Genomic DNA, 141,909 nt, shown 5'->3' with positions numbered 1-141,909 from the left:
CTCTCAGATTTCTTTCTCTCATCCGAATGACTTTAAACGAATTGCTCTAGAGTTACAAAACAAAATTACACAAAATTAAACATAATGCTTAAGAAGCATATTTATACTTAATTATGTAATTACGGATTTTGGGACATGACAAGTGTGTCTATTTGAATGAATGGATTAATCTATAATAATGCCATTTTAGATTTTCTATAGAGCGTTCTCAATTCCTCTAAATGAAAATGAAGATAATGAATGGATTGAAGCCAGCATGGAACACCTCTTTCTGAAACCTATGCCCAAAATTTCAGTTTTTTGTTGTTGTGTGATATTGTAGAAGTTCCTTCTACTGTGAAGATAATGAATGGATTGAAGTCCCTTTATCACCCAAAGCACATTGCTTCCTATGGAAATCCTCCGTGAGATCATGAGGTATATCCACTTTAGATTAAATTCAGTTCTAGACTTCAAAGTTGATTTTTTGGTAGTACACGACTTGTATGTTGTAATTAATGTTACAATGTTTAGTCAAGTTGTCGATGGTCTTGAACACTTGATGATTGTAGGCTATTATCATGGCAACTTTACATTGAAGGGCACTTACTACCTCCATAACAAGATTAAGATATTTGTGATCAGAACTGGCATATGTATTATTGAGAGAAAAGAAAGCCATTCATAACTTATGATTAATTTCGGGTAGAAGGACGTCTATGTGCCAGTGGGAGGATTTGTTAGGCCTTAAAATTGACCTTACGACTGGGTCGAGTGTTCTGGAGAAGCTCAACAAAGAAAAGTAAGACAGGACACGTCTTTAACTCTTCTATGGTGGATGACCTAGCTAAAAAATCAAAGCTTGTTATTAAGTAAGTTGAAACATTTTGTTGTAATATTCCCTACCTTCGCTTATGACTAACACATGTCACCTTTTTGTAGAAAAAATCTAGGCAAAACTCATGTGAAGAAAAAAAAACACATTCTTTTGGGAAACATCTGAGAGGAAAAAAATTCTTTGTCTATAGTGATGCAATGAAAATGAAGACAAAAAAGTTTAAGTCAAAAGTTAACAAATGTCAAGGTATGTTCAACTTACCATAGAACCTTAATGATCATGATGAGTTTCTTCAGAAGATGAACCAATATAAGTCAGATAGTAATAATTTGACTATGATGGGTTCAACAGGTCTGATTTAGTTGACTTTATATGTGGCATGTACACGCATGAGCCTTAACTTCATAACATGGAAAGAAAGTTATGACACCATAACCAGGATCCACCCTCATATATATTTAATTCTGAGTAATTTGTTACAAAGTAGTGATGAAGATTGGTTGTAATCTAGAGATAAAAGAAGAGTGGTAGGCAAGCCTTTGCATATAAGTAACATATTGACCATTTTATGATTTTTATATAATAACAAAAAATACATGATGAATTGAGGTATTGGTGCATGGAAATCCAACAATCTCTACTAAAGGCCTTCTCATGGGCTCATGGCCATCACTGAGATTCACACTTGGGATAGCTCTCTCTTCTTCATGGTACTACCTTACTCCATGGTGTCTACTTATGCTAGAGACTACATATGCCATGTCTTGGCTACTCCTATGGCTCCTTGGCATGGTGGATGAGGGGGTGACACCCCTATTTATACTTGTACATAGCCATATTGACATGCGACAACATTCTACACTCTTCTCTAAGAAATATCTAGCTCTAGAATATTCACTCATCCTTATCTATTTCCTAGATATTTCCCTCCATAACAAATATCTAGCTCTAGAATATTCACTCATCCTTATCTATTTCCTTGAGATTTCCCTCCATAACAAATATCTTGTTCTAGAGTTGTCCTCCTTTGCCATGAAGCATGGAAACTCTAGTCTCTTGCCATCTCTGAATATTTCTAGATGATACCAACAAGTATGCAATTCTTATTTCAACAACTAACACATGTTACATTTTTGTAGAAAAAAATATAGGCAAAACTATGTGGAGATCTAGAAACACACATTCTTTTGGTAAACATGTGAGAGGAAAAAATTCTTTGTCTACCGTGTTGCGATGAAAATGAAAACTAAAAAGTTTAAGTTAAAAGTTAACAAATGACACGGCCTATGCAAATTACCATCGAACTTTAATAATTCTGATGGGTTTCTTCATAAGACGAACCAGTATAGGTCAAACAATAATAGACCTGACTATGATGGGTTCAGCAGGTCTAATTTAGTCAAATTTATATGTGGCATGTACATGCATGAGCATGAGCCTCAACTTCGTAAAAATGGAAAGAAAGTTGATGACACCATAATCAGGATCCATCCTCATATATGTTTAATTCTGAGTAATTTGTTGCAAAGTAGTGGTGGTGAAGACTGGCTGTGATCTAGAGATAAAAGAAGATTGGCAGGCAAGCCTTTGCATGTAACATACTGGCCATTTCTATTTTTTATATAACAACAAAAGATACATGATGAATTAAGGTATTGGTGTATGGAAATCCAATTTCATTCTTGCTTGGCAAGCATTAGAACTGGGTGAGGAAAGAAGGGCCAGAAACAGTATATCACCCAGTACCATCCATGGGTGTAAAATTCAGTACAAGCTTTTTCTTCCAACTATATCTTTTCATATTCAACCTAAGATCATGTGAAATCAATGGCAAAACACATAAAAATCAATGGCAAATTCAACCTAGAAATAAAGAAACAAAATAGACGCAGTCAATCCAGCATTGTTCACATGTGCTAACAGTACCACTTGTGTTTTGTGAATCTTGATATCAAGATGAATAACGAAATGAATTTTGCAGGATTACTTCACTTTTTATGCATACCACGTACATGATTTTTCATGGATTTTTTTGAAACATTGCAACATGTTGGATTATCGGATTTTTGCTAATGGGGACGCCAGAACCCCTAATCACCAACAAATTTCCCTTATTATTTCTACTGTCACAGAGTAATGTAAGGCTATAAAAACTAAGGAAAAAAGATATGCACCGAATTTTTACTACAACAAAGAAAGGCAAAGTTTTGCATTGAATTTTAACTGGAATAAAGAAACATGAAGTCATGCATTGTTTTTTCCCTAGAACAACAAGCAATGGCTTGGAAAAGTTCATATGAAAATGAACTATTTCTAAGTTCAGGGTGATCCTTAACACAATGTCATGCATGTACTGACCTCATTGTTTTGACCAATTCAGACTCAAGTGTCCATTGAACTGAACTTAAATTTAAGATCTGAACAAAATTGAACCAAAGAGTTGAACAAAATGGAAAAAAAAAAGTGATCTGTTGGGGGAAACAATTCATTGCTACCGTAGTCCTCCGTTTAATTAGTTCTCCAAATTTTCTGGCCACCGTACATTGAGGTATTCATGTTGTATAGTTCTTTCATGACCATGATGCATAAGATAGTGTGAACTTATCCGACATAAGATAATGGTTGTATATATTGGTTGTATCTGCAGCATTTGACTACCTAAGATAAGTGAACAATCTATGAGGCGATCATGAGGTGATGCCGTCTTATGCTGGCACCTGCGGCTCGGCCGGGGTTTTCTCCAGAGCGTGGGATGTCTGCGGTGGTGGAGGATCGCCTTCGAGAGATACTGCCTCCTAAGGGTGTGGGAGAGGAGTCTGTCCATTCGCCAATGTCTTTCGCAGGGATGTTCTGGGCGTGTGGCGAGAATTTAGCCGATTCAGATGAAGAGAGCGAGGTGTTTGTAAGCACGCCGGAGCTAGTGAAGGAGGCTAAGGCGATGGGCTTTGACGTTGTCGATTTGCTGGCGGCAGAGGCCGAGCTCTCAACTCCTTCGTCATCCAAGGTCAATAACAATTTTGTGGTTGCAGGTTTGAGAGAAAAGGTTTGTTGGCGGGGAAAGTGGTGGATGCCATTGTGCAGAGATGAGGTTTTAGACGCCCTTGGCGTGGTCCCTTGCCGATACCTAGGGTCTCTCCACCTCGTACCTTCGGTGATGTTTTGGCTAGAGCTAATTGGCAGAGAGGTAGCCGGATGTCAGTTCATACTGACGGCATGATAATTGGAACAAGATCTTCTTCACTCTCAGCTCCGGTGATGGTGCGCAATGTCAGCTCATCGTCCTCAATGAAGGTAATGGCGACAAGTTTCCGAACATCTGGATCCAAAAATCACGGCAATCCTTCAGTAATCGTTTCAAATTTGAATCTAGATTTAACCTCACGGACCCATAAAGTTTTGGTTAATGAAAATCGCAAATTAAGGGATGACATCCTATTAAGGCCCACAAAAGGACTTGCCCTTTTTTCAGGACCGGGACGAGCTGGATATGCTATAGGGCGCCGACGTCGAAGGTGCTTTGGATCAAATCATGCTCATACACAAATGTGGTTAGGGAAGGCGTGGAGAGGGGCGGTGGAAACCAAATACATCGTGGCACAGCGCCGGTCCATGGGATGTCGCGTGGTGTTGCCGACGGACTGAGTAGTTTCGTCAACCGAGGCGGCTTCTAGCACATCAGCCAGGGGTTCCATCTTGGGTATGACGGCAGAGGTTACTACGGCGAACAAGGAGGCTGTTATGCTTATGGCGGCTGGGGTGGTGGTCGGTTCCGTCGCCACCATCGTGGCCGCTTTGGAGGAAGAACCAACCATGGAGGACACCAAGGTGGACACGGGTACTACAACAATCAGCACATGTTCACAGGAGGGGCTTTTGCGGTTCCTCAGCAAATGAGCTCTAATGGAGTCCCAACACAGGGGATCAGAGCTATTCCATTCTAAGGTGTGAGCGTCGGCATGGTGCTCCATTCCAGCACAGGGGCTGCCAATCCATTTGTTTTGGCTCCAGCCAAACAGGGTGGTAATGTTGCACTTGGGGTTATGCTGGCATCCAAGGCTTCTGAAGTGCCAGCGAACACTGGTGTCCCCACCCCTGGGGCTTCGGAGGGAACATCAATAAACACCAAGGCTAATGCCGATTTGGGGACAGGAATGGTAGCTCTTGATGGATCTATGACGATGATGGTTGATATCCTAGAATCCTCTGCGCAAGGGGGGATGAAAGACGGTACCGAAAAATCTAAACCTTATTGTTTCCATTTCTCTACAAAGGGTCATACTCAAGATGAATGTGTTACAATATTATTTTGTGATATCTGTGAAAGTGAGGAGCATGTAACTCATAGATGCCATTTCTTGAAAGCAGTAAAGCCTGTAGCTGTTCCTTGCAGTTCCGCAGTGGAAGGCTTAGGGTTCTTTTACATCCCACACACGTCTAGCCAGAAAACAAAGAATGATTCCAAAACAGCATTGGTAAGAGTGATTGAGGGTTCTTTGACCGTGGCTAATGTCACGTCGGAATTACAGAGATTGATCCCTGGCAGATGGAAGTGGGTGGTAGAAGAAAATGGACCAAATATGTTTAGAACTAATTTTCCATCCAAGGCAGAATTGAAACGCATGGTGGAATGGGGTGCTGTGCAAACTAAGTCACAGAATGCAAGGATGGTGATCAAAGAGTGAGTTGCGACTAAGGAGTTCAAGTATATTACACCTAAGGTTTGGGTGCAGTTCCGCGGTTTGACCAAGGAGCTAAGAGATTTCCTTACCATCTGGGCTGTGGGTTCCCTGTTGGGAGTAATCCAAATGGTGGACATGAAATTTACTAGAAGGTATGATATTGTTCGAATGCAAGTTTCGGTTCTAGATTCAAATTTGATACCGAAATATGTTGATGTGGTCATCGGTGAGTATCTATATGAGCTGCAATTCAGGGTTGAGCCTACAGAAAATGAAGCAAATCTGGTTCCTATTATTATGGACAATGTAGAGGATAATGATGGGAATGGAGAAATGGACGAGGATTACAAGATGGACGAGATGAATGCAACAGGGAATATTTTCGATGAAAATTCTCATAATACCGGTGCTAAAGATCCTTCTTCTGGCCGGTCCTCACAACAGGTGTCGGCAATGAAGCAGGCTGTTGTTGAGGCTCAAACCGCACCTAGATTGGGCACTGATGGCGAACAGATGGCACAAGAAGCGATGTCGGCTTCACTGATTGTTGATCCTATTGGACTGTGCAAGGCAACAGGATGAAAAATGGCCTCTCCGTTGGATGCCTCTGGTGGGCTCAGTGGCATAGCACTAGGGAAGAAGCCAGTTGTGGCTATGGAGGGCCTGGTCGGTCTTGATGCCCTGGCAGCTATCCCTGAGGCTTCAGGCGATGCTATGCGCAGGAGCAAGCGCCAGGAAAACACAGTGGATCAACACACGATGGACCAAGCTTCGAAGTTGAAGTCTGGCCATGTTCTGGAGGAAGCTACAACGAAAGGTAAAATCTCCAATTCAATTTTATCTATGTCATATGATCTTATTGCTTCTAATATTCATAGCGTTGGAATACTTTTCGGTAGCAATGATAGTTCAACTGATCATTCTATTATTAAAATTAAGGATTCTGAGAGTTTACGTTTTAATCAAAAATAGAAAAATAATATGCTTTCAGACCTTTTAGATATGGAAGAGAGAGAAATACAAGAAGATGAGGAATTAGATTACCTAACTTTGAGTCACTTATGTGGTGATACAACAGAGGTGGTAATGGAAACGGGTACCGATCAATTATGTGATCAACAAGTTTTGGTTAAGTCTACGGTTAAAGCCCGTAAGATTAATGGGGTCTGAGTTGGGTGGAAATCCAAGACAACTAAGCACCATTCTTGATGAAATGAGTCTTTTGGAATAGCAATAGGTTTAAAGACCCCAAAAAGCATAGATATATATCAGACGTATCAAAAGAATAAACATTAGATTTCATTGCGATATCAAAAAGGGGAAGGGATTCCTTTTTAGATAGTTTCCTCAAGAATTTGTGTGGGGGAAAGGAATTTATGTGGCATAGCAAAGCTCCTAGAGGTAGATCAGGTGGTATTTTGCTAGGGATCGATCTTGACACTTATGACATAAGGGGTATTGCATAAGGGGGTTTTATGTAAAATTTCAATTACGTAATAAGTTGGATGGTTATAAATGGGCTCTGGTGACGGTCTATAGTCCGGCTCAAGCCTATTACAAAGACATTTTCTTATCAGAATTAGTTCAAATGTGCACCAATGAAACCTATCCTATTCTAATAAGTGGTGATTTCAATATTTTGAGAAGTCCACATGAAAAGAATAGTGATAATTTTGAACAAAGGTGGCCTTTCTTGTTCAATGCAATTATTACGGACTTGATTTACGAGAACTTCAAATGTCAGGAAGACAATACACTTGGGCTAATTCAATGAGTGTTCCAACTTATGAGAAATTGGATAGAATACTAATGAGCACGGAATGGGAGCAGAAATTTTCACTCTCAACTGTTCAAGCTCTAACAAGAGAAATATCTGATCATACTCATCTGCTTTTAAACACAGGAGAGGCATCAGTATGTAGTAATCAACCAGAGTTTAAATTTGAACTTGGTTGGTTAGTAAGAGAGGGTTTCTATGAAATGGTAGATGATGTTTGGACAAATGATACAAATGGAAGTACCCCTATGGAGAGATGGAAGCAAAAATTCAGAGAATAAGACAACATTTAAGAGGTTGGGCAAAGAATGTAAGTGAGCATTACAAGAAAGAGAAACATAATCTCATTAAAAAACTAGATGAGCTGGATAAAAAAGCCGAGAATACACCTTTGTCTCCAAATGAAATAGATTTAAAGCAATATTTTAATGAGAGGTTAGCCCATCTGTTGAGGGAAGAAGAGATTAAATGGTACCAGCGGGCAAAGGTAAAAGGGTTACTTCAAGGTGACTCTAATACTAAATATTTCCAGTTAGTAGCAAATGGAAAACATCAAAAGCAATGAATTTTTCAGTCGTAACATGATGGGGTAACTATACGTGGGGATGCGGAATTTAAGAAACACATTACTACATATTATAAAGGGTAATTCAAAACTCCCGGGAAAAACCATTTCGAGATGGATGAGACCCGATGAGAAGATATCCCACAGGTTTTTGATTTAGAAAACAAAATGTTAACTTCAGATTTCTATGAGAATGAGGTGAGACATGCAATCTTTCAAATGGAACACAATAAAGCCATAGGACCAGATGGTTTTTCAGCTGAGTTCTATCAAACTTTCTAGGACTTGATAAAAGGTGATCTGATGGCTTTATTTGTAGATTTCAAGAAAGAAATACTACGTTGCATTGTCTTAATTTTGGAACCATAATTTTGTTACCTAAAAGCAAAGATGCCTCACAAATTCAGCATTATAGACCTATTTGTCTACTAAATGTGAGTTTTAAATTTTTTTACCAAGGTAGCTACTTGCATAATTTATGTGGTAGCTAAAAAGGTAATTAGTCCAATACAAACGGCTTTCCTATCAGGTAGAAATATCATGGAAGGTGTAGTCATATTACATGAGGCAATAGATGAGATGCACCGAAAGAAATTAAACGGGTTAGACTAAAAATTGATTTTGATAAAGCTTATGATAAAGTAAAGTGGCACTTTTTACAACAAGTTCTACGAATGAAAGGTTTCTCACCAATCTGGTGCGAGTGGATAAAATCTTTTGTTGAAGGCGGATATGTGGGAGTAAAAGTTAATGATTAAGTAGGACATAATTTTCAAACAAAGAAATGTCTTAGACAAGGTGACCCTTTATCTTCGATCATGTTTAACATAGTAGTGGATATGCTTGCTATTTTGATGAGCTAAGAGCAATGGTCAATTTGCTGGGGTCATTCCGCATTTAGTTGATGGTGGTTTATCCATCTTACAATATACGGATGATACGATCATCTTCATGGATCGTAATTTAGAACAAGCAAAAAACATGAAGCTATTGTTTTGTGCCTTTGAACAATTAACTGGTCTAAAGATAAACTTTCATAAGAGGGAGTTGTTCTGCTATGGTATGGCACAGGACTATCAAGAAAAGTATTCTAAGCTATTTGGATGTCATAGGAGTACCTATCCTTTTAAGTATTTAGGCATTCCTATGCATCATAGAAAGTTATGTAATAAGGATTGGAGGATAATAGAAGAGAAATTTGAAAAAAGGTTAAGTACTTGGAAAAGTAAGCACGTGTCAGTTGGATGTAGGCTAGTCCTGATTAATTATGTGCTAACTAGTCTAGCAATATTTATGCTCTCTTTTTTTGAGGTCCCTAGAGGAATACTATAAAAATTGGAGTTTTTTAGATTGAGGTTTTTTTGGCAGAGTGATGACCACGAGAAAAAATATATGCTAGCTAGATGGGACATTGTGTGTCAACCAAAGGATCAAGGAGGATTAGGAATACAAAATATTGACATACAAAATCAATGTCTTCTAAGCAAATGGAAGTTCAAGTTAATAAATGAGGATGGTTTATGAAAGAATCTTCTTAGGAATAAATATCTAAAACACCAAACAGTAGCTCAGGTGGAGAAAAAGCCAGGTGACTCACAATTTTGGATCGATTTGATGAATGTCAAAAGAAAATTCCTAGATTTGGGTACTTTTCCTCTTAATGATGGAAACCAGATTCGTTTTTGGGAAGATAAATGGCTGGGGAACTACACCCTTAGAGAGCAATACCATCGCTCTATAACATTGTTCATGGGAAGAGTACATCCGTGGCAACGGTGTTTAGAAGTGTTCCACTCAATATTTCTTTTCGTAGATCGCTGGTTGGTAATAATTTAATACTTTAGCATTAGTTGGTTACTCAAGTCATGCATATCCATTTGAATGATAATCATGATGTTTTTGGTGGAACTTACATCAGAATAGACAGTTTTCAGTTCATTCAATGTACAGTGCCTTTGTAAACAATGGAAATATAGATGCGAATCGGGTAGTGTGGAATTTGAAGATTCCTCTAAAAATAAAGATTTTCTTGTGGTACCTAAAGAAGGGTGTTATTCTTACCAAAGACAATTTAGCAAGACAAAACTGGAATGTGAGTAAAATCTGTTGCTTTTGTAGTAGCAATGAAACCATTCAACACCTCTTTTTATTATCATTTTGCTAAGTTTCTTTGGTGAGCGGTTCAAATTGCCTTTAAATTGAATCTACCTTCTAGTATACATAATCTATTTGGAGATTGGTTAGCAGGAAGGGGAACAAAAGAAAAAAGGCTATTGTTAACCGGTGCATCTGCTTTATGTTGGGTTTTATGGCTTAGCAGAAATGATATTGTATTTGATAAATCACCTTGTAAAACTTATATGCAGGCAATATACAAGGAACATATTAGCTCCGGTTCTGTGCGCTATTGCAAAAGTGTGATGAAGAGAAGGAAATGATTCATCTTGCATGCCGAACTCTTGAGAATACGATGATACAAGTGTTTGCCAACCATGGATGGAGATTTAGTAATAGGATACTTCTTAATAATTTCTCTTTATCCAGGTTTTGTTAGCATTCTTTGGTTTATGTTTCTATACGATCAGGATGTGTGATGTAGATGCTTGAGTGCAAGACTTTGTAATAAGTTCTGAAGCCGAATGCATTCTTGCTGAAGGCTGGGATATTTATATTCCATTATCTAAAAATGATGCATAAGAGTCTAATGAGCAAATGGCTTTTTAAACTAATAAATGAAGAGGACGTATGACAACAACTTCTTAGAAACAAATACCTAAGGGGTAAGACTATTTCTCAAGTGGAGAAGAAGCCTGGAGACTCACAGTTTTGGTCAGGTCTCTAATGAGTGTCAAATCCCGGTTTTTAAATATAGGAAAGTTTGAACTAAGAGACAACACTCAGATTAGATTTTGGGAAGATTTATGGATGGGTGATACCACTTTAAGCGAGCAATATCCAATTTTATATAACATCACACATAGAAAGTCGGCAACAATAGTTGAAGTGTTTCGGTCAGAGCCCCTTAATATAACTTTTAGGAGAGCTCTAGTGGGTAATAAGTTAGTGACTTGGCATAATTTAGTGGCAAAACTAGTTTCAGTTCGGTTAAATGACCAATCGGATTTGTTCAGGTGGTCGCTTAACCAAAACAGAATTTTTACGGTCAATTCTATGTATCGAGCTCTAATTAATTCCAATATAATAGATAATAATCGCTATCTATGGAAACTGAAACTCTCACTAAAGATTAAAGTCTTCTTATGGTTTTTGCATAGAGGGGTAATCTTGACAAAAGATAATTTAGCTAAAAGGAATTGGCAAGGAAGTAAGACTTCTGTAATGCAAATGAAACAATACAACATCCCTTTTTTATTATCATTTAGCAAAATTTATCTGGTGTACAGTACATATAACGTTTGGTTTACAACCTCCACTTAATGTTTCAAACATGTTCGGAACATGGCTAGATGGAATAGGTTCAGAAATGAAAAAACATATTTTGGTGGGTATAGGTGCATTATGTTGGGTACTTTGGCTCAGCCGAAATGATTTAGTTTTTGATAAAGCAAAGATTCATTCTTATATGCAGGTCATCTTCAAGGGTACTTACTGGATGAGGTTATGTACTTTACTACAAAAGGAGGAGGTGAGGCACAATATGCGAACGGCGTGCCGACTTTTGGAGACCACTACAATAAAAATCTTTGCAAGATATGGGTGAAGGTTTTGTAATAGATTAGAAATTTTTAAATAGTGGTGATCCTTTTGTCTCTCTTACATCATGCGTGTTAGGTGGCAATGTTGTAGACGAGTCTACACCATATACCTTTCTATTGTAATAAGTAAGTGAGAAAGTATTCTTTATGATAGGAGTCTACGTCGCAGGAAAAGGTTGTAATAATGATAAAAAAACCAGATATATCATTAGATGTAAAGACTAGGATGCTTTTAAGTTATTTCATTATCTAAAAATGATGCACCTTGGTGTACTGGTGTGTGCAACAACAGTGATGTTTTCATGACCGGGATGTCTTGCAGTGTATGTTTACCTTACCACACCATGGTTGTTGCTAACGATTGTGGGCTGGCATGAAGTTGGGTATATCTTATCTAGTCAGTCATTGATTGAGAATCTACCTGTTGTTTCTATCATGTTGCAGGCTCTGGCTTCCTATGAGTTTCCAGCATTGGACTTTGCTCTGGGCATGGTAGTCGCTTGCGAGTCTGCTGGTCTGTCTGAATTTGCAAGGCACACGCCGCTCTAGCATGTCTTGTTTTTAATCGTTGGACGATCGGATTCGATTTAAGCAGATGCACACATTGGTGATGATACACAGGGAAAATTTCTAGCTGACATAGATTCAAGGTAGGATAGCACAAAATTTCGCTAACAAGATGCAGCCTCTTCAAACGTGCTAGGGCTTGGCGGTATAGATTCTAGATAACAAGAATTGACAAAGGAAGGAAATGGCGCGGCGATGTAATATTTGTTCATATCATTCAATTCAGGCTTGTACAACTTGATCGGATCATTGAGGCCAATCTTCTTCAGTCATCCCAAGTAGTTTCTCTATTGTTTCTACGATCCTATTCATGTCAACGCATGCATTCTTGCTAGTTGAAGACAACCGCTGCCAAATATCACTGCCAATTATTCATGTCTGATGCAAATGAGCCGGAGATCAACGAAACTGCAATTGACCCAGTAGTATACATACACTGCAATCCCCTCCTCCTTAATTAAACTTACTGTAGTAGAGGTGAGCTTACACCAAGCTTGATCCCTCCCCTACGGAAATATATCCTAAACGCTTTACTAGTTTTAAACAATGTAGTACAATTGAATCTTAGCAGGTAAAAAGAACATTTTGGTTAAAATTTGCCTGCTTCTATAATTAGCTAGAAAATAGCAACAGACGAATAATTTGTCCACATGTGGACAGCAAAGTAGAAAACAGACTGAAGATAGATCCAATCCATGATCTAGCAAAAGATTCATGAAGACTTCTCATCCTTAGGGATCTCTAATACAATAAGATAAGCACATCCTGTCGGTTCAATTTATCCTGCAAGGATGTTGTTAGGCTGCAACTATTTTGGTTATCCATAAATGAAAAGGATGTGGACATGTACTTGATTGACAATAAAATTAAGGTGATGCTGCGGGAATCACTCCCATAGCTCTGGCAATGTCTACCTTCTTTTTGATATACTGCGCATAAAACTTTGGTCTGTCCCCCTGAAAAAGAAAAGGAAATGATTTTCAGTACAGGAAACTATGATAAGCACGCACATGCAATTTCAGAAAGTACCATACCAGCTTTGTAATAGCATCTGCAATCAACTCCTGAGCTTTATCCTCTGTTTTTTAATGAAAAAATGTAACTTTCGATTTCTGCACCAACTAAAGATGCAATTATTAAAATCATAAACATCTAAATATGTGCAACACCAAGATTTAAATTTGGTGAGTAGAGGTATACACCCACGACTCCACCACCGCTTTATCCTCTGTAACCTAAGGCAGGTAAACAAGGTATCAAATATAACATATTCTAACGGATCCCATTTACATGTCAGATAAAGGCATTGCTTACTTCTTCAGTAATGCCTGTTGTGCAATTATCAAACTGAAAAGGAAAAAGGTGAAACAGATAGGCATACCAAACACAACTAACAATGAGAAGTACCTCAAAAAAAAACTAACAATGAGAAGATTGAATTATAACCCAAATTATATAAATTAATTAGCAAATTATCTGCGTAGAAAAACAACCAACCACCTTTTCCATCTTGGATCCGTCACAAAGGCCGGTGACACCGTCGTCGTCATCCACGCTTTTCTGGAGGTCGTCTCCATGCACCTTCTGATGGCACTCGCGGATCATCCCACATCGACTACGATGGCCGGCCTGAACAGGAGCAGGCGCTGCCTCTCCAAGGTGGCGGCCAGCCATCCGTGCAGCCCACGCCCCACGGTCGGCAACGATGTCCTCACGCCCTCACGGCGGCGACGCCTCTTCTTCATGACGGCAGATCCAGCCCGGCGCGGAGGCTTCAAGGCGGCGTTTGACCCCATGCAGCCGAAGTAGCGCGTCTCTTTCGCGCTGCGCTCGGGAGGCACACCAACGGGGCCAGCGGTGCCCGCCCTCCGGTGTTGAAGGCGGCTGGTGACGACCAGCCCTAATGGCCGCGCTCCTCCCGGTGGTGGCCGGCCGGATCCGGCAGAGACCGGATGACCGGATCTCCGGGCGACGACGACCGGCGGCCTCCTCGCCTGGCACTGCCGGATCTCCGGGCGACGACGACCGGCGGCCTCCTCGCCTGGCAAATGACGCGGCCGTCCTCACGACGGCTGCACACACCATCACGACCGGCTCCCTCCCGAGCGGCGGTGGCCATGCGAAGCCTCTACCACTCAACAGGCAGCCCACGTAGCAGTTTTCCTCGACCGCAAACATGAAGACGCCGCGGTGCCGACCATGCATTGTGATGATTAAGAGCTAGCTCCCCCGGGGCGGCGAGGAGGTGGAGGCCGAGAATCCTGGCGTACATCAGTACATGTAGTGGCTGGCTGCGGCCGCCCCGAGGGGGACGAAGTCGAGGGCCCGGCGGCTAATTCGGCCCGGGAGCAACAGCTCCAGCGCCGCGGCGTTCGCCTGGGGCGCGGAGCACCACAGCATCCCGTACGTGCATGAGGGCGCCTGCCTCGACGTCTTGCGCGTCCGTCAGCTCGATGCACGGCGACCACCACGAGGACTGCAACACGAATGCATGCATGCAGGAACTTAACGCATGATCGAAAGATACACTGCATGTCCAACACGAATTACTAGTTAATTACAGGGCTGCAGGGGCGGGGTGTGGTTGATGAGTGCGTAGGCGCCGGCGGTGAGGAGCTCGACAGACGGCAACGGAAGCCGAGGCTTGGTCTTCTTCTTGTCGGCCACGGACACCGGCAACGGAGGAGGATTCTTCAGCTTGTCGTCCATGGATCAAAGCTGCTGCTGCTGCTGCCCCTACCTGCTAGGGGATCGATCAACAACAACGCACGGTGAGTACGACTTCTTTTCTGCTCCAACTCGATCATGCATGTAATTCTGACGATTATCAACGCCGGTGCTAGTTCCAAACTTTGATCGAAGTGGCTGGAGGAGGAACAAAAGTAATTGAACCAGGGCTGGCCAGGAATTGGGAGGGGAGGGGACTTAACGGCCGGGTTGGAGAGGCGCGCGATTCCTATCTAGCTTGGATGGATCTTTGCAACTTGCAAGCTACCTTTTGGTGTGTTTCATAGCCGAGTCCGAGCGATCGCAGCTGCGAGAGAGGGAGAAAGCCACACCGGTGCAGTAAATGATCTCTCTCTCTCTCTCTCTCTCTCTCTCTCTCTCTCTCTCTCTCTCTCTCTCTCTCTAGGCTCCCTCATGGCATTGCTAGCTCTAACATTTTCACAACCGCCGTCATTGAATATAATCACCTGATTTCAATATTAACTATTGCATGCCTGTCTTTCTACCTCTTCTCCTGTCGAGATTAAGCAATTAATTTAGAAAATCTTAATTTGATGTGGATCATATATACTATATGTATATGGTGTCGATCTTTATATTTACTAATTGAGGCTCTTTCATAAACTCCACTATAATCCTAAGACGAGATATGTTAAGAAAAAAGAGAAATCCTAAAAAATGTCAGAAAAACTAAACATCTGAGTATCTGATCATTGATTTGTTGGCCTTAATCATTATAAACAACGTCAACTATAATCCTCACCGTTGAGTGTTACCCTCACAGCTGATGCCAATTTACCCACCTCTACTATTAAAAAAGAACGCTTCAACCGGTCCCTCCAATCGATCGCAAAAGAAAAGGGACTGAGCCTCGTTATGATCCTGCACATCCTCTTGATCGGCTCTCTCTATAACCCTAACATGCATGCATTGATCGGGCGGTAGTGTCATTGCGGTGGGAGATTCTACTATTTACCACTGAATAAGTTGCTACCTGTCATTCTCACAATGGATGGCATATCGTAGAACAGTCACTTATTCAGTGACAAATCGTAGATTGTTCCTATTGCGGGATCAAACGAGCGTACGGATTTGATCCTGCAGCGCACGTATCATCGTCGACTGATAGTTTCTTTGTGTTGCCGGGTGTTGTTATCATCAGTGATGGGTAGTAACCACATTATGTTATTGGAACTTAGTTATTAGTGACGAGTGGTAAATGCATCTGTTACTGTGACTCGCTTATTAGTGATGGGTGGTAAATGCACCCGTCACTAATGATTGAGTCATCAGTGAAGCGTGAGTTTACAACCCGTCACTGATGACCTTTTTAGTGACGCATGACGTTTTTACCTGTCACTAATGTGCTTATGCCTCAAAGGGTTTTACCTATTTTCTTGTTACATCTTGAAGCAATATCGGGATTTGACAGCCATCTTCTCCTGCAAATATTTCACACTAGGAAACATATATATGCACATATAAACCATATCTTCAACATCAGGTAACATATACAAGAACTCAGATAATATATATATGCATATATCGATCACATCTTCAACATCAGGTAACATATACAAGAGCTTAATCAATATAAAAGGGCGTCATAACAAAACATAGCAGTACATCGACCATATCAAGTACATCATAGTAGTACAATGGAACATATCACGTTGCTAAACATAGGCGTGTCTGTAACATGACCCGTTGTCTCAGTGTGCCAGAAGTCACAAATGGTTTTTAATAAAACTGTCTGTAATAGAACACAGACAGACATTAAAAAAACCGTCTATGATGTGTGATAAAATATAGACGAATATTAAAAAAAACGTATGTGATGTGAAAACACAGACAAATTTTGCTATACACACAAGCGCATTTTGTGTATTTTACACGTGAAATCGCGTGACCTGTTAGCGGGCCGTGTGCATGTAGATATGGCGGTCAATCGTGCAATTACCTTTTTCTTTTAATGTGATGATTCTGATTTAATGAGATTAAAATGGATATTTGAAATCAAGGATAAATGTGGTAGTTTCTTCTGATAATTAAATGAAATTGAAATGTCTGATTTAATTGAAATTAATTACCATTTGTGATTGAAACTGTCAATTTGATGTCTATTTGAGAACCGGGAGATGTCCTTGTTGGGATTCTCTTATTTATGTCTCCTCATTTTTCCCAATTCTCTTCTCTTTCGCGCCCGCTGCACTGTTTTGTTTGCTGCTAAGCCTTGTCATCCTTTCCATTCAGTATGCACCGAGGAGAAAGAAGAGTGGGATCTCCAAAACCGGTGCCACGTAGAGACTTGTACAGGGCAGCAATCAGGTTTTTGGGTAGCGCTCAATGCGATCGCTCGGTGACTGCTACGACGACTTCAACATGCCTTGACTTCTTCGTAGACATCCTCGAGTTTGACTACGTCCTCGACTTCGACTACGTCCAAGGAGCTGCTTTCACAACATCAACCAGATCACCCTCACAGAAACTCGTATTCATCGACCCAACGAGTAAGTTATGTGCACAACTTTTACTCATGAAAATATGTTTTTGTTTTGACATACATGATAGATCTGGTAGTTCTAAGTGTTTGCATCTATCTTATTATGTGTAGTTTTCCTTTTAATAAAATCTGAACTTAAAATTTATCATATTTTTTCGAATACAGTGATGGGATCACATATATTGACACGAATTGGCTGAGGTAAAACCGTCGCTATCCTGTGTTCCAGTCTTCATTGTTGGGTCTCCTGGAGCTTGGTTTTTTATTACTTGCATATATATAGGCTTTCTTACTAGAGCCAAACTAACGTACATAGCCGGAGTACCTTTGGTGCAATTGATGTACGCCACCTCCTGCAAAACATATTTTTATTATTTTCCTTTTTATTATTACTTGGAGTTCGCAGCCCGTGCGCGGGCTCGGGTTGACGACTAAATAATAACAGGAAAAAGTTTCTCGCACAAATCCAAAGGGAAAAAGGAAACAATAGACTATAGCCTAGATATATGTGCAGAATTAAAAAATGATCCAATTTATATTAAATTTCTAGGAAGAAAAATTTCTTAAATTGGGAATAAGGATGGACTCCCACATTAAATTTTACAAAAAGTTCAGAATCCTCTCACTAATCACCGAAAAATAGATCGAAGGTATTTGATATGAGAAGCCATGTTGATATGTATCATGACTTAGCATTTGTGATGAGTAATTGACAAGTTGATTTGGCTTGAGTCAAGTATTGCATTGCATTGGTGGTGTAGATGCATGAAAATACCAAAACAGGCTCAATGGGAGAGAAAATGAGAGTCCATTGGGAGGGGAGTATTTTTCATGCATTTGCATCCTTTTCCTCGCAATGACATGGTCAAGTTGAATAGTTGTTCTTTTATATGGATCATGAGCGAATTTGTGTGAATTCCTGAGATTTTGAGTTATTGAAGTTTTCAATAACCAATTGTTCTTTGTTGATAGTGCTCCAACTTATTTCATATGCTAGTTGGCAATTTTTATGGAATTTCATTTTCCTTGGGCTTCTAGATGGTCATCATTGTTTTACCCTTTTTAAACTAAACTCAAATTTGCGTTGTCAAGTGTTGCCAATATACTCATAAGGGGAAGATTATGAGATCATAGGGGATGATCTACCTAATGTAATTAGTAATTGCCAACAAGTATAGTTGGTTGAGATTTGGTTTATGTGTCAGCGGTGTATGCGAGATGAGTGATGTTTGTGCATTGGTGCATGTGTTGGATATGTTGGTAGATGCATGGTTGAGCATATATGTGATGTTGTTATACATGGAGTTGCATGTTATGCTTGTGTGTGCATGGAAAGTGCCTTTTAGGGTATAATGCAATGTTGTGAATGACGATGGTTTAGTTGATAAAAATACATGGAGATGGTTATATGTTGCTAATTGGAGTTGGTGAAAGGTGATGATGTTATATTGTGGAATTGGAGAAATATATTTTCTTGTCTTATGATGTATAGGTCAATAGAGTCAACATGGCAATCAACGACGATGAGAATGGGGACTAAGCAGGTGGCTTAGGGTCAGATGTTGGGGATGCGGGTTAAAATCATGGGTGATCTAGACCATACATATGAAGATGTCAAGAAGTATCGGATGATTGATCAAGGCCACATGGTTGACCAAGTCAAAGACGATTAGGTCGGTGCAAGTGATAAGCCTATCCATAGGAGCGAAAGCAAGAGAGACTTGTTCCATAGATACAAAAGCTAGGCATATTACTAAACAGATGACTTCCTTTTTGGGAGTCACTTCAACCATAATACTATTACTCTTACAAATCCGACATAATCTTGTTATTCATTGCAGCAGGATGGCCAAATATTGTTTGCGTTTGCTCTTTTTTTCATCAGGTTCTGTTCAGCTCCATTGGCCACAGTGATGACCTCAAAATTTGGGCCCATCCGAACGGCCGAAGGATTTGGCATCTGGTACGACCTACTACGTATTGTAAGGCCCAGGAGACAGGTGGGTTATGAGCGACTTAGGCCGGGCCCATTACACTAAGCAAAACAACCTAATTAATTTTTTAGATAATGGAGAGTTCCGGCCTTCACCTCAAAGAGGCTATGACCAAAATATTACATCATTGTGCAGCACCTCCGTCTGCAATAAACATAAATAACCAAACTCCAAACACGTCCGGATGACGAGAATTAATAATGAGAAATCCTATTACTAAATCTCCATCCATGGTGTGAAAAAATCTGCATTACCGCCACCTCCAAGTTTCGGCAAGCGCTCTTTATTAATTCTTGGTCTTCTTCTTTGGGTTGTAGATTTGTCCAAAACCTAAGCCAGTGTGTCCCCCTGTATAGTACCTGCATATATGTTTTCATAGGAGTTTTGTTAAAGACAACGTCATTCCGACTTAACCAGATAGCCCAACATATAGCTGATGCACCTAATAACATATGTCTTTTTAAATTGGTGCTCACCCCATTCAACCATGTCCCAAACATATGAATAAAGCTAATGGGGGGCTGTAACCCAAAAGTAATATGAACCAGTCTCCACAGAAACTTCGCAACATGGCAATCAAAAAAGAGATGTTGAGTAGTCTCATTATCAGAACAAAAACAACACCTCTCACTTCCATGCCAATTTCTCTTAACTAAGTTATCCTTAGTTAAAACAATTCATCTATACAGATACCACATAAATATTTTAATCTTGAGAGGTGACCTCATTCTCCAAATGCTTCTAGATTGCGCTACATTGCCGTTAGTCGTTAAAGCCCTGTACATTGATTGAACACAAAAAAGGCTTGTATTCGTGAGACTCCAACGAAATATATCAGTATCAGTGTTCAAAGTCACATGAGAGATCCGGGCCACTAAATCGTACCACAACACTAAGTTAGGACCAAGAAGACCTCTGCGAAAAGAAATTTTTAAAGGTACAGTACTAAAGACAGAAGCAACTGTAGCACCTTTAGTACGTGAGATGTTATAAAGCGAAGGGTATTGCTCTTTCAAGTTATTCGTCTTTTCTTTTTCTCCCTGAACCTTTTCTTCTGCAACCAGTTTTAATTTCTCTCTGAGCTTTATGGCAGTTTGAGTGTTCTTTATGAGTTCGCTCTTAGTTTCTGTAAGATAAGAATTTCTTTTTACTGCTGAAAAGGAAAACGATGTAGAAAATTAAAGATGTTTTATGGTGCTTGAAAGTGACAAAATCAGTTCGCTATATAAAATTCAACTGTGTCAGAAAAGAAAAATGGGCTGGAAGCGGCGTACATTTTATTGTGGGCACAATTGCAGTTAAAAAGAATCCTCTCAACATACGGATCAAGAAAGGCTTAGAAATAAAATCCACAATATTCTAGGTTCATCAAGCCAAGGCGAGCCGAGCCGAGCACAAAGCTAGGCTCAAGCAGAACGCCCAAGGCTTGGTTGAAATCTCGATCCGCTCAATTCTAGCCTACCTGACCTCGCTCGACGTCGACTTGTTGATAGCCCTAAACAACCAATAGGATTATTGTGAGCTCGATTTTTTTATTGGGTTTCATTTTTCTAGGATTTAATTCCATGACCTTATATTATTTACCCTTCCTAAATTTCAGACGTCTAAAATTAGGAAAAGTACGAGCATGAAATTTAGGAAGAGTGCGAGTGTGAGAGCAGGGTAGTAAGACGATGGGGGAGCCACAGGCTGCGTGCGGTAGAGGATAGCTGGTGGGCCAGGGTGGGGTGGGGGAGCGTGAAAATTGAGAGGTTGATGTGGTAAGGGTGGCGGGCGCGAATCCAGTGACAGGAACATGTGGAAGTGGGCGGGAGGCGGAGGAGCGAGACAGCGTTAAGAGGAAGAAGAAGGCAGCGATTTTGTCGGGAGAAAGAGGCTAGCCGTTGGATGAAAATCGTGCTCGTCTCTGAGAAAATCGCCTTTTGAGACACCTGAGATATTGCATCCGCCTATATTGTTGAGCATTAAGGACAAGTATTCAAGTGTTTCACTCTTCGAGAGCAGAAACTTTAAACAAAACCTCTCAAGAAAAAAAAACGAAAACAAACAGCAACAAAACCTACAAAATGATATCAAATAAAGTTTTCGTGCCAAAACTAAAACACCAATCGAGAAAATAAGAAACCAAATGAACCGAAGTCCATAACAAAAGTATACATTATGTGTATGGTGTGTATACATGCATGTGTCTCCAGCCTAATCAAGAGTGATCAATTATTAATCCTTTGTGTGCTCCAGCACGTCGACCATGAGCTGCATCACCTGCACCCGCGCTTGCAGCTGCGCGATGTACCCGGCGGCGCGGAGGAGGAGCTCGTCGACTTCGTCGCCGTCGCCGCTCGGCACGAGGCGCCTCAGCGCCTCCATCTTCCTCCTCACCTCCATGTCGCGGCGCCTTGTCCTAGCCTTGCCGTCTCCGTCACCATTATTCCTCGACGTCGCCGGCGGCGACGGCCTTCTCGGAGCCAGGGCGTAGGACGCTGGTGCCCTCGTGCTCCTCGTCATCGACGTCGAAGCGTCGCAACGGCTACCGGTGTGAGCACCCATCGTGTGAATCTTGCTTGGAAGCTGCAATGCCTAGCTTCTTCCAACAATGGGATAATGAAGGAGAGAGAGGGAGGTGACTACTTTTAGAGAGAGAGATACAGTGCTAACTAGTGGCTAATAAGTATGTTAGAGAGAGGGGCAATGGTTGTTTATATAGATGGTTGGAGCTAGGTTGGAAGGGGAGATATGTGTGGGAATTAGGTGGCATGCGTGACAAAAGGCAAGAATAAACTTTTCTTTTGTAGTGATCAAGGCGTGCATATATGCACCATAGCTAGCTAGCTAGATCATATGGATATGACATGGTACACATTGAGATAGAGAGAGAAAGAGCATGCAGGCATGTTGGCATGTTGGCAGGCATGGAAGGCATTGCTTGAATGCGAGGGCATGTTCTCCTAACTCAAGGCCACATGCCACCACATGATTCCTTAAACAACCAACATCCTCTCTTTCTCTCTCTCTCTTCTCTCTCTCCAAAGCACTGGCAGACACCTCTCACACACCACCAACCATTCACGCTCCCCTTTTAATTTCCTCGTCAGAACACCCTGTATCCCCCTATCCCATGCATGCATGCATGCATGTTTGATGTGCCATGGGCCCCACATACTCCACCACCTCCTGCTAGGCTGCCACCTCAGCAAAAGTGCACCAAAGAAAAGTCTCCTACATCATATGTGTGCACATAGTTAGTGGTGCATGCATGATATATGCATCCTATGTTAGTTGGGAATTAGTATAAAATAAACAATAGATTAGGCTCTAATGTGCCAGCATGTTCCCCACTGGGGAGTTGATCATGATAAGGCACAATGTGGCTATTAGAGTAATCCAATGCACTGCACATGTAAATCTCCATGATTTGAGGGTTTGATTTGCGGCCATGTTCTCCTCCTCATGGCATATGTTATCGGGTATAGTGATTTGCGTGGAACCTTCTCATCTGACACGTATCCACTAGACATGTGTCCAGATCGCCCACCGTCGATCATCACCGCGATTTGTAGTACATGATTAGCGGCTGTCTTGTGCAAATTGGGCAATTTCCTTGAAGATTCCTAGGGAAATTTATATGTGGTTAATCATGTTGATGCATTGATATGCACATGATGGCGATTGAGCCACCAGGTTTGGTTGGTTAGTTTACTAGGATGTGCATATCAACCGTACATGGATAAGTCCCTTGTAAGATCGTCTCTCATATGCATATGGCATAATTAGGTAGAAGTGAAATTGAGATGCAAAATTTGTGTTAAGTCTTTGATTGTGGTTTCTGCAATACGCGTTGGTTAGTTGGTCGCCCGCACAGGTATGCATGCTTGAGGGAGTTAATTAGGCTTGTTTGGTGTGTGAGTAATCTTTGTAAGTGCTACACAAATTGAACTATTTCATGTAGAATTCACAAAATACAAAAGAATACTGACATCCAAGCGTCAGCGAGAGGGACTTGGGGGCGTTTGGTTGCCTCTACGAGGCCCGACCAGGCTCGTGGGGTGCAGATTCTGAATGTTTGGTTGTTTGAATGTAGATCTGGGTTTATCCCGCTGGATGCAAAAAGAAACCTAGTTTGGCTCCTGAGAAACAAAAATTATTTTTGTTTTTTGCGGCCTGGCTCGCTAGATGCAAACCGGCATCTAACTAATGTTGATATTAGTACGTGGTTAGTGCGTATTAAGTAATATTAATATGTTTTAAACTTAAGTAAGGTTTAATGATATAACTAAGACCTATTAGAATATACTTATGCAAAATAAACATCACAGTAATATTTATTTTTAAATATTTTATCTCATACGACATGTCCTTAAACGATCAACCAAACAATATATCTCCAAAATCAGTCTAGACTAAACAAAATAGATTATATGTATCTAACCTGATTCACTTATACCAGCCAGGATAAGGTCATAGGTAACCAAACGGACCTTCGGTTACTCACACGCTACCAAACCTTGTATGTGAGTACGTACAGTTGGGTCGTACGCGCAGCAATTCCCAAAAAAAAATTCCTCTAGGGCTCCGGGTGAATTGCAGGAAAATATTTCATATTCATACAGTAATTAAACTTTTATTATTTGATTATTATATGAAAATAGTACGAAACTCCTGCGTTCCAGGTAGGCCCTCTGGTTTATAGAGATTTGTTGCTTAATGCAAATTAAGTTGGCAATGCAAATCTCCATGGCTTGAAAGTTATCGATCATGTGCTGCCACAATGCAAATCTCCATGGCTGGAAAATCAGCGGTCTCGAAATAATCCTTTTTTAAAAAATAGATCTCTCGAAATTATCTCGATTTATATCAGCCGTTGATCTCATGATCTACGGACCTGGGAGCACCGCTGGATCGTTTGCTCAGGCCAGGGAGCGGAACGGCCCAGGTGAAGAAGATATTTCTCTGCCCGCGCGAGGAGCCATGGCCGCCGTGCCGGTCCCGCCGCCGCCTCTCCTCGCCTCCCACGCCGCCGTCCGGGCCGCAGCCTCCATCTCCGCCTACGCTGACGCCCGACGGGCCAGCCTCGCCGGCGACCACCCACCGCAGGTCGCGGCCCTCCGGCGCGGCGACTGGGTCAAGCTCATCTGCGGCGCCAGCTTCGAGGTAGCGTTCCCTCGCCACTTTGCAGCTTCGCCTAACTAGGTTGGAATCTAGGGACTAGCGATTTAGCAAAGTAAATTGGAGATGATGTAACAAGGATGCATGCGGAATTGTCATCATAGAAGAAAAGTGAAATGGTTTTAACCTGTGAATTGTCCTGCGTAATTGCATCCGAGGACGAAGATGGTAGGTCAGAGGAGCTAGAACTACCCATTTCAAAAGCAATATGATTTCTGGATTGTTGTATATAATACGACAATATGAGCATGGATACTAATATCCTATAAATAAAATAACAAGAACAGAACATCATAAAAAGAATAAATATGATCTTTGTGATGATAATGCCAAAAAATCTCAAGTTGGCTCATCTGTCTTTCTTTCCCTTATATTGTAGAGGCCTCTTGACTTTTCTCATCCCTATTTTTTATTTACCATAGGAAAAAGCAACATTTATCATGTAAATATAAAGTACCGAACAACAGGTATTTGAAGAAAGAATTGCTCTCAGACAATGAGTAACAATTGGCCTCAGGACTTTGATGGTCCTACACCCTAATTGTCATATAGAATTCATTATTAATTGGGCAATGTTCCTAAGCATCAGCTAGTTAAAGAACCTATACTGAGTTCTCCAGAATCAAAGAAACACCTTGGACAGTATTGCAATGACAAGCCTAAGAGCACACACTCAGAATAGCAGTGGCAGACCACTACTGAATGAAAGATGAAATTGAACTACCAATTGCGAAAGATAGCAACAACAACTTGAACTAGCAATTCGTCCAGTACCAAAAATGTAAAGTATACTCAGAGCTCACTGAAATATTGATCCAGGCAACAACTCAATAGGTAGCACACTAGATAATCAAAACATCAGGTGTATCTCGATGTACATAACAGAGCAGAAGCACACTACACAATTCCCAGGTGCTAACAGTTGCAATCACAAAACTAGAGAATTCACAGGTTTATGCTAGATTACTCAGAGAATATGCTCAAATTTCAGCAATTCTATTCATCATCGAGCCAATACAGTATATACGTTGCACTGTCCAGAATTTAGAAAGAGAGGAAACAAAATACTCACAGTGAGATTTGCTTAAAAGCAAAAACAATAGAGACAAGGCATGACAATGAAGCTGTTGTCCCAGAAATCCTTTTCACCATCGTTACCACCAACGAGGAAGACGGAGATACAAAGCCTCACCGCACCGCGTCGGCTCGTGTGAGCGAACCTCAGCACGCACAGCTCCGACAGGAACCAACACAAGGTCACCACCACCACCAATCCCTTCCGGCTCTGACTCTCCAAGCCAAATCACGAGCTGAACTCGGGTCCAACTTAGGGAGATCCCCAACCGAAAGAAGAAGAACAGTGAGAACCAAATAGATGGAGAGGACTTTCCAGTCCGCACCCAAGGAAGAGGAAGAAGGCCTACAAATAGATGACGCGACGCCATCCAACCCCACCCAATCCCCTAAAGGATCAGGAAGGCGGTTACGCCGCCGCCGCCGCCTCCTCTCTCTTCCCTGGCTTTCCCCTTTTCTCCATGCCTAAACCCTAGCTGATACAAGTCCAGCTCAAGTACCCTCACCGCAATGGGCCAGGGCAGCTCATAGGCCAATGGGCCAGCCGGTCCATTTGAGAAAAGGCTCATGAAAACATTGAAAATTCATATTTTCATCAACAGGAACTTCTGTTAATGAATGAGCACTTCAAAGACTTTATGAAAGTAAAATTAGTGAATAGTTCAGCCGAGTGATTCATAAAACGTTTACATGAAATGTGCTAAGAAAGGCTTATTTGATTGAATGGTTAGATAAAGAACATAATTTTTTTGAGAGACACCAAGTTTTGGTCCGACAGATGGTTACATGGGCGTACGTTGGCTGAGTTGGCCCCAAATCTCATTGCTTTGGTTCCCAAAAGGGTGATTAATCAAAGGAACTGTTGCACAGGATCTAGAAAATTGACGTTGGGTTTCGGATATTAAAGGTGCTCTGACTGTTCAAGCCATTGAGGAATATCTGTTGGTTTGGGACCTGATAGAAGATATAGTTTTGCAACATGATGTGCAGGATCAACATACTTGGAAACTATCTAGCTCAGGGACATACTCCTACAAGTCGGCCTATAAAGCTTTTTATATGGGCACCAAGGTTTGCACCATGGAAAAGGATTTGGAAATCATGGGCACCGTTGCGTTGTAAGTTTTTCATATGATTGGCTTTACTCAATCGCTGTTGGACGGCTGAAAGGCTAGCCAAACGAGGTCTTCTTCATCCTCCCTGTTGCCCTCTCTGTGATCAACAAGATGAGACTATGCAGCACCTTCTCATCTCCAGCGTCGTATCTCAGCAAGTATGGTTCATCATCTTTTGACGAGTTGGGCTTGAAATGATATCTCCGCCTCCTGATGTTGGCAGCTTCTGAGGATGGTGGAGTCGATCACTCAAACAATTCAACAAGCAACATAGGATTGACCTTAATTCTTTGATCATCCTTGTTGCTTGGGAGCTTTGGAAGCACCGCAACGATTGTGTCTTCAACTCTACCTCTCCTGATGTAAATAGGGCTGTGAGGGCTGTAGTAGAAGAAGGTGTTTTGTGGTGTGCTGCTGGGGCAAGGCAGCTCCTAGAGTTAGTCTCTGGGATTGTCTAGGTGCAGTGGTTGTTTAGGTTGGATCGTTTTTTTCTTTTTTTGAGTCAGTGGCGCGCATGTTACCAAACTGTTAAGGGGAGGAGTTGGTGTTGTACTTGGTTCTTTTTCTTCTTTAATGAAATGATATGCAGCTCTCCTGCATATTGGAGAAAAAAAAGAACAGAATTTTGTGATGGTAAATACTTCTACTGGTAAAACAGTTTTATTTTCTTTAATCTCTGGACAGGAAACGTTTCCGTATTTGATAGAAACCCAGCTCTTTCCTTTCCCTTCCTGACCTTGAAACTGGCTAGCGCTACAGTAATTTCACCAATATAACGGATAAAACTTGATGGTCTATATCATGGACAGTTTTGCATGCAGTGGATTGCATTGACTGTGCGGCAGATGTATCTGTGGTGGGTGCAGTGAATGAGGGTATTGATGTTGCAGCCTCAATTGTGCCATATTTCCAGAGGCCATGGGTGATGGTTAGTGTTAATGATGATTGCAGAGATCTTCATTTCCGTAAAGTGGTAATAACATGCTGTTTACAAAATTATCTACCATATTTCCTAGTTAATTATTTAAAAACTTCATTCATGGTACTTCAAAATTACTGCCTTATTTTGATTATCCTCATTTGAGAATTGCTATTACTACTTTCCAGTTTCCGATAGCAGGATTTGCCCTGTGCTTATTTAACAGCATATTTCTCAACTACTGAACTTTTTCTCCTCTGAAGAAAACTTGAACTCTTCTCTATTATTTAGAATTTGATCCTGAGGTTTGCCCACCAAATTGCTCAAAGCCATGTGAGAAAGTTTGTCTTGCTGATGCAATATCACTGGAGATGCAGTCTGATTCCTCGTGTAAACTTGAGGTATCAATTGTGTTGGCTATTTTCTTCTGATTCTGTTTATGCCCTTCATGAATTCCTATCTTTTATGTTTTATGACCTGAGTTCTTCCTTGTTTAGGGCAGTGTAATTACGGAGCAGTGCTATGGCTGCGGCCGATGCTTGCCAGTTTGCCCTTATGACAGAATAAGTGAGTGCTGCCTTTCTTCTCTCTTCCTTGTTCTTTTTGGCATCATCAGAAGTCCACACCATTGTTTTCAAATAGCCTTCATTACATTATACAACTTCACAGTATATTAAATCTGATCCTTCCTGCACCTTTGTGTATCTTATAGAAGCTGCAAGCTTTTCTTGAAACAATTTCAGGAGCTGTCGTATGTTCGAGATCCTACTACAACTGCTGAACTGTTGAAAAGGAATGATGTTGATGCAATAGAGATACATACCACTGGAAAGTATGTTTTCCTTTTCTTGAAGGTCACATAATATTGAGTTATGTTTGCCTTTTCTCCATTACTTAGGACTCTTGATCTGATATATTTCCATCACTGTAGGGGCACTGATATGTTCATTACCCTCTGGAATAACTTGAATGAGTCGATCAATAATGTGAAGCTGGTAGCAGTAAGTTTCGCTCTTGATTTCGTGATGCATATACACTATTTCTAATGCTGAAAATGTCACCATGATCCCTTTTATTAAAGAAGGAATTCCTTCATTCTTCTACCATGATTCATAAGATCATGCCTTTCAGGTTAGCCTGCCTGATATTGGTGAATCAACAGTTGATTTCATGTTTGCGATATACACAATAATGGAATCCCATCTTCAAGGGTATAATCTTTGGCAGGTTAGTTCTCAAGAGAACATATTACCCAGTTGCTACTTCCTAATATGTTTGTATATTGTCAGATATAGCTAGTTCAAGAGAACTTACTTTAACATTTTTATATGTTTCTTGCGATATGTGCTTATTCAAACTAGAGATTATCGTGAATATATAGTTTAATCTCTTCTATATTTGCAGTTAGATTCTGTAAATGCTAGCATCACTTTGTTAATCCTCTTGATGTGGTAGGAACCTGGTCACGCATATGATCTATGCTGCTGCTACTACTACTACTACTTTTCATCTTCTGAACATATTGGGCTTTTATCCTAGGATTTTCTGAATTGCTTTTCTTTGTGTGATCAGTTAGATGGCCGACCCATGAGTGGCGACATTGGTCGAGGTGCAACAAGGGAGACCGTTTCTTTTGCTGTTCATCTGGCTTCAGCGTCAGATAGGCCTCCTGGTAAATGAAGCCAACCATTGGAATATTTTGCCTTCTGTGGCTCTCTTATCCTTCGCATTTTCTAAGCATCTGCTGCTACTATGGTTTTGAAGTCTTCTATCAGTTGGCTGGTTGCACCAATTCATACACTATAGATTGCTTAAAGAAAGCTGGCCTTTTCCAGTCTACGACTTTTCCCGGTAATTTGTTCCTTGCATTCCTTTTCTTATTCAATTCTTAGGTGATAGAATAATGGTTAAACCTATGACCATCCAATGTATGGATTCAGTTGCTTAATGAATTGTGTATGACAAAGGAAGTTTACTTGGATTCTAAGTGATCTCACCCCTGGAAACTAATGCCCTTATGAAAAAAAAAACTCTGAAAAATTCAGGGATAGCAGCCTCTGAAATGATCAGTTCTCAGCAAGATTTCATTGGAGGGATAGCTTATGGCGGCTACGCTCGCAAGGTTTGAACGAGTTGCGTTTGATCTTGGCATCTTCAGCAAATAACTTACTAGCATGGAAACTCTAGAATATTGGTACTTTCCAATGGGTGCACAAACACTTAGCATGAGTAACTTCCACGATTTTCAAACAATGACTTGTTGATAATTTGATCTCTAATTTCCTAATTATGGAATTTGTTTTGTGGTTGATTTGGTTCTAGCTGGAACCAATGGTGAGCAGAATGAAACTGAAATATTTCTCATAGATCTTTCTTCTTTGTCGCAGATCGTTGGAAGAACTCTACGCAAAATACCGGCAGGGTTTGGTCGTGTGTGCATCGAAGATCATCCGGAGTATCTGCTGGAGGCATTACAAGAAGCCATGTCATTAGTAGGGCCGGTGAAGGGTTATCCAACCCTTTCAAGCTTATAAAACGAGTGTACGACTAGGGATGAAAACGGATGGAAACGGTCGAAATTTTTTTTTAACCGTTTTCACTTTCATATTTTCTCTCGAAAACGAAAAAGCTGAAAACGGGTATGAACTTGAGAATGTCGAGATATTGAAAACGAACTAATTCGGATGGAAACACTGCCAGAAACGAACTTGAGGATGTCCGACCATATTCTAGAATCGACAACAACTACTCATGCCTTTGCTCCTCACACGACTGATCACGGCCAGTCCCTGTCTCTGTCTCTGCCCCTCTTCACCGTGTCCTAGCTGCTCATGCCTTTGCTTCTCACACGATTGATCGCGGCCAGCGAGTACATGGCACGGCCGGTGATGTTCTGGCAGTAGTACAGACCCAGGGGCCAGGGAACATAGCAAACATAGATATATGCAGTTATCTAAGAAATATATGCAGTTTTCTGGCAGTAGTACAGGCCCATGGAACATAGCAAACATAGATGTTCTGGCAGTAGTACATGCCCAGATACCAACAAGTTGCTCTCGAGTTTACATAGCAAACTTCAGGAAGCCTATGCAAGTGACAGCTGTCCAGAAAGCCTTGCCGAAGCCCTCCAATAGAACAAAATATTTCCACACAGAGAACAAAATATTATCACAAGTCCACAACCTAAGTAGACATAACCGATCAAGTTTCATACACTACTTGTTTGAATACTGTCACACCAGTACGTCACATTCAACCATTCGTATAATGACATATGAGTTACAAATAGATAAATTCACACACCGACATGATATAGTCACAATAATAACCTAATATGACAGCAAAACATATAGACACATATTCTTTTACTTAACCTACAGCTCATCAACATCATTCATCATATCTGAATCACTTTCTTTTCTTCTTTCTACTTCTCCCCCTTCTCCTTCTCCTATATTTCAAACACGCAGAATATGTAAAATGCTATCATCATTTTTCGCCTTTCATTGTTACTTACTACTGCTAGGATCACTGTCATGAAAATAAGCAGCACTAAAATTGAAGTAACATTGTTAGCCATGGCAGTAGACAAAACCTCAATGTGTGATTGCTTGCGCCTAATTAAAGCTTCTTTGAAGCAACATTGTTAGTGATGGAGAACAGATGAAACTGGAATGGGTCCTCCGATCCGATCAGTCATGATCGCGTGAGAAAAACGCAGGTGCTGCTATTGCACACGGAGAATTTAAAAAAAAAAGAGAGAGAGAGAAAGGCAAGTAGGACCCTCCATGTGTGATCAGGAAGCCAAAACTTAAAAAATGAACACATTAAATGTGTTATGCAACGAATAATTGATCAGTCCCAGCTTTGAAGAACACCTTTGCGTACCTAAGAAATTCCAGTCTAATCATCCAACTCAAATGTTTCAGGTAATTAATCTAGTTTCAGCCAGAAAGGAAATGGTGCAATGCTTACACAAAAAAGGTACAATATTGCATATTTTAGGAAACATACCTCAATCAATAATTTATTAGCCATAGCAGTAGACAGAACCTCAAGATTAGTCACAATTGAAACAACATTGTTAGAATTTGAAAATTCAAAGCGAAAGATAAAGCCAGCAGACAGATATATTAGTAAAAGAAAAAAATCAATCTTTGCACAATTGTAACTAAAAAAAAGTATCACTTTTTCTTGCGGCCTTTACCCAATCTTTAGTGCAAATCAAAGCTTCTACCATCTCTGGATCAAGACGACTACGGTAAAGATCAATGACACAACCACCAGCACTAAAAGTAGACTCAGATGCAACCGTTGACACTTGTATGACCATCACATCACGAATAATTTGAAAGTCTCGTGTCACTGTTAGAAAAGAAATAATGGATATATATTTGAAAGAAAAGAAAAGGTTGTATGCATACTTTAAAACTATCCATTGTCGCTTTAGTGCAACTATGTATATGTGGATATCATGTCAGAATAAATCATACATGTGTCACCATTTGGGACACTACACATGCACCTGGATCTAGTGGAGTGCTGTAATTACAGAGCATACGCAGTTGAGCACAGTGGCAAATTGGCAAATGATCAAACAAAGACAAACATCTGCAAGTCAGCGATATACAGAATGAAAAGTAGCAAAAGAACTCATGAAAGTACTGCAGAATATCCATCTCATATGAGCTTCATGTTCTGAATTTAGTTGTTTCACTACTATATTGCAGTCTAAAACCTAAATTGCGTCTAATGCAAACCAAAAAAAGGTGCATGTGTTGGCGTTGACAGCAACACGTGGCGGCTCCAGGAGAAAGCGATGGGATTTGGATCCAGAAGATGCTTCTCCCGTCGGCGGCATTGTGGCTCGTGGGCGGGCGTCTGCGTCTTCGCGTCTGACAGGATTGCAGGGCAGGGCTGACAGGCCGAGGGCGTCAGCATGTAGGGCAAGGGCCGAGGGCGACGTCCAGGTAGGGGGCTGAGGGCGGCGGCGCGAAGTACGGTGGCCGGTCGGACAATGGCACGCTAGTCGAGGGCAGCGGCCGCTCAGGGCAAGGGCTGGCCAGACGATGGCGTGCTGGCCGAGGGCGGCAGCGAGAAATGTGGGGGCCGGCCGAACAATGGCGCGCTGGCCGGGGGCCGAGAGCGGTGGCCGCTCAGGGCGAGGGCTGGCCGGACAACGACGTGCTAACCGGTGACGGCGCGCGGCTAGGGCTCGAGGGCGAGGCAGGCGTCCAGGCGATGGTAGATCTGAGTGCCGAGTGCGTCTGTGTTGTGCGTGTGCGGCCTGTGGGCGACTGGCTGTGGGCTGGGCTGTTGACTCACGGAGACACGAACACATGTGGTCTCATATTGAAAACGAGATTTCGGCGGGAATACCTTGATTAAAAACGGGATTTTGAAAATACAGTTAAGAAAACAGTGAAATTGTTTTCGATCCCATTTTCGCATCGAGTTCCCTGTTCTCGATCTGTTTTCGCATAATTCCAAAAATCTGAGATCGATCGGGGAAAAAAGTGAAAAACAGGACAGGATGGGACGAGATTTCTCCCGTCCGTTTTCAACCCTGTGTACGACAATAGGAAGTAGCTGGTTTTGATCCCAGCTGTTTCTGTAGCTAATTTTGATGCTTGCACTGTGAAATGTTCCCGGTTCTATACCATCCACAAGAAGGAAAAAGTAGGTCGTGTTCGTGTTTTATCAATTGGATTATCTGTGAGATCAATCTGGGGATGATTGGATGAGGAATCAATACTGTCCCCCTGTCATGGCTGATTGGCTCGCTAGAATAATTCTAGATGGATCGTGGCCTGGTAGTGCCGTGATGTCGCAAACGTCTCTCTTTCTCCTTTTTGTCTTTCTGAATATAGTACGAGCTAAACATCTTATGCGCTGATTTTTCTTAGCTTTCTTTCTAAATACGAGTCGAAACAACTTGCGCGATGATTTGGTTTCCAAATCGGCTGGCCATCGTTTTCCACTCTTTTTATTTTTCATTTTTAATGTCTAATTATTCGATGCAAGTGACCTGTGATTTTTAGTGTCTAAGACCATTCTAACCATTCCCTCTTGTTTTGTTTTCTTTCTAATTCACTTTTCTATTTCTATTTTCTTTATTTTTCTTTATCTCTAATAATATTTTTTTAAGAGATTCGTAAAAGAAAAAGAGAGGATCCTGTTCTGGAGGAAATGATCTTAGTAATTCCTTCGTAAAGAGAATTGTGAAAGAAAATCGTTAGAACGCTAAATAAAACAAAAGTTCCTTTGTGAAAAAATTCGAAGTCACGAAAAGAACCGTTACGCATGATCTATGGCAATACAAACCACAAGAAAATATCTGCATTGACAAACCATTGATAAAGCAAGCAGGAGCCAAACCCAAACTGGACTAGTACAAAGTTAGAAACCAAACAAAGCATAACAAAGCAAAAGATGAAAGCTGCATGCATCATTGTCATTGCCACATGCCCATCTGTGGCCACGTGGACGGACGGACGGACGGATGGATGTCATCACATGACATCCGTGGCAAGTGTCCTCTCCTCCACGGTCCAAACTGTGACCTCCACCACCAGCAGCAGCAGTCCACCTCACCACCACCACTCGACAAGTCAAAGTCTAGAGCTTGCGGGAGAGGAAGGAGGAAGAGAGGAGCGGCGAGGGAAAGAGGATGGCGGCGAGCGGTGAGGGTGAGAGGTGGGTGGGGTTGGCGATGGACTTCTCGGAGGGGAGCCGGGCCGCGCTGCGGTGGGCGGCGGCCAACCTGCTGCGCGCCGGCGACCAGCTGCTGCTGCTGCACGTGCTCAAGGAACCCGACTACGAGCAGAGCGAGGCCATCCTCTGGGAGGCCACCGGCTCCCGTACGTACTCCCCATCCCCTCCTTCTCCTGCTCCTCCCTTGCTCGCTCCCTAGCTAGCTGTTCTTGATCTTTCTTGCTGCGCGAAATTGGGAAAAATTTAGCCCGCATGAGCCGAGGAAAGATTAGATTCTGAGATAATTCTCGATGATCCGTGATGTGCGCTGTGCAATAGGATTAAACGTATCGATCGTCTTGCTAGTTACTCTGCTCTCGGACTTGCGCTTCATGTGCGTGGCCATCCTGCTGTACCAGAGGCCAAAGCAAGAAGCAAGTAGGTGCTTGGTTTTGTTTTGGGAGGGGGAGCAAGAGCAGCTTGGGAGGCAGAAAGAGCGCTCGACCAGAGAGCGCAGCTGCTTCCAGAGCCACTGATCTGGTCGACTACGTTGGCTTTGTGGTGTTCTTCTCTTCATCTCTTGAGTGTTCTTCTCTTGATCGCCTACGTTGATCAGAGAGAGCAGGAAGCTCGTTTTGGATTTGGGGGTTAGGGTTCTTCGGGGAGGGGGGATTGGGGCAAAATAGGGAAAGGTTGAAAGATACAAGTGGAAACTGGTGTGTCTAGGACAGATCATATCCTACAAGTTGCGCAGCGATTTCTTCATCAGTATACTGTCAAGACCGCAGGGCGATCCGAAGAACAATCAAACAGAGACAAGAGAAATCGCAAAGAATTTCAGAGAAGGGAGAAAGTTGGGGAAGAACACTACTATTTCACCATGAACTACTAGTTCTGTTACCAGCTTTCACATAATGGAATGACCTCTAGGATGTTCCCGAGACTGGGTTATAACCACCCCCAGCTCGGCTACAGCTCATACAACGATTAGCAAAAGCAAATTAAACTAATCTGAAGATTAACTGACTTAACTACTGTTTACCAAACAATAAGAGTGATTAGCTCCACGCCGTCCGATAGAGCTGGATGGGGGTATCCATGAATCTTCACCATCAGTTACTCCCGTGCATGCCGGGTCATGACATATACTTGTTCGCCATTTGTTGCAGCCAAATTGATCAACCTGTGCTTGGCTGAACCATTGGGCAGTTCTTTGTTGCCAGCAGATATTGAAACTACTGATGGACCATTCACGTTCTTTAGGGGTTAGGCTGGCGTAGGACAGCACTATTTCATTATTGTAGGATGATGATGCAACAGGGCCTAGTATACTTGCCAACTCTTCAAAATTCTGTATCATCTTTCGCGACTGTTGTACATCTTCTGATTACTGAAATTGAAATTCAGATTCACACCCAGTTGAAGCTTCGGTGATCTATTCTAGCAACCTAGAGGGTTCACTTTTATATGTAGTAGATATGCCGTTGATGTTTTGTAGCACGAATGCAGATAACACTTTCGCTCTTAACATCATTTTACATCATGACTAACTGCCGTAATGCCCTCATTGCTTTTATTTGTAAAATGTAATAGCGCTGATTCCCCTCTCGGACTTCTCTAACCCTACAATCGCAAAGAAATACGGAGCGAAGCCTGACACAGAAACGTTGGACATCCTGAACACTGTAACCAAGCAGGAGGTGATCACTCCAAGCCTTCATTGTATTATCTGTCATATCCTTGTCAATTTTGCTCTACCAAGGTTTTGGTTTTCTTTTAACAGGTTATGGTGGTTGTTAAAGTCCTGTGGGGTGATCCCCGCGAGAAGCTATGCCAAGCTATCAACGACATCCCCATGAGCTGCTTGGTTATTGGAAGCAGGGGCCTTGGCAAGCTCAAGAGGTTGTACCAAGCTACTCCCAAACTGTTCTTGTCAGCATGTTATCTTTACTCGTACCAGTGCTGATCTTTTGATTTCTGCCTGCAGGGTGCTCTTGGGCAGTGTCAGCGACTACGTTGTGAACAACGCAACCTGCCCAGTCACGGTCGTCAAGTAAGCGAGCACCGATGGCTGATATCATCGTCAAAACACCTGCATGTGTTAATTGTAACAGCAAGGGATTTACCTTTGCAGAACACACGCTACTATCAGCTAGCTAAACACATATTGAACCATGCAGTTTTTATTCTAATAATAGATCAATGACCTGTTGAAGGACATGTAGTGCTCTACTTTTCCAGGCTAGCTCCACCAAGCCTTTGTTTGCTGTCTGAGTGATGTTTATACTGCTTTGAGCGTTTGAATAAATGGGTGCTGCTGCTGTTCTTCAAAGCCTCTGTTGCCTGGTCAGCAGTTTCAGCTATTGGGATACCAGTGTTTATGCTTGGAACTGGAACATGTTGTTTTTCACACTAAATATCTTAGCAGTGCATGCTTCAAGCAAAATAGAAGAACATGCTCAGCAAGAGAAGCTTTTCAGAGGTCAACGAGTACCTTGGCTTGAGAAAAATGGCATCGGGTATTTGAAGACGTTCGCCTGAAAGGAAATATAAGCAAGCAGATGCTCTCATGGGTCTTGAATTCCTGATTCTTCATGGAGATATGCAGATGAAACATTTAATGCATCCTCTACTCGGTAAGAAATCTATGATGCAAATTCAACACTGGCCTGATCAAAGAACATGTAACAGTGCAAGCAAGTAGAAAGGTGAACAGTCATTGGCAAACACGGGTTCACCACAGCATAGTGACAAGTTAAACACGGAGCCAAATGACATTGGCATCAGCAGCTAGCATTATCCTCACGAAATACATAACACATTTCAGACCCATCCAATCCATCTACCGAGCAATGTACAGCAGAACAGCGTTTAGCCTATCAAAGCAGTTCACAGTGGCCCAAGGAAGTCACCAGCCAGCGTAGCAAGGAGCTGGAACTGGCGATCAGCTTCCATCCAGCGGAATCCCATGACCTTGAAACGCACGGCGGTGTCTTTCTCCAGCTTCGAGTGGTCATTCATGAACATCACGTTCTCCCCACCAATGTACTTGTAGTCGCTCATCGACTTCTCAGACAGAAAGATGCTTTCGACTGGTCCAGATTTGAGGAACACGCCGTGCTTGAGGATCCTATCCACATAGCCAACCATGATCTCACCCTTCATAGGCTTTTGTGTGATGCAGGTGAATGTGACTGGGAACAGAATGTCTCCAGTAAGCTCACGCACTTTCCCTTCAGATATCGCCTTCAGCTTATTGACAGCAACGTAGTAGCCATGTTCCTTGGAAGCCTTCCTGTTTGTTACGTCCTCCAGAAGACGCACAATGATAGACTTGCGGAGAAGGAGACCCTTGGGACTCAACTCTCTAGGTGAGATCAGCACATTCCATGACATCTCTGCTTCAAGAAAAACCATGGCTGATTACCTGCCAAAAGTCCAATTTATGCAAGACATCAACCTTTGGTGGCTCAATAACACTCAGCTGGAACAAAAGATACATGCTCATTAATGCATTTCATGGTAAAACTGCATTGATTCTTTAAATGAAAGACATATAACTGTACACACAGGGTTGCCATACAGTCGCAGATAAAACGAATAAAGAAGAAACTCTTCAAGAATAAAACAATGTTAACTAACATTTGTATTTCACAACATAGTTATGGAGTACAGTCTATGATAGTGGATTGTGGGAGATAGTCAGAGGTAGGTGGAGCCGTAGAGGATGCACACCCTTGTGTCCAGCCAGTTGGGGGCTTATGCGCTGCAATCATGACAAGGATTTGATGCCAGAGATTGTGAAGAAGATATAAGGAAGGCATTCTATTCCTGCTTAGGTTTATATATTTTAAATATTACAGTTCTCCTTAGGCGTATAGAGGATTTTAACAGCTTACGGAAACTAACTTTTGGAATCCTAACAATTCTGGAACCTATCAATCCTCTAATCACGATTACTGTTGCCTTGCACCCCACTTCTGACTTGACACTTCGCATTTGAATCAGAACTATAATGCTAACATATTGCAGTATTCCAAAAGGGCAGCAGAACGGCAGACAAAGGATAGCGAATGGCTGCCCTGACTCTGCAGACAACCCCATCACCTAGCTCTGCCGACATGCCCTCTGCAATAATATGTTCAAATCATATCTCAGAGATTAGCTAGAGTAGGTGTTGGCAAAGACGTGATGTGAAGAAACCAATGAAAGAAATGGCCCCAGTGCTGAAAGTTCCACCTGAGTGAAAGGATCGTTCCCATTCTATCTATGATATAGTTTATGATTCACTGGAGTATAGAGAATCACATCCTAGGGTCGTAACTGAGTGCTCTCACTGAAACACATACACGACATTCATCCATTGACAGCAATAATGCACAAACCAATCGGGTAAAACGCACAGCACAAGTATGACATCATTTCAAAATTTCAATTATAGTTGTACAAGAACAAGAAAGCTAGACCTAGCAGGATCTAACCGTGCACCCGTGTGAGTATACTGCATACTTGGTCAATTATGTGTTTCTGGTAGTTTTTCCTTCTGAAAGATTTTTCACTGTCTAACCAACCAAAAGTAACCCTTTTCAAACAGCACAGAACACACCAAACCTGATCGAATAAAGACCAGCCTTAGTGCTAGTTCGTGGTTGCGCATTACTCACTCACCGATCACTGACTCAAGGTCAAAGGGCTTGAGCTACAGGACACCGAGCAAACAAGAGATCGTTCATTTCCTTTTTCTTTTTTTTTCTTTTTTGAAATGAAAAGAGATCATTCAGTAGACCATGGGCGTACTAAACTTCGCCAAAAAAAAAAAAATCTAATAAACCGAGTGCTAATAGCACTCTCCCACCAATCAGATGCAGCACACGAATCGGCACTCGAACTGGATGGATTGGTAGGATCGAAAGATTTGGACATGGGAGCTCACGCAAAGAAAAGATTCCGCGGAGAAAACGAACAAACCGTCCAAGAAAGCTAGGTTAGGGCTCCCTTACCAGCAAGAGAGGATATCGATCCAAGAAGTCTGGATGGATCTCCACTCCGCGTGAGGTGGTCGAATCCCCCGGCGGCGGCGGAGTCGCCGGGAGGAGGAATCGAGGAAGAGCAGAGTGGGTTTGGTGAGCGAGTCAGGTGAGCAGGGGAGAGGAGGGGGTTAGTTTTTTTGTTTTTGTTTTTTTAGAGAGCAGAGCTTATGAGTGTAATTCTGCCAAAATAGCAGGTTACAGTTTGCGGTTTTTAAAATAAGTTTATGGTAATATTTTTTAAATGAATTTGATATTAGGGGTAAAAAAACTATTTTATCCTAATTCACTTCCCTATATAATCATATTAAATAGCAGTTTGCAATTTTTAGTTTTAAAATGATTTTGTGTAGTGATTCTCTGAAATGAATTAAATGTTAGAAGTAAAAAAAACAAATTTATTCTGATTCACTTTATCTATAATTTTTTTCTAAAAATTACTCTTAATTACATAATTACTTTTCTCAGAAAATCACCTTTAAAAAATTTTGAATTATAGGAGCTATATCAAACGTGCCGTTAATAATGGGTCCAGCTGTCGAGGAGTCTGAGTTGGACTTGAAGGCTGGCCCAATTTAACCATCCGGCCTATTGTAACTTCACTATTCCTTTTCATTTCCTTTTTATTTCCAAAATTATACAAAAATTAGTTTTTAACAACTTGAACTCAAATGTTTAAGTAGGAAAATTAAGATAAAAACACCCATAAACATTTGTATAATAAATTTATTTATTACTCCTATGAAACTATTTCAAAAAGTAAAACTCTTGCTTCACAATTCAAAAATGAAGTCTGATAGCCACCATAAGGTCCTGTATTTCAGAATCGTTCTTATTTGGATCTTGTCCTTAAAAACTTTTTTTATTGATTTCAACACTTACAGCTGCTAAAATGTTAAACCGATTTTTGATATCGAGAGCTCCTTCAACTACTCCTTCAACTACGCTGATTCATGCAAGTTTGAATCGTTGTTCTTGTTGCTAGTTATTTACATCAATTTGTTTACAATGTACCTACTGCTACTATCACCTATATAATACACCAACTTTTTTAAGCTAAACTGATTACTAGTAATATGATGAATAACTTGCTTATGAAATAAAGACTCACGAATAGTGGTTGTGCGGACTTATGTTTTCCATGTATTTTGTTCAGTCCTACTACTATTATCATAATATGAATCACGACTAAGTTTATAGCCAACTTATTTGAGACATGGAAGCACCCAATTGTAGATCTTGGCTACAAATATACAGTGGGCCAAGCTAAGAGAATCATTCTTGGTTTGATATTTTTGTTAGCATACAAGCTGAGAAATTAAGTGAAGAAAAAGCATGGGACATGGCCCCCTTTGTCACGCTCGAAGCTTTGCCACTACAAGCATCATATCAACCGCATTAACCACAGATCTGGTATAAATCAGGCTGAGCCAAGTGAATTATCTTAAGGTCATATCCTGCACAATATTTGCAAAACCATATTACGGAACTTGATCAGTTAACAAAACTTATATACTCGCTCTGATCATAAATATATATTATTTTGAATAAGATATAGTCTTCAATACATAACTTTGATCACTATTTTCTATTAGAATATATTTATAAAAATTTATTAGATTTGTGATATTATAAAAGTATTTTCAGACAAATTTACACATATGATTTTAAAGTTTTCAAACTAAATATTTTGAAAACTATTATTAGTCAAAGTATTAGAAGTTTGATATAACCTTTTTCAAAACGATATATATTATATATCAGAGGGTTGTGACCCAGGAGTCCTCTTATTGTAGTGCTGAGTCGTCTTTGCGTTGCCAAAAATAGTGATGGCCCCCTGTTGGGTCAGGGATCTTGATTGTTTGGTAAGCATAGTGGGCAATGATCATGAATTGGATCATCATCGGTCGCTCTAGGATTGCACTGTAAGCGGTCTCGAAGTCCGCCACATCAAACAGAACCCTTTTAGTCCTAAAGTTACATGGTGAGCCGAAGGTGACGGGCAGCTCAATCGGCCCCAATGGCTTAGCCGAGGAGCCAGGGGTAATTCCGAAGAAGGGAGGAGATTGTTTCAACGCGCTCTTTGGGATACGCAGGGCGTCCAGCGCGTTGGTGAAGAGGAGGTTGATTGAACTCCTACCATCGATCAGAACGTGACCTAGTCAAATGTTTGTACCGTGGGGTCGACCACGATAGGATAACGACCAGAGCGTCTGACACACATGGGATGATATGTCAGGCTAGAGGTGAGGGGCACCTCCGACCACTTCAAATGCGAGGTCAAACTTGGCATTGTCGCCCATACTTCACGGACCACCAATTTATATTCCCTGTTCGAGAAATATGTTGTAGCGCCCCAAAAGATATGGTGGACCATGTGATCGGCCTACTGGAAACCCAGCGTCGACTGGTCGGGGTCAACCCCATCCTCACCGTTGTCATCGTGTCTGTGTTTACGCTCCTCAAGCTCCTTGTTGATGACTGAATGTACTTAAAGTTGTCTAGAGGGGGTGAATAGACTTTTCTGAAAATTTAAACTAAACAGCGGATTAAACAAATGCCGGATACTCTGGTCTGTCCAGAGTATCCGGTCTAGTCCGGATTATCCGGTCTATACAGGATCTCGAGAACAACTGAAGCTAAGCAAGTATAACTGAGGACTAAAAGATAGCACTAGTTCTATTATCAGCACAATGCTTAAACAACAAGAGTTAATAGCAAGATGATCACAAAACTAATTATATGGGAAAAATCCCAAAACTACACAACTAGTAAAACTTGCACAAGTGATGAGACAAGAAATTATCCCGGAGTTCGTCCACCTCACAAAGAAGTGTCTACGTCTCTGTTGAGGAGCTCACAAAGAGCTGGGTCTTTTACAACCCTATCCTCTTCTAGCGACCACAAAGATCAAGCTAGTTTTCCTTACTCAAGTCGATGTCGATTACAAACTTTCCATGGCACTCCACAATGATTGGGTGCTCTACGGGTCGCCTTGCCTTCTAGGAGCACAAGGCTCCAAGAGAAATGATCACGATGTATGCTCGATAATGAACTCAATGCTCAATAGACTTAACTTCACTCCAAACAATTTCTCAAATTTGGTGCAAAACTAAGCACTAGAGATGTTTGAAAGGCTTTTAAATGCTCTTAGGAAGCTTTGTGAAAGTGGAGCTTAGCAGCAATAGCAAGCAATAAATGCTAGGGGGTGTGGGGTATATATAGCTCACCCTAAAAAACTAGCCGTTACTGTTCTGACATACCTACCCCGGAGTATCCAGTGAACACCGGAGTCTCCGGTCTGAAATCTAAAACGGGGTCAGAACGGTGTTAGAACTAGCCGTTACGGTTCTATTGAACTGCCTGGAGTCTCCGGTGAACACCGGAGTCTCCGGACCAGACTTAGTCACCACGGAGAAAAAGTCTGGAGACTTACCGGACTCTCCGGCCTCTCCAGGTACCGGAGTATCCGGTGAACACCGAAGACTCCGGTCATTTAAAATAAATACTAACCGAGGGACCCTTGGCGGAGTCTCTCTTGGAGACTCCAGCCAAAAACTTTTTCTACACAGAGTATCCGGTGAACACCGGAGACTCTAATCTTTTTCTATTAAAAATAAAAGCTTAATTGAGGCACTCCTGACGGAGTCTCTCTCGGAGACTCCGGCCAAAAATTCATCAACTACCGGAGTATTCGATGAACACCGGAGACTCCGGACAATTAAAAATATTTGGAACCGAGGCTCTTCTGGCGGAGTCTTTCTCGGAGACTCCGGCCTAAACACTGAGTACCAGAGTATCCGGTGAACACCGGAGACTTTGGACTCAGTACACACTGTCATTTTTTCTCGGTGTCCGTGGGTGAATGTGTCTCTTAACTATTAGTTCTAAAAGGTTATTTTGAGCATTGAGATACCATGAAAGCAAACAATTGCAACCCTCTTAATAGTACAGCTAACCTAGACTCAATTTCAAAGATAGAACAATTTAAATCCTATTGAGTACTACACGTTGCTTCTCTTTTATTTTCGAGGGGCTTCAATCATCATGAGTCTTCACAATTGAGACTAAAGCCTGTTCATAGCTTCGATAAACATATTAGTTCCTTAATCGTTTTGTCATCAAAAAGCCAAAACCCACTTAGGGGGCCTAGATGCACTTTCAATGACGCCCGCACGATCTTGCATTCGATCAAGTCGTCGGCATCAGTGCAGTGGATCGGACAGTAGCCTCGGCCCTTCTTTCCATCCTTTTTCTCAAAGCACCAGCGAGATTGGCTGGTCTGCTCGACCGCCATGACTGCGGGAGGTCCTGCCTTGCGTTTGCTCTTTTTCTCCTTCCGATCGGAGGTCAATTGCGGCTTAGGGCCGCTCTAGTGCTCTCGGGCCTCATTGGCCTATGCACACTTATCCACGAGCTCGAAGAGCTCGGTGGTGCTTCATACTTCCTTGGTGGTCAATTTTTTTACCATCTTCTGGTCTCTGACCCCCCCCCCCCCCCTCCAGAATGCTATGACCACGAACTCGCCCCTAATCCTTGGAATGGTGTTCCGGTGTTTAGTGAAACACCGAATGTAGTCTCGCAGCGACTCACCCCTATCGCTGTCTGACCTGGTATTGGTCATCATCAACCCCTGGGCAGGCGTAGGTCCCTTGAAAGGTGGCGACAAATTGGTCGCATAAGTCCTCCTAGGAGTGAACCGACCCACGAGGAATGTTCATAAGCCAAGACCGTGCTGAACCGGCCAAGGTGATCGGGAAATAGTTGGCCATGACTTTTTCGTGGCCTCTTGCAGCCTGCATCATGGTGGTGTAAATCTACAAGAACTCCTTAGGATTGATCGAGCTATCATACTTTTCGGCTAGGACTAGCCGGAACTTGTCCGACCAGCATACCTCTTGCAGCCGGGTGGACAAGGCGTTACACCCCGTCTCGTAACGGGGAGTCGCTTGATGATGGGCCATGGCATGTGCACGAGGAGAGAGACGATGGTCTCATGATCCTGGCGATTGGGTGGAGGAGTACAATGTCTCCCTATGATCGGGACGTGAGTTGTAGGGCTGCTTGCCCTTTTCCTGCTCCCGTTGAGCCCGATCTTCCTGCTCCTGGCCAACTCTCTGGCCCTCGATCATGCTGCGGAGGTCGTGTTTGTGAAGAGAGTCACGCAGGTCGGTGGGTCGGCTGTCCCGGCGCGGCGAGGGTCTCCGAGTACTCTCCGTCATGGAGGGAGGACGAGATCTTTCCTGCTGCATGGCCTGCTGCGATTCTTGGTGATCGCGGCCTTCACCAGTCCCTACGATGGACGTGGTGTTCACCGCCACGATTTGGCGTCGGGTAGTCTCTACCAAGAGCGAAAAGGTCGCATAGCCATGGTTCTATTGTCGAACCCTCTAGCACAGCTACCCGCGGGTATCTGAGAAGCATTCGCACAGTCTGTAGATTTTGCGTAGGTGTTATGGCCTTTTAGTCGAGCTGATGAGAGCGGAGCGGCAATATATCGCGAAGAAGGGAGCCCTCGGCGCTTGCGTCGAGTGATGGTTTAGAGGCGACGCCACCGAGGGCCGCACCCTACTGGGGGTTGTATCAGAGCACCTTCTTGTTCGGTGCCAGGCCGGTTCCCCCTGGGCGCAAGGCCTAGGGCTCACTAACGGTGCCCAGGACACGAGGGCCTCTGCTGCCCCCTGCTGCATGGTCTGCCATGCATACATCATGTTGAGTCTTAGAGCTTCTAGGCTTCGATTCGATGTCCTAGACTTGGAGCACACCAGACTCATATGTGTCGTATCCCATGACAAATACCTCATGGTGACCGGGATCCTTAGAATGGGACCCAATAATTGCCGTGGATCCGACCATGGGTAGCCCAATCGAGTTATCAACACTTACCGAAACGTGAAAACACGCCCCCTACCTGACGCGCCAAATGTCGTGGGTTAGTCCCTGACAATATATCTAGGGTATGTCAGACGATGGGTGCGTGATCAGCATTTCCAGTGGATGTTGGTGAGTATGAGTATGTGTCAAAGGAACCCAAGAACACCAAGATTTATCCAGGTTCAGGTCTCCCTCAGGATAATAGCCCCGCGTCCTATGTATTTTCTTTTGAATTTGATGACGAACTTCTTTAGATTCCTCGTTACAAGTCCGATCCTCTCCCTTTATATAGTAGGAGTTGAAGTGTACATATAAACAGACTGTGCCAAAATATGGTGGCTTCCCTATACCTGACAAAGACAACTAATCCTAGTCATCATTATGGAGAGCGGGCACGCCCCGTCTGGCCTGGTCGTCCTGCACGCCCCGTCCCATCCACAACCACCGTCATGCCCACTACGCGCTCGTCACGTCCGTTTGCCAAGCCGTCACGCGTGTCTGTCAGGCTGTCCCGTGCCATTAAATACTATATGACGTGTCACACTGTCTCTGCGCCGGCCCATGACTTCGCTCACCGAAAGGGTGCTTGGGGAAGGAAAATGTATGAGTGGATGTCATTAAATATGAATAGATTTGTTAGGTGAGTACCTGCCCCACGGGACTTCCATCTGTGACTAGGGGACTAGTCGCGCGAGCCTTGTTCGGTCGCCCGGGGGCATGGTTTTGAAAATATCAACTACCAGCTGACATCTGTTGGCCTGTGCCCTCTGGTTAGGGGACCCTTTATTCTTTACATCGACACGTTCCAAATGCACAATACTCCATTGATCCGTCCGAATCATGAACTCAGCGTGTTATTGTCACGTCCTAAAATCCGTAATTGTGTGTTTTAATCCTAAAAACATGCAATTTCAGCTTCATGTTCCAGTTTGGGTCACTGGAGCACCTCACTTTGAATCAATGAGGTGGGAGAAGGAAAAACTAAGAGAAATAAAAGAGCTAGAAGCAAGTCTGGACTTTCCTCTAGGTAAATGGGGCCCACTTAGGTGGAAAATATCTCTCTATAGGTGGGCAACAACACTCTCTCTCCCCCTAAAAAGCTTGCCTATACGTACTACTCACCCACTCCACCAGATAAGGCTTTTTGAGGAAGCAAGTTGGAGTTGGCTGTCTCTCACTCTCTCTCTTAGGCTCCCTTTTTCCCCTTTTGGATCCCTACCTCTGGGAGCAAGATCAAGGTACGTATGTGGTACTCACGTGACCACCAGCTCAAGGACTACTCGTCCATCCAATTCATTTTCAGTTTCCCCGAAAGAATTCGAGCTGGTTCTGAACTTGTTTGGTGTTCTTTGAGAGAAGCAAGGAAGCAGCAGTTTTTCCTCTCTTCTCCAAGCCATTTTCCGTCGTTTCCTCCTTCAACTGGCGGTCACCAACCTCAGCAAAGGACCTTGGGTGAGTCTGCTAGACTCCCATGGCATGTATGCTCATTTTTGGTTGGATAGATCTTGAATCTGGAATTAGGGTTGCAAAGTTCTTAAGGTTCTGCAGTCTGGGAACAAATGAGGATTTATGTGGATTTGAGTTAGGAATCATGTTGCTAGGCGGTTGAGCAAAGTCTAGACCCTGTACACCCTTCTAGGCATTTTTACTTTTGATTTAGAGAGACTCCCAGGTTAGTTTAGCCTAGCTTTTCCCTTCGTAATGGCTGCTGGTCTGGAGCTGCGCGAGGATGAGTACTGTAGCGCCGAGTACTGTTCACCGAGCACCCTGGTACTGTTCACCGAGCACCCTGGTACTGTTCACCCGAGCACGAGCACAGTTCACCCCAAGCACTCCCAAGCACCCTGATACTGTTCACCGAGCACCCCGGGGTACTGTTCACCGAGCACGAGCACAGTTCACCCCGAGCACTCCCGAGCACCCCGGGTACTGTTCACCCGAGCACCCGAGCACGTCGATCCCGAGGACCCCCGGGTACTGTTCACCCGAGCACCCCTGTACTGTTCACCCCGAGCACCCGAGCACGGTCGATCCCGAGGACCCCCGGGTACTGTTCACCCGAGCACCCGAGCACCCCTGTACTGTTCACCCCGAGCACCCGAGCACGGTCGATCCCAAGGACCCCGGGTACTGTTCACCCGCCCCCGGGTACTGTTCACCCGAGCACCCCCGGGTACCGTTCACCCCGAGCACCCTCTGTTACTGTTCACCCCGAGCACCCCCGGATACTGTTTATCCCGGGTACCCCCGCGAGTACTGTTCATTCCGGGCACCCCGAGCATGGTTTATCAGGCTTTCCTGATAACTGATAGCTTGTAAAATTCGTAGTTAATTCGTAGGAACTCTAAACTTTTTGAGACCACTTGGAAAATTCTGGTTTGGACAGTACGATCTTGGAATAATGTTGTCATGTATTGTGGAGCATATTTTTCTTACATCATCGCATTTCATACATGCTCATTACATTGCACGCGTTGCTCTCTGTAGTGAACGCCGATCCGTCGATCCCGGAGGCCGTGGGCGATCGTGAGGCGTCCCACCTTTCTGATCCAGGGCAGCAAGGCAAGCATCGTTCATATTGCACCGTGTCTACTTGAAAATTTAATATGTTATCTAGCTTATGTATACATTGCATGTGTCGGGTACTGAGTTGGGTAGAACCTATGCCGATGCATTATCCCATTTCGGTCACGTGTCATGTGTTGTTCCTAGGAGCCTAGTGGTGTCATCGAGGTCTAATTTTAGTTCGCTATGCTTAGTGGTACTTAGGCTTTCCGGTAGAAGTCGACGACGGCGTCCACCGTTGTCGCGAGCCTAGGACTTATTACTTGTTCACACTTATCGTTGTGTTGATGATGAGTCGGTTTGGTGAGTGGTGAGTTGAGACGAGGTGTGGGCGGTGTTAGGGGTGTCATCTGCTCACGAGGAGTCCTCAGGCAGTTCGGGGAGGGAACCCGGACACCGTAGACCGCTTGTACCGGTTAAGCACCGATCATCGGTATAGTCGGCTTTAGCACATACCTTACTCACCACATGCTGATATAATGGTAGGCGAGCCGATTACCTTCGCAGACGTGGTCATGTGGGCCTCGTCATAGACGGTGTGAGTCCGGTTTGAGTCCGGGCTTTTAGCGGTATTAGTTTGCTCGGGGAGTAGTTCTAATACCGCCGTGCCGAGCTATGGTTGATCCACATGGTTGGGCCTGGTTGGGAAAGGTTGTCACGGGTACCCCCTTGTGTGCATCTTAGCGGGTGGCACAAGCCGTATGGTCCATGTGTCGTGTGGGTCCAGGAGTTTCCCCCTGCAGGGTGTATAACCATTTCGAACTGCCGCGCTCTCGGTCATGAGCATCGCTATCGCTTATCTCCACCGAGCGACCATGTTTTGGTCGTAGAGTTTCGATGTGGGTTGTGGTATGGTTGGATTGGGGTGGTTTGGTCGGTATGTGGTTGGTGGTTTGGTGGGAATGGTTTGCTTTTATACACTTGTTGTTCATATATCTGTTCTGATCAGTTGGTTGGCAGGGTTTGAGTCGGTGGTTGGTTAAGTCAGTTGCTTACACCTAGAGTCTAGGTTGCTTACTGCTTAATGAACTTAAACATGTCTTAATCCTTGCTACAGCTTTAAATGCATGATCCTTGTAGTCGAGAATATATATACTCATACTGTGTAAGACTTGCTAGTACCTTCGTACTAAGGGTGCTGCCCTTAAGTTGCTTTCAGGTTCGCAGGTCGGCGAAGAAGAGGCAGTGTTCGGCTACTTTGTGCCTGCCGATCAGGGTGGCGGGCAGGAGTAGCACATTCTACTCCGAACTCCGGCGCTTTTGGTATGGAGCCTAAGGGCATACGGCTCCATACTCTTTTTGTTGTATAGGTTTTTCTTCCGCTGCATAGTAGTTGTTGTTGTTCCTCTTTTGTTGTAAATTGTGGAAGCAGTTGCTTGTTTAACAATGGTAATCCAGTTTAATTATTTGCTCTCTATTAAACTGTGTTGTGATATTTGAGTTGGAAGGCATGTGTTCCGATCCTGGGCACAAAACACGTGCCGGGACTACCGGAATGGTATTCTGGTTAATCGTCGAGGTTGTGATTATGAATAATGATCCTCCTGATGATTAATTAGAATACTATTTGGACGGTTCCTCACAGCTATAAATTGGATCTCCACTGTGCCTAATGCCTTGCCGAGAAACACGATGAGGGTGCTTTTCTTGCATCACCACCACGCCAATTCCCTTTTCCGACACGCCCGACTCAATCACAAACTGTTTATTGAAATCTGGCTATGCTAGAACTGCAACGGACACTAAGGCACACTGCAGTGCTCGAAAGGATGCATCTATGTCCGTTGTCTAGACGAAAATGTGGTTCTTCTTCAATAGATCCATCAAGGGCCAACAGATTTCTCCAAATCCTCTCACAAACTTGCGGTAATACCTGGCCAAGCCAAAGAATCCCCTCACTTCCCTCATGCCGGTTGGCACCGGCTAATTTTGGGCCGCCACAATGTTCTTCTCATCGGGGCCACTTGTCCCCTCCAATCACGTGCCCGAGATACATCAGCTTCCTTTTTGCAAAGGAATACATAGTGGGCTTTACCTTCAACTGGCTGAGGGATTTGAAAGGCTTGCTTCAACAAACCTTCATGTTGCTCCAGCGTTCTGCTGTATATGAGGATATTATCAATGAAGACGAGCACCTCCTTCCTTAACAACAGCGCAAGGATCAAGTTCATAGTTCACTGGAAGGTCGTCAGAGCTTCTACCTTGAAGTTGTAATGGCCGTGGTGAGTTTTGAACGCCGTTTTATGTTCATCCTCCGACTTCATAATTTTTGACCGATAATTAATCAAAGTATATACATATTTATTATACAAAATTATTTCAATAAATTTGTATTTTAAAAAATTAATTTGATATTAATTTTATAATAACTGACAACATATTATAAAAGAATTTAATAGTTAAAGTTTATTTTTGATGATTTTTTCAAAAAATACGGTTTATATACTTGAACAGAGGGAGTAACTTGGAGCGGGCAAAGCAATAGATCACGTAAACCACGCCTTCTGCTGACCTGGCGACCAGCCCACCAAGCCGCACGCGCGCACGCATCCTCGCACTCGCACACTGACGTGCGGGCCCCATCCCCGCAGCGTCTTCTCCTTCCCTCCGCCGCCTCCGCTCACTTCGAATTCTCCGCCCCCTCTCGCGTAAACCCCTCCTCGCTTCCTCCGCCCGCGCTTCCCTCCTCCTCAACTTATACGCCTCCCTCGCCGCCCCGTAGCCTCGCGTCGCATCCCGTTACGATGCAGTCCACCGCGGCCGTGTCCGTCTCCGCCTCGGCGATCGCCACCGGCGGCGCTAGATCCGGCGCGGCGCGGCGGCCCGGCGGGGTCCGGGTCTGCGGGCTCCGCGGCGAGGCCCTCGCGTGCTCCTCGCTGCGGATCTCTCAGGCGCCAGCGAGGCGGGCGGCGACGAAGGCCGCGGCGGCGGCGAACGGCGCGGTGGCGGGGAGCGGCGGGTTCGACTACGATCTCGTCATCATCGGCGCTGGCGTCGGGGGGCACGGCGCCGCGCTGCACGCCGTCGAGGAGGTCAGTGCGGCTCATATAATACACTGTCCGGTGTAGCATCCGCACGGTATTCTCGTGAGTCGTGCTCTGTCGGGATGCTGGGTGGCTAGTAAGCTAGTAACGAGTAAGCTCGGGTCTGCGATGAGCTGCGTTAGTGCTGATTAGAAATGGTAAAACGTGAGGCCGTGATTGGTAGTTTGACGCTGGAGCTGGTTTGCATGAATTGAGTGATCGATTTTTTTTGTATTTGCTGAGGGTTTTAGACTGAGAGGTGGTGAAGTGCTTCTATCGTCTGTTAAAATTTTGTCGGAGGGTGGCGAAGTCACATGCGTGTACTTATATTTTGGAGCAGGAAACCCTATCTTGTTAGTAATTACTTGAAGTACTAGTTAATTTTGGTGGCGGCTCACGGAGTAAGTAATTTGCAACCTGTGCATGTTCCCCAAACCATTCCAAATTTGTTTGCTGCACCAGCGACTAGCCATTGATGGGTTATTCTGGTGCTTGTCTTTTATGCATTCGGTGTTTGTGCCCTTGGTGCCACTGTAGGTCCAAGAGCACTACTGAGAATTGGTTGATCTTCTACATATTCAGTGTTAGGTCCAAGAGCAACATTATACTCCTTTTTTAAGCCCATATTTTACTGTCATATAGAAGCAAAGAAGAATGCTGCAGAATGTGAAGCATGCTGACAAATTTCTGAAAGAGCTGCTAATGCTTCCGTTGTTGCTATTGCCACTGCTGCTATATTGAAAATTTTCACTCTGCTCTTTGTGCAGGGTTTGAAAACTGCCATAATTGAGGGTGATGTTGTGGGTGGGACTTGTGTAAACAGAGGTTGTGTCCCATCGAAAGCACTCCTTGCTGTAAGTGGTCGGATGCGTGAGCTTCAAGATGAACATCATATGAAGTCTTTGGGTCTACAGGTAATATGATCAGATGAGTTGATGTATGTTAGTTTTTGATTTGATGGTTCAAACTGGTTGATATATATAGTGCAAGATTCAGGTTGCATGGTCACCATTTACCTCCAGAAATGTGAAACTTAACAACTAATGTTGAATTACTAGCATACATTAACTCTATGGATGCAAGTCTTTGAGTTTGCTATATCTTTATGCCACTCTTCATTAGATGACCTTTTTCCAAAATTTAATGTTTGAATCAAGGAATCCACTTATCCTTAGAAGGCATGAACAGTTTCAACCATTACCTGTGGACATTAATAGTTTTTATTTGGACATGTCATTTCTTTTGTCCTGCTTAATGCTGAATTTCTGGGCATGTTGGCTTGTCATAGGTTTCATCTCCTGGATATGACAGACAAGCTGTTGCCAATCATGCAAACAATCTTGCCTCCAAAATCCGAAGCAACTTGACTAACTCAATGAAAGCTCTGGGAGTGGATATATTGACAGGTGTTGGCACAATTGTGGTAAGCCATCTATTATCCTTAACTTGATTGGTGTGGAACCAAATGTTATTCACATGAGAATTACATTCCTGTTCTTTTGACAAGAAGTGAGGTTCATACTTCGGACTTGAATGCGATTCTATCTAAAACTATGATGGTACTGTTCAACCCAGACAACACTTGGTGTTGATAGAGTTACTGATGCTGAACATTTAGTCGCGTATCCTATAAATGGTCCTCAAACTGTTAAGAATTGAGTTTTCTCCTGCATTTGGGTTTATCAATTATGTGATTTTGTTTAATGTGCATGCCTTAAGGAAAAATCACAGATCAATGAACACTAGTTAGGTATCCAATAAAATTGGACTGCTTGAGCACAAGAAATGAAACAACCTTAATATTTCTGGTAAAGGTTAGGAAAGCAATTATGTCCTTATAGATAATATGCGCGCTAAGATATCCGTGGACACGGAAATGAGCTCTTTATAGCTATACAAAATGCGTTTAGTAACATACTTGTTTCCATTGATGGCCTGATCAGGGAAAGCAAAAGGTACGATACGGAAAAGTTGGTTTCCCGGATAAAGAAATCACTGCCAGGAACATCATAATTGCCACTGGGTCAGTTCCTTTTGTTCCCAAAGGCATCGAAATTGATGGTAACTACTTTCGGGTTTCTCTGGATGCATAATGCTTCTATTTGAGTTCTATTCGAAAGCCTAAAATACTTTAGAAATTAACAGTGAATGCTGGAGATTGCCATTATCCCATATTTGATTGATTTCAGTTCTGCTAACTTCAATATCCATACTGAGAAGGGAAACAATCATACGATAGATATTCTCATGAAGTGTAGTGCGATGGCCTTCTTGTGACTTTTAGGCACTACTCTGCTTCCGGAACTTTCTGGCAGCTAATATTGATGCAAGCATTTCTCACTCAGAGTGACGTACAATGCTGTTTTGCTTGTCTGTTAGTTTAGTTCAGGTCTAGCCATTTTGTCTGTCATCATTGTAGCACTGAATCCCGCCACATTCGTTTATTAGGTTGAATCTGGAATCACCAGGGAAAATAAATGCAAGCATAAGGTACTATTTGTTAATATCGGTATGGATATGCCTGTTTCTAGAGATTTTACAGTTGTTCAACTAAGAATTTTCGCGAGTAGTTATCGGAAGATATATGGTCATTGTGACCTTTCAATTGTCACTGGTACTATCTTTTTTACATCACAAGCAGGCCTAGACAAAACAATTATCACATTAGTGATGGGACTGTCGGGTGCATTCTTTGTTGCAGGTGCAGTGTATTGGTTGTCATTTTTTGTTGTACTCTCCTTGTATTGTTTGTTCTCACAAAAGACTGCTGGGTGGTTTTATGCAGGGAAAACTGTATTTACCAGTGACCATGCACTAAAACTGGAGTCAGTTCCAGACTGGATCGCTATTGTTGGAAGTGGTTACATTGGACTTGAGTTCAGTGATGTATACACAGCTCTAGGAAGTGAGGTACATGAGAAGTTCTTGCTCTAAGTATATTTGGGGACATGAAAGTATTTGCTAGGTCACTTTTTCCTTCTAGAACCATGGCTCCACAGCACCAGATAAATTATGAAAGATGCCCAGAGTATTCGTATTCTTTGAATATCTGCTGTTATGCTATCTGATTCCATGGTTTGCATATTAGCTGCTCTAATTGCTTGGCTGTGATGCAAAATATGATGATTCTACCATTTTAAACTTAAGTAAATGCTCAAGGAATTAAATTTGCCGGAACTCTAGGATTTAACGTATCACCTACTGTTATTTGTTGAATTTGGTTGGTGTCAGGTAAAGTGTGACCCAAATTTACTCGATTTGCATTTGGGCAGGTTACTTTTGTTGAAGCTCTTGACCAGCTGATGCCTGGTTTTGATCCTGAAATTGCAAAATTAGCCCAGAGAGTTCTTATCAATCCTCGGAAAATCGACTATCACATGGGTGTTTTTGCAAGCAAGGTTAATTTCACCTTCCACTCTAGCTTTTTCAGTATAGTGGACTGTTTAGATATAGTTGAATAATCTGTATGTTGAGTGGTCTATGTATTTGTTTCTAGATTACTCCTGCAAAGGATGGAAAACCTGTGCTCATCGAGCTAATTGATGCAAAGACAAAGGAGCACAAAGAAACCCTTGAGGTAAGTTACATTTATAATATCTTTGACTCCTTGGTTTTGTTCTTATAGATGATTTCACAATTGTAGTTTTGCCAGCCATCTCTCTTCTATGGTACAAGTACAACACATACTCTTTTGTTGCCTCTGTTGTCGTGAGCTGCACGGCTTAACTGAATGAATGCTTCCTATAGGTCCCATGCCTACCAAATGTATAGAACAGAATGTTGCAACAGTTATGCCTGTTACTTAGCATTATAATCAAGTGGTTCAAACATTTTTGTACCAATAATACATACAGAACCTATTAGTTAAGGTTCCACTTAAATATTTTAACAACAATCACTTGGTAAATATGTGCTTACAAAGAGTCATTAGAGACAACAGTGATAATCCAGTGCAGTGCTGATCTGATTGGAGTGCGCACAATACAGCATTTTTGCTAGCTTTCCAATGTGCTCTTCAGTTAATTGTAAACTAGCTACAATGGCTTACCGTGGAGATTGGAAATTTATGTGTGTAGGTGGATGCAGCCCTTATAGCCACAGGAAGAGCGCCATTCACCAAAGGACTTGGCTTGGAAAATGTGGGTACCTGAAAGTTGAATCTATTTGCTATATTTTGAATATAAGAGCAACAAAGCTTATTTACCTTCTCTTCAGATCAACGTTGTCACACAGCGTGGTTTTGTGCCTGTTGATGAACGGATGCGGGTCATGGATGCAGATGGCAGTGTGGTATGTTGCAAAATTAATTGTGATCCTAACTTTTATTGAGAACATGTGTCTCTCCAAGGTTTCTTTGTGAATTTGACATATAATGCTATATAGGTGCCGAATTTATATTGCATTGGAGATGCCAATGGTAAACTCATGCTTGCCCATACTGCCAGTGCACAAGGAATCTCAGGTACTAGGGAATTTTCGATTCGTGTTCTTCTGTTGTTGCTTGGAGCAAACTTATTGCTGTAGTTGTATGATGTTGAATTCCTATTAAAATGTAGTTGTTGAGCAAATCTCTGGAAGGGATCACATCCTAAATCATTTAAGCATCCCAGCTGCTTGTTTCACTCATCCAGAGATTAGTATGGTTGGGCTGACAGAGGTAAGTCAAGGTTCTTATCTTCTTATTGCATTTGTTAGATCTGCCTTTTTCATCCATTCCTCCGGTCTTGTTCATTGATGTATACAGTGACAAATTCATGAGCTGAATATTTGCACATTGTTTGCTTAAAGGAACTAGTTTGCTAATTTTACTGCAATCAATATTCAATTGCTGCTTCTCAGAGGATGAAAATGGATAAAGTCTTAAGATTTTCTTGACATATTGTTTTTGAAACTTTTGCAGCCACAAGCCAGAGAAAAGGCTGAGAAAGAAGGATTTGAAATCAATGTTGTTAAGACCAGCTTTAAGGCTAACACTAAAGCTTTGGCAGAAAATGAAGGAGATGGGCTTGCTAAGGTAATTCTGTTTTCCTGTGCTATTCCTTTTTGTTTTCTCCTAAAGTTGCACTTGTGTTTCACAATTTCACATTAACTGAATTTGACAATATATGCTCCTCTCTGCAGTTGATTTATCGGCCTGACACAGGCGAAATTCTTGGGGTTCACATTTTGGGTTTGCATGCTGCTGACCTCATCCATGAGGCATCCAATGCCATCGCTCTAGGAACTCGTGTGCAAGTGAGTATTCCAGGCAGTTTATTCTTCTTTTTTTTTTTGCCAGAACTGGCAGTTTAGAATCTATATTAAGTAACATCATATAGATAGCCATTTAGCTTGAACCAGCACATAATCATTTTCCCCTGTGCAGGACATCAAGTTTGCTGTTCACGCACACCCAACATTGTCCGAGGTCCTGGATGAACTCTTCAAAGCAGCCAAGGTATACACCAGTGCCTTCATTTCTTGTTACATCCATATTTCTTGGCCCCCAAATCTGAACAACTGCAAGCAATGCTCTCTGTTTCCAACAGGTTAATTCGGGTGTTTCTCATTCTGTAAATGAACCAGTTGCAGCCTAGAGAAGGGCGGGACAGCAAGCCGAAGCAGCCACCCCAACCGCTCCTGAAGGTCCTCGGTTTCATCACGAGCCTGCTATCTTCCCAGTAACGAGATTGGCAACCGTCGTTCAATGAGGGGTGGTTTGTAGCTAACCTAAGCTCTTGCGGCCTACAGATTTGAGGAAAGGAAGTTCATCAGCATCGGAAACGCTTGCACAAATTTTGTTGTTCAATTCATGTGGGGGTCTTTTGCGAGTGTTGTGGTCCTTGTTTCCTTCATTCTTTGTTGGTTGTCCTGTAAGCTGTAACTGCCGAGACTAGCTCAGCTTGTTTGAAATAATCCATGTTCATGTTCTTGTTTCTGTCGGATTCAAAACATGCTCAGTTCGGCGTGAATAAGAGTTTTGTTAGGGGTGTTTGATCGGAACACGGAAGACGAGTTTGTAGATTGAAGAATGTTTTTTTGTCTGGAGTAATACTGGTCTTTGTAGTCTGTACATTTATTTTGGATACAGTCGCGAGTCGTGATGCGTTCGTCGCAGCGTGGAACGTTGCGAGCAGTGTGACCCTGTGCGCTGTTTGGTTTTGCGTCCGTGATGCCAAGGTAAAAGTGGGAGTGCTCCACAGCGAACCAACATTTTGATCTGCTTAAATTTAGGCAATCGTTTGTTGAAGAGATTAGGACAAAATGCCCCTTTAGTAATGATACAAAAAGGATAATTTGCCACTGGTTATTTATTTATTTTTTGTAAGAATGCCGCCAGAAGCCAAGCACCACATGCTTCTTCAATTCTCCTTTACTCATTCTCTCCATGTTTTCGTACATAAATGTCTTCCTTCCAAAAACAAGCAAAGTACCAATCCAGGTCCTTAATTTGATTTTAATTTTACTGTTTCTCAATGCTAATCGTTTTCCTCACCTCCTAATCCAAAGTCAGCAATAGACTGCATTTTTTTGTCAAAAAAAGAAAATAATATATAAGCTGTCTGTTCCGATTTCTTGTTGCGAGACGTGGAAGTATTTGAAGTCACAGTGAAAACTAAAGGAGTACGTTGTACTCATCAAATGGAATGTAAGTGGTAACCTCCATGTGCATGTATAAATCCTCTAGTGTTAAAGAATGCTTATCTAAACACTCATTCAAGATGTGAAAAAAGGCCTCAAACACAGATTTTGGGGGGAGGGGAGCCAAAGAATCTATAACTAGCCTTAACCTGGTCGCAATTTTGATACGGGAGCGTGTCCACGTCGACCATTTTATGTGAACCGTCGGATTGCACCACTGAGCTGGTAACGACTGTCCGATGTGCCCATGCCTAGGTCACCCTGCAAGGCCGCTTCCTGAGGCTTCCAACTTCTTCATCGTGCGGCCGGCTTTGCTAGAAAAAAAAATCCCCAATAGCAGCTCGCTCTAACCGCCGTTCCTATTGTCGCCACCACCTCCGAAACTGCCCGCCGTCCCCGCTGTCGCCACCGCTTTCTCCTCCGCTCTATTGATGCTGGAAGTGTAGATCCGTCTGGATTTTGGATTGGTTCTTCTTGCAAACCCGCCACGAGCCTGTCCTCGACCGCGTCCAGCGCAGCCTGCGGCTGAGCGACGCCCACAGAGCTTCCTCGTCCGCCCCGGACGCTGCTTCCTACTTATATTCCTCTCCCTATTACTTAGCGTGTTCTAATCAATATCCTAAATTTTCTCCGTATATGCCAATCAGCTCTATTTTATTATTATCTTGTAACTAATTAGTAACCGTTTATTTTAAATAGCGTTACTTCGAACGGCTAGTTTTGCGACGGTTATTTTTGAAACAGCTATTTTTCAAATGGCTATATTCCAACGGCTAGTTTGGCAACGACTAATTTTAGTTTTTCAACGGTTATATTTCAACGTCTAGTTTTTCAACGGTTATATTCCAACGGCTAGTTTTTCACTCTATATATATATGTTCATTGACTTGGTTGCTACACCAAGTCATTCGTCTTGTTCTTTCTTCCTTGTCACCCCAAAATGAGTCATTGACCCCTCTTAGATTCATCATCGTCGTCGGATGACGACGACGAGGAGCCCATTCTTGCTACACTACACCAAACGCACACACAATACCAGCTTATAAATGCTCCACGATCTGGCAGTTCTGTGCCTGGACGTCAATACATTCACCGCAGCAGAGAAGTAGGGCATTGAAGGTTGTACAACAACTAGTTTTCAGATGCTCCTACCTATGGCTCAACTTTCTTTCGGCGTAGGTTTACAGTTAATCTATTTTTTTCTTTGCCTTCTCCATTAATTCATACTCTTTCTTCATGCATGTTTATTCATTATTCTTTCTTCGCTCAGGTTTAGAATGGGTCGTTCTCTATTTATTCGCATTGTTCAAGCTATCGAGCAACATGATGATTATTTTGTGCAAAAAAGAGATAGAAGTGAACGCCTTGGGCTATCTACTTTGCAGAAGATAACTGCAGCATTCATCAGGATAGCTTATTGAGTACCAGCGGACCATACAGATCAGTATGTACGTATTGGTGAAAGTACTACTATAGAGAGTTTGAGAAGGTTTGTCACAGCTATTATTGAAGTATTTGGAGATGAGTACCTGAGATCTCCAAATGAGAATGACACATCTAGATTACTTGCAATTGGAGAGCAAAGAGGTTTCTCCGGAATGCTTGGCAGATAGATTGTATGCATTGGAAGTAAAAAAACTACCCTGCAGCATGGTAAGATTAGTATATAGACCATGTGTATGAGCCCATAATCATTCTAAAAACAATTGCTTCTAAAGACCTTTGAATTTAGCATGTTTTTTTTTTGTTTACCAGGGTCTCACAATGATATCAATGCTCTTCACCACTCACATTTATTTGCAAAGTTAGCCGAAGGGGAAACTCCGAAAGTTAATTATACCATCAATGGTCATAATTATACAATGGAGTATTAACTTGTAGATGGAATCTATCCTCAATGGGCCACATTTGTGAAGACCATATCATCCCGCTTTGCCTCCTATTTTGAATCTGAGCATATCATCTACAAAATCTGTTAACACTTTCTAGTATAGTGGATCAACGGTGCATGATAGAGTTGGAAGAACGATCTGATTCAAAGTCCTTATACTCATGAAAGTACTTATGAATTCTTTCCCAATATATACTACGAGATTGTTCATTGTCGTGAATGGCATACATGCCGACACCAAAAGAATGTCCTCCTTTTCACTAAATTTTTTTGCTCTCTTCTTGCTTGGTTTCACAGGTGGTGTAGGTTCCACAACTTGCACTTCCTCACCTCCTTGTTCCTTGGGTGACTTGTTCCTCGGATGAACTTGCAAATTGGCTATCACCCCAAAATTGACTGTCACCCCAAAATTGACTGTCACCAATATTTTGATCACTCAATAGCTGCATATAACTATCTATGTCTGCATTGCAAAATCATATACCATTGATCAATACTCGTGCAGTCATGAATCACAAAAGAGAGCACAACATCACAAAGACAAAAGCACAAGCAATAACATCAGCAGCAGCAAGCATCTCCCAAATCCATCTCCAAAGCCAAATCCGCCACTGCCTATCCATCCCCAAATCCAAATGCCTCTCATCCCTACGGTGGCGCTAGCACAGGCAGGCGGGCGTTGGCGTGCGGTAGCCGGGCAAGGGGTCATGCGGCGGCCGGGCGTTGGCATGCGGCAGCTGGGCGAGGGCGCGCGCGGCAGGCCAGGCAGGCGAAGGAGCGCGGCAGGCGGTCGCGGCTAGCACGTATGGCGCAAGCTTGAGGTCTAGCGGCCCTCCTCTCCGGTAACTCTCTCTCTCATAGATCCGGTGACCTCGAGCACGACAGACCTCAAATCGACCCGGGAAGGGAAACGCACCTGCGGTGGCGGGCGACAGGGCTCGCAGTGGCGGGAAGGGGGCGACTTCCTGCGGTCGTTGGTCGATGGTGAGAGCGAGAGCTTCACTAGATGTGGCACAGGGGAGAAGCGATTTAGCGAGTGGCAAAAGTAGCGAATAAGAGTAGCGAATCGGTTGGAGGTTTTTTTTTTGTGTTCGATCGCTAAATAATTGGGTAGGGAGGCAAATAGCAATTCGGTTGGAGTTGCTCTTAGATAACTAACATTTTTGCATCTGTCTTAATACCCATTTTCATTGTCAAAAATTTCTTGCAGGAACTGCAGGGGAGTTTCTTAGGAATTTGCAACAATCAATTTCAAATGTGAGCGAAATTCTACAAATTTCTCACGTTCCAATCGGAGCATAAGTAGCACACCATTGTGTGATCATTTCCAAGGGTTTTGAATGGACCTACCTAGGAGAAACTTTTTTATTTTTGCTCGATCCGACAGCAAGAAGGTAGTAGCTCAAAATGAGTCTAGGGTTGGTCCTAAAACAGTCGAGGTCTAATTAGACATGTGCATGGGTCGGGCCAGGCCGGGCTGAGCAAAACCCGGTTTGTTTCGGGCAGAAACTGTTGCAGAGGCACACCCACAATGATACGCCGGTTCACAAATTTCGAGCCTAAACAGCTCAGGCTGGCCGCCCGGGCAATTTTACATTGGAAAGTAAAAAGAAAAATTCAAACCAGGCTTGGGCCAAGGCTAAGTCACTTCGGGCCAATTGACTGTTGTCCAAGCCCGTCATATTGTTCCCAAGGGCCTGCATTTTGGGCTGAGCCGGGCCGGGCTTTGGACACTGAAATTTCATAGGAGTCAAGATACAAAACAAAAATAGCATGTTGAAGAATTAATGCTTGACAGCTTCATGAAATTATTCACTAGTATTCTAAAACATGTTAAAGGAAGGAATTATTCACTATTTAGTGACTTCATATTCTAAAAAATGTTTAAAAAATAAATCCTATTAGTTGGATTTATTTATTGTTTAATGAATTTAGTATGTATAGCATGAGTGCAACCGTTCTGAAAATTTGTACTGCAAGGAGAGTTACAACACGAATCGGGTTATTTTAGAAAAACGTAAAGTTCCCCCTATTTAATAAGGCTTCATCTAGATTCAACATATATCTTAGATCCGGAGATGTGTCAAATACTCTTTTATTGTGAGTATATTTGGTAGAGTCAGCTCTAAATTTTTTTAGACCTGGTCATCCTTAGTTTAAAAATTTTTAGAGCTGGAGCTAGAATAAATTAAGAATCTTTTATTGAGTCATCTTATTTTTATTTTAAACTAAAAATGGAGGTTTAAATTACTTTATTTTATAAATTTAGAATCTTATACGAATCTCGGAGGCTCTTCCAAACAGTATCGGATGTATATATAGGAGGAGTAGAAATTCGAAAATTGCGCCCAATCGTTCCTCCAAAATCTCCGCCTCTTGCATACAATCTCCGCTTCCCCTCCGTCTCGCCTCTCGCCTCGTCAGTGTCCTCCCCGCTCCCACCCCCACCACAACACTCACTCGCAGTTGGTGAGCACTCGCGTCCAAACCAAGCAAACCCAAAACCCTAGCCCGCTGCCGGCCGCTCCCTCCCCTCTCTCTGACGCCGCGGCGGGGCCGAGCGGCAACCCTAGCCCTAGCCGCCGCCGCCGGCGGAGGAGGAGCGGGCGAAGAAGATGCCGCGAGAGATCATCACGATCCAGGTGGGGCAATGCGGGAACCAGATCGGGATGGAGTTCTGGAAGCAGCTCTGCCTCGAGCACGGCATCGGCAAGGACGGCCTCCTCGAGGACTTCGCCACCCAGGTGCGTCGCACACCCCTTCCTTCCCCTCTCCATGCCTGCTTGATCCGGCCTAATACTGGCTTTGGTGCGTCGGGCGATGCCCATTACTGCGGGATGCTGCTCGGGATCAGCGCCGCGGTTGGTCCGATCTCTACTGTTCGTGAGCATGGCGCGGGGTTTATTTAGGTTTCAGGGTTTATTGAGGCGAGGTCCGATGGCGTATCTTGTGGGGTGCCCCATGGTGCTCAATTGTTAAGCCAGTAAAACTTAACAAGTCCTCCTTATGTGAACATACATTGAGATTTCAATTGGGATCAGCAGTTCGGACTGGATTTAAAGTACGTCTTCAATTGTAAAAAGAGCTTCACTTTTCTTCAACTAGTTTATGTGGTTCATGGACAGGACGTGATAATCTTTTAGTGTTTGGTGTTTAAATCTCTCTTGTTATGAGAAAGGATAAGATGCCTGCGGATGTCTGGTGTTAGATTCCACTGAACTAAATGAGAACTCCATACGGATAGTTGAATAAATAGTTTGATCTGGATTCCACCCATGTATTGTGTGCTTGATTTTACTAGGAAGTGCACCCTAAACCTAAATTCGTAGCCTATAAAAAGCATCCAAGTAGTAAAGCACTTCCATTATGGTCTAAAAGGGTTGCAATATCTGTCATTTCCGTTTATCCTGCATATGTTGGTGGCTAGATTAAACAAAAGCCAGCTCTAATTGCTAAAAGTTTGTCTGCAGGGTGGTGACAGGAAGGACGTCTTCTTTTACCAGGCTGATGATCAACACTACATACCCAGGGCGCTTCTGGTGGATCTGGAGCCGAGAGTGATTAATGGAATACAAAACAGCGAGTACAGGAACCTGTACAACCATGAGAATGTATTTGTCGCTGAGCATGGTGGTGGTGCTGGAAACAACTGGGCTAGCGGGTATCATCAGGTAGAGTTGCGCTGTATTTCTCGGTTTTCATCTACTAGATTGCTAAATAGTTACTAAAGTTTTTTCAGTGCATGAACTAATATTGTAGGCTTTGTAGACTTGTATGACAATTTTTCACTAGGCTAATTGTGACCTTTCGTGTTTCAGAAATAAATACTTAAATGCTTTTAATATTCTCGTAGGGTGAACAAGTAGTTGATGATATCATGGACATGATCGATAGGGAAGCAGATGGAAGTGATAGTCTTGAGGGTTTTGTTCTTTGTCACTCTATCGCTGGTGGAACTGGTTCAGGTTGTTTAACTGGCTCTCATATTTTTATTTTCTTTGTTTGCATTTTGATATTCACACTCACTTTTATGTAAACGACTGCGTACTGTAATCGAAGTTTTTCATTGTGCCTAGCATGTGAGTTACTGTGCATGGGATATGCCTTGTGATCATAAAAAGTTGACATGGTTATCCCGCTACCTTTTGTCTAATTTGGTCTCTATTGCCTTTGTTTATTCAGGTATGGGTTCTTATCTGTTGGAGACACTAAATGATCGGTACAGCAAAAAGCTTGTGCAGACATATAGTGTTTTTCCAAATCAGATGGAAACAAGTGATGTTGTCGTCCAACCTTACAACTCGCTTTTAACTCTGAAGCGGCTGACACTGAATGCTGATTGTGTGGTTGTTCTTGACAATACGGCTCTTAATAGGATTGCCGTAGAGCGTCTTCATTTATCAAATCCTACTTTTGCGCAAACAAACTCTTTGGTCTCCACGGTTATGTCTGCTAGCACAACTACTTTGAGGTATCCTGGATATATGAACAATGATCTGGTTGGCCTTCTTGCCTCCTTGATCCCTACTCCAAGGTGTCATTTTCTAATGACAGGTTATACTCCATTGACCGTTGAACGCCAGGTAATTTGATGACCTCTTCCCCAGTGGTTACATTGATTCATGTGGCATGTTTGATGTCACATTTGATGGTCTTTTACTGATTCTGTAGTTACTTTTGGTTTATTTTAATTTGGGACGCTAGTTGCAACAGAAGAACTTGGGAAATTAGTTGTGTTGGTGCTTGTTTTGGTTGACAAGTGTTAAACAATTCAGTTCATGATTTAAATATCTGCTCTGTGGCAGGTTAATATGATACGCAAAACAACGGTGCTGGATGTTATGAGAAGACTTCTGCAGGTATTACTTATCTTGCTGGGATGGGTGCTTAACTCTCTTGTCTTTATGAAGTTTGAACCTTTATCTTTGGTATATTGCAGACAAAGAATATAATGGTGTCATCATATGCTCGAACAAAGGAAGCCAGCCAAGCTAAATACATTTCCATACTTAACATCATTCAAGGAGAGGTCGACCCTACACAGGTACATAGTTGTCGAATGGATTTTGTAGTGCAATGTGGTTTTATCTAGGTCAAATTGAATAATTGAATAAGGTTTCTCAAATACTGAAGCATATACTCAGGAGTTACACATACGTTTTGGTAGGTAAGGTAGTCAATTTCTGAATCAAGAATTCACAATAAACCAGGAAATGTCATTCCATGCATTTATGACAGTCTCTGTCTATATTGATATAGCAAGTTGCTTGAAACATATGAAACGATCTCAGATCTGTCGTTTGGTCAACATGCTGAACAATAAGCAATTAAGCACTTTTATGTAGCCTGTATTGTCTGAAAAATAACATAAACTTACGCTTCATTTTGTAATGGCTTGCTATACATACTAGCATTGCTGCATCATATTTGTTAATAGCTTTTAGCTGGAGTGAAATGATCTTTTTGGCTTAAGATTTTTTTTATCCTTTTGAATCTTGTGGATTTTTTTGTTCATTCTGTGCTTATATCTGGTCTTCATGTGGATTTAGGTCCATGAGAGCCTGCAAAGGATACGCGAAAGGAAGCTTGTTAATTTCATAGATTGGGCACCTGCAAGCATTCAGGTTATCACACAACCAGAATAATTTTAGCTTGATTTTCTGACATTTTAATTTTATCAGCCTTTCAACTGCAACAGGTTGCCTTGTCAAGAAAATCCCCATACGTTCAAACAACTCACAGGGTAAAAATTATCTCTCTTCCTCTATCCCTCCCTCTCTCACTGTTTCTTTTTTCTAACTAACTAAGACTGTGCACAGGTTAGTGGTTTGATGTTAGCGAATCATACTAGTATCCGTCACTTGTTCAGCAAATGCCTTGGACAATATGAAAAGCTAAGGAAAAAACAAGCTTTTCTTGACAACTACAGGAAGTTCCCGATGTTTGCGGTAAGAACACATATCTGCCAGTTTTAAATTTGCTAGTTTCGAAATTGTGTTGACTTATCTGGCGTTTGAGATTTATACATATGTTTACTGTTAACTTGGTCTGCTAGTAGTTTTATGCCCTGCAAGTGTTGTTCCCTTTGTCAAGTTCAAAAGCATGTTGACGCCAAGCAACTGAAACGCTAATCTAGCAATTTATGTATATTAAAGTAGATACTGTGCCAACATTACTTTGCGTTAGATATTGGTTGGCCATGTGATTTTCTTGGATGAAATGCCAGCACTGTGTATAATCTTTTTTGAGAGTAGACTATGTATAACTAACTATAACCTTGTGTGGCAACTTTTCCATTCTTTTGTGCAACATGCTGATCACTTTGCCCTCCTCATGCAGGACAATGACCTCTCCGAATTTGATGAATCTCGAGAGATAATAGAGAGCCTAGTTGATGAGTACAAGGCTTGTGAATCACCAGACTACATCAAATGGGGAATGGAGGTAAGTTTGGTGCACAATTTCATGATCTTCTACTTCACTTTGTATGAAACTCTGAGCAATATGTTCCAAAGCAGGACCCTGGAGAGGCAAACGTTGTGGCTGCACTTGACTCTAAGTTAGTGGTGTAATTACCAAGGTGATGTCTCAGTCTAGGTGATGTCTCAGTCTCTCAGCATTGGACACTACATTGATGTTAAAATAATTTGATGCACAATTAATAAACACTACATTGATGTTAAAATAATTTGATGCACAATCATATTAATTGTGCATGTACTTGAAACCTAGCTGAACACTTAATGACTTGTAGATGCCCTTGTTGAACACATAGATTATCATAAATGATTTGCAGTCTCTCTGATATTCGGAGAAAATTACAGCTAAAATCCTTGAAAATATTTAACCGTATATTGTTTTTCCTGCAAATGGCAAGTTCTCACTTCTGAGGTTCTCCTTTTCTTGGAGCAAGCTATAAGGTTCTCTTTAAGTACTGATAAAATGTTGCAAATTCATTAAGATTTTGCACTATCAAAAGCAGTTGATATGGTGATAATTTTAGTGATGGGCCATCTATTCCATGATGTGGTGATCATATATACGGCAGTTTCTCGCGATTGAAAAAACTTCCTAAATTGCAGGTACCCAAAGATGTAACTGTAGCTGTCTGGTAGTCATCAGTTCGATGCCGATTGCTCATCTCGAACCCATTGGAGTGCTGTCGGAGTGGGTCATGCAGTTATTGGCAACCTCACAGTTTGCCCTTTTTTTGTTGTCTGTGTGCTATGTACATGTCGAAACCCACTTCCTCTGGTCGTCTTCTAGCTGCCATCGTTGGTGGCGATGCGTTCCATGTTCTGTGACGCTGATAGTTTCAGTAGTGCTCCCTATTGTGCTTTCCTTTCCTTAATGATGACGGAGCTACTTTTAGTGAATCTAGTTTCTAGGGCGTTCGCCCTGGCCCTCTTTGTATCAATTGACTCGAGGGGCTACTAGATTAGATTTGGTTTCTTGAAGGAGGTGATGGTGGTGCAATTGATCGATTTATTTTTGTCCTTATTTGCTGTTATTTTTTCAGTGAGTATTTCATGGTTACTAGTAATTTTAATATATAGAGCATGTCGAATCAATAAAACTGGTTTTATAATGTTTGGGATTATATTCTTTTTAGGAAAAAGTTCAAATTATTTCTCTGAATTATTCCTGGTGTCCGGATAATCTCTAAACTCTAAAACCGTCTATTTAATTTCTGAACTTTAAATATCGGATCACATAATTCTATAGTGGTTTGCAACAGTAGTTTTGATGAAGTGATTGTCATGTATTTCTCTGGTCGCGCGGAGGCCACAATGGGCCATGTTCATTAGTGACTCATGTTTCTTCCTATTCTGTTGCGATTGAGTGTTGTCGCTGCATGGCCATCGACGTTTGAGCTTGCTGTCCCATTGCCGCTCGGTGGCGTGTTCAAGTGGGAGGAGCCGAGCTCCTTTACCTCAGCCTCCCCTCTACTATGCTCTCTCTTCCTCATTTTTCTTTACTAGCACCATGAGCTGAGCTCTCTTCCATAGCAACTAAGTGCCATTGAGCAGATCTGTCGCGTCGTCGATGAATTTGCTGCACCTGAGCACAGATTCACCTAGCCTGAGCTCCGAGAGGGCAAGAGGGAGGTCACGCGACACATTTCCGACCGGTTCCGCACGAGTTCCTGTTGAATTGAGCCGCTTTTCGCCATCTTCAACTCAGGCGTCTTCCTCTGCCACCTCGCCATCAAATCTGTCGCGCTACCTCACTGCTGCTCTACTTTCCGATTCAAGCCACGGTGAGCTTCGTCGTGACCCCATAAGTGTTTCGCGCACGCTGGTTCCCTTTCGGCCCGATGCCGGCGCAGTTGTCCGCATGAGCCGAGCTCTACCGCATTGGGTCGCTCGACGTCGACCGAGCTCCAGTTAGGCTTGTCAGACGCGACCCACAACGTCGTGTTCCCCGTCTCGTGCTGCAGGTGATGGTTCCCTCGGCCGGGCGTCGTTCGTCAGTAGTGATGTGCGCCGCTGTGGCCTGCACGCACGCTGGCAAGAGGCCGGCCGGTGAAGCCTTTTGACCTTGCCACTAGGCCTAGCCCTACTATGAGAGAGCATGGCAGCCAGGTGGCAAAAATCGATGACATGACAGTCACATCATCAAAACCACTGTTGCAAAGTACTCTAGGGGTTATGTGATCCGTATTTAAAGTTCGAGGAGGTTAAATAAATGGTTTTAAAATTTGGAGAGTTATCCGGACAATAGGAATAGTTTAGAGAGTAATTTGGACTTTTTCCTTCTTTTTACTATGCATTTTATAGTGTTTTGGCCGATTTTAATGATGTAACAATAATCATATTTCAGCCTGGGAATCCACCTGGCAGAGAGGACTGGGGGGGGGGGGGGGCGCTCGGGTGTGAGAGAGGGAGGTGTGTGGGTGAGGGAGAGCTTGGGGCTTGTTGGGAACTCGCCTCTTGTTTCTCCCACGAAATGCCCTCTAGCCCGTTTCGCTCCTGAAACACCTCATGCCCACCTGTTTGGTTCGCGTAAATGGTTCCGATTCCACGAAACAAACGGGGCCTTAGGAATGCAATCTTGTGCTTTCATTTCTGGCAATGTAAATGGCTTCTGGCTGGGTTCGTAAACGTGAAATGTTTTCACGAAGGAATAGAACATCTACTGTATGTTCATAAAGCGGGAAATGAAACATTGATTTCTACACTTGGAATGGCTGTCCCATCTGCTACAGCCCATGTTTGTCGGCTGCAAAAACTTTAAATACACATGGTCTACAAAAGTTTCTGAAATGATCCTAATTTGCTTTGGATCTGTAAAATTTTAGTACAAGCTACTAAAACTCTGTAATCAATATATTCAAAGTTCTAACAGTACAAATATTCTGAGAAACTTCGTTACACTTTCTACAACTACTCTGAGCTGTTAAGGTGATGACAAAAACAAGGAAATAATAAAGTGAGCTGCTTGTATTAGCAAAGCAAAATCACACAGAATGCAACCGGTGCTTCTATCCATGCAAGCTAGTTGGAAAATTTCCTCGAGGTGCCTGCCTCAGACAACTAGCAACAGCACAGGAGTGGAAAAAAAATGACAGCAGTTACGCAAGAACATCCTTCAGCTTGGCCTTCTGGTTGTCGGTTAGGGTTTTCGGGAACAACACCTCAAATGATACGTACAGGTCGCCCTTCTTGTTGCTTTGGTACAACGGCATGCCTTCACCTTTGAACTTCCTGATCTCCTTTGGTTTAGTGACACCCTGCAAATTTCCGATAAAATTGAGCTGACCTGTAGTAGATGACAAAAATCTTGTTGCTTGGTGGCTGTGACTTACCTTGGTGCCAATTTCCACCAGATGGTTGTCAAGATGCTTGATGGTCTTCTCGAAGCCAACCAGAGCTTGCAGCTGCAACAGCAAAAGGTGATTAGAGGGGATCTCAAGCGAGGCTGACAATGCTTCTTGCAGGGAAAACTAGTGAGAACTATGGGATGGGTAGAAGTTGGGTTCAGAGGATTATGCATTTTCAAAGGTACAAATGGCTAAATTAGTAGCCAAATTACAAACATGGCTTGTATTGAACTCGTCCAGTCAGCAGCCACAGAAAATTTCTTTGGTCCATGTGAGATGACCATGCCTTTTCTGTCAAGATGTAGTACAGACAAGAGAAGAGAGGGGCAGTACCAGGGAGATTGTAACAGTTGTATGCAGGTCATTGCCTTCTCTTCTGAAGCGTTCGTGTGGCGCTGTTCGAATCCTAAACTGCTCAGAAGGTTATTTTATTGAAGGGAAAAATTAGTACCTCCAGAGTAAATTAAAACCAACCAGACATAGGGACAAAGCAAACCTTCAAATCACCAGGTTCCCCATCAATCTTAGGCTCGCCTTCCTCAAAAAATAGAACCTCCTGCAAAAATCAGGTTGTGCTGCCAAATCAAAAATAAAAGTAAAGTAGAACCTACAGGCTATAGATAGTAAATGGATTCATCTGATAATAAACCACTTATTTTCTCAATGTCTCTTACAAAGTGCCTATCTATGGCTGTGAGCATTAGTCTATAACAGGCAAGGGTAAACTCAACAATCCAGAAAGAGTGACACCTAGATGCATCCGTGTTCAGAACATACTGTTCAGGCAGAATATAACAAACATGGTCTCAAGTAAAATAAGAAAAAAACTGATGATAGCGTTCAAATTAGCTCTCAGCAAGGAACAGGCACATACGTGCCCATTGTAGTGTCACAAATCAGTAACACTAACTGCATATTTTCCGCAGGATTCTCTTATAGGTAAATCAAACATACAACAGAAGTCGTAGAAACTAATTCATTCTAATTCTACATAAGCCCAAGGCTCCAAGAACTGCTAACAATTCAAACCTTAGCAGGCCACAAGCAACACTGGCTGGCACTAGCAAACAATAAGAAGCCAGTATTTCTAAATACTCCCTGTTTTTGACAAATTCTAAGCAACTAAGGCAGTGTTTAGTTCCATGTACCAACATGGATGGGATCGCTCCGTCCATGATTTTGATGTCATTCTGGTGTTTGGTTCGCGGATGGAAGTGGATGAGGGCATCCAACGTCGGAGAATATTTGGCAAGATTCGGGACGAGTCGATCCCTCAAAAAAAAACGGACAAGGCCGTCCGTGTTCGCGTCCAGTGACTCTGCAGCACTAGCGTTCGCGACTTCGCCTTCTCTCTGGACAGAAGCTAGCTAGCTAGTAGCTTTGTACGTGTGTGTACATCCTTTTCATTTAACTCTCAATTTTATTTGGAAGTACAAGGGTGGTCTAAAAATTCTAAACGTTTTCATGAGCAAACTAGAACTCACTATCAACTCGTTTTAATTGGTTTGATCCAAAAATCATGAACCAATATTTAATTAAAATTCTCCAAATAATCCTACTTTTGTAACTTCTAGCAATTTTTAATACCTCAAATAAATTCCCAAAAATCTGAGAAAATTCACTAATACTCTTCTTATGTGATGTACTAATTTATAAAAATGTTTTCAACCCTAGGTTATTTGGTGAAAAAGTGAGTTCATGCTCTATTTATGTGTTTTATCATTTCATGTGATATTCTCTATTTAATTCAATTTGAATTTAAACAAATTCAAACATGAACAAATTCATCCAAATGCTTATGGAATGCACATAAATATGAATGGATCATCATATCCACTCTAATCCTACCAACCAAACAAAAAACTAACTCATCATATCCACTATAATCCCACCAACCAAATAGAAAATTGGATCATCCTATCCATAAAAACATGAATGGCCCTATCCCATCCAACCTCGCCCTCCAACCAAATACACCCTAAGTGATCATAATCAAATAGTTATCTTTAAGTAATTGTTTAAGACATTTAGTGTGGCATTTTAATAGAGTAAATGGTTAGATGTAGACAATATGCGCTATATACTTAAATTCACATAAGCTAAAGTAAATATAATCTAGCTAATCTTGAGAAAATATAAGACATATACAACAATATGGTACACATCCAAGTTTAAGAACTGGAGGACAAATAAAACACTCGCTTTATACCTGTCCATCTTGCATTCCCTTCTCGATATCAACAGTCAAAAAATCACCTTCTCGTACGTACTTCACATTTGGACATTGGTCGCAGACCTTAGAAAATAGCAAACACCCTCAGTATAGAAAAATCGATTAAAAAAGGGACATGCACGGTGCAATTAGAAAATTACCTGCTCAGTCATCTGTTGATACATTCCTGGACCAATTTGTCGATGGTAAACTTCATTCCTACAGTTGCATTGCCTCTTTCCTGGTGCTGGCTTTATGACATTTTTCTCTCTCCAAACCTATCGCACATGAAACAAATATTGCCTACTTAACAAATGCCAGGCATAATATCTAGAAGGAACACTTTTGAAAGCATGATTTGGAATTCTTGCAGGACAAATAAATAAATAAAAGCAAGGTGAAAAGTTGAAAACATAGCTATACTTTTGTGTCCCAGCTAGACAAACCATGTTACCTTTAATGAACCACCCATGTACAAGTCCTCTAGTGAAGCATCCAGTTCAACAATCACCTCATCGCCTTTTAGGATCTGTTCTTCCTCCTCTTCCATCCCACCACCACCACCAAAAAAGCTGAAAAAGTTTGAAAAAATATATCAGCAAAGTGAAGAACTGAAATACTAATGTGCAATGATTCAGGATGCAATGAAAACAAACAAATTATTAGGTTTGGCAATTGAGGTGCATCTAACTAAAGCTAATACGAGATAACATATTGATCAGCAAAAAGGCACCCAACCAAGTTATTTCTGGTCATATACTCCCTCCGGCAAAAAAAAACCGTCATTTTGGATTGCTGGGGACCTGCGGTCTAACCATTCAAACTTTGGTTGTTTTCTATATCGAGATTGAAAATTTGAAAACACTATAACTTTTCCTGCCTTTTATCCTTCCCCAACTTGCTTGGGACTAAAGGCTTTGTATTTGTTGTGTACTTTTGCTATCTTCTATACGTACATGACAAAAGAAATTTGTGGCCACAACTGTATTTGGAGGGACTGTGTTGATGTGAAAAACGACACTTTTCATATGCTGATTCGACACTTCATGGTCTGATAGTACGTATATAGTTATGGTAAATTAGGCATGACGATATTTGCTTGTTAGGATAATGCTTCAAATGCATCAGTTCATATGCAGGAAATACAATTATTTCTCCAACATACCCACAATCTTCCCAAACACTACTCGTGTTCCACTGGAATGATGAGCAGTCAACTGATTCATTTGTTGATACTTGATAGCAGCGCCACTAAGGTGTCGGTGTGCTATCAGCCTACCACTAACTCTGCGAAATCCTAATACATTTCCTGATTGTACCATACTCTATGGGCAATTGGATGCTGTAGGGAAAATTCCAACTCAAATGTTCATATGGGTAGTGGATTGGAAAAGGGTAGCAAGAGATGGAGGCGTACTCGCCCTCTCTAGGAGGCTCTGAGCAGCCGGTTTATGTGGATTTGGGCTTTAATTCTTGCTTTATCCAAAGGTATGCGCTTGAACTCTTTAAATAGAGCCAGCCCTAACAAATATGCTAACAACCTTGACTAACAACCGAATCTATCTCTAACTTGATGGCTAAGGAAAATAACAAATTGACTATCAAACTGATTAAGGATAACTAGGCTTATCTCTAAGCCGTGGACGCTGAGCTGGGTTGGGCCTGACCCTTCTTCTTGCGCCTGTACTTCTTCCCAATGAATGCGTCCACAACAAATGTGAAGAGCTTTTTTGCCAGTTAACACATGTGAATGAAGTTCGTTTTGTATAGTGTAGTCAAGTGCATATGAATCAGATTACTCTATATATTCACCTGCTATGTTCACAATTTTCTGCATCATCTGTAAACTAGAGATTGATGCCATGCAATATCTATGGCGACATACACAGCAACCTAGGGGCAACGTAAGCATGTTCGTTAATATTTCAGTAGCAAATACTAGTACATCATAGCCACCTTCTAGTTGGCCGGTTGGAAGTCTCTACTTTCTTATTTTTCCAAGATCGCTCTAAATTTGCAAAAGCTTAGATGTGTCGCACATATCTCAGTACCTCAAAGCGTCCATCACTATCTCCTAGGCATGGCAAGATTCAGATGACAAAGAAAAAAAAAACAGACGCTCCATAGCATTCGCCTCACCTGCTAAATATGTCCTGAATGTTCATCCCCCCGCCACCACCTCTCCCGCCTTGAAACTGCTTCAGCCCCTCCTCGCCATACCGGTCATAGATTTTCCTCTTCTCCTGGTCCGTCAGCACCTCGTACGCTGCAAGACAACACCTTTATCAAATATCATCAACGAACCCCCTCCCTCCAAGCACCCCAATTTGCAGCCCAATTGGTCCGATTCAGCTCATCCATTAAACAGTACGGTAGGCTAGTCGTACCGTTGTTGATCTCCGCGAAGCGCTTGTTGGCCTCCTCGTTGTTGGGGTTCTTGTCGGGGTGGTACTTGAGGGCGAGCTTGCGGTACGACCTCTTGATCTGATCCTCCGATGCGCCCTTGGGCACCTGCAGCACGTCGTAGTAGCTCTTCCTGCTCCATCACGAACAAAATCTCAATCAAATCCAAATGTGTTATTGATCCAACTGAACGGAATCGACCATGCAGATCTCAACCCCGATGCAATCAAGACAAACAATGGACGAAATAAATCAGTAGATAAAGCTGTGAATTCCGGACAAAATGGATCAGGATGACAAAAAAGTGGGTATTTGAACGCCAAATCGGGCAGCGAATTAAAAGATTCGAGATCTCGATGGAACCCCGCGAGAATCGACGGTTGATCCCAACCGTACCCGGCAATCGCTGCCGCGAGATGCAGCAGGACGAGGCAGGCGGCGGCGACCCGGGCCGCCCCTCCCCTCCCCGGCGCCGCCATTCCACTCCCGCCTCCTCGAGACACCCCACCCCTTCCCTCCTCAGTGTCACACTCCTCCGGCCACCGGGCGGCTGCGAGCTAGGGCTAGGGTTCGCGTGCCCAAGCGGGGAGAGACGCGCGCGCGCGTGCAGCTATTCTTCGTCGTCTCCCTCTTCGTCGTCGCCGGCGTCGCCTTCTTTCGTCTTCGTCAGTGGCTTCTCGCCGGTTTAAAACTTTCTAGAAGGAAACGGGTGCTCCTTCGGGGCAGAAGCGCGCGCGGGACGTGGAGCGCGTGACGTGGACCAATGGGAGGCGGGATGTTGGGCTCTCCGGCGAATGGGGTGGCTCCACGTGGATATGGGTCGCGCTTTTGTGGTCAGCCAGAATTGCTAGGTGCACTGCCGCAGGGTACACGTCACCGAGGGTCAGGGGGTTGACCAGGACGGACGAAAGCTACTGCCAGTTTAATCAGGTGAGGGACCTGTTACAAATTTACAGTCCTTATAAAGCCCCGTTCGAAATGTGGAGAGCATAATTCCTAGAGGTATCTTGCCTCCAAACTTCAAAATATGTTTCAAAATTTACGGCTACAAAATACAGTTGGTAGTAAAGTGTCTCTCTCCAAAATAAATATTGTATATAACATATATGTCGCAAAGTTATTATATATAAGTGTAATTTTATGATAGGTGTGGTTCAGCAGAACTTACCCAGGTTTGAGAATTACGTTTTCCTTCTGTGCTCTTTTCTTTTTAATTTTGCAACAAGTATTTGAAAAAGAAATGGTTTTTTGAAATTTTTATGTGCAAGTTTAGCCTTATGAGATAGTCCTGTCAAAAGGTACAAAGTTCGGTAAAAATTTTAGGGCATGTTTGAGTGTTACAGTTTTTGAAAACAATAATATTTTAAAACCACATTTTAAGATATGTAGGTATGAAATACCATAGTTTTTTTTGCAGTTTTGGCAAAAACCATGACGTGTTTGGTGCTTGCAGTATTTGATATAGTATTTAACTTAGAAATAGCTATGTTGTGAACTAGACATTATTAATTAAATTCAAACTAAATGATATACGCATGAGAAGCACTAGCCTGCATATAGATAAATCCAGATTATAGGGGGAAAACAATCTTGTATATAATAGTGCTAATCACAGACAATAGGTCCCTAGCTAAATTATGTAACTTAAGCCTCTGACAAGATATTTGGAAACGTAACAACCAGGGCCAGGGAACGATCATGTGCTCCAGAATGCACTGACACACGCACAATACAATGCGTGCGTACGGGGAGCGATCAGTTGAACTCAGTTTTAGAAAAAGTTGTGAGTGGATTTCTCAAAACTCCTAAAATACCATAGTATTTGAGATACTACGGTTTACAAAACAACAGTTTTGTTTCATTCAAACGCCTCAAAGTTTTTAATACTACGGTATTTTTCAGAAACCAAGGTATTTCCACAAAACTCTTAAATTACTTTGCATCTAAACAGACCCCTTAGTCATGTTTTTTTGGTGCTGACATGCAAAATCCTTTTCTATTCCATGCTTAATTGCTGACAACTTTTTGTGCTTAACATTGCGATATCGCACCCATATGATCTTATCGAACCCTTTTGTAGATTTTTATGTAGCGTGATTTCATCTAAAACATGAGTTATCATGACATCTACCTCTGATCAGACAATAGGATCAGAGGATTATTTCATGTAAGTTTCATCCCCAAAATCTTTAGCTAGCTAGACGTTTCATGCAAGCTTCTGAGATGTTTCATTTAAACCTAGGTTAATTTTAGGCTGGTTTAATCACAGTTTCACGTAGGTTTCAGGTATCTATTGTAGCAAGTCATGTCGTCTCTGCTCTTTGCTTGCTTTATCAAAATAAGTTCCTTTTTTAGCGAGACCTCAAATTATTGCATTTACATTTTACGAGATAATGCTATTCAAAGTTCTCAGATAAAAAAGAAAGAAAGTACCTAACACAAACGTTCAAGATGAGGGTGATCAAAAGGTCGTGTGCACTAAATTCACTAGGAATTTCATATTGAAAATGTATGTATAGAGTTCAATCCCAAGTTCAGCTGGAGTAGCTCAGTTGGTTAGAGCGTGTGGCTGTTAACCACAAGGTCGGAGGTTCGAGCCCTCCTTCTAGCGATATCATTCTTTTTGCCCCCTGAGGATGGCAAACACTTTGAATGATTGCTTTTGCTTGCTCAAGTTAACTGAGTCTTATTTTTCTTCAACTTGATGCGAGTCATCCAACTAAACGCACTGTGGATCCTCGTGCAAGTTAACTGGGTCTTATTTCATTGCGCGATGTCAGTTTTAAGGAAACATATATCACCGCAGATTTTTTTTTTTTTTTTATGAAACCATGTAATTTGTTCCATTTAAAGATCCCTACAATCCATGCCATTCAACTATTGTACGTTTGTTAGACTGTGTTTGATAAGTGTAACTTGGATTTTATCGGTTGTGTCACTTAGGCCAGTAGGCCACCAGCATTGTGCCTTTTAACCAATGTTAGCCAATGGTACTGCCATTTGGATCGCGTTAGGTTACTGTTCGGAGCCTTCCAACGATTTAGCGGTGACAACGGTTAGATCTTGACCGAGTCCTATCCACCTGTCCACGTGGCCCCTCGCCCCTGGCCCTTCGCACGCCACCAAATTGGCTAGTGCTGAGCAGTCCATCTACAATAGGAAAGCTCGAGAACCCGACCCAAACTTTATTGACTATCGCAGACGTAAGAACCACATATACCGAATGCATTGGACCCCGGAAAAATAAACAAATAGTCACGGGTGTGATGAGGCGCGCCTGCCATTTTAGTCATTATAGGAGAAAAACAATTATAACACCTATGTGAGATGGCAATGATATGGATTTTATGGGAGAGGTTAGTTTTCAATTGCTTGAAAATAGCATTTCATTTAGTCTATGAATCATAGGGGTCAAAACCATATAATAGTCTTTGTCTACCTCCAATTTGTTGCAGCCTTCTTCTTCTTTCTTGCTCCGGTGCATCTCGCTCCCTAGTCCTGCCCGCTTTCTCCTGTCACCTCCATCGCCCTCGTCGTCCTGTGGGCATCCCTCTAAGCCCCAGGCCGAAGAAACGCCCAAGGAAGCAAATCATGCAGACGAACTTGTCGACTGAGCAATCGAGGAAAACCAGTTGACCGAGATCTAGAAAGTGTGGGATTTTATAATTTCATCCATATCACTTTTGAACTTATGTTCGCTGTGGAAATCACCTAGAACTGGATTCCCCCTTAAGAAAAAAAAAATTCCATTATTTCTTTTTAAAACGATTTTTTTCCATATGTTTCCCTAGCAGCTCCTCTTGCGGGCATACGTTTCACGTCATCACGTGTCGTAGCCCCACAATCTGTTACTTTTTAACTAACCCTTAATTAGGGAATAATTGCTCAATTACCACCTCCATAAAGTGACAATTATTACTGAAAATGACATATAGATAATCCTAAGTATATATATGGGGAAAAATGCAACCCCCAAAATCACTTGGATTTTGACTTTCCCCCCCAAAAATTATTTTGTTGCAAAAAAAACCTCAAAAGTTTGACTTTTTTGAAAAACCCCCAAAAATTCAAAAAAATAAACAAAATCACAAAAAAATTCTAAAAAAACTAGAGATAATTTTAAGACCGTCTGTGAAATTTGTTTTCAAAAATAATATCCTTTGCATCATATTTCATGAAGAGGAAGTTTGGGAAAAAAAGAAAAATGTGCAACTCATTTATTAACTCATGTTATTTTAACTTTTTCATGTCTACCATTATTTTTTCTACACAAATAATTATTTAAATAAACTAATAAAAGTGGTTTCACTAATTTTGAGATGTTATGGATTAGTTATGAATTAATCTATCTGCAACACATTACTCAATCCTGCACGTTATAATAACTATTTCAAGATTTCATGTATTTTTAGAAGACAGAGGATCATGTAAGAAGACTAAAAAAATTTATTTCATGATTTTTGGATTAGTAAATAATTAACTATGCATTTAACTCGAATTAATAAATAAGCTGCATGTTTTTTTTTAAACTTACTCTCCATGAAATATGATGCAAAAGGTATTATTTTTGAAAATAAATTTTACAAAAGGTCTTAGAATTGTCTCTAGTTTTTTTAAAAAAAAATTGTGATTTTTTATTTTTTTTTAATTTTTGGGATGTTTTTCAACAAAATCAAACCTTTATGGTTTAAAAAAAAAACAATTTTTAGGAAGTCAAAATACGAATGAAATTTGAGGGGTTTTTATATTTTTTCCTATATATGGACTAGATGACAAATAGTATACCACGGGGATCACATGTGAAAAAAGAAGAAGCGAATGCCAGTGCCTAATCGGCTTCACTCCCCGTTTTTTCATTCGAGCTCGCAAAGTCTTATCACATGGCGCCTCCTCAGATCTCCCTCGGCCTCCTCCTCCTCCTCGCCGGCGCTGCCGTGGTGGTCTCCCCGGCCGCTGCCGACGGCGACGAGGTCGTGGCCCTGACCGAGTCCACCTTCGAGAAGGAGGTCGGACAGGACCGCGGCGCCCTCGTCGAGTTCTACGCACCATGGTTCGCGCATCCCCCCTCTCTCTGGCCACGACGTGTTTCCATAGCTTGGCTCCGTTGTTGGTTCGTGTCGGGAGCCGCAACGCTGGGATCTTTTCTCATGGAATGTGTCATGGTCACCCCGCTGGATGAGCCAAACCACTAGTGCTCGTTCTTAAATCCGTAGCAACTCGGGAATTCAACTGTCTCGATGCTCTAGAGAGGTCAGAGGCAGAGGCAGATCGGGTTGCCGTTGTGCTAGGAAGTCTGGATCTCTAGCCGCCTCAGCGATGAGCTTTGTACCCGTGGGGAGTAGGAAATTGTGGATCCTTTTGATGCTTGTCTTTGAAATTCTCTTAGCTTAGTAGCAGATAAGCAGTAGTTCTTGCAAACTGGGATCCCAAACGTTGGCTAGTAGATATGGGCCGGTGTTGCACTGAGGAAGTGTGGATCTTTCCTTTGGGTCATGTAGATTTACAGTTTTGTGTTGTTTGGCTGCTTTTTTCTAGAACTGTAACATGTCTAGTGATTTAGTTTCTTTGCATGTTCATGAGAATGGGGAAGGTTTTACTGTTAGGAGAGTCTTCACTACTTGATTGTACAAAGAAAGGGTCAATCTTATGTTTGGGTGATCTTAGTGGCTGCCTAGCTGGTAGTTCATGAAGTAATGGATATTTGGATGTTCATTGCATTAGTGAGTAAAGCATCCACTTTAAGGTGACCTAAAACTGTTAAGGAATCTGAAGAATATGATGCATGGTACGGAACATCTAAATGGCTTTTAGGTTATGTAAGTCAGGATTCGGGATAAATTTTAGTCCTGTTCTACTTGAGTAGTTCTTGTAGGAACTTCATTGCGTGAATTAAATTTATTGAGGAAAGCTTCCAGCAAGAGATAGTGTTGCCAATCAGATTGAGCGATACAAATAAGTAATAATTGTTTGAAGCATAGGAGAATATATATACCAGCCATATCTGCAAAATTTTCTAACATTTGTTTTTTTAATGAGCTTATGGTCTGGCTCTTTTTTCTAATAATCTTCTGCTGTTTCTTTAGGTGTGGCCACTGCAAGAAGCTTGCTCCCGAGTATGAAAAACTTGGTGCAAGTTTCAAGAAGGCTAAATCAGTATTAATCGCAAAGGTACATATCATTTCTTGCGGAATTTTGGTATTTATCACCACACTTGAATGTTTACATGGAAACAATTTTCTTCATTTACATCCCACAATTTTCTATGTTATGGAGATTTGTCTTGAACCTCTAATCACATTTGTTTGCTGTGACGAATTGACTCTGTTGTTCTCTATCTGCTATCTAGGTTGACTGCGATGAGCACAAGAGTTTGTGCAGCAAGTATGGAGTTTCAGGGTACCCTACACTTCAATGGTTTCCCAAAGGCTCTTTGGAGCCGAAGAAGTGAGAATACATACTTCTTTGTTGTTTACTTGGCCAGAATTTCTTTATTGCGATTAATTAATTTTAAATCTACTCTTGTGCAGGTATGAAGGTCAACGTACTGTGGAAGCCCTTGCAGAATTTGTTAACACTGAAGCAGGTAGGCTTTAACGCCCGTTGCTAAGAACAGTTTTCAACCTTGCCTTCTTGCTTGTTAATTACCAAATCAGTGGACTATGAAACAGATTATCTAGAATATTTTATGAGTTTTTCACCATAGGAACACTAAATCTCGAGCAACAAACATCAACTGAAATTAGCAACATGCGCTATTTACTGCCATCCTTTGGCCCCTTTTTTTAACTTATGGATGCTGTTGGTAACATTCATACACTTCTTTTTTCTGGGAAGTTTATCACTTTAATCTTGGATAAGCACCTTGTTATGATGGAAAAACTCCTGTAATTAATTTTGTGGCTACTTTATGCATATGTTCGCATCTTATTTTGATTGAAATCCTATCCAGTACTACTTGTTGAAGAATCGATGATTAGCAACTAATGTGCATCTTTCAGGTACCAATGTAAAGATAGCAGCAGTTCCTTCAAGTGTTGTGGTCCTGACTCCCGAGACCTTTGACTCAATTGTCCTTGATGAAACCAAAGATGTCCTTGTTGAGTTCTATGCCCCATGGTAGGTTATTATGATCAATTTACTGTCCAACTTTATCCTTTCCATCACACTATTTCAATGAAAATTAATTCCATCGAATGCCCTTCTGTTTACAGGTGTGGTCACTGCAAGCATCTTGCTCCGGTTAGTAGATACTATTAGCTTTGAAGTTTCCAAATTATTGCAGTGGATCTTCATATTTTGCTAGACTAAACACAAACTTGTACTTGTTTTAGGTATATGAGAAGCTTGCTTCAGTTTTCAAGCTGGACAAGGGTGTTGTGATTGCCAATCTTGATGCTGACAAGCACACTAACTTGGCTGAGAAGTATGGATTCTGAATTGTCTATTTCAGTGGTTGTCATATACATTAGCTTTTTCTCTTTAGTTTAATGTCATTGCATCTTATATTGTGATGCTATGTTGTTTTCCTTAGGAAACATGGAACGGTTAATATCTTTTGTTATAGTACTATACGGTTTTCCTGAGGAAACATGGAAGTGATGTTTTTGTACTTTGACGGACTGTTAGAACTGGTACAACTGTATCTGAATTTCTGAAAGTTTGGCTGTGCATGTCCTTTCAGCTCTTTGGTTAGGTGTTGGAGCAACATTATCCATTGATAAATCCTTCACTTTAGGTCCTTTTTAGGGATTTTCCGGGTTAATTCATTCAACCATGCAGTGCAGTCCCGTGCATGGGTATCTAGGAAATAGTTACTTCCAAGTGAATCTTTCCTAGATAACTAAAAATAATAACATGAGAAAATTTAATAGTATGTCACATTTTCAGGTATGGTGTTTCTGGTTTCCCCACATTGAAGTTCTTCCCTAAGGGAAACAAAGCTGGTGAAGATTATGATGGTGGCCGGGACTTGGATGACTTTGTCAAGTTCATTAATGAGAAGTGTGGCACCAGCCGGGATTCAAAGGGTCAACTAACTTCAGAGGTTGGTCAAACATAAGCAAATGCACTTTGGAATTAAGTTGGATGAATACATAATCCCTAATCTGATACATTCTGTTCATTGTTTCTGTAGGCTGGGGTTGTGGCAAGCTTGAATCCTCTTGTGAAGGAGTTTCTCAGTGCTGCAGGTGACAAGCAGAAGGAAGTCCTCTATAAAATGGAAGAGGATGTTGCAAAGCTCACTGGTTCTGCTGCTAAGTACTAACTTTCATCTCTCCATCCACTATGTTTATAAGCTACTCGATTGTTCTCAGGTTTATGTAGGTAATAACATTGTCGAAATACGAGTAGTAACTCCTTTTCTTCTAAACCAGACATGGAAAGATCTACGTGACCACTGCAAAGAAGATTATGGATAAGGGCTCTGACTATACTAAAAAGGAGACTGAGAGGCTGGAACGCATGTTGGAGAAGGTGAGCAACAAAAGTTTCCATACCCAATTTAATCCATAGATCATATTTTTTTGAAGCAAAAAATTGTGGGGGAGTTCCCCACAGTACATTATATATATATATTTTTAAAAAGGGATTAAATATATACAGAAAAAGTGACGAAGAAAGGTCAAACAGAAAGAGAAACTAAACAGTCTGATTTAGCCATAGATCATATTACTTAGCTAGAAACTAATTTGCATATATCATTGTATTGCAGTCAATCAATCCTTCCAAAGCTGATGAATTCGTCATCAAGAAGAACATTCTTTCGACATTCTCTTCTTGAAGGTGATGATGACCCACCGGCCCTGACCTCACATTGGGTTATAGTCAATAGTGCAACGAAAACGGGATGATATCCGCGAGAGGTGGTAGTGAGAGTCCAGTAGTGGCAGACCTAGTTAATGGAATTTTGTGTTGAACGAACTTGCAACCAGCTGCTCGGCGATCCCTTCTCTGTTCTTTACTTCTCTGGTTAGGCGGATTGACTTGGTACTCAAAGTTTACGTAAGAACAGACAGACGAGGTTTATGTGGCCATCTCATGACGACACTGTACTTTGTTTTTAATCCAATAAGTTGGTTATTCATCTTGGACAGGTTATTTTGTTCTAATCTAGTGAAAGATGAAATTTTGAAGTGTCTTATTTCGATTGGTCACTCTGTAAGCTTGCTGCATGGGAATTACCTGCTAGACAGGCCCTTAGTTTTGGCACTCGAGTTGCATCTAGAACTATAAGCTATGCTGGGGAATAATGTACCAGTTCATACAATTTTGAGGCTGACCAAAAATAGAATCAAAAGGCACTGCAATATTCCAATGGTTAATTTCACTCGAATATTACAAATGTCAGTATTCTGAAGACGGATGCTCAAACTACAGACAACAGTAGATCAGAAAGCCATCAAAACTACAGCATGAATAAGTAGAGTTACCCAGTGATTAACATGAAAGTGACATAGTATGTCCCCTGTATTATCTATTCTTATCCATACTGATCAAATTTATGATGGTTCTTATCTTCTTGCTTAAACTTTGGGTCCCTTGGACAATCATCCGATGTGCAGTTGTCAATGTAATCAATCTCATGCTCTGGTCGTCCAAAATCATGGTCAGGCCTCCAGTTCAGAACGCTAACTGTGAAGTTCATGCACATTTGAAACAATTTTTTTTATGTCAATTCCTGCAATAATCGAACTGTTTCTGATGAGTGCAAGATTCCGGCCTCAAATTGCATCCTGAAAATGAGCCGTAAATGGATAGGTGAGAGTCCATCATCCGTGAACTCCACTGTGGGATGTGCTGTTATGCTGGGGAAAAATGTACCAAGACATACCATTTTGAGACTGAGCAGAGGTAGAATCAGATGGCATTGCCACATTCCTAATTTCCAATGGTTAATTTCACTCAAACATTACAATGTGAGTATTCAGACAACCATAGATCAGACAACCATCAAAATCACAACATGAAAATAGCATAGTATGTTCCCTGTGCTATCTATTCTTATACATACTGGGGTAAAATTTACCACGGTTCTTCTCTTCTTGCTTAAAATTTGGGTCACCTGGACAATCATCTGATGCGCAGTTGCTAATGTAATCTATCCCATGCTCTTGTTGCCCGAAATCATGGTCATGCCTTTGGTACCCATCCTCATCATCAATTGATTTCCTGCAAGGCGGCAATCTTTCTGCCCCTTCCAAACCCTCCAGATGTTCATGGTCATGTTCATCTTCATGCTCGTGAGTATGTTCTTGTTCTTGTCTGATCCTGAATGACATGTCAAATGCATGGGGTCCCTGCACCCTCATTTGCACCAACCGCAGTAATGCTGTTCGCCTCAGGTCTGCCCCATGGCACATGTCGTTTCACGAGGACGGGAACCGGCCTTCATTGTCGGAGCCACGGCGAGCATGAGAGCAGACCAACTGATGAGAGGGAGCAGCCGGGGGAGAGGGTATGGGTTTGAAGGTAACAAAGCAGATTGTGGTTTCTGGTCACGGTGAGGAGATGACATTGGACTAGTTGAAGGACTGACCATTGCATCGGCTTGACTCACATTGGGGTTTAATTGAGTGTCATAGCACGGGTAGTCATCCAAGTCTTCTGACATTGGTGAGTACTGGGATAATATCTCATCCCTGAAAGGAGGCAAAGGCAAAGTATGAACATTCATTATGAAATGCATACCGGAAGTACAGTATAATATGATCGCTGAGAAGTAGAATTACTAAATCAAACTAAATAAACCCACAACTTACAAGAATGAGTCTTGACACTTCCAAGTGTATCTTTGACAAAATACTAATGGTACTAGTGAGAATGCTGAAAGCTTATTCTTGCACTAGATGTTCTATCATCACACTAAGTGCTTCCCTGAGCATGATTCCCACATGGCTAACCAACTACCAAGACAGTGTCGTGGACAACAACATTCATAGCCATAGGCATATTTTGAGTAATAATCTTAATTATATCATAATAGCTCGACATGTTCTGGAACATGCCAAGAGCTTTATATGCTACAAGTTCAATGCTGACATGTGGGTGCAACAATTGAAGTAATCATGTGAGAGATCAGACAATCTCCAGAATCTCCAGATTGCTTACTGGGCATAGAGATGAAAGACTTTCTGCAACCATGTGTAGTGCAAAACCATACCTAAATGTTTCATCATAGCATGTAAATCAGCACGAAGTTAGTAACAATTGTTATGACGAATTAAACAATTCATGTTACCAAATATTGTGTTGTAGTGGTGCCTTGGGCTACATTGTAAACATAACTTTCAGTTAACTAGAGGAAGAAATGGGGTCTAGAAAGGGCAATCCAATGTTGACAATAGCATCCCTGCTACAAAGGCGAGTATTCTAAATTTGGTAGCAATTGCATTAAACCCTCCATGGTTACATCAACAAAACAAAGCTTTGTTGTTCTGTTGGCAGATTTTCTAACTGCCACTGGTATTTCTCGACTCTTGTTACCTAAGTTCTAAGTAAATTGACATGCTTTCTCAAAAGATGAATAGGTTAAAAGGGAATTGGAGTGCCTAGGTATGATATTAAATGGGAATGAAGGACAATTTTTTCAGGAAAAGATGGATTACGTTATAACTTAAATTAAATGAAACAATAAGATTGTTTGCCTCATTCCACAAATCAATCTAACCATTAACTTTGGTGAATAGCACGAGATCGAGCATGTATATATTGTCTTCCCATCTTTTTATTCCAAAACCCAATTTTCGACAATACAAGATGGAATGTGCATAAATGAACATCGATAGATAATGTGTGCTAAGTAATGCATACGCAATTAGAGCACACAAACCAGACGCAAGAAGCAGTCTCTGACCTCGCAGGTGACTCCATGATGTTGTCAGGCAGTGAATCTCCAACAGACAATCCATTCAGACTGGACGCCATTATCTGCCAACAGTTAGCTGATTAAGGAACAATACACAGGGGGGGGGGGGGGAGAGATTAATAATGGATTTGACAAGAAAGTAAAAACACCGGAACAATTTGCTCAGTTATTCTGATTCGAGAGGAGAATAGTAAATGGGTAAAGAGAAATTAACACCCCCGCGAAAATGCAGCTTTGGAACAACCAAAACACCAACGGAACCCAAGGAATTGGAGAAAAAAACAGCACAGGGTAAGGGAAAAATAACATAGCGATTCAGGCCAATACTAGGTTGTAAGACCGCTCAAGAATTCGGGCAAAAGAAGCACAAATCGAAGCAAAATAGAAGATTAATGAAGAAACAGACGCGCGCGTCACCAAAGTGAGCTCTAAACCCTCAAGAAACAGACCAAGATCCCATGCGGAACGACCAACCAGATATTGAGGAGTGGCAAAATGGACTTGCTGTCCACGCGCGTCGCCGACCTCTCATTGCCCCCCCCCCCTCCTCCTTCCTGATGAAGGGAGGGGGTTGCCGCACCAGCACCGGCTCTGGGATTGGAGAGGGCAACAACTATGGAGGAGACAAGAGAGAAGACAAAATGGCTGTGAGGGAAGAAAGAGAGGAGGGAAAGAGGGCATTTCTATCTTCCCTCAGCCTCCCATATTTGCTGACATTTTTCCTAATTATTAAAATCATGAAAATGAACAACAGCTATAGAAATGTCAAATTAGTGGCAAATGAAAAGCTTCATCGGCCAATTGCAGTGGCATTTATGCAACCTCCGTTTCATTGGCATACATGAATTAATGACACCTTTGGAATTGAGGAAAACTAGAGGAAATTTGGAGGTCTGGGAATTTTCGTACGAATGTCTTTTGAACAAAAGATTGCCACCTATAAATTCCTAAATAATGCACTATTATATAGTAATTTTGGAGGAAAATAAGTACAAAGCATGAGGTCCAACCTCATGTTTATTTTTCCTCACTTGGAATTCTATGCTTTTTCTGTGCAGCATCCGAACGCTCTTTTACATATTTCCCACGCTTTATATATCTATAGGATTAAGAAATTAGGTCGCTTCAATCCTATGTTTTTTTAATCCTATGTTTTAATAATCCTATATTTTTTACAATTCTTCCTAGATTTCTAGCATCGGGACCTCACTTTAAACTAACCTTACCAATCTATTTTATACTCGTCAAATCCTACATGCTCCTCGCAATTTTCTTGTAACTAATGCATCTTGGATCACTCTTACCTCCACCACAAATGGAATAACTAAATTTAGTTGGATTAATATAATTTAAGGTGAGTTAATAGCTATGTTTAAGCCACTCTTTTAAGGATCCATCTAGCTTTAAGGCGACTCCTTTAGCTATCATAAGTATTCTGGATGTAGATCTATCCGAGATTTTTCTAACATAGAAAAAAAATAACTTAGTGGGACCTACAAACATGGGGACCACAGTATTTTCTAGCCTAGTAAAAAATGTAACCTTGGTAAACCCTAAAACCCATAGGCAATTTCATAGACGATTTAGAGGAAAGCAAGATTTAATCACTTAAAACTAGCAAATCTTTTAGTTTGTTCAGAGTTCTTGCGAAACTCCATGACATGTGGAAGTGAAACGCTATCCCCTACCAACCAAGCCAAAACTTTTACCAAAGTTTATTGCGATATTTTTGTTAAAAAAACAGTTAAAGTGATGCAGTGTCAGGAACAATATAAATCTTTACGATAACTAGGTCTATTCTTCAAGCTGACTGTTACATTGAAGAATTGGACAAATGATGTTGATAATGCTTGAATTATCGATATAGATGCTATGCAGTGGGTTCTTATAGTTAGGGTTTGAGTGTAAAAGCGTCCAATGACAAAAGGATCACCTAAATTGAAAATCTCATCTATGGGCTGACTTGGGCCTGCTTGGTGCACGATCTGGGCCGTGCGACGACGAAGCAAGGGAAGTTCGACCATATTGGTTTTTTTTTATTTTAGCTCTTTTTAATCTAGTATTTTATAACAGTACGTGGAGACTAAATTTTCACGCCAAACAGCATCAGAGGAGAGGGAGCGATCGAGACCATTTTCACACCAAACAGCATCAGAGGAGAGAGAGGGAGCGATAGAGACCATGTCCCTTGGGTCCCTGGGTTCCCTCCTCACCCGGAGGTTCTTGCCACGCGGGATCCCCAGCGCGCAGGCGGAGTCCTCGTCGGGGATCGTCTCCAAGGCGGCGGCAGCGGCGGGAAGGCCAGCACGCTCTCTTCACACCCTCGTGAGTCTCCGTTTCTCCCAGATCTCAGATCGAAAATTTCTTCACTCGCGGCTCATGTTTCTCATCATCCCGATACAGAGGCATCTTGCCGTTGGCGATGGCGCTCTTGGTACTGCAGCCGTGGCTGCGTTGGCTGGATTGTTCGGATTTCTGTATTTCAAGAAAGATACAGATGAGTCAGGTATGAAATTGCCTTTCGATTCCTTGTCGTTAGCTTTGTTGCATGTGACCTAGCCATGAACCACCACCCACCTGTTCATACCTGAAGCTGGCAAGGTGACCGGCAAGAAGGAGGTGCCTGAGAAGAAGCCCATCAGTGAGGGGGACATGAAGAGGGCAGCCTTCAAGGCAAGGTTCGTGGACAAAGACGGACACTTTGCCTGGCGTGAGTACTTAGATTACCTCAGCTCTCTAAGCTATCATGAGGGGAGGCCTCTTTACAACAAAGAGGTGTCTGATAAGGAGGCCATCGAGGAGGTGACTGACAGGGAGGCCGTGAAGCAGGATGACATGAAGGACGAGGCAGCCATGAAGGTAAGGTTCGATGACTGGATGAAGGAGTATGGCCGGACATACAAGAATGAGGAGGAGAAGGCCCGGCGGTATGAAGTATTCGAGGCGAGGGCGAAGTATGCCGACAAGCGTAACGCATCAAAGCGAAGTGGTGCCCGTTTTGGCACTAACGAATATGCGGACTGGACTGAGGAAGAGTGGAATAACTTGGGCCGTCGTGGCGACTTTCCCTGGGAGGAGTACCTTGACCACATCGATTCTATGATTGCTCAGGGGAGGGTCCTGTACGTCAAAAATGGGTCGATAAGGTCATCTCCAAGAGAGTTCTCAAATCTTACTTTTCCAGGACCACAGTGTTTTGCGGTTTACTGTAGCACTGGAAATTTATCTCCGACAGATCCTCCATCCAGTGCTGCTACAGTAGAAAAATAGGGGATGCTATAACAGTGATAGGGGATACTGTAATAATGTTTTGATGATGAAAATTTGAGATAACTGTTGGAGATGGTATAAGAAGGACATCCAAGAGTGACTGCCAGTGAGGCCGTGAAGCAGGTATATATATATCCCTAATTATCTGCACAAGTATCGTTGTTCCTTCTGTGGCATTTTCATGTTTTGCAGTGAATTCTTGATTCAGAATTTAGATCAAGTTACTTACCACGTGTGTGTGACTCCCGAGTTATTAGGCATCAGTATTTGACAAACCTTACTTCATTATTCAGTTTGACCTATATAAAACCACATTGCACTAGAAAATCCATTGGAGAACAATGTGCCTTTGTAGGGTCCACCTCACCTTGAGTGATGTTAAGTATGGAAATGTATTTAGCCTGGCTGGCTTTCCTTTGTTCGAGCAGATGATGACACCATTATATCCTTTGTCTGCAATCTACCATAGGTACAGGTTCAAACATCATAAGCCAGTGAGTTAAGCACCAATCCTAGAGAGATAAGTAATACCTGCAGAAGTCATCTCACAATATTAGTACCTTTGTTTTGCGTATCATGTCAACGAGCCAAAGGCGCACAGGGCAGATCCTTACATGATTAACTGAATTGTTTAGCACTATCAACCAAAACAAGCACCAGCACAACTTATGGGCAACCAGATTGTTGTTTTTTTATGGGCAACCAGATCGTTGTAAATAATTAACCTTACGGGAGGTTTAGGATCCAAACAGCACCACACGAACGATTCAGAAGAGAAATTTTCTGAGACTACTGACTGGATGAGTTCAACGAATTTGATTCAAACTAAAAAAAACTGAATAGATAAATCCTAATTCGAGGACCCTCTGATGCTGTGATACTGTTCACGCGCAACAGTAACCCTACGTGTTACGTGTGAACAGCACCCTGCACATAACACCTAAGTTCTAAGTAAATCGTCAGGCCTTCTCCAAAGATGAAAAGGGAATTGGGGTGCATAGGTATGAAATTAAATCGGAATGAACTTTATTTTTTTCATGAAATGATGGATTACGTTATAGCTTAAATTAAATGAAACAATAAGATTGTTTGCCTCATTCCACAAATCAATCTAACCATTAATTTTGGTGAATAGCACGGGATCGAGCATGTATATATTGTCTTGCCATCTTGTTATTCTAAAACCCAATTTTCGACAATACCAGATGGAATATGCATACATGAAGAACATCGATAGATAATGCGTGCTAAGGAATGCATACGCAATCAGAGCACACAAACCTGACGCAAGAAGCAGTCTCTGTGACTCCATGATGTTGTCAGGCAACAGACAATCCATTCAGACTGGACGCCATTATCTGCAACAGTTAGCTGATTAGGAAACAATACACAGGGGAAAAGATTAACAATCCAATGGGTTTGACAAGTAAAAACACTGGAACAAATTGCTCAGCTATTCTGATTCGAGAGGAGAATAATAAATGGGTAAAGAGCAATTAACACCCGCAAAAATGCAGCTTTGGAACAACCAAAACACCAACGGAACCCAAAAGAATTGGAGAAAAAAGCAGCACAGGGTAAGAGGAAAAGAACATAGCGATTCAGGCAAAAACTAGGTTGTAAGACCGCTCAAGAATTCGGGCCAAAGAAGCACAAATCGGAGCAAAATAGAAGATAAATAAATAAAGAAACAGACGCACCCGTCACCAAAGTGAGCTAGCTCTAAACCCTCAAGAAACAGAACAAGATCCCATGAAGCCTGTACAAGGAACCCTCCAATTCGAGAAATTCACCATCAAACAGAGACGGACCAACGTGACAATACTGAGAAACCGCTACACAGAGATCAAATTATCCAAGAAACCACCCTGAATCCGCAGAAAGGAGCCGCCTTGATGCCCGATTCAGACCCAAAAAACACCCGCATCAAGAACCAACACAGAGGTGCGGACACGGAGGAGAAGGGCATGGGCGACCGACCTCGCTGAAGTACCGCTTGTGGGAGTGGAGGTTGTCCACGTACACGTCCTCCTTCGGGTCCTGCCCGCACTTCCTGTCGCTGCTGCTTCCGAAGGACGGCAGCGACATTGACGCCTTGCCGTTGCCCCCCCCCCCCCTCCCGCCATCCATAGCGCTTGGGGTAGGATGAGAGAGAGAGCTCAGACAAGGCACAAGCTCATTAAAATAGCGGCTCGCATATGGAGCTGAGCTCACCGTATTTCAGGGGAGGTGTTTCTTTTTCTCTCTCTTGTGGTTGGCCAACGATCTCGGTGCCTCCCTGTGGAACTATACTGTGCGCCATAATTTATCTTGAGTTTAAAATTTTCAGTGATCCGTCTAATGCATGAACCGCAATATGGAATGGTGTTTCTCCTCCATGTGTGCTCCTCTTTCTGAGCTCCTCTCGTGTCCTTGAGCTAGGGTGAGGACAGATTTGGAGATGGTGTCTGCTCCTTCCTCGACATCGTCCTTTTAAAGAGCACATGCGGAACGACCAACCAAATATCGAGGTGCTAAAAGGACTTGCCGTCCACGCGCCGTTGACCTCTCACTGCTCCCCCTCCTCCTTAATGATGAAAGTAGGGGTGTCGCACCAGTATCGAACCTGGGACTGGGGAGGGCGACAACTATGGAGGAGACAAGAGAGATGAGAGAGTGGATGTGAGGGAAGAAATAGAGGAGGGAAAGAGGCGAAGAAAATGAGACATTAGAGGGTATTTCTATATTCCCTCACCCTCTCATATCTGCTGACATTTTTCCTAATTTTTAAAATCATGAAAACGAACTACAGCTAAAGAAATATCAAATTAGTTTATGCAACCTACGTTTCATTGGCATACACGAATTAATGCCCCTTTGGAAATTGAGGAAAACTTGAGGAAATTTGGAGGTTAAGAAATTTTCATATGAATGTCTTTGGAACAAAAGATTGCCGCCTATAAATTCCTATAGAATGCATTGTTTTATAAGAGTTTCGGAGGAAAATAAGTATAAAGCATAAGGTCCAACCTCATGCTTATTTTTCTCTATCTTGGAATCCTATGCTTTTTCTATGTAGCATCTAAACGCTCTTTGCATGTTTCCCACACTCTAAATATCTATAGGATTAAGAACAATCCTGAATGAACAAGGGCAATATAGGGACGAAATTAGACAAGTGACAGTATAATAACCATGTCAACTTGTCATTAATAAGGCAACATCCCATTTTTTGAAACGAATAAGGCAACATCTCATGTACTATGAATCATATGTTAGGCACCAAGAAACACTTCAATTACAGTCCAGCAATTTACATAGAAGTGAGAGTGTGAATGACAAAATGCAAAGAAAAAAATATTAAAATATGAGAGCCAATTAAATAACCTGAGCCAGTTCCACCAGCAATAGAGTGATAAAGAAAAAGTTCTCAAGGCTATCACTTCCATCTGCTTTCCTACCCACCATGTCCATGATATCATCAACATCTAATTCATCCTATGAGAATATAAAAAAAAACATTGAAGTATTTATTTATGAAACACAACTCTCTATAATACCTCCCCTGTATCCTTTCATGTTAAAGTGGTCGATAGGCTACCTTGACACAATGTCCCTCCTCAATGGGCTCAGATAAATAATAGTTGTGGATATGAGAAGCTCTCTTCATCCCCCATTGAGTGACACCTTTCATGTTCGTGGGTAATTTTTTTCAGTCACGAGTCTATAAAATTTAACAAATTCAAATTCCTTGTAAAGTAAGCCTCTATCACATCTCTTACCCTCTATGCCCTCGATATACTAACACGCTTAATGACACAACTAATCACATGATGAACTGATAGGGAAACAAGTTCGTCCTAGTTAATGTTGTGCATGCAACTGTATGAGATAGTTGCATGAGACTAGCATGCACAAGATTAAGTGGGATGAACTTTTGTTTCCTTGTCTGTTCAACATGTGATCGGTTTTGCCGTCAGGCATGTTGGTGCTGAAGATATAGGATATAGACAGCAAGGGATGTGATGGAGTCTTCCTTTACCAGACATTTGAATTTGTTAAAAATTATGGACTCATGAGTGAAAAAGATAACCCACAAGCATGGGAGGTGTTGCTCAGGGATGAAGTGAGCTTCTCATATCCACGACTATTATTTATCTTAGCACAGTGAGGAGGAACTGATGAAGACTATGTCAAGGCAACTTGTGGCAGTGGATGTCGAACACTTTTACATAAAAGAATATATGTAAGGTATTATAGAGACTGAGGACTGGCCTCCTGCTGAGAAATATGTTGACACAATGAAACATTGTGTACCTGTCATCAGATATGATACTTATGAGGATGAGAATAAGGTTTGGAGAATAAAGAATAGTTATGGACCTAGGTAGGCGACAAAAGATTTGTGAAGCTTCGGCGTGGCACTGCTGATAAGTGTGGTGTTGGGGGATCACATGTTACCCTGCCTATTATCCCATCATAAACTAAAATAAATCATGAAGTCAACCAAGTTGAATAGGCTAAAGGAAACCGTGTACTGTTTAACCCAGACAACAATCGGGTGGAATTATTTATGTTGTATAAGTTATAAGTTAAGACCATCCCCAACCATATTCCCTTCATTTCGTTCCCCTCCCGATTCCCTTTATTTTCTCTCATCTCCAGCAGCTTGCCTTCGAGAGGAATCGCGAAGGGAAAGGAGAGAGAATCCCGTCCTGAAGGGAATGACCCTGGGAATCCCGTCGTGAAGGGAACTGTGAAGAGAAACCGTTGGAGCGCTGAAGGAAACGAAAATCCCTTCACGACGAGATTTTGGTCCCTAAAGGGAATCCGTTGGGGCTAGCCTTATAACTGATAAAGTTGTGTTTTTATCCTTGCATTTGGGTATGTCAATTATGTCGATTTTGCTTACTGCACATGTTCATGTATGTTGATTTGGGAATGTAAGTTCTTCTATTTTTCCTTTTTTGTTGTGAAAGCACAATTTCTTTTTAGCTTATGTAAAAAAGCCAAATTATTATCTCAAAAAATGAAGCTAAATTAATATCAAATGACATCGGCATAATTCTACGTGAACCTAAGAGACGTAGATGCTAAGACTAGTAGCTGTACCGTTACGTTGTGGGCAACCTGGGTTGCATCTTACCCTGAAAATTTGAAAATTGCGCCTATTTCCTTCCTCCAAAGTCACATTCCTGAAAATTGCACATATAAGGGACCCAAGAGTGATCAATGAAATACACAAAAGTGAGTACAAAAACTTGTACAACCATGAGAATATATTTGTCTCTGAGCATGGAGGTGGCGGTGCTTGAAACAACTAGGCTAGTGGGTATCATTAGGTAAAGTCGAGTTGTATTCACAGTTTACATCTACTAGAATACTAATCATTATTAAAGGTTTTTTATAAATAAATACTCCAATGCTTTTTTATATTCTTGTGGGATAAACTAGCCATTAACGATATCATGGACATGATCAGTAGAGAAGCAGATGGAAGTGATAGCTTTAATTTGCGTTCTTGGTAGGAATGAGAGGGTGCGAGAGGTTGGAGAGAGATAGAGAGGAGCATGTTGAAGATAGATGTTGGAATAAGATAGAGTGCGAGTGCATGCAGCCATACAGAAGTGAGGCGGCGAGAGCGTGCAGCTATGTAGGAACGAGAGGCAAGAGAGAAGGGCTGCATGTGGAAGATATGATGTGGCAACCATGGTGGAAAACCAAGTGACATGGATGCCATATGGTGACAACCACTCACAAAACCAGCCACAAGGGGTTATGTGAGCTGGTACTACAAGATCAGAGGCGTGAAGAAAAAAAATACTTTAGACGCTTAATTGTGACATCCCTAATTTTTGCAAAATAATTTTTTCAAAATAAATAAATAAAAGAAAATGCAGGAAGAAAGAAAAAAAATAAAAAGATGAAAACCCACCCAGGCCACTTTCCCCTTGTAGCCCAACCCATCCCCGACCCGATCCTCCCCACCTCTCTCTAGCCCAGCGCCAAGCGCCCACCTCCTCCCACTCGCTCCAGAGCCGCTCCTGGCACGCCACCCCGCCCTGGGCATGATCCAGCGTCGGCCCACGCCACTCCCCCACTCTCACTGTCGCACTGGGCCCACGTGTCAGAACCTTCTCCCTCCTCTCGTTGCCCCCTTTCCTTTTCCGTCTCTGTGACTGCGTCCGACAAATCCTGACGATTTCACGCCCGAAGAAAGGAAGGCTAGCCACATGTCTGCTCTGATGGAAACCTCGAGCAGAGAGATGGAAAGGAGGATCAATCGCGCTCAAAATCAAAGCTCAGCAAAAAGGAAACCCTCACGCTAATCTCGTCGGCTCCTAAACCCTAGTCGAGCTCGCATCCGCCTCCTAGGCCTATAAATACCCAGCATACCCCTCTCTAGCATCACCGCCACCCCCACATTGTTTCCCCTTTGTTTCCAGTGTGAGAGCACCACCCGAGAGCATATGCGTCAAGCTCTGACCGCAGCCAAGCTCATCGCCGCTGCCACGCCTGTGGAGACCACCTTGACACCGACATGTCCCTCAAATGGATTCGCCATCGTCCCAAGAGTCTTTTCCACCACTCACCGTCGACAACTGAGCAGCGTCATACCATCTCCGCCCTCACCGACGAAGCGTCGCCACCAGACTTCGCCGTCGACGCCAACCTGAGCACAAGCCAAGGTAGGGAGCCTCTCCATCGTCCGATTCCACATGTTCGTCTGCGATTAAAACCACCCCATACCCCTTCTTCCGAGCCACATCAGCACATGTAAGCCTGCCATGCAAGCATCCTGTCCTACATGGCAAGCCTCGTCAGCAAACTCGACCCAATCAGCAGCTGACATCATCCTTGCACAATAAATTGGTTTTCCCAAAGAAAAATAATTCTGAAATCCGATTAATCTCGAAAAAGGGTTTTTCTTTATAAAAAATTTGGTAAATTCATTAGTAAATTAGAAAAAAATGTTTAGTAAATGGTTTCTTTAGTAAAATAAACAAAATAAAATGTTTTTAATTCTATAAACTCCTTATATAGGTTTTCCCTTAATAAAATAAATGTTTTAATATTGAATAATGTTTTTAATAAATCTAAAATAATTGCTCTAGGGTATTAATATGTTTTCCTTAATGTTTTAATAATGTAAAATTAGTAAATAATTATAATAAATCAGAAAAGTTTTTCTTAGTAAAATAATTTTGAATAATATGTTTTATTTCTTTTTAGCGTTTCTTTAATTAGTAAAAATCCTTTAATTTTCTAAAAATTGCTAGAAAATTTCAAAAAAATCTAGAAAATACTGGGAGCCCCTAGAAAATCCTAGGAAAATTATTATGCCTTTCTTTCACCCTTTCCAAGCCATACCTCCACCGTCGCAACTCTGATATAATTGTTTCTTTCGCCAATAATTCACCAAAAATTATAAATCAAGCTGTCTTGTGTGATTTTGGCTCTTTCTTGGTCCTTGATGTTTATTGTCTTGTTTTCTTTTGCGATTAGATGTCGACGTCTAGGTGAAGGAGTTTGCAGGTTTATGAGGCCAGAAGTTCAAGGATCCTGTTGAGCACCAAGTTTGAGGTAAGTTATCCTTAATGTATTTTGATCCTATATTTTCTAAATGTTATCATTTTATAAAGTTGCATACTTATAGTTGTCAATGGGAAACCTATGATAGGTAGTACCCTAGTTTTCACATATCTACCTTGTCACCTCGGTTTTGGTGGGATCAAGGATAGTATTGCTTAGCCATGCTTAGGAGAACACTTGGTTTAATAATCTCGATAATGCTTTTAGTGCAACGAGATAAAATTGTGATAATATTTTTAGCAACATAGACTATGAAATTGAGCAAAATATTGGATTGGTTGCCAATGCCAGGTGGATGGTAGTCTTGCTCAATTCAATTAAGGATCGGTTCATGGTGAGATCGGGCCAAGTTTTACAGTACAATCACAAGCATGGTATGAGACATGCCTAGCTTAATAATTAGTTTTCTCTTTTCTTCCAACATAGTGTCGATCAGGCAAATGAACGGGGAATGGATGAGACTTTTTTGGAACCATAAGGTGCAAGAGTGGGCTTCCGTTGTTGAGGATATTTGTGTCACTTCGACAGTGAAATCTCAACATGTAGACACTTGTTGGGAGAAACTTTATAAAGGCCTTGTGGTGAGAATCCTAGTCTCACACCTTAGAAGTGTGTTGGTGTTATGCGAACACGAGCAAAACTGATAATCATGTCTTGTGGGTAAAGTGTACAATCTCCGTTAAGTATAAAACTGATATATCAACCGTGCTCATGGTCATGAGCAGTGAGAAATGCCACACTTGATTAGAATTCTCTGTTTTTGTTAAATTTGGGTTGGTGGTTCATTCATGATTGTGGGAACCATGTTTGAGGTGGTCAACTTCAATTGAGGTCAAGAATGTTAATTCTTAAGGTTATTTAATTCAGTCTTTACTACTGCTTTTATTAAATGTTTTTACTAAATTCTGCCTTTATGCAAATAAGCTCTTGTAAGCTTTATTATTATGATTACCTTCATATCATTACTTTACCACAACTTATGGACTATGAGGTGTACTCACACTTGCTATAACCATATTGCTTAGTCAGGGAAAAATTTGAAGAATTACTCTGAGAATGAAGGATTCTAAGGTGGTGCTCTACATAGACTACTTGTGGGAGATACGGATGAGAAGACTGCGTATTGCTTTTTGACCCACGAAGGTTATCTCTATAAGAATGACTTTTCACGTTAAGTTAATAACATTGTGTTTTGTTATTACATGTGAAGTCTCCGTATATTAAGATTGATTCTTGGCTCAATATATAGCAAGGGTATTTGTCTGCTCTTAGATCGGTCCTGATATTAATAAGGGAACTCTCAACAGTAAATTGGACTTCTTAAAAAAAAACTGATGATGACCATTAAACCAGCTCTCAACGAGGAATAGGCACATATGTGCCCATTGTAGTGTCACAAATCAGAATAATCGTTACATATTATCTGCACGATTATCTTTTAGGTAATCCCAAACATACAACGTAAGTTGCAGAAACTAATTCAAGCTAATTCTACATAAGCCTAAGGTTCCAACATCCCAGAACTGCTAACAATTCAGACCTTACCAGATCACAAGCAACACTGATTGGCACTAGCAAGCAAGAAAGCAGCCAGTTTGCCAGAATAATCCCTTTTTTATAAATTGTAAGAAATTAAGTGATCATAACCAAATGCCTACCTTTAAGTAATTGTTTTAGACATTAGTGCATTTTAATCGAGTAAATGATTAGATGTAGACAGCATGCAATGTATACTTTATTTCACAATAAGTAAATATATTCTGGCTAATATTGATAAAATATAGGATAAATGACAAATACAAGTATGGTAGGGAAATCCTTACCGGCCAAAAAAATAGACCGATTTTTTGAATTTGTCGTTGGCCCAGCCATAATTTGACTTTTTTATTTTTATATTTTTTATACCAAATATTTAAATAAATAGACTTCTGATGGCAAGATTTGTAGAAATAGACGTCTACTGTCCCCTGAAAGGGTTGCAGCCATTTCAGAGGGTGGTAAGAATGCCACGGTGGCACCATCACCCCTTACTGCTCTCTCAGAGGGCAGGTAGGGCCCACCCCCGCGCCTGCTACCCTTACCACCCTCAGGGCGGGTAGGGACCTCCCCCGCGCCCGCCACCCTTACCGCCCTCTGAGATGGCGGTTAGCCCCCTTACCGCCCTCTCAGGGGGCAGTTAACCTCCGCCCCCACCCTCTGCACCAGTATAAAAAGGCTGAAATTAAGCCAAAGTACCTATTTTAATCTGGAAAAAAAGAAAGGGAAAGGAGAGGAGATGAGAGGAGGGAGAGGAGAAGAGAGGGAGGCAGCCAGTTTGGAGCAATATTGAATAAATGTATTGTTAGATGATCATCGGTGTCGGTAATTTTGTTAGAGTTTCGATAATCAGAAGTATAGTTTTCTGGTATTAACATTGGATATATTTTTGGATGTTTCCAGGGATGTCCGATAAATTATATTTTCAGATATATTATGGTCCTAGCGGTGTAGATCTCTCTGGATTTCAGCATGTCGTCAAGGGACTTAGTAGAGCAAATGAGAGGACCATAGTGGGCGTGTGCAAGTGGTTTATGCGCTATTTTCAACTGGATCCCCAGCAATATGAGCTTAATCTGAGAGCTGTGCTAAGCCGTGCTACTTAGGGGTACTTTAGGGAGCTCGTCCCGATTAATGCGACATCTACCTGGAGGCAGTATGTAGATATATCATGTGAATGTGGTTGCCCTTTTGTGCTGCTAGCTGAGGCGTACCAGAAGGATCCAATAGAGGTAAAGTTTGTGGAAGCAGTAGCAGGAACAAGTTAAGCAGTGGTGGATGAAGCAGACCCAGTAAATGTGGGGGACGAGTAAGATGTTGGGGATGTGCGTGAGATGTAACCGAGGGGTGTAGCCGATGAAGGGGAGCACATCCCTAGCATAATTGAAGAGATGGAGATGAAGGATCAAGAGTTGGAGGAAGCCATTGCCAATGAGGATTCATTTGACGAGGAGGAAAATGCTCCTGTTCCTGCAGAGTGGAGGAATCAAGAATTTTCAAAGCTAGTGGTCAGTGAGGCTCATCGGAAACCGTGGGAATATTATGAGAACAAGGTGTCACAGGGTGCTATGTACCATAGTAAGTAGGTTGTTATTGATATAATAAAATTCTGGTCGCTATCTCTTCGAAGGTAGTTTAAGGTTGTGAAGTCGAGCAAAAGGGAGTACGACGTCAAATGTTTGGTGCCTGATTGTCTGTGACGGGTGCACACATTTAGGGGAAGTGGGTTGACTATTGAGAGTGCTCAATAGTTAGGGAGAATAATTGTCACATTGAGGAAATATAGTTCTCCCATCGGAACCTGTCATCTGCTTTTGTTGCAATGTTATATACGGGGAGATTGTGGCAACCTAAAGTATGAGCCACTATCAATACGGCAGTGTTCGATGGTGTATTAAAGAAAAGTGGCCCGACTTGGAGATCAGGTGGTGCATGAGGCATATGGGTGCAAAATTTTACAAGCAATTCAAAAACAAGGACTTGATGAATCTTTTCATGAAATTGTGTAGCCAAAACCAGCAGAGAAAGTTCAACGCCCTTTGGGCAAGACTAGACGAACTAACCACGAAGCAGACAACTGATCTAGGATACACAGGAGATGACCTGATTGCTCTTGGACCATTCCCAACAGATACTCCCCAGATAGTAAGGAGGTCAGGGTTAGCTGTTAGGAACTTTTTGCAATGGATACAAAATGAGTCAAGAGAGAAATAGGTATTGATGTACGACATTGAAGGGGTAAGGTATAGGATAATAACAACTAATCTTGCTGAGATCTACAACTGGGCCATGCGGGGTTTGAGGTCCATCCCACTTGTTGGAATTGTTGAAAGTATTATGCATGAGAGTTACAGATATTTCATTGATCACTACGTAACTGCTTCGAAGGCAATGGAAGCTAACCGTATGCTTGAAAATGCATCTAGGCCCCATATGTGGGTTTTGGCTAATTGATGACAAATGATTAAGGCACTAATGGGTTTGCTGAAGTTATGAACATGTTTTAAGTCCCTTTAGATAAGTTAAGAAACGTTGGCGTCCCTCAAAAAGAAAAGAGAAGCGACATGTAGTTACTCAATAGGCCTTAATTCATTTTTATTTTGAATTTGAGTTCATGATAGTCGTACTATCAAGAGGGATGCGTGTTAATAGTCTTGAAGGTGTCTTAGTGCTCAAAGTATTTTTTTTAGAACCGAAAGTTGAGAGACACAATCACCCACGGACACCGGAAAAAAGGCTTATGTTGTCTGAACCCAGAGTCTCCGAGTTAGCCCGGATACTCCAGACTCTGATCAGTAGGTCGGAGTGTCCGAGTGAGACTCCAGCAAAGAGTCTTGGTTTGAGCTTGAGAGCTCAACTCGGAGTCTCCGGGTTAGCCCGGATACTCCGGAGTCTGATATATAGCCAGAGTCTCTAGGTGAGACTCTGAGCCAGAGTCTCGGGTAGGCTTTAAGTTCTTAACCCAGAGTCTCCGGGTTGGCCCGGATACTCTGGGTTCTGGTGTTTCCAGACCCTCCGGGCAGGTTCCGGATAGTGGTTCTGCCTGTGTGCCCAAGTGTTACCCGGAGTCTCCAGGTGAACCCGGATACTCCGGGTCAGTACAAAATGCACAGTAACGATTACTTTTTTTTGAAGTGGGCTATAAATACCCCTCACCCCCTCCTTCATTTGTTGTTGAACAACTCGTGGATAAACTCATTCAAAGCTATTTAATAGCCCTCCTAACTCCTCTAGAGCTTTGATTCTTGCAAGATTTGGAGATTAGGGTTTGGGAAGTGAGATTGAGTGCTAGAGAGCTAAAATCCATTCTTGAGCACTTGAGTTCATCGTCAAGCTTTCGATTCGCGTTCTTTACTCTTGGAGCTTTGAGTTCCTAGACGGCAAGACATCACCCGGAGAGCACCCAAGCTTGTGGAGTGCACCGGGAAGTTTGTATTACCCATTTATTTGAGTAAGAACCCTAGCTTGATCTTTGTAGTCGCTTGGGTGAGGAAAGGGTTGAGAGAGACCCGGCTCTTTGTGAGCTCATCAACGGAGACGTATGCACTTCTTTGTGAGGTGGACGAACTTCAGGAATAAATCTTTGTCTCCTTTATTTTATTGCACATTTACTTGTTCTAATTGATTTTTGGGGATTCCCGATCTTCTTGCTTGTGTGCGTGTGACTGCAGGTTGTTGGTGATAAGGTCTTTAGGCATCTCTTAGAACCTGTTGTAACTTATAGACTCAATTAGATTTTCTCAAAAGTTCATTAGTTTTGATTTCATGTCTCATCCGGATTATCCGGGTAAGCCTGGAGTATTCGAGTTCTGTATAACCCGGAATGTCCGGATTGACCCGGAGTATCCACACTCAGTAATCTGCTGCGAAGTTTTAAATTTCAGGAAATGCCTATTCACCCCCTTAGGCGACATCACGTACATTTCAATGCTGTATGGATCGATGCTATGTGAGTACATGGAGAAGACCACGAAGAAGGCACATATGAACTGCGCCAATCCGGAGGGAACTGCGGAGCACAAATTCAGTGTCTTATGCCGTGATAAGGGTTATAGGGGTGGCAGACGTGAGCACCATGTGCAAGAGTACGTGCGTAGGATTGGAACATACATCTGTACGTGCTAGAGGCCACAATTGCTACATAGGCCGTGTACACACGTCATAGCTGCATGTGGGGAGCACAATATGCTACATAGACAATATGTTTTAAGTACTTTATGAAGGATCAGATATTGAATATATGGGACCATGAGCTGTATGGCTACGACATTGTTGATATGTTTATAAGTAATCCAGGTCCCTCACGAATATATGTGCCAGACTTTGCGAGGATGAAGTACACACCGGGACGTCGATAAACTCAGCGGATTCGAAATGATATGGATGAATCCGAGGCGGGTCCACGGGTGAAGCGATTGAAAGTGCATCTAGGCCCTTTGTGGATTTTATCTAATTGATGACAAACGATTAAGGGACTAATGAGTTTATCGAGTTTATGAACAAATTTTAGTCCCATTGAAAAGGTTATAAGAAGTCGACGTCCCTCAAAAAGAAAAGAGAAGGGGCATGAAGAAACTCATAGGGGTTAATTCATTTTATTTTTGAATTTGAGTTTAGGAATATCGTACTATTAAGAGGGATGCATTTTGGTAGTCTTGCTAGTGTCTCAGTGCTCAAATTACCTCGTTAAAACCAAATTTTGAGCGACACAATCACTCACGGACACCGGGAAAAAGGGCAGAGTTGTCTGAACCCGGAGTCTCCGGGTTATCCCGGAAACTCCAGATTCTGTTAAGTGTTCCGGAGTCTCTGAGTAAGACTCCGAGAGAATGTCTCTGTCTGGTTTTAAGTCTAAGCCCGGAGTCTCCGTGTTAGCTTGGATACTCCGACAGTGTTAGTGTCCCGGAGTTTCCGAGTGAGACTCCGAGAGAGAGTCTCTGTCTCGCTTCAAAGCCTGAGCCCGGAGTCTCCGGGTTAGCCCGGATACTTCGGATGCTGTCAGTGTCCTGGAGTCTTTGAGTGAGACTCCAAGAAAGGGTCTCTATCTGCCGAGGGTGTTAAAGCCGGAGTCTCCAGGTCCTGATGCTTCCGGACCTTCCGGGCATCCTCCGAACTAGTGTCTTGGCCGTTTTTTTCAAGTGTTACCCGGAGTCTCCGGGTGAACCTGGATACTCTGAGTCAGTTTAACAGCTAGTTCTGACAAGTTAGGTGCGTGTGTTTCTGTGCTACCCGGAGTCTCCGGGTGAACCCGGATACTCCGGATCTGTCTGAAAAGCACAGTAACAGCTAGTTTTTGGGAAGGGTATAAATACCTCTTCACCCCCTCCATTCAATGCTGTTGAGCTACCTGTGAACCAACCCTCTCAAGAGCATTCAATAGCCCTCCCAAACCCCTCTAGTGCTTGATCTTTGCAAGATTTGAGAGTTAGGGTTTGGGGAGTGAAATTTAGAGCAAGAGAGCAACAAGCAAACCTTTAAGCATTTTGAGTTCTTGTCAAGCTGTGATTTGCGTTCTTTACTCTTGAAGCTTCGGGCTTCTAGACGGCAAGAGGTCACCCGTAGAGCATCCAATCTTTGTGGAGTGCCACGGGAAGTTTGTATTACCCGTGATTTGAGTAAGAACCCTAGCTCGATCTTTGTGGTTGTTTGGGTGAGGATAGGGTTGAAAAAGACCCGGCTCTTTGTGAGCACCTCAACGGAGACGTATGCACTTCTTTGTGAGATGACCGAACTTTGGGAACAAATCTTGTCTCCATTTACTTTCTTGCACTTTACTCGTTCAAATTGTTATTTGAGTATTTGCCTCAATATTGTTGTTTGTGAGTATTTGAGTGCAGGTTACTGCTGAAAAGGAGCATATACATCTTATAGAGACTGTGGTAACCCGTAGACAATATTAGACTTACTTTGATTTTGAGTTCTTATATAGTCCGGAGTATTCGGATTGAGCCGGAGTCTCCGGACCCTGTCTGATCCGCTACAGAGTTTTTAATCTTTAGAAACGACTATTCACCCTCCCTCTAGTCGACATCAAGTACTTTCAACGATGCAGCAAGTGCGATGAAACAGGTCACACATATAAGTACCGTCGAAAAAATGTACCTGGTGTGTAGATGGGGTCATGACAGTGGTCAAGTGTGAATGTATTTTGCGTATCTCGATGTTATATTTGTAAGGTATTCGCCTTAGTTATGTATGTTGCATTTGGACCTTACATTTGTATTTGATTGTGTACTTATATGTTGTAATATATTCATGTAACTTTGTGTATGTGTATGTTATATTTTGTTCATGTAACTGTGTGTATATTTTCATGCAACATACTGTTTATATTTGATTTCCATGCAGATATGATGCACTCGCCGACCACTGAGCTTCTTGACCCTGCAGTGGACAAGATGCATCACAGCTTCTTGTCTGCCGTTCACCAGATGGAGTTAGGGGTTTTCCGACCACGTGGCCCTGGGGAGCTACTTATGATCGACGATCGTTGGAAGCATCGATATGTCGCTAATTAGCTACGTATGTGCCAGTTTATTTATTTATTGCATGCCCTAGATTCACTTTATATTCCAAATGGTTCAGGTTGGCAGCATCTGGACTCCTACTGCTATGTCGTTTGGTGGAGGCCCAAGCGACAGAGAACCCTGAGGCAGCGGCGAGGCGATTCTATTTCAACCGCTCATTGATCGCTGCACTGGTCGACCGATGGAGGCCTGAGACCCACACTTTCCACCACCCCTGCGGCGAGATGGCTCCGACGTTGCAGGACGTAACCTACCTGTTAGGCTTACCTTGCGCCGGAGCCGTCGTTGGAGTCATCGACATGGATGTAGACTGGATGAACGTCATGCACAAGCGGTTCACCCTTGTTCAGCGGATGGATGACGCACCCGCCTACGTGCCTGAGTTCCTGTCGGATCCGCGAGGGCTCACGATGAAGTGGATCCTCCAGTTCCAGATACCTTGCAATTTAACTTCTCATTTACTTTACGATTTCAAAGAAATTTTACTGATCATTATTTGCATTACTTCTAGCTTGCATCCATCCACCCGGACGTGTGGGGAACCGTCCAAATAATATTCTAATTAATCACCAGGAGGATCATTATTCATAATCACAACCTCGATGATTAAATAGAATGTCATCCCGGTTGTCCCGCACGTGTTTTGTGCCCAAGATCGAAACACATACCTTCCAACAATTAGTATCACAACATAGCTTAAGAAAGAGCAAGTAATTAACATTAAAAGTCAAAAGACAACAACAACTACGCAGCGGAAACATAAACCTACACAACAAAAGAGAGTTGAGCCACATGCCCTTAGGCTCCACCCCAAAAGCACGACCTCCGAGAGTAGGATGCACTATTCTTGCCCGCCACCCTAATCGACAGGCACCAAGTAGCCAAACACCGACTCCTCCTCACCAGCAGCACCTGAAACGCAGGTATGAGTACGAAGGTACTCGCAAGACTTAAACCATATAGAGCACATATACATAGCTCGACTCCAAGGATTATGCATTGATCCATTAGCAAGGAAAAGCCACATGGTTAAGTTAAACATAAGCGGTAAGCAATCTAGACATATGTGTGTGAGCAACTAACTCAACCAACAAAACATAATTCTACCCTGCCATAACCAACTGAACATAAATATCTGGAACCATAAGAACATATGAGTAACAAAGACAAACTCATCCATCTCCCACATATCCAACCACAATCCATAATAAAAAAAACTCTACGACCGATGCAGATGGACAGAAGCATGCTCATGACCGAGAGCGCGGTATTTTGAAATGTTTTTACACCCTACAGGGGATACTCCTGGACCCACAGGACTTGAGGACCATACAGGTTGCATGACCACACAGATCCATAAAAGGGGTACTCATGTCAACCTTTCCCAATAATCCCCAACCATTTGGATCATGCATCGCTCGGCGCGGAGGTACTGGAACTACTCCCGGAGCAAACTAGCAGCTCTTACAAGCCCACCTGCTCACATCGTCGATGTTCACGCCCAAATGATCACAGCTACAGAGGTATTCGGCTCGCCTTACCATTAGATCAGCATGTGGTGAGTAAGATAAGTGCTAAAGCCGACTACACCGACGATCGGTGCTTAAACGACGCAAGCGGTCTACGGTGTCCGGGATCCTCTCCCGGCCTGCCCCCAGGACTTTTCTCCAGAGCAGATAACACCCCTAACACCGCCCACATCTCGCCTCATACTCACCACACATCCGACCATCATCATCCCATATCCAACATTTTGATCATTACGAAAGTAAATAACGCCTATGCTCATGAACAATGAAACAATTCACCGCTCGACTTCTACCGAATGACCTATGCATTGCTAAGCATTTCAATTAAACTTGTAATCTAGACACCAACAACATACTCAAGGCGACAAGGAAAGAATGAATAACAATTCAAGGTAGAAGTAATGCATTCAACGTAGGATCTACCCATTTGTACCCGATCTTGACTCGACACATGCAAACATACATAAGCATAATTTATCAATTTTAAACATCATTCAATTGAACAAGGGTGCAATATGCTTAGTTGCTTGTCTTGTTGCTCAAGTGGCTGCCTATAGTTACCCACACAACACTCGCAGAAATCCGGAAGATTGGAGTCGTCTTCGACCACGGTCATCTTCCGCTCCGGCTCCTTGTTCGCTAAATAAGAACATGTGCAATGATGAGCATGAATGAATGCAACAAGGTATGCTACAATGCTTAACAGCATGCTAGAAGTATAAGACATACGAATCAATACAATACTAAACGATCTAAACGAAACCTGAAAAATAACAGCCAACCGGAGTATTCGGATTGGTTCGGAGTATCCGGGTTCGGACCCTTCGGGTGAACCTCCGGAAGAGGCGCTCTGTTACAGCCTTTTGCTTGTCTGACCCAGAGTATCCGGGTGGATCCGGAATATCCAGGTTCCGGAGCCTCCGGGCCATCCTCCGGTGAACGCTCTCGGTTAGCCACCATTCTAACTTAACCCGGAACCTCCGAGTTGGTCCGGACTATCCAGGATTTACCGGACACTCCGGGTGAGGCTCCGGGAAAGGCTCTCGGTTATTCGTTAACATAGCTACCTGGAGTGTCCGGGCTTACCTGGATTATCCGGGTGATACAGACTTGGGTTCTTCCACAACTTTTCCCCTCAGTGATTCGACTCACTTTACAAATCTGTGCTACACAAATGTGTATATGCCCTATCCAAAGGATTCTAAACCCATCTTACACTCTAAACCCTAACCAATTTTAAACACAATTCGAAGGACGATTTCTGCTAAACCCGGAGTATCCGAGTGAGGCCGGAATATCTGGGTCAGCCCAGAAAACTGCTCTCGAGTGGATTTTTGGGTCGATTTGAGTTGCGATCTTTTCCAAGCCTAAAGGAAACATGTTAGGGATAGTCCAAGGGTCCTGGAACTTACTCATCAACTATCAACACGACTCTAGAACTCATATTCGCCCAAACTCCATTTTTGCTCCAAAAAGCTCAAGAACGCCAAGAACTTCAAGAACTACTCGATTCTTCCACGACAACGAAAATGAATTGGATAGATGAGCAGCTCATGAGCTAGAGAATGCACTGGTACCACATGCATACCTTGGCCTTGCTCCTAGAGAGGGAAATCCAATGGAGAGTGAGAGAGCTTGAGAGGGGAGTGAGAGGGAGGGGGTGAGCTGCAGCTGTAGCTGCTCAAGTGAGGGCGTGGGGAGTGAGGGAGGAGAGAGAGGAAGTAGGTGGTGCTTGAAAGTGCATCTAGACCCTTTGTGGGTTTTGGATAATTGATAACAAATGATTACGGGACTAATTATTTTATCAAGTGTATGAACAGATTTTAGTCCCGTTGAAAAAGGATAAAAGATGTCTTGCCTCTTAAAAAGAAAGGAGAAGTGACATGAAGAGACTCTTAGAATCCAACTATTTTTTAATTTGAATTTTGAGTCTTAGAAATGTCGTTCTATTAAGAGGGATGTTTTTTTTTAAGTTTTGGTAGTGTCTCAGTGCTCAAAGTGTTTTATGAAAACCAATTTTTGAGAGACACCATCAATCATGAACATCGGGATCAAATGGCAGTTTTGTCTGGTTACGGAGTCTCCGTGTTGGTCCGGAAACTCCGGACTCTGTAGGTGTTCCGGAGTCTCTGATTGAGACTCCGAGAAGAGCTTTCGGTTAGGCTTTATTTCTGTGCTCAGAGTCTCTGGGATGGCCTGGATACTCCGGACAGTGCAATTGTTCCGGATACTACGAGTGAGTCTCCGAGAAGAGCTATCAGTTTTGATTTAATTTTTAAATCCCGGAGTCTCCAAGTTAGTTCAAATACTTTGGATGCTGTTAAGTCCCGGAGTCTCTGAGTGAGACTCCGAGACAGACTCTCGGTTAGCAAAGGTTTTTACCTGGAGTCTCCGAGTTGGTCCGGAGTCTCCGAGGTCTGATGCTTCCGGATCTTCCAGGCATCCTCCGAACTAGAGTTCTAGCCGGTTTTTCTCAAAGTGTTACCCGGAGACTCCGGGTGAACCCGGATACTACGGGTCAGTGTAACAGCTAGTTCTGACAGGTTAGGTGTGCCGTTTTCTGTGCTACCCAGAGACTCCGGGTGAACCCGGAGACTCCGAGTCTGCCTGAATTGTATAGTAACAGCAAATTTTTGGGGGAAGAGTATAAATACCTCTTCACCCTCTCTCATTTAATGCTTGTTGAACCAACAGCTCATTTACTCTCTCTAGAGCATTCAATAGCCCTCCCAACCCCTCTAGTGCCCAATCTTTGCAAAGATTTGAGAGTTTGGTTTGGGGAGATATTTGGAGCAAGAGAGCAAAAAGAAATTCTTTGAGCATTTGAGTTCTTGTCAAGTTACGAATTGCAATCTTTTCTCTTGAAGCTTTGTGCTTCTAGACGGCAAGATGTCACCCGTAGAGCACCCAATCGTTGTGGAGTGCCACGGGGAGTTTGTATTACCCTCGATTTGAGTAATAACCCTAGCTCGATCTTTGCGGTCGCTTGGGTGAGGATAGGGTTGGAAAAGATCCGGCTCTTTGTGAGCTCTTCAACGGAGACGTAGGCACTTCTTGGTGAGGTGGTCGAACTTCGGATTTAAATCTGATCTCCATTTAAATTCTTGCAAGTTATTCATTCAAATTGCTATTTGAGGATTTGCCTCAATTTTATTGCTTGCGAGTATTTAATTGTACCTTTATTGTTAAGTAGAAAATATCCATCTTAGAGATAATGTGATAGTTCATAGTCTCTAGTAGATTCTCTTAAGCTTACTTTATTTTCGAGTTTCTGTATAGTCCTGATAATCCGGGTGAACTCGGATACTCCGGAACTCGGAGTATCCGAACCTGCCCGGAGTCTCCGGACACTGTTTAATCCGCTACTGAGTTCTAATTTTTAGAATTAACTATTCACCCCCCCTCTAGTCGACATCAAGGACTTTCAGTGCTGCCCCATTTGGTGGTTGGGATGGTGGGGCCACTTGTGGGGCCCACATGTTAGAGAAAGGAGGTATTTCCAATGCGATTTCTATTATTTTCTCTCCCAAATTTCTTTCTCTTATCCAAATAATTTTAAACAAATTGATTTATAGTTAGAAAACAAAATCACACAGAATTAAACATAATGCTTAAGAAGCATATTTATGCTTAATTATGTAATTACGAATTTTGGGACGTGACAGGACGTCGGCTCGTACTCGGTCTCAAGAAACTTGGAGGCCTACCTGCTTTGGTTGTTCGGCTGGGTTATGTTCACCAGCGGCCAAGGCCACCTGGTGTCGAGGACCCTTATTCCGTACACGAGGTGGATCGCAGATGTGGAGCCCAATGATGTCCCCCAGTTGAGTTGGGCCTCCGCTATCCTTGCGACGACGTATTGGGCCTTGGACGATGCGTGTATGAAGAATGAGTCACTAGCCACATTTGCTGGGTGCCCACTACTGCTGCAGTTATGGTCTTACGAGCGGTTCATGATTGGCTGGCCCGTTGTGGACCAGTCCCAGTACCCTAAGGAATGGTACGATGAACCTGAGGAGGATGGGCCCACCATGGGCTCGTTGTGGTGTCGACGTCAGGAACGTATAAAATATAGCTATGCTTCACTCGCCATATGTTTAATTCCGATTTCTTACTATTTTTCTCCATAGCAGTACTTAGTGCATGAGCAGGCTCATAGTGTGTACGAGCTTTTTAAGTTGCAGTTCGATCGTCTACGTCCAGACGACGTGGTTTGGACCCCCTACAACCACTTGTTCATACAAGCCCGTGCGCCTGTCGGTCTGTCTCCGTTGTGTAGCCGCTATGAGGAGTAATGGCTTACGAATAAGCCGCTCTTCTTCGACATCTACGTCGAGGAGTACTCACCCCACCGCGTGATGAGGCAGTTCAGATGCTTCTAGGCTTTCCCCCTCGTCAACGTTCGCAAGGTTCCGGCCTACGTTCACAGGTAACTAAAATCAAATATACAATCCATCATCTGTCTCATTTACAGTCTATCTAACGTAGTTGACTTGCATGTATACACGAAAAGGCCAGCCGGGTGGTAACCTCTGGGCAGATCGCTTGGCGCCATACGTCTCGGCGTGGGCCCATGCCCTTGAGGATGTTGTCGAGGAGCTTCGTCCTTTCGCCGAGCTGAGCTTCGAGGAGTACCTGTGGTGGTACGTCCCACGTACAAGTACACGGGTCACCTACACCCCAGATACTGTCCGGCAGCACGTCGCGTCAAATACGAAGGCCTACCCAGGCCATTGGGACGAGGACGCTGCATTAGCGATATGTGTAATTAACGTCTCGTTTATTTATCATATAATCCCATAAGAATCACTATAAACTGAAATTGTCATTTCATGTTTGTTTCAATAGGCCGATATCATTTACGATATCCATAGGGATACGGCTGGAACCATGAACCGCATGAGGCAAGGGATGCAACTTAGTGCGGTGGATGTAGCGGGATTTGTCAAGAGGATTTTCGACAAGACCGCGCGGGCCCTGAAGCTTACCTCTTGGCGATCCACAACAGGTGTCGCCGGTGCTCCTTCCAGGTCGAGTGGGGTCCACGCAAAGTCGTCTAGGAGGTATGATGTGCAACTACATCCACGGGTCCAGTGGGGTATGCCGCCATCTGGACCACGCCCTCCATGCTTGGACACAACAGGCACGCATTTTTCATACGCACGACGGTTAGCAATATTCTTTTGTTACTGATGCATTAATTTCAAGAACATTAGGTGCACCTACATACGTCTCGACGCTGCCACCTAGACCATGCCCAGTGCCGACACCTTCACCGCTCGCAGGCCTCTCAGGTAATGATCTTCAATACATTGTTGCATCCAATATATTTAATAGTATATCAAATATATTCCGCAGGTTACTATGGTGATAAAACCGGGACGTCTTCATCTGCACCTCGACTATTTGCACGTCCACCGTTCGGACCTCCACCATTCGCACCCTACTTCGGCACTCACGTCTGGCCATCTACTGCCGCACCTGCATGCCATACAGGTACAACATTGTATTTTATATTAATACTTTCATTTGTACATTTACCGTATTTAATAAATTCATCTGTTCACAGGCCCCTCGAGTGATTATACATGGACGACGACAGAACCATCCCAGTCGTCATACCCGAGTCAGGAGGATGAGCCTGGGTCAGACTCCCCGTTCGACCTCGTGAGGGACTTCTTCGGGTCCACACTGGACTACGACGTCGTCATGCGGTCCCAGTTGCCCAGTGCTCCACTTCGGACGCAGCACATCCAGCAGGAGGCCTCGACACCGGTGATCGCTACTAGGCCTATCAGGCAGGTTGGTCCATCGGACGCCCTAACCTACTCTAGGGGCCACGTGAGGGTGAACCAGCGGTAGCGGCTTCGGGACCATGATGGTGGGAACGGCCGACGACAGCGGGGGAGACAACAGTAGGATTTTACCTTTACTATTGTAACTTACATGTTTTGTTTCATGATGCATCTTCGATTCACAAACTAGTCTTACATATTCGAACGTGTCTACTTTCTATGGTCTACTTACCATGTCATTAATGCTTTTCTCAATCCCACGTGACCACACGTTAGTTGCATTTTTCAACAGGTTGTCTCATTCCTCGTCCTCGACTTTGTATGAACCATTCATGACAAAGCTAGAAAAGTATTTCTTACTAAGCTACTTATACACGAAATGACCACACAACACCTCTGTCGTGAGTCTGGCTTTAGACACGAAGTGACCACACGACTCAGCTTTAACCATGAAATTATAACACCTTTGTCTTGACGTAGGCTGTAGACACGAAGTGACCACATGACTCAGCTTTAACCATGAAATGACAACACCTCTGTCCTGACGCAGGCTGTAGACATGACGTGACCACACGGCAGAGCTTTAATCATAAATTAAATGACAACATATCTATCTTGACATAGAGAATCTCTGCCTAGCATCAATGCCACAACTTTTCCATCTTTAATAGGGAATCCAATGTTCCAGCCCCCAACCAAATCTATGCACTCAGCCCATGTACCAGCCCCAGCCACCATAAATAACATCACCCTCATCCATGGATAGACCATTCGATCCTCACCTCTCTCAACTGCAATATCTTCCTCAGCTCCACTAAGCCCACCCAATAAACATTGAGGGATTTTCATTCCCTAGGGGTCGAACCGCCGATGTGCTTCTGTGGCGACCTTTGTAGGCTTTGCGAGTCCTATGGCATCTTTTACACCTATGGCTTATGTTTCTTCATGTGTGCCCAGCTACTAATACGACAAGTCTCAACATGGACCGTATGAGTATCCACCGGTATAGCGACATAGATTAGTCATGTGGTACTTTTCACATCTTGTTTTATACGATTTCACGCATTTTTTTTACTAATCTCACATCTTATTTTATTTGTCCAGTCTCCTCCACTTATCTATGACTTCATTGAATAGCTCGATATGGAGTAAAATGAAGACCAGAAGCGGTGGGTCGACATGAGCATACGGTGGAGGAGGGAAGCGTACGCACGCTGGGAGTACGAGCAACAGCAGGAGTAACTACGACTGAAACGGCAGGAGGAGGAGCGCATGAGGAATGCAGCGTATGACCATACCGCGGCTCAAGCACTCAAAGCAGAGAGGACAAGAAAGCGGGAGAGAGCCCGTCGCGCTAAGGCGGGTGGTCTCGATGCCCTGAGAAAGAGCAAATATCCTAGTTGCACCCAGTAGAGAGCATCTACTGTAACCCGTCATATTTTTACTCACTAAAATATGTTAGGATTAGCAGCAGCACACTATTAGTTTGGTCTTTAGATGTACCTTACATGCCACCATTTATTGTCATCGTGTCTTTATGGTTAGGGTCCCATATAATACTTATCACCGTATGTCCTATGTAATATTTGTTATATATATAACCTCCGTACCGGGTAATATACTAATAATGCTTCACATATACAAATGTTAAAAAAAATAGATTTTGTAACCTCCCAACATTACATCACTAAAAAAATTACTCATACAATTTTATATCAAATAAATAAATAAATATCGACAAATTTACATCGATCCAAATTTTTCAAAAATAACTACTCCGTGATTCCATTTTGACCACTTTTTGACCATTTCGATCCAAAATTTTCAAAATATCGATAACTAACATTTTTCACCGACTGAATGTGCACTATTTTTCAAATTAACGTATATAAAAGTTAAATTAAAAAAATAAATTTCCCCACCGCTCCTTAGAAGGGTGGAAAGGGTGCTAACCGCACTCTGTATTCAGAGGTCGTAGACGGTTATTTCTGCAAATCTTGTCATCATGAGTCTATTTATTTAAATATTTGATAAAAAATATAAAAATAAAAAACTCGCCAAAATCCCGATAGGTTAGGTTGGCCCAAAAATTTCTAGTTGCAGCTCCCATCCCACTCCGGCTTCCACGGTTCCAGCCGCCGCCCGTCCCTCCACCGCTCTGCGCCCTGCTCCGCGCCGCCGCCTCCCTCGCACCCGTGTGCTCGACGTCCGGCTCCGCGCCCTCCCTGGCCAGGACGCGCCCCTCCCTCGCCCCGGCGGCCCGGCGACGCGCTCCTGCACTCGGTCCCGGGCTCCCGGCGACGCTCCCCTCCCCCGCGCCGGCGGCCGCAACTCAGGATTCAAGGTGAGCGGTGACCGTGAGCCATGTGCGATTCAATTTCGGCTGTGATGTTAATTAGATTTCGTCTGTTCATGTGTGATGTTAATTAGATTACGGCTCAGGAATCAGGATATGTTGATGTTAATTAGATTTCGGCTGTTCACAAGTTGTAACAACGAAAATTTTCATCGCAATATAGTTCTTCGACGACCAGTTATTCTGTTGGACCGTTGAGGACATGAACAAAGCTGCAATGAGCCAGTGACGACGTATGTGCCTTTGGGGCAACTTACGGCATAATTTAGAAGTCACCAAGGCGCAGAGAAATTTCCGAGTCCTGCTCTCTATGCATAATATGCTACAAGTATATTGGTGGACTGTAGCAAATTCTTCAGTGGTTAGGCTTATGAGAAAATTTCTTGTTTGCCACTAAAACTTATATTTTTCCCTTACGTGTCATCGAAGAAGCATGTCAATTCTTTCAGCTCAACATCAAAACCAGACTAACCAGAGGCTCAGACCAGGAAACTTGAGAAACCAAATCTTAACTATGCCTTTTTCCACCACTGATTGAAGTGATCATGTTGGGAGTAAAAAGCTTGTATCGGCACATACTAATCAGTTATCATAGCTCAAACCTAATTGTAATCCTCTATTGTTTTCTGCTGAACCATCCTAGTCCGGCAGAGTTGGGAATTTCAATGTGATTCATAGATTTTTTGTTGCAATGTGACTGTTTGACTGCAATGCTTCTTCATAGGAATACTCTTTAGTGCCGTTGAACCAATTTGCATGTTAGTTTGATGTCAGGGCAGTGTTTTAGTTTCTGCTACACTATATCATTATGCATGAATCTTTGTTGTTTTGTGTTATTTATGATGTTAGATGGATTGGAACTAATTTCTAGGGAAATCATGCCGAAAAATTTATTTTTTTAACTTTTTGAATTTGTCCGGTAAATTTCCGCTAAATCCGATTTTTCTGAGAAATTTCCCATCGGCCTCCCCTGCAGGGCGTAGGCTGCACTGCATCCCGGTTGCCCTTTGGCCTGGCCGTCTGGGCACCTGGCAACCACTGCGGTTCCTCCCGGACCGTGAGTCCGTGATCGTGTGATCGTGTGACTGCAAATTGCGTGTGCACTGAGCACACTGTTGAAAGCTGCAGCGAGGTTCAGGCTTCAGAGTTCAGACCTTCGTGGGATTGTAAGAATATCTCTCCCCATCTTTTCTTGTTGTTCAATCTAATTTAATCTGATAATTTGTTTAATCAGATCTTTGGCGATGCTGTAGAGATTTAGAGATGGAGAGATATTTTTTAAAAGCTGTCCAGAAAAGTTTAGTAACTCAAAAAAGCGGCGTTGAATAAAAGATAGCACTTGTTGAGCTAAATATAGATGATATTGAGCAAAAGAGAGCACGTGAACAATGCAATTTTTTTTCATGCCATTTGTCTATTTTCATATCTCTCCGTGTTTTTGTGTCGGTGGCATTATACTTTTGGTACACATCTTTAAATCGGAAATTATTGAAAATTTTAGTACTTAGTAATTAGCACCCCCTTACTTCATTCCGCAACTGGAGGTAAGCCAGCCTGATGTGCTAGATTTGTGAGTGCGGAGTCCTGGGCAACCGAGAATTTGGGAGTGCAGCTCTCTACCACGAAGAGGGAGGGGGGTGGGGGTGTTGCAGTGAATAGAATTAAAGGTGCAACATTTTTCTATGGTTGTTTCTTCTCCTTGCATGAAAGAACTAGCACCAAACTTGCCAGGGGTATCTGTGGTCTGATAACATGACTGCCAGAGGCATTGTCTGATTTCGAAATTGTCCAGAGTTTTTTGCTCAAGAATTAACTATTCTTCTTAATCTTAATCAACGATTTCTTATGTATACAATAATGATGGATTTGGTGAATCAAATCCATGGTTTAACAACGAACCATATTTGGAGGGGTGGGGGGTGCACCGGATCCAAAACCATGTCTTTTCTTCTGCTTACATTTTAGATTTATGTATGTGAAGGATGTTTCAGTTAGGCTTGGAACTGAACAGGAAAGTTCATTCAAAATTTCAAAGGTTGATCTGAGCTGATCATCTTCGGCTGTATAGTTCCTTCAGCAATGGTTTACTGTACTCACTGTGCGGATTACTGCCCCTCCATAAAGGACCCTGACAAAGGATACATGTGAGGCCTCCCTGTTCTTTCTTTATTATTCTAATCTAATGTAAAACCAGTCTGTATTATTGTCATGAACATGGCCTTGTTGATCTATCTGTAAATTGTTGTCCAATATATTTTTATAAAGCAGTTTTACGGTTTTACCTCTTGTGCTTGTTTGTTGATACATTATTTGCCATGTTTGATGATCAGATGCTGTGGTACATGTGGGAAGGTTCTCGATCAGGAGATTTACACTGATGAGCCTAATTTTGTTAAGGATGGCTCAGGGCAGGTTGGTTCTCCCACCGTGCTTTGCAATATTTGGGGTTTTCTTATTTGTTAACCAATTTCTCAAATTGATTTGTTTTGGGGCTATACAGAGCCGCTTGGCTGGAAATATTCTGAAAAGTATTGAGAGTGGATATTCAATGTCCCATGAAAGAACCTTAATGAAAGGCAAGGATTTTAGGGCACTTCTTTATTGTACTGTTCATGCCACTTTGTGATCTAATTTTTATCTTTTATTTTACCAGGGAGGGATGAGATTAGTCAGATTGTCAATAACTTACATGTAGGTGGTGGAGATACTATCATTAATAAGGCTCATCGCTTCTATACGGTATATATTTTTTATAATCGATCAATGGTCAATAGTCATGTTGTTTAAATGTAATGCAACATCATGATATTGATATTTCTTCTTTCTGAAGTGTAGCTAGCTGTTGACCATAATTTTACAAGGGGCCGTCGAACAACCCATGTTGCAGCTGCGTGTCTTTACATTGCCTGCCGGTATGCTACCACCTAATTATTCTTTCACTCAATTTATCTGAGGAATTCTTATCCAGTTTGCTTGCTTTTGTTCAAACATGGCCATTTGTCTTGTGGCTTGTCTCCACCCTGGACACTTTTGATGGGACTAGTAGTAATTGATGTTATATTATCTTTTTTTGAAAGAGACGCTTCAAGTTCTACTTTTATTATTTCCTTGTGGAAACTTCCAAAGGGTTTCCCTTATTATATAGCTTGAAAATTGCAGTATCGAACCGCAGGAGAGCCAATATTCAGCTTCACTTTCTTCTCCATGATTCTGGTCTCTAATTAGAAAAATAAAAACTTGATCTTGAGAAGCTTCCTTCCAGTGGTCCATAAAAGAACAAGTAATAACATTAAGACATTTAAAGTGCCTAAACTTTAACACAATTGAGCTTTTCTAGATCACATAAGTCGCATGGCAAGCTCATGCAAGGGGCTTGGTTGAGACATGCTATATTCCACCAAGTACACCAACCATACATGTTCCCCACATTTTTTTAAGTTATGAAAGAACGTCTCACTACTGAGTATCTAAGATTGTACTTCACGAAATTTTCTATTGCAGAGTTTTTAGCAGCCTTTTATGTCAGCTTTGTTCTTTTGTTTATTTTACCTAATGTAGGTTCCACGGAAGTGTATCTAACAGCTATATCACAGTTTCTTCCAAAAGCTCTTATGCTTCATGAACTCTTGCTGCCCTTGTAGAATTTCCAATTTGCTTTATCATATTCTTCATCCTGAAAACTTACTGCCTTTCACTTTCATGCTTTTGTTGATATCTCTTGCAAAATTCATCATGGTTTGTCCTTTTCTTTTTTTTTCAGCAAGCTATATGGTTAATACTAAAAATGTTCAATGTTACATACCTTTCTTTCCAGGCAAAGTAAAAAAGCTTATCTTCTTATTGATTTCTCTGACTATCTGCGTATAAGTGTGTGAGTACCCCACTCTTTGTTCCTCTTTCTTGTATTACTTAATGAAGGGGCTCATATGGTTTTTGTTTCAGTTATGTCCTAGGTGCTGTTTTTCTCCAGCTTTGCCAAGTTTTACTACTCTCAGATCATCCAATTGTTCAAAAGCTCATAGATCCCAGCCTTTTCATCCATCGTTTTACAGAACGTAAGTTGACAACATATTCTATTGTCTTGTATATTTGGTTTATTGGCTTTTACGTATGGAGTATGTGCTATTGTTCAAAGAGTTGAGGGAAAAATTTCATTTTTTATACACAAATACTAAGATGACGTCCAGGCTTGTCCAATGTCCATGGTTGGGACCAGCCCCATTCTGCCTGTTCAATCATGCATTGCCCACTAGATTATTGCAATCTTAAAACCCTGCTTGGAATTTGCAAATAAGCATGTGTTTCAGCTCCAAGATTTACAAAATGCCGCATTTTCCTATAATATGTGAGTATATATTTCATGTTGCCAACCTTCCTTGCCCACTCTAGGCTACATTTTGATAGTTTAGTGTTAATAAGCCATTGAGACTCCAGCCCGTGTCTAGGTAATGTTCTATCTAACTAGTGGGATCACATTGCTTTGTGGGTTCACTTCAGCCAAAAAGGGGGACTTGTTAGGGTAAACATTCACCGAGAAGATAGCCGGGTGGCGTTGGTTGCTAAGGGAGGGATTAGATCATAGATTGGGAATACATAATATTATGGGAGACTAGATTGATTCTTCTTTGTTTGATTACAAAGGGTGGCAGCCGTGTGCCTTATATACGCCTACAAATACTCCTAGGCGCTAGACGTAGATAGACGGTCACCCCTTGACTAGCGTCTAGGCTCTAGGCTGTCTAGATGGCGACTAGACAATCGACGATTTTGTATTGTAGCAACAAAAATGCAAACAAATATATTTTTCAAGTGAGATTTGATGCATACCTTCCAAAGACAGAAATGCAACTCAATCATCGATTGTAGCAAGCTAGTTGCAAAACAGTAGCAGTAGGCAATATTGTAGACTAGAACCATCAATCCATCACAAGCCATGCACATAGACGTAGGCCAATGCCTTGTAGCAAGCTAGCAGTAGCATGCAGCAGAGCAGAGCACACACCACACAGAATAAGTACCAGGGGAGTAGAGCATAGATCCGGTGCAGGAGCACATATCCAGAGAGTAGAGCAAGTACTTGTCCACGTTGGAGGAACTGGCAGGCATGGGAGTTGCGGAGTGGAGGGGTGCGGGTGTGGGCAACGACGTGGGCGATGGCTCGGGGCGGGGGGGGGGGGTTTCAACCGAAGGCGCGACATATGAGAGGAGAGATGAGACAAAGATGGCAGATGGGGAATGGACCGAATAGTTTAGGATTTGTGCGGGGAATAGTTCGGCGGGGCTGAAATTTGCTCTCGCGTATGGCCAAGAAATTTCCTCCCACACGGACCTACAAGCGCCAAGAGTATGCATCGCCAAGACAGCAGACTAGTCGCGCGTGTAGCCACCTATTCGCGTCCAGGAACCGTCTATAGCTCCGCCGATTAGGCTGTCTTTGACCAAAGTTGACCGTCTAGATAGTCTAGCCATCTAGAGTTGCGTCTACCCCCTAGACTGGACGTTGAACCTTTGACTAGTGTCTAGTCATTGTCTAGATGACCATCTACGCGAACATTGTAAATACCTCATCCAAATTCAACTCCAACTTATCTAACTCTTATCTGATTTAAACTAACCGGTCTCTAATCTTATCTCTAACTGAATCTGATTAAAATGAAAAAACTGAATAGATAAATCCTAATTTGGAGGCATGCTGCTGATGTGATTACTGTTCACGTGTGTGGACAGTAATCCTACGTGTGAACAGTAACCCACACATAACAACTTCACCCCTCCTTGCAATACAGCTCGTCCTCGTGTTGTGGTGATGGTCACAACGGTGTAGGTTCCTCTACGGCTGGAGCAGTAGAACCCTCATTGAATTCGAAATTTAGCATCTCTGATATTAAATATTAGGATAAATATTCGTAAGGAGGATAGCCAGACGATGACAACTGCTATAGGAGGGATTATATCATAGATTAGGGAGACAAAATATTGAGGACTTAGAAGAAGGGGACTGGAAACTAGATTGGTTTCTCTTGCTTGATTACAAACGGTGGCAGCAGTGTGCCTTCTATAGACCTATAAAGACCTTATTTAAATCTAACTCTAATTTGTCTCTAATCTTATCTCTAACTCTTATCTGATTTAAACTAAGCGATCTCTAATTTTATCTCTAACAGAATCTGATTCAAACTAACAAACCAATCTAACTAACCCTATCACTAACTAATCTAACCTCATGCCACATTACCGTGCATGAACAGTACCACAAGGTGAAAAGTACCCAGGTGAACACTAATTCCAGCACCTAATAATTTCATACCCAGGTGAACACTAATTCCAGCACCTAATAATCGTCATCTCATCGAGACTGCTAGAACACTTCTGATTGCCTGTTTTGTTCCTTCTCATTTCTGGGGCGAAGCTGTTTCCACTGTTGTTTATCTCATCAATCGATAACCATCATCCAAACTATATGACAAGTGCCCTGGTGATGTACTTTTTGGTACTCCTCCAGCTATGATCATCTTCGGGTGTTTGGATGTACGTGCTATGTTTTGCTTGCACCTCATGAGCGAACTAAGTTGACTGCCCAGTCGCTTGAGTGTGTTTTTCTAGGGTATAGTCCTGATCATAAGGGTTATCGTTGTTACGATACTTCCTCTCGTTGCATATGTATCTCTTGTGATGTGACCTTTGTTGAGGACCGTCCTTTCTTTTATAACCCTTCTACTCGGCCATCATATTCTCCCACAGAGTCCACATCGTTTATGTGCCTCCCTCCCTATTTTATCCAGTGATGATGTCTTCACACCGCCCTCATCCGTTCCACTCATTCCTAATGAGTCTCCTCCACCCACTCCTGCTCCACCTCCACAATCTAAACCACCCATCGTACATGTATACAATCGTTCCACATATCCCACAGAGCTTTCGCTTAGTCCTACCTCCTCAGCCAGTCCTGATGCTCTTGTTTCGGATGAATCTGACAATTTTGATGAGTCACATGAGTCATAGGTTGGTTCGAGATACAATCTATGGGATCGTACTACTATTGAGCCTCCTTATAAGTTGGGTTTTCCACGTGTGAGTGCTATTATTGATGAGCCATCCACTTATCAGGAAGCTTCTAGTATTTCGGAATGGCAGCTTGCCATGTCTGAGGAGCTTGTTGCCCTTGATTGTACTAGCACTTAGGATATTGTTCCATTACCATCTCATGCAGTACCTATTACATGTAAATGGGTGTTCAAGATTAAGACCAAGTTAGATGGTTCTATTGAGAGATATAAAGCTCGTCTTGTTGCCAGAGGTTTTCAGCAGACTCAAGGACGAGATTATGATGAGACATTTGCTCTTGCTCACATGACTGTTGTATGTACTCTGATTGCCGTCGTTGCTACTTGTTCTTGGACTATCTCTCAGATGGATGTTAAGAATGCTTTTCTTCATGGTGATTTGCATGAGGAAGTTTATATGCAGCCACCCCCAAGTGTTGATGCTCCTTCTGGACATGTTTGTCGTCTTCGTCGTGCTTTATATGGTCTTAAACAAACGCCTCATGCTTGGTTTGAGCTCTGTCTTTGTGATACGAGCTGCTGGTTTTTTACCTAGTGACCATGATCCTGCTGGTTTTTTTACCTAGTGACCATGATCCTGCTTTATTTATTCATCTCTCTTCACGTGGACGTACTTTGCTTCTTCTGTATGCTGATGATATGTTGATCGCGGGTGATGATGTGGAACATATTTCTCATGTGAAGAAGCAACTTAGTGAGAAATTTCTGATGCCTGACTTAGGTACTCAGTTGTTTCTTAAGGATTGAGGCTTTACATTCTGCCAATGGCTACTATCTTTCTTAGTCCAAATACATTCAAGATCTTATTTCTGGTTCTGGCATTACTGATAACCGGATAGCTGCAACACCTATGGATCTTCACTTGCAGCTTCGTCCTACTAAAGGTACATCTCTCGAGGATCCCTCTCGATATAGGTATATTGTGGGTAGCCTTGTTTATCTCACTGTTACCAGACCTGACATTGCTCATGCTATCCATATTTTGAGTCAATTTGCCAATGCTCCTACTTCGGTTCATTTTGGACATTTACTTTGTATGTTGAGATACTTAAGGGGGACATCATCTCATTGTTTGTTTTATACCCGTGATAGTCCACTTCAGCTTCGTGCTTACTCGGACTCCACTTGGGTGAGTGATCCGATAGATCGTCGTTCTGTCACTGGTTATTGCATTCTTCTTGGTTCTTGTCCTCTTGCATGGAAGTGCAAGAAACAGGCAGTGGTATCTCGGTCCAGTAAAGAGGCAGAACTTCGAGCTCTTGCCACTACCACTTCTGAGGTTGTATGGCTTAGATGGTTGTTGGCTAATTTTGGTATTTGATGATCCCACATCTCTTTTTTTGTGATAACACTGGAGCTATACAGATTGCCAGTAATCCTATGAAGCATGAACTTATAAAGCATATTGGTGTTGATGCCTCCTTTATCTGGTCTCATTATCATCAGAAAACACTTGCTCTTCCGTATGTGCCATCCGAACTGCAAGTTGCAGATTTCTTCACTAAAGCACAAACTCGAGGGCAGCATCAACTTTATTTGCTCAAACTCAACGCTTCCGATCCGCCTTGAGTTTGAGGGGCCCATATACCATCTAGGTCCATATTGGTCCATCTCATGGCTATATACACACATCCACCCTAATGACATGATCAAGGTCTCTAATCCCCATGGTTAGTAACATATATAAGGCACATGGTTACCACCATTTGTAATCAAGCAAAGAAGAATTAATCTAGTCTCCCACAATATTCTGTCTCCCCAATCTATGGTTTAATCAAGCACACGGCTGCCACCCTTTGTAATCAAGTAAAGAAGAATTAATCTAGTCTCCCATAATATTCTGTCTCCCCAATCTATGGTTTAATCCCTCCCCTAGTAGCATACGCCGTCCGGCTATCCTCCCGATGGATATTTACCCTAATAGGGCTGTTGGAGGTTGTCTTCAGGTTTTGATTAATGATATTACCTCCATTTATTAAGCTAAATACATTTAGTGCGGTTTGGAAATCACCTTCGTCATCTTACCACATGGCATCATGCAAATGTGTACTCTAGTGAAGCGTATTACTGAAAACTGCACCATTGAACAATTTGTAAACTGATTCGGTTTGTTGTGCAAAGATTGCAATTTACATGTCATATGGCTCAAGGATTATCAGAGCATTCTCCATTTTGCATGAGCTCTTTTATTTGTAACAATTAATGAGTTCCTTTTGGGCCTTTTTTCTAGAATTGAACAGAACTAGTTTTTTTCTGTTTTTATACTTAGGGCTGAATTATGATTTTTGGCTACAATCTATTGGTTTCAAATTTTAGGTTTGCTGGGAAGAAGGGATAATGACGTTTCAGACACAGCTTTACGTATTGTAGCTAGCATGAAGCGAGATTGGATGCAGGCAAGCATTTTCTTCCTCTGTTTTTCTCCTTTAGGTTCTTTCTTAAGGTTGTAATAAGCTTGACCTCTGTTGCAGACTGGGAGGAAGCCTAGTGGATTATGTGGTGCAGCATTATATATTGCTGCACTATCTCATGGGTATAATTACACCAAGGCAGATATTGTAAGCCCAGATGCTCATGAGAGATCTTCAACTTATTTGACAAACTATATCATGAATGTTCTCCTATATCAATCTACATTTTTTCTGCACATGTACAGCCTGCCCATGCAAAATTTGTTTTGTATAATGTAGGCATGTGAACGATTCAACATTACAGTACATGACATCAATTCTGTTTTATGTTTTTCAGGTTTCTGTTGTGCATGTCTGTGAGGCAACTCTAACTAAGCGGCTCATAGAGTTTGAAAATACAGATTCTGGCAGCTTAACGGTATGCATCTGCTTTCCGTGAAATTCCCAAATTTTGTGAGCATTACAATTTATAATATTCAAGTGAAATTCCTAGCAAGCAACATACAATTTATTGTTGGCACACTGTACATGTGAATGGCGAACAGTCAATTGGTGCAGTGGTGTTGTTTCCTTATTGACAAAGTAACTATTGTCCAGCTAAGTGTGAGTTGTATCATATGTGACAAGAATTAGATATCATGATCAGGGTTTGAAATTCTGATTTTGCAAAAAATCTCGGAGCCCGGGAGATACCGGTTCCCGGTCAGTAAGTGCCATCGACTGGTATTTTGCCACTTTGTTTTGCTTTGTCCAATTTAAATGCAAATTTCAATTTGGCTGTTTCCAGGCCAGTTCCCATATAGAATTACCAGTACCTAGATAGCACACTCCGAACCACTTTATCACTTTGAATTCAAGAATTTTGAATTTATATTATATATTCTACTGGATCGGGATTTGTTCTCCTGGTACCCTCCAAATAAACTAATTACCCCTTGGATTTGAAACCCTGGTCATGGTATAAATACAAGTACTGACCTGAGCAGGCATTGAATAATGCAATTACAACCTATGTCAAGAAGACGTTGTTTACATTGAGCTTCTGAATGTTAATGTTGGGATAAACACCTGCTAGGAGGATAGCTGGGCGACGTTGGCTGCTAGGAGAGGGATTAGACTATAATTAAGAAGACTTAAATTACTTCTTCTTTGCTTGATTCAAAGCATATGTCGGTTGCCTCTTTATATAGGCAGGCCATGGCTTAAACAAACCAAACCAAATCAAATCTTGATAACAAATCTAATCTTATCTCTAAATGCTATGTAATGTTTCCAAATAATGAACTAAAAGATAAAGGTGAGCCTCACATGCTACAGGGTTCGGGTACTGTTCACATGAACAGTACTCCGCACGTGACAACTCTGCCCCTCCTTCGACATAGCTCGTCCTGGCTGAAGTCCAAGGAGGCCCCTTGTTGATGAAAAAGCCCGACGGCGACGCCTCGGTCCCTTCGATGATGCTTGCACGTGATCCTCCGAGATGAGCATCCCATCTGTTGCAGCAGCAAACTGCAGCCATGTTGTAGTTGCCGCTGCAACCTTTGGACTTGTCATAACATAGTGGGGTGCTGTTGCAGCAACAATGGGCATCGCCATGGCACCCACCGGTAGCTCCACTGCAGATCGGGACAGCACTACGGTGGCAAGGTTCAGGGAGGAGCACACCACCCCAGCTTGCCTGCAACCCTTCATGGATGTTACCACCCAGTGTGACACCATGGCCACTGCAAGTAGAGCGGATGCATCCGCTTCTCCACGTAACAACGCTGCCATCGCAGGACATCAATCTTCAAAACTACCACACTGACGCCGCTTGAAGAGACAACATTGTTTGTGCCGGACAAAGGTGCAACAGTAGCAATGACGCCGTCGTGCCGCGAGCGCCTCTGCCACCACCGCAGCAGGTTGAGGCAACGCAATGAATGCTGGGAGGGTTGCCGCCGGTGAAGGAGCCGCTGCATGGGATGACGTGCTGCTTTGCAGCATGGCTAGCTGACTTGCAGCGTCCAGTGAACGCTTATCCGCCACCAAGAGCTGTGAAGACATGGCGACCACCTGCTGAACCATCTTGTCGAGCTGCTTCTCTATGTCGATCACCATCTTGACCATGGCCTACGATCTACCCACCAACCCCCCCCCCCCCAAAAAAAATCGTTGGAACCTAGTATCTCTAATACCGTAGGGATAAACATCGCTGGGAGGATAGCCGGGCGACGTCGATGACCAGGGAGGAGATATTAGAATATAGGGAAGGCATAGGGAGAAGGGGACTGAGAACTAGATTTATTTCTCTTGCTTAATTACAATGGATGTTGTGCCCTCCTTTATATAGAAATTGGTTCTAACAAATCTTATCTCTAAGATTAACTAATAGATCTTATATCTAACTAATCTGATTTGATCTGATCCCTAACAACCAATCTAACTGATATTATCACTAACCAATCTGGGCTCGTGCTACAGTGCCACAGTTACTTTTCACGCATGTGGACAGTATGCATGAACAGTAATTCATGCACATAACAGTTAGTTACTACAATATAGATTGTCTAAGTTTACGGACTGTACATGAAATGGTGTTTAATTTTTCCCCCTTTTTTTCTTTTGGGTGTGGGCGGAGGGGGTTTATATATTTAGTTATTTAGGTAATTGAATGCATTTCCATATCATGTTTCTTTTGCATCTGAACATTTATATTACCAGTGCCATGTTTCTTTATGCAGTCCTCATTTATATCTTTATGCCCCATTGCTAGATTGAAGAATTTTTGGCAAAGGCTGATGAATTAAGTCAAGAGTCTGTTTCAAAAAATTCACCCACGTCTGGAGAAATCCTTTGCAAGCACAAGGATAAAGGTGCTGAGCATTTTGCTCATGGACTTTGTGAGAAATGCTACAACAAAGTAAATTACATTTACTATTCTCATAATGCATTGACTTTCATATTTGATTCACTGTTGACACATTGTCTGATTGTCCAGTTTACTAAACTCTCGGGTGGACTAGAGGGTGGTGCTGACCCTCCAGCTTTCCAACGAGCTGAAAGACAGAGACTCGAAGCTGCTAAAAGGGCTGAAGAAGCTGCTGCAATTAAGGAGGCAGCGCAGGGAGAATCCATTTGTGACACAATGAATTCTGATGTTGAAAATACCATCATGACTCCTATAAAGGTAATATTTTTTAATAATCATTGTTATATTCACAATGGGTAAACTGCCATGATGGCATGGCTTGAAGTGGGTGATGCTTGGATGACAACTTTTGATGCTTGAAAGACTAATTAATTACTTTTGATTCATGATGTATACATTCCTCTCCTATTTATGGGGACAACCTAGCTTGATACCTATGAAACAACATCTAAACTCAAGGATGCTTATCTCTATTACAAGGAAACATGTATAAGGAAATAAACCCAACTGACAAGGAAACTGACTATTCTTATATCTAGTTTTTTGAACTAATCTCGTGGCCCGCATGAACAGTGTTGTACCTTACCCGCACACAATATTCTTGAATTGATGCTTGTGAGATTCATTCTCTGTTAACTCTTAACTTTTCATGTAAATAAGGCAGTGTTATAGTTTAATATTGTTTTTTGTCATTTATTTGACACCATTCATGCAATTCATGAATAATGTGGAAATCAGCAATCCACGTGCTCGAACCATGATTTAGGCTATCAGTCTCCTTTAACTATATTTACTATTAGCAATAGCTTTTTGTTTACTTTTTTTCATCCTCTTTATTAGTGGATCTTGTTGGGTTTCCATCTCTAGGCTACCCCAACTTGCTTGGGACTAAATAGCTTTGTTGCTACTGTTGTTGTATTTGACCTTTTTCGTGCAAATCTAAGATTCTCCAAAATCATACCACCCCCAAACTTGTTGAACTTACAGTCTTTATTTTCTTCTAATTACATGGATAAATTTTATCCCGTTTCATCTGCATTATATTTGTGTATAGATGGTATATCTAGATTGTAGCTTGGTGGATCAGAGTGAGGCTTCTAATTGATCTCAGATATCTCCTGGCTTCTGGTGCCCCAAGCAAACTGTTTGTGGATGTGTTGTGTACCAAACTGTAACATTTCGTGGAGCTTCTCACACTGCATTATCTACTGCATCTGAAGTATACGTTGGGGGACAGTATTATAGCAATATTGTCCAGTTTGAAATTTGATGATATTTCTAAATTTAACGTTCCACATAGTGTACATGCTTTGTTCAAAAATTCAGCAGTGCACTCATTATTGGGACACCAGTACAAAAGGATGGCTAAGGAATATCAAAAGGTGGAGAACAGAGGGAGCAGTGCTTGCGCAAGACCTAAGAGGATAGCCAAGCATGAGATTAGGAACAACATCTTCTGTCTAGTTGGGAATGGGATAGAAAGAATCTGAATAGGTTTGTATAGTAAGTCGTCCACATCCTTGTTCAGGATGTTTTCGTGTCAGGCTTGGAGGAAGGTTTTTGTAGGAGTCTTGTGGTCCTTATAAAAGTGTGGTCGTATATTGATTGGAGTTAAGCAAGAAGAATTGGTCTATTTTCTTCAAGCCATGCAGTCGTCTTCCTCTGTACAGCAACATAAAGATACACTGTACCACTAAAAGGATAGCCTTTGTTTTTTGATAGGATCGTTGGGTGGGCAACAGTACTATTTGACACCAGACGGTGACTTTGGATTCTTTAGACCCCGAACAATGGTTCTGTTGTGTAAATGTACCAGATTGCCTAGCTGCTGCAAGCCTGTAATCATCAAATGGAACATTTGAAGCGGCAAAATCTGTTTTTATTGCTTAATGTAGGGATGTGGTGCATCCCATACATGTCATTTGTCCATTAACTTCTGTTAGAATTCATTTTGTGCGCTTATTATTTTTTCTTTTTGTTCTCTAGAAACTTACCTACCTTCTTTGATCAGGGTATAAGTGGAGATAAATCTTCGATGATTACCTCTGGGGGAATTACAAATGACTCTGTATTGTCCAAAGATCCTGAAGAGGGAGGTTTGTTACTTCCTGCACCACCGTACTCAACAATAATTTCAGTTCAATTTTCGCGTTCTGGATCCTTGTTAAGTTGATGGTTGCTGAATGTCATCTTGCATCCTTAGGTGAAAATTGTAAAGGTGATGCTGATCCAGAAAGTCTTTCTGATATCGATGATGTGGAGGTACTGTATAATTGAATTTTTTTATCAGACTTTTCAGGCTTTATATGGCACTCCTTGTTAGGGGTGGAGAGATGACCAGATAATCCTTTTCGATTTGCTCTAATGCTACTTATTAATTTTGTAGGTTGATTGGTACCTTCACAATGAGGAAGAAACACGATATAAAAAAGTTATCTGGGAGGAAATGAACAAAGAGTACCTTGAGGTAGTTATGAACTTTTGGTAACTCTACCAGTGTGGTGATGTTTCTCATCCTGACCAGAGGATGCAACTGTCTGCTGATTGCTTTTGCAGGAGCAAGCAGCAAAGGAAGCTTTGGCAGCTGAACTGGCAGCTAGAGGTGTGGGTGTGGAAGAGGGAAAGAAGAAAGTATGAAGCGTTTCTGTGCAATCAAGCTTCTTGTGTACAGTACACATTTGTTTACCATTTTAGGTTCAGTTCATGGTTAACCGTGGATATTTCAAATGTAGAAACGAAGACATAATGAAGATGCCAAGAGCTCGACACCTGCCGAAACACCAGCAGAAGCAACATATAACATGTTGAAACGAAAGGTACTAACTTTTGTTTTGCCACATACATCCAATGGTCGTTGTAATTACATTCTAAACTAACTGAAATTTCATATACAACGTTTCTTCTTGCAGGGACTTGGGTCAAAGATCAACGTGGATGCTGTTGGCGGATTGTACAATGTATGTCTTCTTTGTTTATGATAAGATTATAAATCATTATTGAATCAAGGATTTATAAATTACGTACTGTTGTGAGTTGTATGAATTATTTGCTCTGTACTATTCTATGCTATTTAGATTATAATGAACTGCTTTAAAAAAAAATGAACGGCCTAATCTGTTGCATTTTATATGACGCAATGTTAATTTATTCTACAAGCAGACTAAAGACGAAGATGGCAGTGCAAATAAGAAAGAAGAGATGGGTTTTGAGGGGGAATATGCACAGGACAATGGTGATGGTGAAGCATTTGACCATGGTTATGACTATGCCGATCACAACTATGATGGCTACGACGACGATGGAGGTGTAGCCTACGATGATTTTGATTTCTAATGCATTTGGAGAACGGCAAGCTGAATACCAACTTTTAGGACACTGTACATTATGTCGTTGTTGACCACAATTTTAATTTTTGTTACGAGTTATGATTGGTTATCACCGGGCTGATAGGTAGTCAGTATAATTGCTTTTTGTGTAGTGTTTAGAACTAGGGCCTGTGAGTTTGTACCTGATTATCGTTTCACTACACGAATTTAGTCTTGATGATCTGCAGGGTCTAGAGGAACTTTGTACGTGAAAGTGCGTGAAAGTGCCTAGAGGGGGTGAATAGGTTTTTCTGAAAATTAAAACTAAAACAGCGGATTAAATCTGTCGGATACTCCGGTGAAAATCGGATATTTCGGTCTGGTTCGGAGTATCCGGTCTAGTCTAGAGTCTTCAGTCTATACAGAAAGTCAAGAACAACTACGAATTAAAGTGAGCAGCTATAATCTAAAATTGTAGCTAGGTCTACTAGTTATCACAGAGCTAGAATAACAATTAATATTAGTAAGATGATCACTAAAGTAATTTATATGAAAAATCATAAATTCACACGATTGAGTAAATTGCACAAATAAGAACGTGAGATTATCTCGGAGTTCGGCCACCTCACAAAGAAGTGCCTACGTCTCTGTTGAGAAGCTCACAAAGAGTCGGGTCTTTTTCAACCCTATCCTCTTTTAGCAACCACAAAGATCAAGTTAAAATTTTCTTACTCAATTTAAAGTTGATTACAAACTTTTCGTGGCACTCCACAAAGATTAGGTGCTCTACGGGCGACGTATTGCCGTCTAGAAGCACAAAGCTTCAAGAGTAAAGATCACAGCGAATGCTCGAGGAAGAACTCAATGCTCAAGTGGCTTAAACCCTCTCCAAACATAAACTCACTAAATTTTGCAAACTTTGCACTAGAGGTGGTTGGAGGGACTTTGAATGCTCTTAAAGTGCTCAAGGAGTCTAGAGTTCATCAGCAACAGTAAGCCTTAAATGTTATGGGGTGTGGGAGTATTTATAGCCCTCTCTCAAAAACTAGTCGTTACTGTTCTGTCAGACTTGACCGGAGTATCCGGTGAACACCGAAATATCCGGCGCCAAATCCAAAAACGGCGTCAGAATGGTCACAGAACGTGTCAGAACTACCCGTTACAATTCTGTTAAGTTACCGGAGTCTCCGGTGAACACCGGAGTCTCCGGTCCTGACAGAGCTTTCAAAAAGACTAAGTCCGGAGATTTGCCGGACCCTCCGGCCTCTCCAGGTACCGGAGTATCCGGTGAACACCGGAGACTCCGATCTTTTTATCAAAAAGAATAAATGTTAACTGAGACACCCCTGCCGGAGTCTCCCTCGGAAACTCCGGTTAAAACTTTTTCTCCTACCGGAGTATCCGGTGAACACCGGAGACTCCGGTCTTTTTCAATAAAAATAAAGACTTAACCGATTGACCTCTGGCGGAATCTCCCTCAGAGACTCTGGCCTCAAAACTCACCAACTACCGGAGTATCCGGTGAACACCGGAGACTCCGGTCTTTTTTAACAAAAATAAATCGGAACCGAGCACCCTCTGCTGGAGTCTACCTCGGAGACTCCAGACTAAATACTGAGTACCGGAGTATCCGGTGAACACCGGAGACTCCGGACTCAGTGAACTTTGCAGAACTAACCCGGTGTCCGTGGGTGAGTGTGTCTCTCAACTTGTTGGTTCTAAAGAATATCTTAAGCATTGAGACACTCATCAAGCAATTAAATGCAACCCTCTTAATAGAGCGGCTATTCTAGACTCAATTTCAAAAATAAAAGAATTTAAATCCTATTGAGTACTCTTAGTTGCTCCTCCTTTCTTTTCAACGGGTGTCAAACGTCATATGTCTTCTCAACTAAGACTTAAACCTGTTCATAACTTAGATAAACATATTAGATCCTTAATCGTTTTATCATCAATAAGCCAAAACCCACTTAGAGGGTCTAGATGCACTTTCAGTACGAACGCATGAAAAGGCTGTACGTTGTAAGCCCTACAATTTTTTAGCCCTTCCTTAATGAATATTTTGTTATTAGCCCCCAGTGGTGCCCGGTCCAGTGTCGTGACTATGCCTGTCACGCTGGACCTGGAAAATAATCGTAGTGATTATACCAGCCCTTTTTATAGAAAAAGAACAAATATACACTTGCATATATTGCGATGTGTCCCATCCTTGTATACATGTATTCAATTCACCCAAGTTGGTAGTTGGCGTGAGATTTTGTAACTCCTGCAACACAATAAATTCTGGATAACTATATTTTTTTTACAAAACACACGACTGGTTTATAAGCAAAGAATTTTGAATAACGACCGTGAGAGTTGTTTCTTGGTTGATTTACAAGCAAACCAATAAAGAACCGCTACCTGAATTGTGAGGATTTGAAGCAACAGTGAGGAACTAACCTAGCTATCCTAATGCACAGGGAAAGAAAGGAGAACGAAAATAGATGCAATTTTAACGATTGACTGATGGTTGCAATCGGTCTCTACCCCCTCGACTATTTATAGTGGTGGCTTGGACTTGGGCCTTATAGATTAGGACTCTATTTCACACCTACATGCTATTCAGCGAGAATTAAAACAGAATCCGAACAGATCTAAAAATCCAAGTCGACTCGGACTCGAACTGAACACCGGATGATCCGATGAGAACAAAAATGTGAACAACGGACCATCCGATAAGTTCAATTAGGTTGGAACCCTAAACTCTGGTTTAATGCACACCGGATGTTCTGACATATGAAATGTACTCACCGAAGGTTTTCACCGGATCAATTCCCCAAAACTTTGAGCTCTCTACAACAACGTGTATTTGTGCATATCGGATAATCTGGTGCTCATCGTATGCTTCATCGGATGAATCTTCCAGAGAGCCAAACTCTCTGCAAGAATTTATTTGTACTTACCGGATGATCTGGCGATTCAACGGATGGTTTGCCAGAATGATTTTTCAGAAAGCCAAACTCTCTGCAAGAATTCATTTGTACTTACCGAATAATCCATCTCTTCATCGGATAACTCACGGGACTATTTCCAAGATATGTAACCTCCCTGCAAGAAATTATGGACTCATCGGATGATCTAATGATCACACCAGGGCCTTCACCAGATTATTTCCTAGGAGTTTGAAACTCTTTGCAAAATTTCACTACTCTACTCATTGTATGATCCGGCGATGACACGGTCTTAAGCACCGGACCATCCGGTGTGAAAAAAAACTTAGCCGTGTCATTTTTTGCTATCAACAATAGTATTATTTATTTGCTTCTTGTGGAAGCCAGACGTGCATGTAAGGCTGGAAACGAGACGAGCCGGACTCAGCTCCGCTCGAACAAGCTAGGCTGTTAGCGAGCCGAGCCAAGCTCGACTCACTTAGTTTGCCAAGCTGAATATCAGGCTCGGCTCGGGCTCAGCTGAGCCACGAGCCAGGAGTTTAACAATGTCTTTGTTAAGATCAAACTGAAATTTGTTGTTACTGAGAGACTTCATTAATCATTAGAAGCAAAATGATACATGTTCAAGCATCCAATCAGGCAATCACTCACATATTTTCTGTTATATGCATTTAAAAAACGCATGTATGAAAATAATAATTCATTATCATGACTTGAGCAATTGAACTTCAGTGATTGTTTAAGCAAAACAGCATTACAGCAACTCATTTCAGTGCTTCACGACAGAAGCTGTTTTAGCAACCAACTGTGATCTACCTTCCTATTTCAGCAAAACAACAACTTGACTACTTGAGCACATAAGCAAAACATGACTAGTTGAGCGCAGAAGAAAAACATGACTACAGAAGCACAGAAAAACAAAATCAAAACAGCAAGTCAGCAACTTGACTACTTCTATCTTTGATTGCAGCACAATATGTAAGAGCATGGCCCATGGGTCCATATGAAAACAAACTCAACATATGTGCAAAGTCCTAAAAGAGTAGAGCCAATTAGCAGATATTGGCAAATAACTTGCCAAAAACAGTTCAAAAATTCAAACAAACACTGACAATAACACATATTAGTCTCACTATCATAGGAATAAACTCTCACAGTGACATACTAAATTACTAATTGACTCACAATGACACAGTCTCACAATGACAATAACACTTAACACAAATTACTTAATTCCAGTAGGCAGCAGTCCAGCACACATGGCATATCCACATGAACAAAATAACAAGTCCAACACCAACATCCAGTAGTCCAGCACACAGCCACATGAACAAAATAACTAGTCCATCATAGGCTCACAGTCATAGCAAGCAGCAGCCCATCACAGCAGGCAGCAGTCCAACATGGCAATATCATCCTAGTTGCTCTCTACCACGCTTTTAGGAAATGGAATGTTCTCGATATCATCCTCATCATCTTCTTCCTAAAGAGTCATAATGATCAAATTAGCCATGATGTAAATAAAAGAAAATTTGAAAAGACATAGATATAGCACGAATGAATTTACCACAAGCATAGGAGCTCTCAAATCATTATGGGAGCCTCTAATCCAGCTAGAAGCACACACCAATGCCTCTACCATATTTGGTCATAGAGAACTCTGATAGTCATCAAGAACTCTACACCCGATGTTAAAAGTGGATTCCAAAGACACGGAGGTGGCTGGTATAGTCAAGAAGTTCTTTGCCATCTTTGACACTACCGAGAATCTATGTACATTCAACTTTCACCACTGAAGTAAATTGAAATCCTTATTTTATAAACTCTCATTCTTCACATCTAGATAGATGAGAAGCTCACTCTTAGATGGCTCCAAAGAAGATTATTGCAAGAAGGACTAAAACTCGCTTGATCTTGATGGTAAGGAGGTATTAGTATTCATAATTGAAGTTGAGGATGAACCAGATTTATAAGCAGCTTCTCATACTTTTCATATAGCTTCTCTAACTCTTTGCGAACATCTTCTATCTCAATTTCAGCTTTTGAGGATTCATAAATCCTCCTAAAGCACCACTCAACATATTTCATCTTGTACCTTGGGTCTAGAGTAGTAGTAATGACCATGACATTATTCTTTTATTCCCAATACTTGTTGAACTTATCCATCATTACAATGCCCATACCCTTCAAATGTTCATTACTAGAAACACTTGCATCCCTCAATGCAATCTTGACATTAACAATGTGAGGATAGAATATATTTGAAGTAGGATATGTTGAAGCTGAAAATGCTATAGTAAGTTCTACCAAAGATACAAGTATTGGTTGAATGGTTTGAGACAACTCCCATTCTTCAGAACTAGGATCTCATCTATAGTTTGCATTTGAATCAACATAAGTCACTAATGCTTCCTTATAGGCAATGACTATTTTTAACATTGATGTCTAATTCCACCTTATCGACACATCAAGTTTGAGTCCCTCTCCAATTTTCAATGTTAGAGATCTACAAATTTCTACAAATTTGTGTATATGAGAAGGAGACTTCTTTATGTACTTCACAGATTCTCTTACATTGCTTATCAAAGGTGATATGACCGCTATCCCATTATTCACGATCAAATTGACAATGTGAGCACAACAACGGTCATGAAAATATCTAGCAATGAAAGAAGTTGACTGTCTAGCGACAAACTTAGCCTTTAAACCCCGAACAACAACATCATTGTTGGAAGCATTATCTAGAGTGATTGAGATAATCTTATCCTCTATCTTCCATGCAGCAACACATTCAAACACAACTTGTGCTATCACAGATCTAGCATGTGGGGGTCTAACTTGTTGAAATTTAGCACATGGCATTGCATATTCCAATTTCTATCAATATAGTGTGCAACTAAACACATATAGAAAAGTGTTTGGTTGGATGTCCACAAATCAATAATTAAACTTATGCTATCCACACCTTTAGTGCTCTTCAAAAGGGTTTGTCTCTCAGACTCAAAAACCTTCATGCATTCATTTCTTATGATCTTTCTACCAATAAACTCGTAAGCATGATTTAAGTACTTCATCAAGATGTTAAACCATGTGTGCTCCATCATCCTAAATGAATAATCATGAACTATTATCATCCTAGCAATTAATTTCTGAGTCTCCTCATGATTATACTCACTAGGAGAGACCACAACAGGAAGACCAGAATCACTTGACTTAAATGGAGCATAATTGAGGAGAGTTTGGTTTTGTTTCTTCGCCAACTTGTTCAAATATGCAACACACTTCTTCATATGTCTTCCAAGATAAGAAATATTTGATCCTTGAGTATAAGAATACAATTTATGGTAGAACAAGCACTTTGCCTTTAGAACAAACACATCTTTCTCCATCTTGGATGGTAATTTGATCTTCTCAAAGTTGTTTTAAACTTCTAAAGAAGATCGGGACCGCTTGACAACCCCAACCTTCACCCCTCTTTGTTTCTTACTTCTTGGAGGGATCGAAACATCATCAGAAATATCAATTGAATCTCCCTTTGGTGGCATTAACATATCAGACATGTCATCTTTCTTGTCAAAAAAATTTTCTTCTTGGTCTTCCTCGTCGGAGTTTGACAGCTGCAAATACAAAACAAAGGGCATCACTCCTCACTCCTCAGGACAGCAAGAGTGCAAAACAACAAAAATATGATTATGCAGAAAAAGAACTTTTAGAAAAAACTTTGCTGGGTATATGTTACTATTTAATACAAAATGACAATATGAGAACTATGTCATCAAGTAATATAAGGTAGCAAGATTGCAATAGCACTTGGAACGATAAAATCACAGGTTCACAGTATTGTCCCATTGATATCAAAATTGGAAAACAATTAAACAGAAAATTCTGATTCAACATGACAAATTCTGATCTTTTTCCAGTTAAGGTAGCATGTGCACACTGTTGTCCCACTCCCATAGGTTCCAAACTGCACCAAGTCAACATGAAAAATTATGATCTTTTTCTAATTAAGCTAGCATGTGCACACTGGTTAACTGCAAACTCAGCTCTCCAAAACCTAACATGGTCGAGTTATGCTACAACCCAAACATTTTCACTGTCATGTCTGTCATAGGATTAAATTCTCACTGCCATCAAGCTACATAGGTAAAAAAGGATGGCACCTATGCACATTAGTATCACTGTCAAGTCTGTTATAGGATTAAAGTCCTATAAGAGCAAAACAGATATTGGAAAATAAATTGCCAAAAATAGTCCAAACATTCCTGTGGTTTCTATAGCCATCTACTCATTAACCAAACAGAGGTAAACAATGGAACACATAGATATTCCTGTGGTTTCTATAGCAAAGCATACCAGACAGAGGTAAACAATGGAACACATAAACATTCCTGTGGTTTCTATAGCAAAGCAATTGCATACATAACTACCATCATTTCTAAGTTCTAACAGAATGCATAGCAGCATTCCATCCTTTTTAACAGAATACATAGCTACCAAAATGCTATGTAGCTCGATGTAGTACCTGATTTGTACCGGCTGCTAGTGAAGATTCTATCGTGGCAAGGACTTCGGCAGTGGATCGGGGTGCACCAGCCTTCATGCTCACAACAGCCTCGGCACCGGCGGTGGAAGCGCACCCCCTTCCCTCTAGCTAGGTCTAGATCTCATTTTGTGGGTTTTATGTGTTCAAGCTATGCATGACGTCCGTGCGACCACGTAAAACATTCCCCTAGTCTCGTGGAGTACTTTGGTGCCCTTTATCACCGAAGGTTTCACCGGAGTCCTCGTTGGTGACCTTGCAAAGGTGCTACCAGCAGGTTTTGGTGGTCAACCGACCCACGTGGGCCAGTCAGACGGACCATAGTGGTGGTCAGGCCGCCAGACGGTGGTCTGATCGCTAACATACCGTCTGTCTGACCGTCAGACGCCAAAACTCTCTGTAGGCTGACAGCCTGACCGCCACTTCCACTTCGGTCTGACCGTCAGCCATTCAAGGTGGTATGTACTTAGGTTACCTTATCTAGGGTTTCAAACTTTGAAACTCTAATATTTTCGCGGTCTTTTTGCATATGTTTTTGAAATACAGTGCTCTATTAATGTTCAAGCATGCATCATATACATACTTTTCCATCATTTGATTATTTATGCAATGCATTCTTGATTCGTTTAGAGAATGTTGCGTCGATGATTCAAGCGAGTAAAGGCATCACCAATCTACCAGAGTTCTATAAGTGTTATGCCAGGAGTATCAAGCAACCGCTAGAGCAGCAAGGCAAACATCTAAGCATATTGCACCTTTTAGTTTGAATTGAATGGAGTCTAAATTGAATAGTCATTGTTTAAGTATGTTTGCTTGTTTAGTGAGTCGATGTCGGGCTTATATGGGTAGAACCTATGTTAATTGCATTACCTCTATCTTGAGTGTTTGATTATCCATATCCTTGTAGCCTTGATAACATTGTTGATGTCTAACTTACAAGTTGTTCAATATGCTTAGCAATGCTTAGGTCCTCGGTAGAAGACGAGCAATGGTTCAACTGTTGTTCACGAGCTTAGGGCTTACTTATTATTTATGACAATGATGTGGATTGTATGAGATGTGAGGATGAGGTGAGATGTGAGCGGTGCTAGGGGTATTTTCTTCACCGGAGGAGTTTCTTAGCGTAGTTCGGGAGAGAAGCTCGGATGCCATAGACCGCTTGCATCATTTAAGCACTATCCATTGATATCATTGGTTTTAGCACTTTTCATACTTACTACATGTCGTGTATGGGAATGACAAGTCGAATACCTTTGTAGTTGCAGCCTTTTGGCGTGTGAGTCAATGGTGTCATGGGCATAATAGGCTTGTAGGGGTATCCAGTTTGTTTTGGAAGTAGTTCTAGATGACCCCTGCACCTATCGACGTATGATCAAATGGTTGGAGCTTATTGAGAAAGGTTGACATGAGTAACCTCTTACGTAGGCCTGTGTGGACACATGAGACAAATGGTCCTCGAGTCGTGTAGGTAAAGGAGTACCCCCTACAGGGTGTAAAAATAATTTGAATTGTCACGCTCCCAGTCATGAGCATGCTTCTATCCATCCGCATCAGTCGTAAAGTTTTCGAATTTGAGGATGTATGATATGGTATGGTATGTTGGGAATGGTGGTTTATGAGTATTGATTACATGAGTTGGCTCCAGTTACATTTATGTTCAAGTTGTTGGTTATAGAGTAGAAAGGTACTTTTAGTTAAGTATAGATGCTCATATATAGGTGTCTAGGTTGCTTACACATGTGAATCTACTTAGCCTTGTGGCCTACACGTTGCTACATAATTTTTAGAGTCGAGTTATTATATGTATCCATTATGGATTAAGTCTTGCGAGTACCTTTGTATTCACGTTGCTCTTTTAGGTTCTACCGATAAGGAGGAGCTCGTGCTTGGCTACTTCACGCCCACCGATGTAGATGGCGGGAATGAGTAGTGCAAACTACTCGTGTGGCAAGGCTTTTGGGTGGAGCCTAAGAGCATATGGCTTCACCTAATTTTTGTTGGTTCATAGATGTTAATCTTCCACCGCGTAGTTTCTAGTTTTGGTTAGGAGGTGAGCTTTTGTTTAGTCCTCCTAATTTCCTTTTAGTGTAAATTATTGTAAATGGTTAACAACTTTAGAACTTGTAATATAATTTAATTACTCATTTTTTCTTAAGCTTTGTTATGATGTATATATTGGAAAGATATGTGTTCCGATCTTGGGCACAAAACACGTATCAGGACTACCGAAGTGATATTATGATTAATCATTATAGTTATGATTATTTAAATGATCAACTTAATGATTAATTAGAATATTATTTGGACGATTCCTCACAGACATGGAGCTCTACAATCGTTTGGGGCATGTCTTCTTCTCGAGGGCTTGCTAAGTGTAAGTTGCCATTTGATGAGAGAGCAAACCCCTTCCAAACAGCCAGCTCTTCGATCATTGGGCCCACCTAGCCGTCATAGGTGTGACAAAACTTCTAGTGAGTTGTTCTTGCCTCTCCATAGTGGTATCTTCTTCAAGTACCCACCCATGCCGAGTTTGTGGGGGTAAATGTTCTTCTCTGAGTTGGCCTAGTTTACCTTACTTGACTTTAGAGCTTCCTCCGACATCTTGTACTGCACAAAGTCATCCTAATATAGTTGCAATTTCAAAAACTTATCAATGTCCGACATTAGCCCCTTCTTCACAAACTCTTCGTTCAGCTTTGTCTTCCAATTCTTAAACGAGATGCCCACAATAGATGTCGCGGCCTTCTTCACCAGAGGTTCGGTGTCCTTTAGGAACTCGAATGTTTGTTTTATCCTTCTTCATAGGGCGTTCTTGAGCTCCTCGGGACCACGGTCTGGTCTTGTCGTTTGCCAATCCAACTCTTATAGGAGATGACACTCGATCTCTAGCAATATACCCACAAGATGTCTTTTACTTAGCCATAGCTACCAGAGGTGCAAGAGGAGCCCCAGTGCATAAGATCTCCGTTGTGACATATCGACTCATAGACTTCTTGTTTGGTCTTTGGTTAACTCCCCAACTTTGTTCTTCGGTCGTCGGACCCTCTGAAAGATCATGGCCATCGGGTTGCTTCATGTTGAGATAACTGCTCGGGCTATTGCTCTGGCTGGAGGTCGCATATCCATCTAGCACTGGGCTCAGGTTGGAGGCGGCTTCTGGATGCTGGCGAGTCCGTGGACAACGAGGAGTTGGTGGTCTCATCCTAACAATTTCCAATTAAGAAGTATAATTAGTTTGATAGACAAGCATGTAGTTTGATATAGATCAAGAGGCTAACCAAAAACGGGACTGACCTTTGATGAGCGGTGAGGAGGAGGTGCTTCGGGGAGGGCATCGTCGTCAGGGAGGTGGTGCTTGGTGAGGAGGTGCTTCGGGGAGGACGTTGGCATCAAGGAGGTGGCAGTGCAGGGAGAAGGTGGTGCTTCATAGAGGGTGTTGGGGAGGTTGTGGCACAATGAGGAGGAGCCACTTTGGGGAGGGCGTCAGTTTCAAGGAGGTGGCAACGCGGAGAGGAGGAGGGGTGGCGGCGCTTCAGTGTAGGAACTGCTGGAAAGGGTTGAATGGGCGGCACATCAAAGAGATTGTGGCGTTTCAGTGTAGGAACTACTAGAAAAGGTCGAATGGGCAGCGTGTCAGTGTACGAACTACTTGGCTTGGGTCAAAAGGAGGAGGGACTATCACTATTGGATCTCATTACCAACCTGCAGTGATAGTATCCATTCCGGTTCTATTCTAGAACTGGCATTGATGGTTACCTTATTTTTTTTTATTTACTATTTTTACACTAAAGCCTATCCTTATGTAATTTCATTCAAGAAATCATATCCTAAATTAATACAAATTGAGATATTTTAAATTACAAATTTTATCCGATTTACATAGAAGGCTAGCTAAACACAATTCTCACAAATTAAGCTATTTTCTTTTCACAATTAGCCCTTCCTGATAATCGCGGAGTATATAGGTAGCTTCTCTACTATCTTTGGTTTGATTTATGTTGATGTCATTGTTGAAAGGAGGTAGCTCGTCAAATTGATTGTCATCGTATGTTACATAGAAGACTTGTGCCACATCATTGCCAAGTATGAATGGTTTGTCTATGTATCCAACTTGTTTGAGGTCCACTGTAGTCATGTCATACTTATCCATCTTCACGTCCCTTGGGAGTTTGACCCATTGGCACCGAAATAGAAGGATCTTCAAAGGTCCATAGTCAAGCTCACAAATCTCTTCTATGAATCCGTAGTACGTGTCCTTCTTTCCAGTGTTGTCATAGGCATCTATATGAACTCCGCTATTTTGGTTTGTGCTCTTGCTATGCTGAACTATCATATAAAATGTGTAGCCATTTATGTTATATCCTTGGAATGTCAAGATTGTACTTGACGGTCCTGTAGACAACCACTTAAAATGATCACAATTTGTCTGTGTACCCATTATGTGCATCTGTTACCAATTGTCAAACTGATCTATGCTCTCTAGCGATCTAAACCTCTGAAGTCCCTAGGTTGGTGGTGCATCACATGTTTTTGTGCAAGTCAA

The 141,909-nt window shown here is 42.1% G+C and overlaps 9 protein-coding genes, 1 long non-coding RNA gene, 1 other non-coding gene and 1 pseudogene across 17 annotated transcripts; 9 read left to right on the top strand and 3 right to left on the bottom strand.

The window, feature by feature from the left end:
• The first annotated feature begins 17,272 nt into the window (after nt 1–17,272).
• On the top strand, nt 17,273–18,907 carry LOC133929674 (uncharacterized). The gene is made up of 3 exons (XR_009911632.1): nt 17,273–17,358; nt 17,517–17,552; nt 18,844–18,907. It is a non-coding gene; the product is annotated as an uncharacterized LOC133929674 (long non-coding RNA).
• Nucleotides 18,908–24,239: 5,332 nt separating this feature from the next.
• Nucleotides 24,240–30,256, top strand: LOC133928492 (uncharacterized). Of its 2 annotated transcripts, XM_062374835.1 has the most exons (10): nt 24,240–24,493; nt 27,519–27,625; nt 27,908–28,017; nt 28,360–28,448; nt 28,548–28,617; nt 28,748–28,843; nt 29,189–29,288; nt 29,381–29,467; nt 29,662–29,738; nt 30,004–30,256. In XM_062374835.1, the coding sequence occupies exons 2-10, from the start codon at nt 27,616–27,618 to the stop codon at nt 30,148–30,150; spliced, it is 786 nt and encodes a 261-aa protein (XP_062230819.1). In that variant the 5' UTR covers nt 24,240–24,493; nt 27,519–27,615; the 3' UTR covers nt 30,151–30,256. The 2 variants fall into 2 exon arrangements, with proteins under 2 accessions (XP_062230819.1, XP_062230820.1); XM_062374836.1 differs by lacking the exon at nt 27,519–27,625 and having other exon boundaries at nt 30,004–30,254.
• Nucleotides 30,257–34,199: 3,943 nt separating this feature from the next.
• LOC133928491 (universal stress protein PHOS34-like) lies at nt 34,200–36,641 on the top strand. Its single transcript, XM_062374834.1, has 4 exons — nt 34,200–34,476; nt 35,903–36,009; nt 36,093–36,211; nt 36,297–36,641. The coding sequence occupies exons 1-4, from the start codon at nt 34,287–34,289 to the stop codon at nt 36,364–36,366; spliced, it is 486 nt and encodes a 161-aa protein (XP_062230818.1). The 5' UTR covers nt 34,200–34,286; the 3' UTR covers nt 36,367–36,641.
• Nucleotides 36,642–36,982: 341 nt separating this feature from the next.
• On the bottom strand, nt 36,983–39,486 carry LOC133928490 (DNA-directed RNA polymerase V subunit 7-like). The gene is made up of 2 exons (XM_062374832.1): nt 39,310–39,486; nt 36,983–37,736 (listed from the first exon to the last, which is right to left on the bottom strand). Exon 2 carries the CDS (start codon nt 37,724–37,726, stop codon nt 37,199–37,201), a length of 528 nt encoding a protein of 175 aa, XP_062230816.1. The 5' UTR covers nt 37,727–37,736; nt 39,310–39,486; the 3' UTR covers nt 36,983–37,198.
• Nucleotides 39,487–50,316: 10,830 nt separating this feature from the next.
• On the top strand, nt 50,317–56,886 carry LOC133928489 (dihydrolipoyl dehydrogenase 1, chloroplastic-like). Of its 2 annotated transcripts, none has more exons than XM_062374830.1 (15): nt 50,317–50,807; nt 51,566–51,712; nt 52,087–52,221; nt 52,742–52,859; nt 53,584–53,708; nt 54,071–54,196; nt 54,295–54,375; nt 54,875–54,937; nt 55,014–55,088; nt 55,182–55,260; nt 55,355–55,455; nt 55,699–55,812; nt 55,920–56,033; nt 56,164–56,235; nt 56,364–56,886. In XM_062374830.1, the coding sequence occupies exons 1-15, from the start codon at nt 50,520–50,522 to the stop codon at nt 56,460–56,462; spliced, it is 1,737 nt and encodes a 578-aa protein (XP_062230814.1). In that variant the 5' UTR covers nt 50,317–50,519; the 3' UTR covers nt 56,463–56,886. The 2 variants fall into 2 exon arrangements, with proteins under 2 accessions (XP_062230814.1, XP_062230815.1); XM_062374831.1 differs by having other exon boundaries at nt 50,319–50,807; nt 56,327–56,886.
• Nucleotides 56,887–61,653: 4,767 nt separating this feature from the next.
• Nucleotides 61,654–66,788, top strand: LOC133928487 (tubulin gamma-2 chain). 2 transcript variants are annotated; one of them, XM_062374829.1, is made up of 12 exons: nt 61,654–62,054; nt 62,781–62,981; nt 63,164–63,275; nt 63,493–63,893; nt 64,116–64,169; nt 64,250–64,354; nt 64,860–64,934; nt 65,009–65,053; nt 65,130–65,258; nt 65,650–65,754; nt 65,829–65,890; nt 66,393–66,788. In XM_062374829.1, exons 1-11 carry the CDS (start codon nt 61,926–61,928, stop codon nt 65,880–65,882), a joined length of 1,410 nt encoding a protein of 469 aa, XP_062230813.1. In that variant the 5' UTR covers nt 61,654–61,925; the 3' UTR covers nt 65,883–65,890; nt 66,393–66,788. The 2 variants fall into 2 exon arrangements, with proteins under 2 accessions (XP_062230813.1, XP_062230812.1); XM_062374828.1 differs by having other exon boundaries at nt 65,829–65,907.
• Nucleotides 66,789–68,618: 1,830 nt separating this feature from the next.
• Nucleotides 68,619–74,446, bottom strand: LOC133928486 (dnaJ protein ERDJ3B-like). The gene is made up of 10 exons (XM_062374827.1): nt 74,145–74,446; nt 73,733–73,881; nt 73,485–73,611; nt 71,800–71,917; nt 71,507–71,623; nt 71,343–71,429; nt 69,630–69,689; nt 69,467–69,544; nt 69,119–69,190; nt 68,619–69,043 (listed from the first exon to the last, which is right to left on the bottom strand). Exons 1-10 carry the CDS (start codon nt 74,225–74,227, stop codon nt 68,885–68,887), a joined length of 1,050 nt encoding a protein of 349 aa, XP_062230811.1. The 5' UTR covers nt 74,228–74,446; the 3' UTR covers nt 68,619–68,884.
• Nucleotides 74,447–76,285: 1,839 nt separating this feature from the next.
• On the top strand, nt 76,286–76,359 carry TRNAN-GUU (transfer RNA asparagine (anticodon GUU)). The gene has a single exon. It is a non-coding gene; the product is annotated as a tRNA-Asn (tRNA).
• A 2,184-nt stretch (nt 76,360–78,543) lies between these two features.
• LOC133928483 (protein disulfide isomerase-like 2-1) lies at nt 78,544–82,593 on the top strand. The gene is made up of 11 exons (XM_062374825.1): nt 78,544–78,798; nt 79,832–79,916; nt 80,095–80,192; nt 80,276–80,331; nt 80,747–80,864; nt 80,960–80,987; nt 81,080–81,171; nt 81,636–81,792; nt 81,883–82,007; nt 82,124–82,223; nt 82,462–82,593. Exons 1-11 carry the CDS (start codon nt 78,629–78,631, stop codon nt 82,528–82,530), a joined length of 1,098 nt encoding a protein of 365 aa, XP_062230809.1. The 5' UTR covers nt 78,544–78,628; the 3' UTR covers nt 82,531–82,593.
• A 405-nt stretch (nt 82,594–82,998) lies between these two features.
• Nucleotides 82,999–90,993, bottom strand: LOC133928485 (uncharacterized; annotated as a pseudogene).
• LOC133928484 (uncharacterized) lies at nt 87,782–89,391 on the top strand. Its single transcript, XM_062374826.1, has 4 exons — nt 87,782–87,939; nt 88,018–88,120; nt 88,208–88,760; nt 88,967–89,391. The coding sequence occupies exons 1-4, from the start codon at nt 87,796–87,798 to the stop codon at nt 88,992–88,994; spliced, it is 828 nt and encodes a 275-aa protein (XP_062230810.1). The 5' UTR covers nt 87,782–87,795; the 3' UTR covers nt 88,995–89,391.
• Nucleotides 90,994–113,909: 22,916 nt separating the features above from the next.
• On the top strand, nt 113,910–130,133 carry LOC133928482 (uncharacterized). 4 transcript variants are annotated; one of them, XM_062374824.1, is made up of 21 exons: nt 113,910–114,187; nt 115,176–115,365; nt 116,268–116,343; nt 116,530–116,611; nt 116,700–116,775; nt 116,853–116,938; nt 117,035–117,111; nt 118,014–118,070; nt 118,142–118,254; nt 123,580–123,659; nt 123,735–123,821; nt 124,012–124,092; nt 126,430–126,576; nt 126,655–126,843; nt 128,597–128,681; nt 128,789–128,847; nt 128,972–129,052; nt 129,142–129,216; nt 129,318–129,401; nt 129,495–129,542; nt 129,745–130,133. In XM_062374824.1, exons 3-21 carry the CDS (start codon nt 116,279–116,281, stop codon nt 129,916–129,918), a joined length of 1,746 nt encoding a protein of 581 aa, XP_062230808.1. In that variant the 5' UTR covers nt 113,910–114,187; nt 115,176–115,365; nt 116,268–116,278; the 3' UTR covers nt 129,919–130,133. The 4 variants fall into 4 exon arrangements, with proteins under 4 accessions (XP_062230808.1, XP_062230807.1, XP_062230804.1 ...); XM_062374823.1 differs by having other exon boundaries at nt 116,235–116,343; XM_062374820.1 differs by having other exon boundaries at nt 116,211–116,343.
• The last annotated feature ends 11,776 nt before the right edge of the window (nt 130,134–141,909 follow it).

The sequence above is a fragment of the Phragmites australis genome, chromosome 9 (genome assembly GCF_958298935.1).
Source record: "Phragmites australis chromosome 9, lpPhrAust1.1, whole genome shotgun sequence".
Classification (NCBI taxonomy): domain Eukaryota; kingdom Viridiplantae; phylum Streptophyta; class Magnoliopsida; order Poales; family Poaceae; genus Phragmites; species Phragmites australis.
This window is presented reverse-complemented; position numbering and strand designations above follow the sequence as displayed.

What these genes read in the sequence shown, in the direction of transcription:
- LOC133928484 (XM_062374826.1), top strand. Translation starts at nt 87,796, where the DNA reads ATGTCCCTTGGGTCCCTGGGTTCCCTCCTCACCCGGAGGTTCTTGCCA. An exon ending in CACGCTCTCTTCACACCCTC is followed by an intron (nt 87,940 to 88,017) that starts GTGAGTCTCCGT and finishes ATCCCGATACAG; the next exon opens with AGGCATCTTGCCGTTGGCGA. An exon ending in GAAAGATACAGATGAGTCAG is followed by an intron (nt 88,121 to 88,207) that starts GTATGAAATTGC and finishes TCATACCTGAAG; the next exon opens with CTGGCAAGGTGACCGGCAAG.
- LOC133928492 (XM_062374835.1), top strand. An exon ending in AGCGTCAGATAGGCCTCCTG is followed by an intron (nt 29,289 to 29,380) that starts GTAAATGAAGCC and finishes ATGGTTTTGAAG; the next exon opens with TCTTCTATCAGTTGGCTGGT. An exon ending in ATGGCGGCTACGCTCGCAAG is followed by an intron (nt 29,739 to 30,003) that starts GTTTGAACGAGT and finishes TCTTTGTCGCAG; the next exon opens with ATCGTTGGAAGAACTCTACG.
- LOC133928491 (XM_062374834.1), top strand. Translation starts at nt 34,287, where the DNA reads ATGGCGGCGAGCGGTGAGGGTGAGAGGTGGGTGGGGTTGGCGATGGAC. An exon ending in CTGGGAGGCCACCGGCTCCC is followed by an intron (nt 34,477 to 35,902) that starts GTACGTACTCCC and finishes AAAATGTAATAG; the next exon opens with CGCTGATTCCCCTCTCGGAC. An exon ending in GGCCTTGGCAAGCTCAAGAG is followed by an intron (nt 36,212 to 36,296) that starts GTTGTACCAAGC and finishes TTCTGCCTGCAG; the next exon opens with GGTGCTCTTGGGCAGTGTCA.
- LOC133928482 (XM_062374824.1), top strand. Translation starts at nt 116,279, where the DNA reads ATGGTTTACTGTACTCACTGTGCGGATTACTGCCCCTCCATAAAGGAC. An exon ending in CATCCATCGTTTTACAGAAC is followed by an intron (nt 118,255 to 123,579) that starts GTAAGTTGACAA and finishes TTCAAATTTTAG; the next exon opens with GTTTGCTGGGAAGAAGGGAT. An exon ending in ATAACATGTTGAAACGAAAG is followed by an intron (nt 129,402 to 129,494) that starts GTACTAACTTTT and finishes TTCTTCTTGCAG; the next exon opens with GGACTTGGGTCAAAGATCAA.
- LOC133928486 (XM_062374827.1), bottom strand. Translation starts at nt 74,227, where the DNA reads ATGGCGGCGCCGGGGAGGGGAGGGGCGGCCCGGGTCGCCGCCGCCTGC. An exon ending in CTTCGCGGAGATCAACAACG is followed by an intron (nt 73,612 to 73,732) that starts GTACGACTAGCC and finishes GTTGTCTTGCAG; the next exon opens with CGTACGAGGTGCTGACGGAC. An exon ending in AGGGAATGCAAGATGGACAG is followed by an intron (nt 69,690 to 71,342) that starts GTATAAAGCGAG and finishes TGATTTTTGCAG; the next exon opens with GAGGTTCTATTTTTTGAGGA.
- LOC133928489 (XM_062374830.1), top strand. Translation starts at nt 50,520, where the DNA reads ATGCAGTCCACCGCGGCCGTGTCCGTCTCCGCCTCGGCGATCGCCACC. An exon ending in TGAAGTCTTTGGGTCTACAG is followed by an intron (nt 51,713 to 52,086) that starts GTAATATGATCA and finishes GGCTTGTCATAG; the next exon opens with GTTTCATCTCCTGGATATGA. An exon ending in CAGGTGTTGGCACAATTGTG is followed by an intron (nt 52,222 to 52,741) that starts GTAAGCCATCTA and finishes TGGCCTGATCAG; the next exon opens with GGAAAGCAAAAGGTACGATA.
- LOC133928483 (XM_062374825.1), top strand. Translation starts at nt 78,629, where the DNA reads ATGGCGCCTCCTCAGATCTCCCTCGGCCTCCTCCTCCTCCTCGCCGGC. An exon ending in GGCTCTTTGGAGCCGAAGAA is followed by an intron (nt 80,193 to 80,275) that starts GTGAGAATACAT and finishes ACTCTTGTGCAG; the next exon opens with GTATGAAGGTCAACGTACTG. An exon ending in ATTTGTTAACACTGAAGCAG is followed by an intron (nt 80,332 to 80,746) that starts GTAGGCTTTAAC and finishes TGCATCTTTCAG; the next exon opens with GTACCAATGTAAAGATAGCA.
- LOC133928490 (XM_062374832.1), bottom strand. Translation starts at nt 37,726, where the DNA reads ATGGTTTTTCTTGAAGCAGAGATGTCATGGAATGTGCTGATCTCACCT.
- LOC133928487 (XM_062374829.1), top strand. Translation starts at nt 61,926, where the DNA reads ATGCCGCGAGAGATCATCACGATCCAGGTGGGGCAATGCGGGAACCAG. An exon ending in TTATGAGAAGACTTCTGCAG is followed by an intron (nt 64,170 to 64,249) that starts GTATTACTTATC and finishes GGTATATTGCAG; the next exon opens with ACAAAGAATATAATGGTGTC. An exon ending in ACGTTCAAACAACTCACAGG is followed by an intron (nt 65,054 to 65,129) that starts GTAAAAATTATC and finishes GACTGTGCACAG; the next exon opens with GTTAGTGGTTTGATGTTAGC.